At 47.9% G+C, this 127,208-nt stretch overlaps 2 protein-coding genes across 3 annotated transcripts in view; both read left to right on the top strand.

Annotated features, from left to right (window-relative positions):
- The first annotated feature begins 6,759 nt into the window (after positions 1-6,759).
- On the top strand, positions 6,760-73,568 carry LOC144148823 (uncharacterized). The gene is made up of 7 exons (XM_077680341.1): positions 6,760-7,180; positions 48,549-48,668; positions 59,384-59,551; positions 61,445-61,523; positions 63,803-63,951; positions 70,453-70,550; positions 72,252-73,568. The coding sequence occupies exons 1-7, from the start codon at positions 7,060-7,062 to the stop codon at positions 72,321-72,323; spliced, it is 807 nt and encodes a 268-aa protein (XP_077536467.1). The 5' UTR covers positions 6,760-7,059; the 3' UTR covers positions 72,324-73,568.
- Positions 73,569-112,729: 39,161 nt separating this feature from the next.
- LOC144149407 (uncharacterized) overlaps positions 112,730-127,208 on the top strand; it is a 44,655-nt gene continuing 30,176 nt past the window's right edge. For both annotated transcript variants that reach the window (XM_077680968.1, XM_077680967.1), the window contains exons 1-5: positions 112,730-112,923; positions 117,038-117,175; positions 122,316-122,447; positions 122,803-122,943; positions 123,986-124,123. In XM_077680968.1, the coding sequence (XP_077537094.1) occupies positions 112,854-112,923; positions 117,038-117,175; positions 122,316-122,447; positions 122,803-122,943; positions 123,986-124,123 (619 nt within the window). In that variant the 5' untranslated portion in view covers positions 112,730-112,853. The remainder of the gene's footprint in view (positions 112,924-117,037; positions 117,176-122,315; positions 122,448-122,802; positions 122,944-123,985; positions 124,124-127,208) is intronic.

The following is a 127,208-nucleotide window of genomic DNA, read 5'->3' as shown; positions in this document are numbered from 1 at the left end:
ACAAAATAGAAGCGCTACGTAATTTATCCATAAATTCCACTAGCTCTTCTGCCATTTCTTGTGGTCGCGAAGCTGGAGAAATAAATTCTTTCCTCAAATTGAGGGCTCGTATTTCAACTCTCCTTTCCCCGTATCTATGTTGCGCTGTTATTACAGAAAATGGTAGTTCTTGTTGCAAAAAGTTTGTTGGTGTATCTACCGCAATGTTAGGCAGCGCCATAATCAAGAGTATAACTTTGTGTACCCTGTCTAACGAAGCGAGCTCTAAGCAACAACGGCGGAAACATGTTTTAACATCGGAGCTGTTGCTACTGGCCGTAAGTTCTCAAAAACTGTGTTAATGCGGGCTTGTTGGTACATACTTAGTTTGATAACAGCGCTGGGACAGGACACAGAGAAGGCGACACCAGACAGCGCCCAGTCTCGTGCCGCCTTCTCTGTCTCCTGTCCTGGCGCCATAAGTTCTCCGTTGCAGGAAAATTACCAATAAAATAGCGGACGCACTTGAGCGTGTACCTCGCAGCGGCCGCTCAGTCCGCGGCTCGCGCAGTGGATTTAGCAAAAAAACTCCAGCGCTTACGCTAAAGATAAAAAGACACCCTGCTTGGGAGACGTCACCCGGCCGCCGCCTTCTCTGCAGAAGCCATTATGGATAATTGGAAACATGGCTACGAGTGTGCCAGTGCTTCCCGAGACCACTTGAATATCCCGCCACCGCTGCCTCGAGTCGATGAGGAAGAGCTGGTGGAAGTCTACAATGGTGACAATGACTTTGCAGCCACCACTCGCCATGAAGACGACGACGACCTCTTGCACGGATATGACTTCGATTACTAGCACCACAACTATGAAAATAAGCAATGATACTGGACCTTAACTATGTGTCTGGCGATGCTCACCTACAACAGCTTCGCCATTCAAGTATTGCGCATCAGGGCAAGCTTCCCTGATTTTTTGTGGCTCGCTTTATTCTATATTGTCATTTTTTATATCTACTTTCAAACGTATAAAGTGAAACTTCGATGGGCTATCGTACACTTTTCTTTCTTAGGCGAAGCCCGAATATTCTGAAAATAATAATCACAATCTTAAGTTGAGAGACATATTCCAGGAATTATTTGGCATCAAACATAGAGTGATTACAAAACAGTACACTAAAGCATGTGCTCGTGTTCCAAAAATTAAACAGAAACTTCCAGGATACGTTAAAGATCCCCAGGTGGTCAAAATTAATCCGTTTCCGTATACGGCGCGCCTCATCGCCTGCGTTGCGTCGGCGCGTTAGACCCTACAATCAATCAATCAAACTTCCAGGTTTGATTGATTGTGAAAAGTGATCGCTGCGCGAACACTTTTCGGGTGAGCGGCGCGCTGATCCAGTGATGCAACAGCACAACGCCTCTGTGTAACTTGCCGGTGGCAACGTCTTGTGACCTGTGGTGTCGTGGCGACCGCCTCCTCGTGTGCATGACGGAAACCAACTGTGCGCGTGTGTCGTCAAGGGCGCTGGAATCGCTGTGACGTCTCTAATCCGCCGCCAACATTTTAGCCGACACGTTTCAACTTTCAATGCCAACCAGTATGCGCCCGCATTAACGACGCCCAGGTGGCGTCTTTCTCTAAAGTAACGCATTCAGGAATGTTGGCCTTTACGGTCGTGAACCGCTCCTGCGAATGGCTTTAGCCATCAAAAAATAATTTTCCTTCCCAGACCAGCAAGCACGGCTTCCTCAAAACATCTGAAACAAATGCCGAAGACGAGCGACCTGTGTTCGGTAGAATACTACACCAGGACTGCGAGATACGGATGTGGTGACGAATTCTTTGTTCACGAATGCACAACACCATCTGAGCTTACAGGGTCGCAACTGTTTTAACCCTCAATGTTACTCGAAAGCTGGTGGTAGAAGAAGCCGCTGGAAGGCACAGGCTCACGACCGCTGTCAAATGTGGAAGGCCAGGTGACTTCCTCCTCCTCGTGCCTTCCCTCTACTATAGTACTGGGCGCAAATAAAGCTGCCTCTCTTTCTCTCTCTCTCTCTCTCTCTCTCTGAAATGCGGGCAGTCTGCAACGCCCAAGAAGGCATAGGGGAATGGTTGGACTATATTTTTTTTACCGTTAGTGAAATTATGTATATATTTTTTTCATATTAATTGGAGCGAGAAAGAAAGAAAGAAAGAAAAACACGCGCCCAGAGTGGGGACCGAACCCACGCCTTTCGATTAGATCTCGAATGCCTTACCAATTCGGCTATCTGGGCGACTGTGTTCTGCTTCACTTTCTGGGGTATTTATATTTACTACAACTGTATCTGACGCTTGAGGGTGGTAGCCAGCGCCACTCAGACTACACGGGGGGGGAGAAGGGGACCTTCTTTTCAACCCCCGGGGCGTGACGCGAACGTCTACAGCCTGTCATAAGCAGGTAACTGGCGGGAAACCCTCTTATGTAGTCCAACCATATAGTCCAACCATTCCCCTATGCCTTCTTTGGCGTTGTAGACTGCCCGCATTTCTTTCTGTATTTCCTAACGAGCCCCTCATTTCCTAACCATATTATCCTGCGAAAGCTTAGCGAGGGCCTCGGTTGTGGCAGCCTTGATGCCAAGGTAGCATCACACAAAATCATGTAACTTTACTCTGATGAAGGCAAGTCGCGTTGCCGCTACGTAAGTAAACATTGTTTGTTATTGTTCTTGCTGTGTATCCGACTCTTTACTTATACTATATATATATATATATATATATATATATATATATATATATAGAAATAAGGGTTAGAAGTGATTGCAACTCATAAAGAATTTGGAAAGAGACAGAAAGTGGAGAAAAAATGCCCGCCTGGTTGGATCCGAACCCATGACCTCCAGAACACGCGTCTGGTGCGTTAACCACTACGTTACTGGCGAGTGGCGCTGGCTACCACCCCCAACCACAGAAACAAAAATACCTTAACATAAATACCCGAGAAAGTGGAGGAGAAAATAGCCCCACCGGTAGCGTAATGGTCATAGCACCGGACGCGCATTCTGGAGGTCGTGGGTTCGGATCCCATCAGGCGGGCATTTTTTTCTCCACTATGTTTCTGTCTTTCCAAATTCTTTATCAGTTTCGAAATTCTTTATCAAATTTTTTATCATTCTGCCTCCTCGGTACATTTCAGCTCGCATAGATCATGTCCAGAGAGTCGGTTTGCCGCCCTGCAGAACTAACACTTTTTCCCAGCCTTTCATACCGCGTACATCACAAGAACGGAGGAACCATGTATCCACACTGACGGCAGCAATTTCGGTCCACCAACTTATTCAAACTACAGTACCGAACATTGTACAATCAGAAGAATTCATTTGTATTACTTTGTATTTTCCTGGTTTTGTTTCGTGTCTGTCATTTTTGTGCTCTGTCTTGTAATAATATGTTTGTAAATACTGTAAACCCGCTCCACTCTCTAATGCCCTTTGCCCTGGGGGTGGCTAAATAAATAAGAGAAATAAAACCCACAACCAGACGTTTGCACTTCTTCAAAATTTCTTGTTTGACGCAGGATTTCCTTAACCTGGTATAGTACTCGACAGAAAACTCCTATATCAGGAGAGGCCTTCGTCCTGCATTGGAAACGAATAGGCTGACTACCGTATTTGCACGACTATAACCCGATTTTCATTGTAACGTGCGAGTAAGTTTAGGTTGCAAATTTTATGAAATTAGACTCCTCTTAAGACGATCTCGAAGAGACCGCAAAAATTTGCTCGTATTATCAAAAATTCGTCACAAGCGGAGGTTTATTTAATTGTCGATGTTACAAGAGAGCAAAAATGTTCTTCGTCTTAGCCTTAGTGTTCGTCTTAACCGAGTTCGTCTTATCGGGAGGCGTTGCGCTACTGAGGACGAGGTCGCGGGTTCGATTCCCGGTCGCGGCGGCCGCTTTTCTGACGTAAGGGAAAGCAAGAACGCCCGTGTGTACCAGATTTTGGCGCACGTTAAAGGACCTCTGCAGGTGGTGAAAATTAATCCGGAGCCTTCCACTACGGCGCGCCTCATCGCCTGCATTGCGTCGACGCGTTAAACCCTACAATCAAATCATCTGAACTGGAGTCCACTGTAATTTGATGACGGTTCTTCCGCGCATGTGTGAAAGGCATGGCGGCATGTACCCGGCAGAAGACATTTTATTGGACGCACGCAACTCTCCCAGGAGAAATTCATTGTGCTTCATAAACTTGTTTATACAGCTTCTGCTGGCACTAAAACTGGAGCGGAGAACGATGAACGCGTTTGTCATTTCAAGTTCCCTGACCTTCATAATTTCATACGTGACGGATCGTTCGTTAATTCGCTGCGTAATTATGAAATCCTCGTGAGAGCCTTTAGCTCGCGAAAGGGTCATCATCAATGCCTGTAAAGCATTGCATAAAAATGTGGCTCTGCTTTGTCAGCGCCAATCGCGCCCTCATATCTCCGAGACCACCAGTGTGCATGATGCTCCTCGGTTCACCTCGCTGTCCGCGAGTAGATTTCTCTTACATTTGATGGACACTTCGTAGTGGGGCCTATTCGGATCTGCGACTGAAGGGAGGTGCTAATTGCAGCAGCAGAAATTGTGCTACGGCTGGCTAAATTCTGCGCATTTGGAGAATCATAATTATCATCATCAGCCTATCTACGCCCACTGCAGGGCAAGGGCCTCTCCCATTAATCTCCAATTGTTCCGGTCCTTTGCCAACTGCGACCAATTTATCCCCGCAAACTTCTTGATCTCATCTGCCCACCTAACTTTCTGCCGACCCTTTCCACGCTTGCCTTCTCTGGGGATCCACTATGTTGTCCTTAATGACCAACGGTTACCTTGCCTTCGCATTACATGCCCTGCCCACGTCCACCTCTTCTTAATTTCTACTAATATGTCCTTAACACGCGTTTGTTCCCTGACCCACTCCGCTCTCTTCTTGTCCCTTAATGTTGCACCGATCATATTCCGTTCGATTGCTGGCTGAGTCGCTCTCAATTTAATTTTAGCCCTCTTAATGAGCCTCCAAGTTTCTACCCCGCAGGTGAGTACCGGTTAGATGCAGCTATTATACGCTTTCTTCTTGAGTGACAATAATAGGCTGCCATTGATTATCTCCTAATGCCTGCCGAATGCACTCCACCCCATTTTTATCCTTCTAATTATCTCTACCTCACGGTTGGTATCCGGGTCACAACTTGGCCTAAATAGATATTTTCGCTTACCACTTCCACGGCCTCGCCACCTATCCCAAACCGCTGCGCTCACCTGAATTTACTAAGCATTACTTTAGTTTTCTGCATATTAGAGGAGATAGACATCCCACTAGTAAGGACAGAGGAAGTAAGGAAGGCTTTGAAAGAGATAAAGGGGGGGAAAGCACCTGGTGAGGATCAGATAACAGCAGACCTCTTGAAGGATGGCGGAGAAATTGTACTTGAAAAACTGGCAAACCTGTATACGCAATGCCTAATGACCGCGAGTGTACCGGAATCTTGGAAGAACGTGAACATCACCCTAATCCATAAGAAGAGTGACATAAAAGACTTGAAAACCTAGAGGCCGATCAACTTACTGTCAGTCGTCTACAAGGTACTTACCAAAGTAATCGCTAACAGAAATTCTGAAACCTTAGATTTCAGTCAACCTAATGAACAAGCAGGTTTTCGTAAAGGCTATTCAATAATGAAGCATTTGGAGAAAGGGCGACTCAAAATTTAACCACGTGGTGTTGGCGTATTGTTTTAGGTTGGATTTAATTCGATTTTGGGAGGTGTTCAAGTTCATGGAAATTCTTGTGGGCGCTTCGAAGCCTACTTCGGTTTTGAGCGACATTATAATGCGCACGTAAATGTTAAGGCTACTGTTTGCAAAAATAGGTGCGCGCTACAATCGTGAAAATGCGGTAATAAAGGAGCTAAGTCACAGACGTTTGGCTGTTCGTGAACAACACGGGCTGGATAGCCAAAGCGCCCATAGGCTTAGGTTTCAGGCGCCTTTTGTCGTGATGCTTCCTTACGGGAGGAGCCTAAGCGGTGGTGGCATCATAATCTGTCTTGTCATCCCAGATGCAGCTTCAGAAACACTTGCAGTTTTTCATCGGCCAGCAACCTTTCCGGTGTTACAAAAGTGCCAGCCCAGCAGTCATTCAGGAAAGCGGAAGTTGGGGCAAAAATAAGAAACCTAAACTACTCCGCTCACAACAAAGTACGCATAGACAAACACTACGAAACGCGAAAGAAAACAAGCACTTCCTCCCCGTCGGCGAGTTCCAGGCAGAGAAAGAAAAGCACGTGCGCCAGGCCTAGACCTTGCGGAGTTACGACCAGGCCCCCGCACTTTGACAGCTGTCCCAACGAGGCGACATCGCTTGAGGAGCGCAGCAACGCCGTCGTCCCCCTCCATCCACAAGTGGCGAAGAGTGAGCCGACTTCAAATTAGCCAGGACCCGACAACGCGGTGCGGTTAGAACCACACACACGCGGGCGCGCACCGTTGACGCATTCGGCCCCCTTCACCATGGAAGAGCTTCCCCCAGTCTCCGCAAGGCGGCGCCACGATACCGCTTTCCTTTTTGATCGCGCCCAAATCCGCTCCGCTCCACGGACGACTGCCTTCGTGTCTGCCCCCCGTTTTTCATCCCTCGGTAAAGGATAGGTGCGCCTGTCGGCCTGCCCGCCAGGTGGCGCCACCCGTAGCAGCAGCAGTGGCGGCAGGAGGAGCTCTTGCGCATCACTCCGTTCGTACCAGGAGGCAGTGGAGAAGATCGGCGCGGTAGCCTGTTGGCTTCCCGGAGGCCGGAGGGTGAGCGCTCGGCGGAGGTGTCGGTGTATACGGCGGACGCTACGCAATGGAGATGGTCGTCGTGAGCGGCCCCGGCCGCGTCCTGAGCACCGGGGTTGGCGGTGGCTCGCCGTCGCCGTGAGAGGAGCGCGGAGGAAGAACTCCGGGTCGTCGTCGGCGCCGCAGAGTGTCGAGGAGTGTCCGCGGGGGTCGGTGGGTCGTCGATCGCCGATCGCCGTGCTTCCGATGAGGGCCTGTGTTCCCGCTAAATGAGGAATGCGGCGTCGCCGACGCTGCTTCGGAGGATCGTCGCCCTGCAAGCGCTGCTGCTGCTTCTGCACACTGCCAGCACGCCGTGGCCCCCGGTCGCCCATGGCGCCGAAGAAGCACGTAAGCGTTCTGGAGCCGCCCCCTTTTTTTCTGCTGGCACGGTTAGCGTTACTTTCGTCGCCACGATGCGCTACTACCTACTGTAGCGACATCGCGTCCGTAGCTGACTAGGTGAACGTGCTTTCCAAGATGTACCTTTAGCTTCAAGCACTTGGGCTCCTCACTGCCCCGAGTCGTTATCGTATGGCCAAGGTCTTTCAAAGCATCTGTTTGAGCAACAAGAGCCGTAATTAGACTCTGGAACAGTATCAGGTGGCCTTAAATTTAACGTTGACATCCCACCCTGTGACATCCTTGACAGCTCTTAGATGACTATATGGCACCCTAACAAGTTATGATGGCAGTATGGCGATCGCAACTTGATGCTGCATAGGCTTTCGAAGACTTTACGCACTCTCTGCAAACATCCGTCCGCTTTTAATGTTCATTATCGGTCCGGCTAACGGCGGTCCCGACGAACTGCGATCTTTATCAGTGCAGCGCGCATGGCGGAGTGGGCAAGAGTTGTTCCAACACCTCATTCGATTCATTATCTCGTGGTTTTAGGCCTAAGAGTCGTGTTTGCATGCATATTAGAGAATCGTTAATGATAACAGGCCAATATTTTACTCGTGTAGATTCTTGTATTTATAAACACTGGCGTAACGTGTTTCAATCATCCTTATGCCCCACAACCACCCTACTGTTCTCTGTAGTTACGCCTCTTCTGCCTCTTGCACTCCAATATATGTGGGGAAGAAATAACAGGGGCGCAAAACGAAGCCTATGTTTTTACAATTTCAGTCAACAGCGAAAGAATATGCAGGAAGGCGAGAGAGCTTGACTTAAAGGGCGACCACATGCAGCAACAGCGACAGGCGACCCGAAAGACGTAGCTCAATGGGCGCAGCGTGGGCGACAGCGACGAGCTGTTAGCTCGTCGCTGTCGCTTACGCTACCAAGAAATTTGTTCAATTTATACAGAGGCCGCCGGGGGTGACAACAGGGACAGCGACGGGCCCTCATCGTCGCTCGCTTCTCGCTGGCCAGAAGCAGCCCACAAGCGAGCGACAGCGACAGTGGCCCTTGGCGGCAATGCATGATTTTTTTTCAAACGTCGCTGTCGCCCAAACTACGTTTCTGCTGTACGCATTGAGTTGCGTTCGTCACTGTCGCAGCATGCGGTTATGATTTCATACCCGCCGCATAGTTAGACGTATATTCCGGGGTGGCTATAAGATTGAAAAAGGCACACAACTTTTTATGAGTCATGTGCAGTGGTGCGGTGAGAGGAGTCGATGCAGGGAACTGGAGCACAGCTGACTCCCTCACGTTTGCCACCTTCAGCGGGTGTTACGCGCAATCTGGGTCAGGATGGATGGTACAGTAAGCAAGAAAAAGAACACAGCGCCCAGACGAGGACGACTAATAAGAGAAAGACGCGAGACAATGTGTGCGGCACGACGAACGGGCAATATTCCTCTTTGAGCTACTTTTGACTGTCTTCGTTTTTGTTTTTTGTCATGACGGCTGTTTTGCCGTGCACTCTGCGATTTAAATGCTGAAGGTTGACTGCGCGGACAAGTCGCTGAAATGTGCTACGGCCGAAATCAATCATCTTAACGGTTTGCAGTTCCCTTGAGTGCGCGGAGATGCAGCTTGGCGGCTCCGATCACCGACAAATGTCTCCACCCCCAAACAAAAAAAGAAAAAAAAAATCTTATACCTATAGGATATGCGTAGAAGTTGTGCGCACAATACCCAGGCACAAATAGCATCGTTAGGATCCCTCACTGGAGAACTTTATGAAGCTGGCCACGGGCCCATAACAGTCCGCATGCACAGGGAATCAACACAGAGAGAGAGAGAGAAAGAGAGAGTAATTTTCTTTTATGAAAAAAGACAGGCCGAGGTCTGCATGGTGGTTCCTCTGGCCAGCTACTCTTCGTTTGTGAAAGGGCGGGTAAAAAAATGGCAGCATCTCCACTCCGTAGATGACGGAGAGGGTGCGGAGTAGGGGAACTCAAAATGACATCCAAGTTGCGCCCCGAGTGATATCCGAATTGCGCCCCTACCGTCATTCGATTTTAGCCGTGAGTTGCACCTTGATTATTGCCTCATTGAAACTGCAACTCACGGCTCAAATCGAATTTCGCTTGACTTTCGCTTGATGGTGGTGTGCGCACGGATGGGCGCGGGCGGACATCGGGAGCTCCTAAGATACTCCGCAACGTTACACGCGAGGGAGTAAGCCGTTTGACTCTTGCGTACTAACTCACGGTCGTAGCCCAATGGGTAAGAGGACTGTCACTAACTCTGTCTCCTCTAGCAGACACGGGTGATTTTTTGCGATTGTAAATGCTATGCGCACGGACGCGGACGGACATTGTGCGGTCCTAAGGTACTGCGCACCTGAAATCTCGGATACAGGATGACAGGGATGAAGAATAGAGAGAGATGAGAGTATAACTATATACAGAATGTACAGAGAGTATCCACTGTGAACCGCTTATGCCAAGACAGTTCAACATGACGGGACCTGATGTTGTCCTCGGTGTTTTTAAGTCTTCCTCGGGTAAAATCTAGCTGCAAATTCACTGTTCCACAAACAGAAAAAAAAATCAGACGCCCCTTCGTCTAACGACAGCGATGGTTGAAACGCTCAGCTTTCTCGTGGTGGATACGTTCGCTGTCGTTGGGGTTGTAGATGTTCACGGAGATTTGGGGGTCCGGAGGGTCGCCATCAGTGAGACCAAGAAAGCTTCCAAGAAACGACCAAGAAACGGCGCAGTCGAATAGATGTCGGCTTCATACGCCAGGAACGCAGGTTTGACTCCGACCACGGGAACGTTTTTTTGTCTTTTTTTTGTTTGTTTTTTGTTGAGGCGCTTGATGTGCCTTCCCTTATCATCACCATTGATTCAGAAACCCATTGTGTAAAGTTGGCTTTCCTGCAGCGAGTTTAAGTGGCAGGGTGGTCGCCATCACTGAGGCAGTAAAAGCTTCGCTTTGAGAACATCAGCGCACCACCGAATTCCTTGTGGGCCCCCTGCGAGTCTGGCCACATATCCGGCAGGACGTCCTGGGACGTAACCCGATAGTCTAAGGGGGCAATGGCGGGGTTATAACTTCTTGCGAATTCGTGCAGCATGCGCTGAGGTTACGAACTAGGCTATTACTCTGGAGACCCGCGCTCCGTTCCGGTACGAATGCAATACTATCCCCAATTCTCATACGGTATAAAGTGCTTTCCTAGTAATGCAATCGTGCAAAGTACGTAAGCTAAAGTCAAAGGGCTTCGGTGCACACTAAGCCGAACGGCTGTATAGACTGCTTACGCATTAGTATTTTTCACCTTTTTTCTGTCGCACTGTAAGTCGTCGTAACAATCGGAGCGGACACGACAGAAGTGGGTGGAAGAAAAACACAAGACTGTCGCTGACACGGAGTTTTAAATGTTCATCAGAAAAACATGCGTATTTGTAGCTGGGACAGTATCCAGAACGAAACACTCCTAGGACACCTAAGCAGTCATTGTGAGCTGTGAAGACGACTGCATTAATTTCCACCCTCCGAGCGAATGTGCGGATACCGTGGACGCAGTCGTGTGCTGTGCACAGCCCCTTACCCCATGGTGACTGCTGCGCCTTTGGGGGGTGCAGTGGCGCGAGTGCGAAGATCTGCGCGGTACGTGCTGAAATCACGTGTCCTCTTTTGATCAACATCGTTACGTCTCCTGTGCGTTTTTTTTTTTTCTTCGTGTTTTCTCAGCTATTATAACTAGGAGACTTGGCCAAACGCCATTGCTAGGCTAATAGTTTATCTTAAAAGGACAGGCAGCCGATTTTAGTACATGTCCTCTAGCTCATATTACAACGAGCGTTCTACATAGTGGGGTAACCCCAGGGAGTTTCTAAGTAAATTGGTGAAAATAATTTTAATTTGACACTACACTTCCTAATGTCTGAAAGGTTGCGCCACCTAGCGTCTGAACGTGACACTGCCATACGTTTACAAATAACTCCGTTGGTTTCAATGTGTGATTCAAAAAAACCGCATAAGGGAATATGGAAGAATCCACTGTATTATTGTTTTAGCTTAGGACAAGTTTTTCAATTCCTGTTTTTATCTCACGTACAGAGAAAAGCATGTTGCCGCACGGCAGGCTCACTGCCATGGTTGGCGGAACTTGTTTCGACAGCATACTTTTAGGCTCTTAAACCTCAGAATTCCACTTTGAAACGTCTTAGCGCCCTATGAGAAAAACCGTTTCAGTTCAAGCTGTTTTAAGGGATTCCCTTAAATTTGGTATAGAGAACGAAATCGGTTGTCTGTCCCTTGAACGCTTGGTCGCCGTAAGGTTAAGCCTAACGGCGCGCTAAGCAACACCAAACTAAATGTACGGAAATATGCGGATACCGGCAGACAACGTTGGATTTCATAACGTAACGTTAGGCTTAACACCACGTTGCACGTACCAATGCATGTAGCCAGCCACGCCGTTCGGTGTTCACTGAAATGAGGCGCTCGTTTTTTGTTTTTTTTTTAAGCGAAGCTTATGTGGCTTGGGTTCTAACTTCTGTGTAGTTTTCACATCCACGATCAGAAACTCTCAAAGCTACACGTGTCTTTGAAGCGCGAGGCTTTCTACAGCGCCAGAAGTTGGAAAACGAACGTCCCCGTTCAAAACATGCGTCAGAACTCAAGACTATACGTCTCATTATTTCTATGTGTATTTTGAGTAGATTAGATTAAAAGCACCATAGTCTAGACTAAAGCAGGATTTGGACGTCAAGGCTATACGACTCATCCCTTGATATCCATCTCAAGTAGATTAGTTACTAATAAGCACCATTTTCACGATCAAAACATGACTTAGACCTCAAGCTCATATGTCTCACCACTTGGTTAGACATTTCGAGTAGGTTAGTCATCAAAAGGCACGATTTTCTAGATTAGTAGAGTAAAAATAAATTGTTTGCCTATTTCCTAGGCATCACCGCCATCAACGTTCACGATGAATATAGTGTGCTCATAACTTTCACACAAATTGTGTGTCACATCTACGTCTTATGCTAAACATTTGCTGGTCATGTACCTCCACTGAGTGGAATGGCTCCCGAAATTTTCTTTGTGTTGCTCTCTCAGCCGCCTAATCCTTGCCACCATTGGGTGCTCTCCGTTTTTTTGTTTTTTTTTTGTGCTTTCTTTTTCGGGCGCATGCATTCAGATCGATAATGGCGTTCGGCACGGACAGCTATAGGCGAACTTTGCACAGACGGGCCAAGTCTAAAACGCCCGGGGCCGAGGCAGAGAGGGATAAAATTTTAATTATTCCAAAAAAGGGCAGCGGCTAATTACCGGGATTGCTTCTTCGTATGTGAGTGGACAATTGGTAACTTTCGCCACTCCCCCCCCCTCTCCACCCCCCCTTCCTCACACACACACACAAGCACACATGCATATGAACGCTCATACGTAATCTCCATGGGTGGAGCTCCGAATGTCCGTCAGGGACTTAACGCAGGGCTTTTAGAGAGGAGCCATGAAAAAAAAAACGACATTCTATATGTTCGTAGAAAATGCTGTTCATACAAAATGCTGTTAGGTACGTACAGGCAACAATGATACACATTTTATCGCTAACTTCAAAGAAATGACGGAGATAGAAAAGGAACACCTCCCCTCGCGGGAACCCCCGCATAGGGGGTTCCGTTGTTGTTTCCGTTAGGTTGATTCTCCCATCGCGTGAAACGTGCCGTGAACCCACTGCCGCGGCTATGACGCAACGTGGCGCGGCTATGACGCAACGTGGCGCGGCTATGACGCAACACAATCCACTTTAATCCAATCCAATCCAAGCCAATCCAATCCACTCCAAGCCAATCCAATCGAATCCAATCCAATGCCCCTCGCGAGAGAGTGTTCGCTATCGGAGAAGAGAGTGGGTGAGCGGCGGAGAGCGCAGCTCGCGCGGCGAGGAGAATGGGGGAGGGGTGTGGACGGACAACAAAAACGCCGTATGGAGGGACAAGGCAAGTGAATGAGATGCAGTCGCATCTCAAAATGTGGAGCAGTTGCGACTCCCCAGCCACATTCCGGCGGCTTATCTGACGTCACAAAAAACGGTGACGTCAGATAACTGTGACGTCAGATTCTGTAACGTTGTAGAAAACTGTGACATCACGTAAAACTGTGACGTCACAGAAAACTATGACGTCACAGGAAACTATGACGTCAGATGATCCGATTTGTGCGATTGGCGGCCGCCGACCTAAACCACCGCCAAGAACGATGGCTGGGCGATTGTAACGGGCCTTTAGTTCGGTATTTTTGTATCTTTTGAACGCTAAAGTGCAGTTAACGCAGTGATGATTATGTTTTACAGGTGGCCCATATTACGTCACCGTGGCGCGAAATTTGAATGTTTTTCAATATCACGCTTTTTTTTTCGAATAAAAACTGCCTTTCGGGACTGCAATGGAGCTGAGTAAGGTGCTGAAGCCTGGTTATTTCAACTTAAACGATGTTTTGTATTTTGTCGTCACTCCGGCAAACAAAGAATAGCAAAAGCCGACACAGTAACACTTACTACCCTCCAACAACGGACGGCGTAACGTTCATGCAGCCGCAGCTCCCGCAGCCAGCACGTACACACACGCACAGGACATACACAATTTCATAGGACCACGGGACCACATCCGGGACTGGAGAAGAATGACAGTTCGTGTGTCTCAGTCATGTGAATTGAAAAAGGCATCCTCATCTCAGCTTGAAGAAACTGTTGTGGAAGACATTCTAGCTCAAATTAAGCGAAGAAAATTGGCATGGGCGGGTAACGTCACGCGCATGTGGGACAACAGGGGGGGGGGGGACCATCCGCTTTATAGAGTGGCTGCCACAAGATCGTAAATGCAATAGGGGCCGGCCGAGGACTCGATGAACAGATGAGCTACTAGAATTTGGGAGAAAGCATGGATTCGGCTAGCACTCGATAGACGTGACTGGAGATCCTTGGGACAGGCCTTCGACCTGCAGTGGACACAACCAGGCTGGTGATGGTGACGACGAACGCCCAAGCGTAATCAATGTATGTTGCCCTTAGAGATATGGTGGGTACTGTAAACAGCATTTTGGGTCGACGGCGTACAGCAGTGCGTAAGCTGTACGACGGTCTCAGCCCACTAAACCGCTAGACCGGTATTGTTTAAGGTAAGGACCTGGAATTAGGGGGGCTACCGATGCAATATCAGCGAGTGGGTCAGTTGCGTTACCGGAGATATAAATCATTCTAAGGGAAGGCCGCGCATTCCTGAGGCGCCGTGCGAGAGAAGTGAGGCGGAGGGGGGGAGGGGGGAGGGGGGTATCACTGAACTAGAATGAGAGTGGTAGCAGTTTTATTGAAAGGCCGGTAGGTGGCATGAAAGGGGTAGCCGTCGGTATGTAATGAAAAGTCTTAAATAAGGACCTGTGAAAGCGATATGTGTTGCTTGGATGTAGCTAAATAAGGCCCACAAGATGCTGTTTAATCGAACGGGGGACTTTGGAAGATGCCAGTTTTCTATTTTGTGGGTTGTGTAGAGTAGTGCTGCTACGATTCTTATCGAGGTGCACTGTGAAACCGTAACGCGTCGGCGCGTTAAACCCTACAGTCAATCAATCAATCTAGTGCGGAGAGGCGGGCCCCTATTCTGTAGTTTTAGGTACAGCGGTAATCTATAGTCCTTGTTACTTGGATCTGCTTCCAAGATACACCGACCTGATATTTATGCCGTCGCTGACCTATTTGTGTTACAGTTGGAATTCGCACTAATTATTTATTGAAGATAACTGTATTTATCAACCTATTCAAGTATTTTACTAGCCGTATTCAAGGGCGGTTTCCTTGTTGGACTGCTTTGCATGCTATAAAGTCGCACGTTTCGTTCTTAAGCACTGCAACCAGTTCTCCTCCAACAACTATTAGATCGTTTGTCGTCAGTACTCTTCTCAATCGCATATTAAAGGCGAAGAGATCTGTAGCATCATGAAGCAACTTAAACTAAGTTCAGAGCGCTTAACCCATCTGTTGTGCCTTTTCAGCTAAGTGAAGCACTCTGTTCCTCGCCACACACGAGAAATCAATGTGAACTTGTCCTTATTTTATATCAGCACCCAATCTTCTCGCGATTTGATTGAGTTGTTTATGTCGACATACTCGCAAAATTTCAGGGGCGGGCTGTGAGATAAAGCCACTCGAGAAATTTTGCGAGCTTGTCGGCAGCCCGTGATAGTGATCTCCGCAGGTGGTTGGGCAAATGCGAAGGGTCCTGTAGTGGAGAGTTTGCGCGTATTGGTAATGCTTACTCCCGAGTACTCAGTGTTCCTAAAAATAACAAAGAACAGATAATCGGTGAGACTCGTCCTTAGCCTTCATGGTGAAACACAGAGAGAGAGAGAGAGAGAGAGAGAGAGAGAGAGAGAGAGAGAGAGAGAGAGAGAGAGAGAGAGAGAGAGAGAGAGAGAGATTTATTGTAGAGGTTAGCTCAACCAAAGAAGGAGCTGCCTACTCCAAACATTGGAAGTATAAAAAGGTGTAGCGAGTGCGTAAATAAACCACACGCTAACACGAGTCACATTATATCATGACCCCTTTGAGAGATTTCACTTTCGCTGAGTAAAAAATATGCAATGTGCTATGCATACACCCACACGGAACAAGGGGGCCATAGTTTGTATGCACCTGTAAGCACGGAAACGTCATCTAGTAAACACATATGTGTTTAAATACTACATCCACTACAAATGCCATGCTGAAGTATATACACCAATATTCGTATATATTAGTACCACGCATAACTCTCATAAAAGTTGTTACACTCGTTCAGGAGAACATACAGCCTTTATCAAAATTTTCTCGGCCATGGCATAAGTACTTAGGGCTCAGAAATTTCAATGTATGAGCTTGCCTTTAGAGCGAGGTTAGAATGTTTTACAACGGAAAGCTAGAGAAAACACCTTTTTCTTACTGTCATGAGATATTTTTGCCACAGTTAAACGTTAAGCTTACACTTTGATTTATTTGTGACGCAGAAAGCTTTCGCATGTCCTTGAAATTTTTTTTACAAAGACTGTAAGTGCAGTTAGTAATGTTCGCATATCTGCGTTGCTTGAGAGAAATCACTTATGGCACGGAATGCTTTGTTCTGACCTCGCAGATCACCCCACGGCCCTAATAGCTTTCGCAAAGACAGTGGTGTCCCACATACCAGGCTCAGCTTATCACTCAATTTTTTTTTTCGTTCGGTTCATGACCGCACATATCGCTCTCAGTGGTCCTTCAAAACAACGAAAGGGAAAGTTGGCGTAGAATTAGTGCGGTGTGGCGTTCATTCTGAAGCACTTCAAGGAAAGAACGGTAGGCCACATCTGCCACTCGAAACTAGAGTGTAGCCGCACAAACGCCGGGTCTCACTCAAGCATAATGGAGAGACGAACTAGTTGGTGAACATCCATGAGTGAAACTTCAGCGCAAACTGACACAGGGTCGAGAAAGGGAAACGACACCAGCGCTTACTCGCCACGTTTGAAAGAAAACTTGGGTGAGCGCCAATAGCCAGGGAAGAAAATACTAGTGCAACGCTTACGCACATGGAAGGAGCGTCATGGACAGGGAAAAGAAGTCTCAGCTTAGAAATTAAGGGAGCGAAACGGAGTTGTGCCGGCGACTACATAATGCCGACTGCCGACAAGTGGGCCGTCTGAGTAACAGAATGGCTGGACCGCGGACACGGTGGATGGATGGGTTGGAAAAATTGGGAGCTAAAAATAACGTTGAGATGGCGCCCGATAAGGTCGGTTCCAAGCCCGTGACAGTGGAGTTCGGGTTTGGGAATACACCAGCGGGTATATAATGAGGAGTACGGTGGCTAAGTGTATCACACTTAATTTGTACCGGTACAACCTACTAACAATTATAAAATACGTTGACAATACAATTCAGAGGGCTGAGACAGCATCAAACAACATCGCCAAACCAAGGCGACTGATTGGGCTACTGAACGGAGTGCAGGATTGCGAGATTTGGTAACCCATCACATTATTACAGCACAGCAAGAAATAAGGACTTCACGGTTTCGATTCCCGGCCGTGGCGGCCGCTTTTCTGATGGAGGCGAAAAGCAAAAACGCCCGTGTGTACGAGATTTCGGCGCAGGTTAAAGATCCCCAGCTGGTCCAAATTAATCCGGAGCCCTCCACTACGGCGCGCCTCATCACCAACGTTGCGTCGGCGAGTTAAACCCTACAGTCAACCAATCAATCAAGAAATAAGGACTAAAGATAAGGCACACACGACAGCGAGTCCTTGTTTCTTGTTGCGCTGTAGTATTAGGATGGGCTAGCTCCTAACAAGACCGTGATGTGCACCTTCGTGTTTTCTGCTCAGGAGCTTTATAGCCGTTCTTCAAACTTTAAAACTAGGGCTCCAAGATTGTCTTACACGTTAAGCAATAAATCATTACGCTATCCAAACTTCCAAAACACAACCGCAAACGACACATTGACAAGTTTACACTCAGAGACAGCCTCTCCGAGAAATTGCTTACGTCAGTGCTATACGCTAACATCAACAAGCCCCGGCTCTGTACAAGGTACAAGCGGCCACTGCTCTGTGAAGGCAACTGGATGCCTTCTCAAAATCTTCTCACAAGAGTACTTCGCGAGCGTGACTCTAGCGGCGACCCATCGTAATTGCCATCAGTACCACGCGTTGCGTGCTGGCGGCTGCACAAAGACATCCGCCACACACGTCCCACCGCTGTTAAAGGGCTCCTCACGGTGCAACGATGACACTTTCTCATAAAGAACCTGCTTTACAACATGCTATGCATGCTTTAATAAGCTTGTTACGCTGGCCCACAAACTTTAGAACGAACTGCAAATTAGCATCCCATTGTCTTTGCCCTCTTCGTTGGCGTCCTACATCCCCCTCGACTCTTGCGAATGAAACGCCTCCGTGCTCTTGTGAGCCTGCAAAAACAAGTGACATTTCGAAACCGAAACCACCCTCGACGGGCGTATTCCTAGTTCTTCTGAGTTCTATCGAATTGGCAGATTTGCCATCGACAGCGGAGGCAAAACGAGGAACAAAAAGGGCGCGAATGTAAGGAGCTTATGTGGAATAGGATCTGCTTGGGTGCGACCCGGCGCAGGAAGGGGATTAAAGGATGGCAGAAGGAGATGGAAGCAGGCGACAAAAAGTAATGAGCTTATATAGGAGCCGGAATGTCCGTTTTGCTGTGACAGCCAGCAGCGGGAGCTTTCAGGGCAACGCGGAATGGGAAAACCGCTCTCCCCGCCTTCTCAGACAGGCTTGGTGCCGTCAACGTCCTGGAACTTTTCTTTGTTACGGGAGCAGGCCGTCGAGCTTACTTACTTGCAAGTACAAGGCAGACGTGGATTTGAATTCACTGCAGACGTACTCTTAGGTACTTTTAGGCAGAGGTTCTTTTAAGCGACAGCCTTAGATGTCTGTTTCATGGAAAGCGCGAGGTACAAAAAGTCGTTCTGAGGTGCACAGAATCACAAAATCGTACAAAATCGTAGCGCGAGTCGCGAACCGGGGATCGCGCGCCGGAACAGGAAGACAGCGGTTGTTTAGGAAAGTAGTCAGCTGCCGTAGGTGCAATACGAGCCACCTTGTCAGGTGAACGTACCGACGGGGGCGAACGGCAGGCTCCTGGCGATGGCGAGGGAGTGGAACGAGCTTCGGATTAAGCTGTCCGAAGAGCTGGTCTTGTGGTGATGGTCGCGACCGCAGGGTTCAACACAAAGTTAAACAGCGTATCAAGAGAAGGGCCACTGTGCTGTTGTCTTCGCATTCTTAGAATGTTCTAAGCATACGCCGTAATTTTTATCGTCTTCCCAAATCGAGAGAATGCCCCGGCTACTGTGAGTCACCAGTCAAACCAAACGTTTCTGTACCTTTAAAAGCTTCGAGAACAAAGAGACAATTTTGGAGTACTTATTTAAATTGTATCATTTCTTAGCAAGGTCCATCATGGTCTGTCTTCAGAAGGAGAGAGGTGAAAAGAAAGGCCGGGAGGCTAACAAGGCGAACAGCCGTGTTTGCTGCCATGCACTGGGGTAGGAAAGTTTTAAGTGTAAGAGTAGGAGACCGGTATGAATGGGGAAAATGGGGACGGAGGTCCATGCGGAGTCATTTTCCTTTCGTCAGTGTCACTGCTTTCTAGGGGTGCTCTGCCGAGTGGATGTGAAAGTCAACTCTTTCGAGGAAACAAATCGCTCGACTGTGCAGAGCACCAGCGACGAGGGGTGGCCGTCTGTTGCTCGGCTTTCGCCGACCAAAGAAGAAAGATTGGGACAGAGCAGGGAATCTCAGAACAAACAGAGAGAGGCTTGTGCAGGCGCGAGAGTACGAAACCGTAACGACAGGTAACTGAAGAACAGTACAAATGCGAGAGTTAACCGTTACAGAATGACACAAACAAGGACCGCTAACCACGGAGGTTACAAACTTGAGGAGTTCACTAAAACATGAACAGTTTGATTAACGCGTCAGACATGAAACTCCCGCGATGTTATTAGCTGGATGATGCACCGCTGTCCGGAGCTGATTTGGCTGCCTATGCAGCGTGGCTTCGGTTATAGGCCAGGCCATCCGATGACGATCACGGGAATTCAAGAAGCCGGGAGCCCGCTGGTGTCTTCAAAGACTCAGATCGCCAATGATGATATACGCGCGAACAGAGGCCGCCGTAATGTCACGACATTCCAACAATACTGATTTTGTCTCTACATGGGCGCCCCTTTTACTAACGCGGAGAAGGGAAAAGAACACACAAAGCGCCCGCCGCAGTCGGCAGCCTATTTTCCTTATTTTCCTTCTCGAAGGATCCGCGCGGTTCGACATTGGTAATACTACGCGTCTTCCTGGCTCGCCCTGAATGTTATCGTGTCGGGGAAGCGGTGGCCGTTTATTTTGCGATTTACTTTGCGTGCTATCGCGCGTAAATGCACTCCGTCTCCTGTTCACGCCGACGGCCGAGTGATGAATCATATACGCCTTGTTCTAGGATTTTCTCGTGACCTCTGCGGGTTATAGAATAGAAACGCGCAATGAATCAGGCGACTGTACGGCAATAATAGCCGTTATACAATAATATTAAAATGTTGCGCAATTTGATTACGAGTAATACGCGCGAGTTTGTGACAGTGAGACCCTATATTGCATTCGTTGATGTAATCCACTATCGTTGAGGAATGCGGAAAGAGATTTGGTCACCCAAAATTAAGGCGATGGGAGGCGTCTATGTCCTACGATCGTCTCCACCGCGAACGGTGGATGGGCTGAGTTAGGTGGCAATCGCAATTCCCTCACGCGAATATCGCGATAAAAGCCAAAATACGTCCTGTACCGTCTCTGCATTGTTAATGTAGGTTTTACTGGAGGCCACTACCAGCGAGCGCTAGGGAGACCATATCGGCCCGGTTCTCCGTATACCCGCAAGGCAGCGGAGGCTTTTGGAGCCCTGGACCAAGACGCCACCCCTGCTGAACCCCGTCCGGAGCTGTAGCATCATGGCATAATATAACGATGGAGTGCTGCTCAACCATGCAACATAAAGCTACAATAATTGTTTTCAACATCGGAGCTGTTTAGGCTTGATCTTGGTTCGTTGTCATTCGCAAAAATAAAAAACAAAGACAAAAAAACTCCTCCGACGCAAGCCGCCCGGCACGACCTGCACCCAACCGCGTAGGCGGAGCCTAAGGCTTGTCTAAATATGACGTCATCGCGCACACCGGCAGCGCTCGGCGTTTGAGAACCCTCAGTTTAGCGTTTGTGGCATGATCTCTCGTGTGCTCTTCTCCTCACCAGTTCACGTGCGTTCGCGCCTCAAGTGGGAAGCAGAGAACAGCGCACGCTACAGACGCCGAGTTCGCGAATCCGGTTGCCGCCGGTTATAACACGTGCTGACGTGGTTCACTTTGGAAGAGATGTGATAAAATTTGTGCATTGTGTTGTGTATTGTGCATTGCATTGCATTGTAGTGTGCGTTGTAATATTTGATTGTATTTGGGCCTGACATGGTATCGCTCAAGTTTTTTTTTTTTAAGTATCTTTTGAGTTCTATTCAACGTTATGTTAAATTTTTCAATGTTATATTCTAAGCACTATGAATCGCGTGTCTTTTGTTGCGTGCTTGAGAATACGTTTTCTTCATTACCTTCTACGTTGAACAGTAGGGGTCAGAGGCTTTGTCAGGCATTCCGCCTATGTCTCTGCCCCCCCCCCCCCCCCCTCACGGATAGCACTCGTGGAAACAATTCTGAATTTAAAAAAAAGCCCACGGACAACACGATCCGGGCCTGCCAGTCATAGAGAACATTCAGCGGCAAGTTCGGAAATTCCTGTGAGGTGCAACACCCGGGTCTCCGACGAAGGTATAGGGGCCGCCAGCTGTGCTGTTTCTCCAACCTTGCAACATTAGTGCTAGCTGCGCCATTTTTTTCCCAGTCCAGTCCACTCCAACCAAAGGGGACAAAGTATATTTGACTGGGATCTGGACAGTCTCGATGAGAGCATCCATGGATCTCAGGAAGTCAGCTGTATTCCGCTGTTTAGCGGTATAGTCGTGCGATGTGCCTAGCCTCGCAGCACATTAAGGTGGTAAATCCTCGTCGCGATTGCACGAAGAAGCGGATACGCACCCCTTTCCATTCGCACCGGGTCTGTAGCAGACCGGCAAACTTCATCGCAAAGTAGCGCTCTGCCGTAACGCTGACTTTACCCTCTGACAGAAGAGAAGCTCCTTTAGAGGAGGCGGTGTCTGGAAGCTTCCGCTCGCCGCCTGTACGCAAGGCAGGCGGACGGTGAGAAGTGAAGGGGCCTACAGCAGGTAGCCTTGGGAAGCGTATCAACAACCACGCAGCCGGAAAACTGCTGGAGAATATTCGGAAGGATCCGTGATCTAACGCGTCATCTTATGTTTGAACAACCACCTAGAAAAAGAACTTCCTGCTAGACGATTTTGGAGTGTCTTGCAGTATGTCTGTGGTTTAAGGCTAACGTGCGTATAATGACGTGGCTATCTGGCACCGGAACACAATTTGGCCAGTTATTTTAGGTGGCGTCGTGAGCCTTCAAGCATGCAGGGCGTATTATGTCGTATCCATCCCAGGAAGTAGTCCCTGCAATTTTAGCGCTGGGCATGTTTTCGCGCTTTCCGTCACTTGTGGGGATTCGCCGCTGTAATGGCGCTACCAAAGCAGAACGGAGAAATTAAAGTTGAAGTGCGTTTTCGCACATCGATGAAGTGATGCATCTTAATCACCTGGTCGTGCATAGAAAACCGCAACTGGGGCTTACTAAGCAGCGTGTTCAATATTTTACTGCGATATGCTATTAGGCACTAAATGTCATGGATTACATACCCTGTACGTGAGTCACATTTCCAGAAGCACGTTCTGTCGCCAAAGAAGCGTTCTCTCTCTTGGATCAATATGACGGAAACAAGAGAGAGAGAGAGAATAAACGTTCTTTATTGAGAAAAAATAAATAAAATGGAGTCTTCAGGGTGGCTTCCCTAGTCCAGGACGCCTTGAGCTCGGGCCGCGTCCACAGCCCTCTCGACCAGCTGACGCTGATCCTCGAGGGTGGAGCTGGCCAAGGCTCTCTCACACAGCTCATGGGTTGGATAGGGATTGGGGCGGGGAAGCGGGGCTTGTTCGCAGCCTCCTACAATATGATGTCCGGGGGCCTGGTGTCCGGGGGCCTGGTTCATGGTTCATGGTTCATGGTTTATGGTTCATTATGTAGTAAACGGTGCGGGTTAAGTATCCCTCATAATTTTAGTTTTGTATTCAATGGGACGAACATGCTAGCGGTCAATAAATGACAAAGTTGGCGGGGCTGGATCTGACGGGTCCTGCAACACTAATTAATTACCTCAACTAAGCGAATCCTGAAGATATCAAGCGCGCTTCTTACACTTAAATTTCCCGCGGAGTGCGGAGAGAGGTCGTGATCTTCTTCCTCAAGCCGGAGGGAGACGGCTGCACGCTGGCGTCAGGGATTTGACAAGACGCGCAGTACTGCTTCTATCAACAAGAGAGAAAACACGGTACCTAATTGTTCGTCCGCGTTTTCAATATTGCTCATTAAAATTTTCCGTGCCGCTTTTCTGGCTTTATTTCTCATTTCCGTGTCATCCATTCCCTTCTGATGAGGTCCAGGGAACGGCCATGATTGCGTTTCATAATTCATTACGTTGTGACAGCCCGGGCTAAAAATGGCCTGGCTCCATTGCGCGCAACATTGTTCGATAACGCATAACTCATTATATAAAGCCAACCTCGATGATTAGATCGCATACTGACCCATTTTATGCAGCCATTTCTGTCGCATTGCTGTCGTCCTGTCAGCTGCAGAAAGGTTAATATGATTGAACAAGGGGATGCCCACAGTTCCAGCAAAAAAAAAATAGCTAAAATAAAATAACCTCGCGCGCCATCATGTCCCGGTTACCTTAAGCAAGCTAAAATCGTAACTGTCCTCGTAATTTTAGGCATTGCATCTAAAGGGTGTTGCTACTATGACAATTCTTCTTTGGCGCTCTTTGCCCATAGTCGGCCTTGCGCCAATAAAACCCAACTATCATCATCAGCTACTATGAACAAATGAACAATGAATCACTCTTTATTCTTTTAGCATAGTAAAAGCTTTGGTACCGTATCGTATTTCCAAACGCTTCGTTGCACAGAGCACCCACGTGACATATGGGTTCGCGCAATGGAGAACGTATTTCAACGTTCTTGGCTGCGCCCCAAACCTTAAGCATACCAAATCATCATTATTAACAAAGACAAAGCGTAGATTTGAGTTTAGGAAAGAAAATTAAAATTAGGAAAAAAAATTAGGCGATGAGAAAAAAAGACTAAACGATAGACCGGCTGGGGCTCGAACTCAAGCCCGTCAGCACCAGTACTCAGTACACTGTGGCTTAAGCCACAGAGCCAGAACGGTGGGATCACTTTAGTAGGAGCTCGAAAGAATAGCGTGCGCGCAGTGACATCACACATGTCACGTGGGTGCTCTGTGCAGCGAAGTGTTTGGAAACACGCGTACCGTATACATCAGCGCAGATGCTCCCGATGGGGATTGTTCGCGTGGTATCATGGCTGCTGACAGGTGGCGGGAAAGCATGAGTAAACATTTGAACAAGGAAGAAAAGGTGTGGCTATGCGAGTAAGAAGGAACACGTTCAAGCTGCTATTCTTATAAAATTTAAGACTGCGTTATTTTTGATGTCCTGCAGATTATAAGGTTATGTTCACGAGCAAATATGGCGCAGTCATGCATGCAATATTTGTGCGTCTATGATGCGTGAGCCGCAGTTTCTACGAAGATAATTCGGGGCGAGCTCCAATTAATACTGCGGTTTTTGCCGAGTACATCTGTGGTTGAACTAAGTTAAACACGGACAGTCATATGGGATAGGCCCGTATAAACATTCCACCATTGATCTGTAAGCCGCGTTTGCCGACATGGCGAAGGTACCGCAGTATAGGGTTGTTCGTTTTCGGGTTTTATATATTTTTAATATGGGAGGGGGGGGGGGGGCGGGGGGAATCGGGTGCTATATTTTTAGCTGATATTGGGGGAGAAATCGGGTTTTTCTGTCAAATCATTCCGAAATTCTGATTTTTTGGGTTTAATGTGCAGATGTGCTATGTAATACACACAGTTTATTTTTTATCAGAAGGTATCACGAGCTTCTCTAATGCGTTGAAATTGGTGTTTGTTTCAAGTTGGTAATCGGGGGGACCTCAGGATTTTCTCGCAAATACTGCCCGAACTTTGGCATTTGTTTGGAACTGAATCAGTAATGATGACACTAAAGGCCATTGATAACTTCCAAGAAATGAAACATTTTATTCACAAATAGCTGGTCATCGACTTTTTTTCCATCTGCAATCGCAACATGTCGGTCTCTGTTCGAGAGCTGTGCGACCGTTGAACTAATCTCAGCCGGGAGAAAGTTATTTCGACATCATAGCTTCCGTTAGCTAGGCACACCAATTTCAGTGCGGCATCTTCCATCCTGCAGTATCGAGCGGTAGAGTCATGCCAATACTCATTGAGTCCGAAAGCTCTGTTTGTGGGGACTGCTTCCAGCAAGTGTACTGGTAAAGAACGACGGACCCTCATCCCACTATTGGGCAGATACATACTTTGAAACGGTTCATTCGGGGAGAAATCTGGTTTAACCCTTTGATGCCCAGTGTTGGTCAGTAGCAAAAACTCAAAGAATATTTTTTATCTCTGTTACTTTGTGGTTTTTTTAGACATTTAACATCATCTGTCGACATACAAGGGATTCCGCATGCTCAAAAATTAAAGACATGGCAGCATGTACTTCCGTGTGCTTAAAAAAATCTTGTTTACAAGTGTCAACTCGCATCATGCACGGGTGGCCCAATGGGCTAGTGACAGGTAACCGAAATGGTGCAATTTCGTTGTTATTACAAATGACAGCAATGCAAACTTTAAGTTATTGCCTTCACTTGAACCACAAATCATGGTGATCAAGGTAGCTCTCTTGTTTAAGTAATATATTGGCAGCCATACCCCAGTGTTCCCCAGTTCCCAGTGTTTCCTATTGTCCGTACCAATGAATCAAATTTTTATCTGACTTCATATTGGTGATATTGGAAGTCCTTTTAGGTCATAACACAATTTTCACGTGCTTAAGCAGAATAAGCAGAATAAGCAGAATAAGCACGTGCTTAAGCAGAAATACCACGATTTTGCATTACCTCATAATATTAAACCTCCTTACAAATCGCAAAGCACTGTTTTACACTTTAATGCACGTTCTGCAGAAAGCAAAGACGATGACATCAGCTATTTTCTGAAGCAGCTTTTCATTCCATTTTAATGTAATAATGATTACTGAAACTTGGTACAGTAAAGACAGTAACATTATGCGCCTTGATGGCTACAGACATTTCTTTCTTCATAGGCCATATCGGCGTGGTGGTGGTGTGTCTGTGCTTGTAGAACAAAGTAGTAATTATGAATTAGTATCAGAGTTTTCCATAATCGAAGATGATTATGAAATATTAACAATACGCCACAATGCAGACGTTCTTTCGGTCGTATACCGGCCTCCAAATGGAAATATTTTGCGGTTTCTCGATTTCTTCGAAGGTTTTCTGGAATACGTCTCCTCAAATAAATATCGGTTAGTTTGCGGAGGTGATTTTAATATAAATATTCTTGACAGTAACCCTAATGTACATGACTTCACAAACAGGTTATGCTCTGCCGGTTTTGTTAACGTAATTAATACGCCTACCCGCGTAACACAAACCACCTGCAGTTGCCTTGATCTTTTAATCGCAAATATCGATACTCTCGTTCTTGAAGCCGGTACAATTTCATCAGACGTCAGTGACCATTGTCCTATTTTTATGTCTTACACTGAAGGCAAAACTAGGCATCATCGAGATGAGCCGTTGACCATACAACACATAACTGATTGCTCACTGGAATCCTTCAAACAAGACATAAGTGCATACGACTGGTCTTACTTGTTTGAAATAACAGATGCAACTACGGCCTACTCGAAGTTTATCGCTGCGTTCGTAGAAATATACACAGCAAATTTTCCCTTAAGAAAGATAAAGCAGTCAAAAAGAATAAAAAAACCATGGGTTACGCCCTCAATGCTAGCATTGATACGGAACAAAAACAAGCTTTTTCAAACCTTCTTGCGCACCCGATTGCCGGGAGATCTTTCAAAGTTTAAAAAAACTAGAAACAAATTAAATGCTGAACTTAGAGCCGCAAAGACTGCCTACTACCAACAACTTTTTTTTGATATCAAGCAAAAACACTCTGACGCTGTTTGGAAGCTGATAAATGACGTCTTAGGACGCCAACGGAAAAGCCTTTCGCCCACAAAGATAATTCACAATAACTGCGAGTTGTCCGGCGTAGCACTTGCCGAGCATTTTAATAGTCATTTCACGAATGTTGGTGTGCCCGTCTCTGCCGGGCCATCTGTAGAAACACTGCCAAATACCCCTGCTGATAGCATATTTCTGGATCCAACGAATGAAATAGAAATATACAGAACATTTATGGCTTTGAACAATAGTAAAGCGTTAGACGCAGACGGCATACAAATAAAACCAGTAAAATACGTTTTGCCGCTTATCACTGCTGTTTTAACTCATATTTTTAATTTGATTATTCAGTCAGGCGTATTTCCAGATGATATGAAAAAATCCAGGGTGACTATACTTTTCAAGAGCGGTGATCCAAATAACCCCTCCAATTATCGACCAATATCAATCCTCCCAGTATTTTCTAAGGGTCTAGAAAAAATATTGTTTACTCGCATATCAAAATTATTTGATGTTAAAAATATGTTATCAGATGCACAATTTGGTTTCACAAAAGGAAAATCAACGGAAACAGCTTTACTTACACTTAAAGAACACGTATTAGAAAACATTGAAAACAATCTTTTTACTCTTGGTATCTTTATAGACTTCAGTAAAGCATTTGACCATCTGAACCATTGCATTTTATTGAATAAGCTATTATTAAGTGGAATTCGTGGTATACCTCTCGCGTTGATGAAATCCTATCTAAACAACAGAAAACAATTTGTTCAGTTGAACAGTTACAAATCTTCTTATGTACCGGTCATACATGGCGTACCCCAAGGAAGCGTATTGGGCCCGCTTCTATTTAATGTGTACATTAATGACATCGTGAATATTGATGCCACCGTAAAATTTGTAATTTATGCAGACGATAGTAGTATATTAATCTCTGGGCCTGATGTTAATACCTTAGCAATGAAATGTAATGAAATATTACGCAAGCTTTCTATTTGGTCAGAAATAAATCGCATAAAAATCAATTCCAATAAAACAAAAGTTATGATATTTCGGGCAAAGAATAAACCAGTACAACTTAATCATGTCCTTGAATACGATGGAAATGAAATTTGCATTACCCATGAACACAAAATTGTAGGAATTAATTTTACTTCTCATCTGAACTGGGATTCACATGTAGTAACTATCTGTAAAAAGCTCGCTCAAGTTACCGGAGTGTTATCTCGTTGTAGACGGCTTTTGCCTGTGAAGGCGAAGATTCAAATTTACCATGCTTTGTTTATGTCGCATATTAACTATTGCAGTTTGGTATGGGCAACGACAAGCAAAACGAATATTAACAAAATTTTTATGTTTCAAAAGAAAATTGTCCGCCACATTGCTAACCTGGAATATCTCGCTTCAACCGACACAGCCTTCAAAGACCTCAATTTAGTCAAAGTAGAACACATGTCCCGGTTTCGAATTTTACGCGCATTTTAATTTAGTTCCGATTCTCTTAAACATTTTTTGACGACCATAGCCTCCCTTAAGCATAGAACGAGCACATTGTGTACGCGGAATAGTGATATCTGGTCCATACCTAAATTTCGTAATAACTATAAATTGCAGTCACTGCAGCACAACTTGCCACACACTCTTAATGAATATAAACATATAACAAATTACAACCTTAAAGAATTGAGGAATTATTTTTGTAACCTATAACCATTTTTTCTAGAGTATTTGGCTAACGATACTCTAATATATTGCACATTGCGTTCTGCGTGATGTTAAAGCGTTAATTTTGTTTGTCGCCAGTCTTTAGAGTTTGTGTAATTTCTGTTTGAGGAAATTGATGTGAAATTCCTTTTGTACTTGTATATCCTGGTATCCTTGTTTATGTAGAACTATGTATTCCTGTATATTTAGTTGCTAGTTGTCTATTTAGAAATTTTCGGTTTCATTTCTTGTGTGTTCAGTGCTCGTTGCCAATGTGCCCATTGTCAAACTCAGGGGCAAGGACCTTTGTCAAGCTGCTGTATGCGGCTTTTTGTTCTTGCCCTAGCATTCTTGTTGTTCTCTGTTGAGAATGCTGGATAAATTGAATGGAATATGGTTAACCCGATTCTCCTGAAACATGTTCGGGGCGTAAAAATCGGCTGAAATCGAGTTTTACCCGAAAAGGAACAACCCCAAGTATAAGCAGTTATGGAAATCAGTTTAGCGCCTTTTCCTAACGTAACGCAGCACGCGCGGCAAGCTTGTTAGTCTTTGCAATGTTATACGGGCCCCGATACGGAGACATACCCGTTTTGTTAAATTATCACCACAATGCACAAGCCGCAGTTCTACGTGTCGTTGCAGCGTAAAGTTCCCGAATATTCTGCCACAAGGGTCGCTTGAGTAAGGCGGAATGGTATGCCTGGATGAACACGTCTGCTTGACCTGAGGCGAGCGGCAGCGAAAAGTTGTCCACGGTTGAGAGCAGTGTCCAGACACAGTCAACCCTCGTTGTAAAAAAAATCGCTTTAATAGAATGTTTTACTGTCTCACCTGGTCTGGAAAAGGAGAAATGATCACAGTCTATAACAAATTACCGCTTATAACAGAGCCAGTTTCAGATCTTGAAGACTTCGTCCTTTAACATCGGCTCTTTGAGAGACACGCATTCCTGGAGATCCAAGCACTAGGTTTTCCAGAGTTTTTGTTTGAGTCAGCGGCATTGGAAAGTAGAAGTACCGCGTAAGTATCATGGGGGCGAAAGTTCAGTATCTGGGGCTGCGTTTTATGATCCTAGCATTTTTTACGAGAGTGTATAGCAGCAACCTAACCACTGCAAGAGTTGGCCAGCTTAGAGCAAACTCCGACTAATGTAAAGGATGCGTGCAGTAGAAAGGATGCCCTTACTTCGAGGCACCGAGCCGCAATAACTGGTGGAAATGTATTACTGCCAAGCGCTGCTTGAAAGAGCGGGAGTGGGCTTGACGGGAAACAGTTTATGCGGTTACGACCTTACAACACAGACGGGTGGTTGGCTCACTGGGTCCCTGCCGTAGCTCTTGGGATGTCCGCCTCTTAACGTAATTGAGGGCGCATGAGTACGTAAGCTTGGGAGCTTTGTTTTTGATAGCAAGGCAGAGCTTGCCGCATCAAATGATGGCGCAACACACAATCCCGGCGCCTTTCGAAAGGAATTCTTGCTTCAGAAGTGGGCAGTGTAGGCCGGCCTTTTTGTTCACTTTCAACGACACTCGGAACTCACACAAGATTGGCGCTGCCGGAAAAGTGAAAGGATGCACACAGTGGCTGCATGGCGCGCTGCATCCTAGTATACTTTTAAAGGGGCCCTGCAATACTCTCAACTTTTTTTGAAACCTTCAATGCTTGCAGAACGTGGTCACCCAACACACCCACTACCTAGATTAGGGAGTCGCAAAGCACATCAGCCACATATTACTGCTCTATGCCCATCAGATAATTTGTAAACTCGCTCAAAAGATTTTTCTTTCTTTCCCGGTCTGGACGTTCTTCGACGGCTCGAATTACGTCACTAACGCCATGTAGAGCGGCTGTTGGCCGGCCTTCCTTTAGTTGCAGCAATAAACGCGTTCGATAGCAACTTTAAAAAAAGCCACAAAAAGAAAGCAGAAATGGAAGGCGTATCTGGTGGGACGAGCAAATCACGCAGTGCCGCTCCGTGATAGTGATAGCTATAGCTTTCGTAGTGGTTTCAGACGCGGAGGAAAGAATGAAAGCGCTTATCGAAAGTGTTGCACGGTCCCTTTGATGTAGACACTGTTAACTCGGTAAGCCCATGCTTTCGCAAATTGTTCGTCAGCCTGCGAGCGGGTTTTATTAAACATCATAGACAAAGAGGGATTCAACCTCTGATCTGTAGCTGGGAGGATGTTGATTTTTTTGGTTTTACGTCACTGAGGTGAGCGTTGTGCGTAAATGGCATCGCTGCTTTGTTGTATATGAAAGAGAAGATAATATATCCCTCCTCCTCATGTGGCCACCTATAAGATGTAACGGCGGGAACCGATGGGAACCCCTGTCATGAAGAACTGCTGCGAAATATCGCAACCGCTGGAAGCTCAACGAATAATAAATCACCACGAATCTACGTTGTGTGACCATAATGCAGCGAAACCGTTAAATTTTCCGATACGCGATTTTTTGGCGTCGGCGTGACCGAACGGTGGTTCGAAAAATGGCCAACAAGAGTGGAATAAAATGAAAAAAAAATATTGGCGCTAATTGTACTAATAGGACACGGCTGGAAAAACAGCGGAGCTGGGGCTCGACCTAGCTTCTTCCGGTTTTGCTAAATTTTCTAGGTTTTGCCAGGCTTTGCTAAGTCTTGTTAGGTTTTGCGACGTCCTTGCTATGTACAGCTAAGTGTTGAGGGGGTTAGGCCAAGTTTAGTCAGATTTTACTAAGATGTTCCAGTGTGTACCCCACACTGAGAACGGATCCCAGGGGCGAAGAAGCTAAATCGACCCCCCAGCTCCGCTGTTTCTCCGGTCTTGTACCACATAGTGTAAGCTGCGCCAATTCCGTGGGGTTTTAGCTAAAGAACAGCTATCACTTTTAAAGTGGTTCAGTAAGGGGTGCGCATACGTATATACTCCTCGCGCTCACACTCGAGCAGGCACGAAAGCCAACTTCACTGGTATATCACTTAATCTGCGGTGGTGCACCCTTTACAGGCAGCGCAGTTTAATTCTCTCGGTATTTTCTTTTTGCTAACGCCACCGTACCAAGCTCAAGCTTAAAAGCTCCACTGTACAGCGTACACAAATGAGGGTCTAGCATTCGAACCCAGGTCCAACGGAATGCCACTCCTACACCCATTCGATACATTACTGTGATCCCTGACTAGGGCGAACTGCTAGTGGACGTAGTGAATGCGTTGTGGCCTTGGACTTATTACTCGTGTTACACACATGTGTTAAGGTGTACACAAGCTATTTCGAAATGGCAATTACGGAAGGAGGAAAGCGCGCTTGTGTTAGTGGTGAACATGTAAGGCTTACAAGGGCGAAGGAGAAGGGAACAAGAGAGATGAAAATGACGCAATTGGAAGAGGATGGTAACGCTGGTAAAGAGAGGAGAGAATGGCACCATTGGGCGCGTTGCTGCTTTCAGTGCTCTCTCTATACTGCGATGCAGCCTAGGATGTCTGCTTCAGCGGCAGGTGCGAAGCATCGTCGCGTACGGAAGTACTCCTCAAAAGAACATGCTAAAAGAATGCTCAGGGCGAGCAAGGAAAAAGGCGCTCGGTGCACCTAGAACCACCACCAGCCGACACAATTGCAACTGTTACTATCCGATCACACACCAGTAGTAGTGATAGTACTAGTAGTAGCAGTAGTACTAGCAGTAGCAGTAATAGTAGTAGTAGTAGTAGTAGTAGTAGTAGTAGTAGTAGTAGTAGTAGTAGTAGTAGTAGTAGTAGTAGTAGTACGAAACTTTATTGAGTTAAGAAGTAGGAGTGGTTCTCTAGTCGGGGTATCCAAGTGATGACAGGGTGACCGACGCCCTAGATGGCAGAGATTACTGGACGTCCAGGTGGTCGTAGGGAATCAGGTTCTCCCACAGCTCAGGGAGGGGAAGGGGGAAGGAAGGGGTGGGAGGTGGTGGTTGTGTTCACACTACAGTAAAATGTGGGCTAATGTGAAAGGCTAGGAGCAGGCAGTGCACTGGGCGGAAAATTGGGTGCTTGATAGGACGTGGCGGTGTGCGCTTCTGTGAGCCTGTGTGTGAGCCCGTACTGTTTAGATGAAGTTGTCCATCGAAGTGCTAAAGGGTTGAGTGGTGTTAGTTGAGCGGGATGAGCTGGCCTTTCGGAAGGCGTCCCAATCAGTGATACGGACCACACCTGTTTTGACGTTGCGGTGCTTATTTCGGACGGTGGCACAAGCACACACCAGGCATATCCCTCAGGGGACGAAGACATTGCAGCGACAGAAGGTGATATTGTAGAGACGTACCATTATACAGAAATGATCGCATAGCTTCAAAATGAATGTACCACTTTTGCATTTCCACTCGTAAACAGTCTTAAGTGTATTTTTGAATTTCTTTAATGAAACCATTAGGCCCAACGTAAATACAGACTACGCCTGCAGTTAGGTATGACGCCGAATAACACGGCGTACAACCAACGGCACCGAGGGTCCGGCTAGGCAAACATTTTCCAAATGATCGGCGAGTTTAGCGCGGTGGTTCAACAGCACGAAACCCCCTTGAAACTTCACCATACCTCGTACGTCGCATGTGTCGCGCAGAGCATAAACATAAACAGCTGCGCCAAATATATGCGACCATAAAGAACAATTTCTGTTAAAATAAAACATAAAATGCGGTAGGCAGTTCGAAAATTATATTGAGGCTTTGCTCGTCGGTATCCGCCGATGAGTGACATGTCGCATGCCTACGCAAGGGTTTCTACGGAGTTTAATAAACAGGCAAGTAAACTTGAACATTCTCGCGGGGCAGTCCCAGTAAGGTAAAAAAAGCGAGATAACTATGCTCAGACCCTCGCCACATCTTTCTCCGATGCCAAGCCGAAATAGCAGGTGGAGGAGACTATCAACGAAGGCGCTTTTTTTTACGTACAAGGCATAAAATTGACGTCTCACCAAACGATTTGTGCGGAATCCTAGATCGGCCCAACGGGCTATGAAAAGGTGAATTCTAGGGGTTACGTTGAGGGATAAGAAAACAGCTGCGTGCGTTATGGAATAAACTAGCGTGTAAAACGCTCTAGCTCAAAGTAAGCGAAGTAAATGGGCATGGCTGGGTCACGTGATACGTATGACGGACAACAGGTGGACTATTCCTTTAACGGAGTGACTGCCAATAAACCGTCAACACAATAAGTGTCGGCCGAGGACTCGGTGGATACATGAAGCAGAGCTAGGACAATTTGGGAGAAAGCATGGACTCGGTAGCACTCGATAGGTCAGGCTGGATATCTTTGGGAGAGGCCTTCTTCCAGTAGTGGACACACACATGATGATGATGATTATGATGATGATGATGAAAGCATAAAAAATGAGCCCATGCACTTCTTTCAGAGGGTTAACCAGCGAAGCTGTAACGTGAGGCCGTGTGCCACTCCTTACAATTCAACAGACTGTTTTCAATATACGTTGCGCATTTGTGGTATTTTCTTTCGATCCTGTTCCTGCTTGCCGCGCCACCGATCGTAAGCCGCCTGCTCCACGGAGAGAGAGAGAGAGAGAGAGAGAGAGAGAGAGAGAGAGAGAGAGAGAGAGAGAGAGGGGGAGGGAGAGAGAGAGAGAGGGGGGGGGGGGGACTTCAATCGCAGTTAAAGTGAGCATATTTGTGGTCGGGGTCTTCAGTCCAAGACTACGTTGGTACTGCCGGCTGTCTTCGCCCTTTCCGCTAGCAAAAGCTGCGTTCCAGGACAGGAGCTGGTCCCCCACTGCTGTCGTGAGGGGATGGGCATGTGGGAAGATGTGGGTTTAGTTGACATTCACAGACAGTATGGTACAGTGTGCCTGGGGCTTTGCAGTGAATGCACAGGTGATCATAAAGAGTAGGATGGATGGTGTGCAGTCGTGTTGGGTGTGGGTACGTACATTGGTATGTAGTTTTTCCAGGATGACATCCTGTTTTTTCGCGACCTGGTCGGTGACCGGTGGATCTGTTGTCTCGCTAGTTGGTAATGTTGGGAGATGTCGGCGTATGTGGGGAGCGGTTGCCAGGTTCGCTCCGGCTCTTCTTGCGGTGCTCCGTGGGTGATTTCTCGGGGTGAGACGGCTATCTGCCCTTGCTCCACGAAAGCATGTACGCATGGCACGTGGCCTTCCCTTTTCGAAGTAATGGGTGGCCGGTGCTTTCCACTGTTCGTCGACCGGCCCTTCCCGCCGTTGTCTGATCTGTGCTTCACGCAGTAGCCAGCTGCGCACGCGCTCTGCTGCGTCAGAGATAATTATCCGGCCACATTCTCTCGCTTCTATCTTCTTCCCAACGTGCTTATTTTTTTCACCCGGATTCTTATCGGGTTGCACAGGGGTATTTTTCTGCGTAAACAGGGCTGCATCGTTTTCCCTTCGCCTAGTCATATAAACCAACCTGCTAATAAGAATGAATATTGTATGTATTTATTTAATTATTTCCTGAGGTTCATCAAACGGACCCTGCAACACTTTTTTCAACTGTTTTCTAACTCTTAAATGCAGTGTAGCCAACCAATACATCCAGTACTTAGATTAGGGGATCGCAAAGCGCCTCAGCTGCAAAAAACTGCTCTATATTTGCCCATCAGGTAAGGCTGTGTCCAGACTGTATACCGACGTAACAGCCATATCGTGGGCTATGGACGTAAAAAACGGCGTTTCACGCATTTCGGTTCGCTGAGACGTCCAATGGTGTCATTACTGAAAGGTATTACGACAGTTTCGACAACAGTCTAAACCCGGCCTAACTTAAAAACTTGATCGCAAGGTTTATCTCTCTTTCCGGGTCTTTGCGTTCTCCGACCGCTCGAATCACGTGAGTACAGCGTTGTAGCGGCTCTTGGCCGGCCTTCCTTCAGTTGCAGCAATGAACGCGTTCGATAACCACTTTAGGAAATACAGCCACGAAAGAAAAGTAGAAACGGAAGGCTTATCTGGTGCGACGAGCAAATCACGCAGTGCCCCTCAGTGCTGGAGATAACTACAGCCTTCGAAATGCTTCCAGACGCGAAGGAAAGAGTGAAAGCGTTTATCGGAAGTGTTGCACGGAGTCCTTTTGCAATAAAGAGGCTGTGTAATGGGGAAACCCAGCTGTCCATAGATCCGAGAACCCTGGGCACGCCTATTAAACTCGCAGGCGCAGGTAAATATATTCTATACCATTCAAAGAGTTGTCCATTCCCCAAACTAGCGGAACACGGCAGACGTGATAAGTTGCCATCTCTACGTCTTGGTTTCCCCAGTTCGTGCGCCTTCTTCCATCTGGTCTCTGTCGATTCAATGCGGCCTTACTTTCTCGCCTGAAGTTGAGAGTGGCATCTACGAAGGCCTACTCGGTCTTTATCAGCCTAACAGAGACCGTATGATCAGACATCTGTGGTTCTGAAGAGACTACTGAACATGTTTTATGTCCGTGCAACAACCTTTTTCAATGTGAACGCATTAAATGAGCAATTGAGCGAAAAAAGCCGGTGCCGATGGCGCCTGTGCCAGCGAAACGGCTCCCAAAACTAGGTGACTGAGAACCGTCCCATAGCACGTGTTTCTACTCGTTAAAACGCGCAGAAAGGACAGTTCTGCTAGACGACGCCTGAGCCAGCTCAGACCCACGTGGAAAGCGGGGAGGGCAGCGGTGGCGGTGCCGCCCTCCGGCGTCTCGCGGTGGCAGTGGTACGTCATCCAACACGCACGGCGCTGTCCTAACCCGGCACCGCAACAGTTAACGTCGAGCCAGGCCGCTCTGCCTCGCAGTGAAATTCTCAGACATATCGGCCAAATCATTCCGGTTTTCTGAATACGCGCTAACGTAGAAGCTCTAAAGTATTTCTGGTGTAACATTTTCCTGTAACAAAAAAGCCCAAGTGTGCGGTGATTGCGGAGTCACGAACGCCTGCATTATATATGCGTCCATTTCGTTCTAAAAAACTACCCGCGAAGAAATCGCTGAAGTGGTTAACTGCCGGCAGATAAACTTGAAATCCTTACTGTTAGCGTAAAATCAAAGGGGCATTCAGAGGCGTTAGATTTAACATTAGTGCTTTCGCAGTACAATTGTTAAGGTGTCCTGAATGGTTTTTTTTTTTTTTTTGCTGCTGTTGTTCTTGTTGTTATGTGTTCCTTGCCACCTCGTGTCGGTGTGCGGCAAACGGGGAAAGGGGGGGGGGGGGTAGAGGCCAGCGCATAGTCCCGCAGTATGCAGAAACTAAAAAAGGAATTCGACATGGGCATCGCCCAGTAACCTCAGAAATGCGGCGCTTCGGGCAAGTTCCCACTCCTCGCCAAGTAGAAATCAGCGTAGACAGAACAAAGCGCCTGCGAACAAGTGCACAGGACGAACACTGCTAGTCAGGTATTCGGCAAGCCGATAAAACTGTCCATTCTGTAGCAAATGGTGCCAGGAAAGCAAAAGACGTGATGAGTACCTTAGTTCTTCGCGAGCACTTCTTTGTCACTTCTTCTGTTTCAGCTGCGCCGTTCACTACGTGATTAACCGTCTTGCAAGCACTCCACCCTGTCGCCGGGCCTGCATTCAGAGAAGGAAGGGGGTTAAATGACCGAAGACAGTAGATGCGCCGTTTCCCGGTTGATTCGGATCAGGTGGAAATGTTTTGCGAGACAAATGGGCGCAGTGCACTCAGGGCAGGCGTGCAGGCGACCAGGTTAACGGCTTCAGGGCCAGGGATAAGGGGAGTAGGGTCCGCTCCAGCCTGTAGCTTCTACCAGGAGACCTCGTTCGCTCAAGAAGGTTACAGGGGCAGCGTGGTGGAACAGAAAGGCAAAGGCATGCCAGCACCTTGATCGTCGCGGAGAGCGGATTTACGAGCCCTAGCGAGCCAGCGACTGTTTACGGCGAAAGGAGCGCTCAGAGAGTCAGGAACGGAATTGTACGGACTGCACGGGCGCTTCTGTAGGCGTAGAATGGCAGCCAAGTCCCCGCGTCCTTCGTGTTGCCGTGAAACAGGCGCGTGTGGATTTCGAACGTGAATTTCTTTGCTGGTTTCCAGTGCATATGCTACCTGCGCTTGATCTGCATGATGGCGGAATGGGATTATCTCCACTAACTCACGCTGCTTCAGAAGCATTCATTTGCCGGTGCGCATAGCCGCACGGTAGACAATCAGACATTCAGTGTGCGCACAGCGATAGGATGTCGGTCGTTACCGGCGTTCCTGCTGCAGGCGAATAACGTCCATATTCCTTTCCTTGAAACTATCGTCATACGTGAACGCATATAACACCTGTGGCTGTTGCAAATCTGCGGGCATGTTTTTCTGCATCGGTTTGTTTCATTGCACTCGCTCTTTTCTTCACCATCTGCGCACGCACTTCCAGTGAGGAATACCAAACCATGCTTTGCGCTTTAACATCCTCCGCACCGCTCTTTTCGCTTTTTTTTCTTATTTCTGAGAGAGAGAGAGAGAGAGAGAGAGAGAGAGAGAGAGAGAGAGAGAGAGAGACTGTAATCACAGTTGAAGCGAGCATATTTGTGGTCGGGGTCTCCAGTACAAGAATCTGCTGGTACGACCGGCTGTCTCCGCCCTTTCCGCTAGCAAAAGCTGCCTTTCAGTACAGAAGCTGGCCAGCGTGCTCTCGCTCTGCTCTCGCGAGGGGATGGGTATGTGGGAAGACGTGGGTTTAGTTGACATTCACAGACAATATTGTACAGTGCGCCTGGGGCTTGTCAGTGAAGCACAGGTGATCATAAAGGGTAGGATGGATGGCTTGTAGTTGTGTTGGGTGTGGGCAGGTATAAGTCAGTATTTGTCTCAGGATGACATCCTGTTCTTTCGTGGCCTGATCGGCGACTGGTGGATACAGTTGTCTCGCTTGTCGGTAATGTTGAGTTATGTCGGCGTACTGGGGAAGCGATATTAGTCTCAACCGTCGGGAAAGATGTATTTCGATTAAATTTGGATCAACTGCAACTACCCCGACGATGCTACCCTCATTTGCAGCATCGCAAGCGAGACTGATACTCACTGATGCGCGAAAGGCACCGGCAATGTACTGTCCTAACCGAGCTCAACTGGGCCCGGGCGTTTTAATTTCAGGGAAGCTCGCGTGCTGCACCGACCCCAATGAGGCTGCGGGGAGGCGGTGTCCAAAAGCGTTAGCCTCATCTAGGGACTCCCCATCACGCCCAGCTCCCTGATTCGAAGTTAATGGACGGCTTCCGTGGACGTTCCAGCGCTCTCCGCAAGGTTCATCAACCCCGCCGGGGGAGAGCGTGGCCGGCCGGGAGAGATAGGCTCTCCCCTATGCTAACGGGGATGTAATGCAGTCGCGGCCGTAAATGTCGGCCGGTGACATTTATTGGGAAGATAAAAAGGAGAATCGGGAAAAACTTCCCCGACGCCGTCCGCCCTACTTTCGCGCTCGGCGAATATACGAAGCGTGGCCGCGGCAGCGGGGAGCGATAAACGAAAAGGGCATCGGCCGGCAGCGGAGCACGCATAGGCGCCAGTCCGGGTAAACTAAGCGGCCGGGGAAAAAGAGCGGAGAGTGAGAGCGCGCGCCTGTTCAGCCAGTTCACGTCGGCAGTGACGTAAGCCGTGACGTAGTTGCCTCATATTCCTCGCCGCCACCACCCGCGGAGTGGCGCGCACGCGAGCGATAGATGGAGTGACGAGACGACGAGGGATGGCGTTCAAAGCTGAGGCTTAGCGGTACGAGCGCAGGGAGAACACGGGGAGCGGGAGAGGAAGGGTAGGGATGCTGGGATGTTTTAGAAAGGAAGCTCAAGAGCGGGAGGGGGGGAGAAGGGAATGGAAACGTGGAAAGCCGAACGAGGGAACGCGCGCGCACGTTCGAAATGTCAGAGTTCGGGCGCCCGCGCTGACCCGGACGACGCACGCGGAAGCACGCTCCGGGTCCGCACTGTGTTGTCGAGTCTATTTCGGTCGGCGGCTGCTGCCCAGATGGCAGCCGGAGAACAATAAGCAGAGCTACGTATTCGCAAATATGGCCCCAGTTTCTTTTTTTATTACTGTTGTTGTAGGGCTGCACCACACGCTGGCTGGAGCGCAAAGGAGCTCGCCAAGATATGACGAGTCTGTTTCTTTATTCGTTTCCTTCTTCAACAAAGAAGGCAGATGACAGGGCGCCTTTGAATATGGGGCTGCGGGTAATTAAAAGAACTTGCAGCTGACGGTTCTTTTTTCCCCCAAACCTTCTTCCTATTCCTTCCAACCTTTGCTCCGTGCCCGCACAAAATACGCGCATGTTTTGAGATTCTACCCGCTCTGTATAATCTGGGACCCCATTCACGGTTTCCTTCGCCGCCGCTCATTTCTTCCGACTTTCGTATTCACACGACCGCAATCGTGCCTACGCTTGGACATTGCGGAATGCAGAGAGGCATTTGTTTTTAACGTGAAATGTTCTTGAGTTAGATGCCCAAGACATCGGAGTTTTGAAAAGCCCAAAGAATGACGACTGGCGAGTGGGTTACAGGTAAAAAGAATGAGAACTTACCGCTGATTGGCTGACGAGTTAGACAAAGTTAACGCGCTGAGGTAATTGGGGTTGCCGATACAGAGAATAAAGACATGAAAAAAAAATCCCGGGCCATTTCTACTGTCGTGAAACCTGGGGAGAGACTAAGCATACATTGTATAGTGTATTCTTGGTGCTTCGGCGTTTTTGCCAACGGAGATGAAACCGTGGGGGAGTAGAGATATGCAGCTTTGCTGTGAAAGTCTTGTGTCTTTGAAGCACGAAGCGTTCTGGCGCGAGGCGGAAACGGGTGTCATGGGTTTTTTTTTTTTTTTAGTGCGCCTAACGAAGCAACCCAGCGCGAGGCGCAAATGCGAGTCCCTAAGGGGTTTCGCCCCTAAAAGAAAACAAACGAGCGGGATTGAGCAGATAAGGTGACTAAGAGGGAACCTTTTACGCATGCTGTGCAATCGCCTAGCAGTTGTCCATAATTTTTTTACCATAAAAAATTAACTGGAAGCACTTAAGCCTGCTTACGTAACTTGGATGCGAAGGCATTATGACAACTGAAATTGGTAAATCGGTTTGGAACCTCTAAAGACCTCTAAAGACTTTTCAAACTCTAATTCCCAGTCCAAGCGGCTTTTTTTGTTTATTCGTTTGTTTGTTTGTTTATTCGTTTGTTTGTTTGTTTGTTTGTTTGTTTTTGTGTGTGTGTTTGTTTGTTTGTTTGTTTGTTTGTTTGTTTGTTTGTTTGTTTGTTTGTTTGTTTGTTTGTTTGTTTGTTTGTTTGTTTGTTTGTTTGTTTGTTTGTTTGTTTGTTTGTTTGTTTGTTTGTTCACTTTTTGTCATTCTGGACCAAACTACCATATGCGTATTTAGAACTGTAAAGTGCATAATTTGTTCCCATTGAATTGTACACCCTCACAGAGTATTCGTTGCCCCCCTTATGTAATGCCTTCGGGCCTTTAAGGGAGGCAATAAATGAAATGAAATGAAATTAAAGGCAGCCCTAACCTTCACGTGGGTATGCGTACAATCCGAACGCCATTCGGAACTGCCTACTGAGAAGCTACGAATCTGAATTACAGTAGCATCATGAAGCCAGCATGACGCGCACGCCATGTAGCTATAACGTATTGCAAGGGGCAGTCGTAGCGCTATGCCATTCAAAGCACGTAAGCGAACGAGCGTAATTCAAAATGCGACGTAAAAAAAAAGGCGTAGAGAACATTTTCAGCGATGTGTGAGCCCGCCGACGGGGTTACGATATTCTGAAAGCTCATCACCGTCCGGGATTTTTAGGTTGAATTTTAAATATGAGCAAATGTTCCTTGGATGCATGTGTATCACGACTGTGCACAGTAGTGCTGCACGGAATATGTTAGCTCACGTTGGTTAGTTAGTTAGTCAATTAGTCAGTTAATTAGTTAGTCAGTCAGTTAGTCAGTTAGTTAGTTAGTTAGTTAGTCAATTAGTCAGTCAGTTAGTTAGTTAGTCAGTTAGTCAGTTAGTTAGTTAGTCAGTTAGTCAGTCAATTATTCAGTTAGTTATTTAGTCAATTAGTCAGTTAGTTAGTCAGTCAGTTAATTAGTTATTCAGTTAGTCAGTTAGTCAATTATTCAGTTAGTTAGTCGGTTAGTCAGTTGGTTAGTTAGTTAGTTAGTTAGTTTGGCGGCATATTATCCTGCGGACTCGATGGAAAGGTTGCATTGACTCTCACCTCGTGTGACTTTTCCAGTCATTGTACATATTTCTTCCGCATTATTTATGTGATTTTGTATGTAGAAAGATAATTTTGATTTTTATGTATATAACGGATGTATGAGGACTATTTTTTATCGAAATCAGCCAAATACAGGAACCGAAACTAAATCAGATAAAACTGTAGTTAGAAGAAAAGGGCGGCAACCTACCCCTAGAAAACAGATTGCAACAAAATAAGTCAGATAACGCCCTGCGAATGTGTGCGAGATCGGATTTAGTATCCCAAATGAGCCAGATGCTGTTGTGGCACGAATCGGAATGAGCCAAATCCATTTTCCCGATGTGAGTGTGCTTTTGGTTTGACATATTATATAACCAACATTGCAGCCTCATTGTGGGTTCCCACCTTACAGCTCCGACTGTTAGACGGGTAGCATTAATTACTTAGGACATTAGTAAACCCCAATTTAAACATTCGCAAGTAATTAATTACATATTTAGTTTTAATTACTTGTGGCCGTAAACTTCCCCTAGCTTACGTGTAAAACATATCGCATAATAACTTTGATAACGTTGCATTTAGGTCCCGCAACAAAGTGTCATTGTTTTCTCAAATTCATTTCGCGTAGATTTGACTTAATTAAAAAACAAAAGTCCTAGTATATACGCGACGCAAATATGACCGTTTTTTATCTTTACATGCGAAGATATATATTTTTTGAGGGAGATGTTGAAATTTCAAGAAATAAAGGCAAGAAAAGGCGTTGGGTAGCGATAGGGGCACTTCTTTTCAACTCCGCGTCCCTATAGGTTCGATTCCAGGTCCTGTGTGTGATTTTTCTTCCTTTTGGGGTAACTGACGCACATTGTATTTTGGGGCCATCCGCAGCCCTCAACGCTGGGTTTTCCGCCTAATGGGTCGCGTATTAAATTCGCGTTTATATTCGCCTATCCCTGGCTCTAGCGAATAAATTTGTGCTTTCGGACAGGTAGACGCGCATCACGGAATCGCCATCAGCATTGCCAGTTGATCAAAGAGTAAGACAGTTTTTTTTAATCAACGCTGGCTGCACTGGTGCAGTCATGCACTGGCCTCACTGCCGCGACTTTACACTCGGTGTACCGTTTAACGGAGGGGCTGCCAACAGACCGTAAACACAACAGGGGTCGGCCCAGGACACGATGGAGGGATGAACTACGAAAATTCGGGGGCGAAGGGCCTCATCATCATCATCATCGTCGTCGATAAATGACGACGATGATGATCATGCCCTCAATTTTTTTGGCACGTACCTAGAAGAGAAGGGTCAGGGCTAAATTACTTGTTGAAATTGGCGAGGACGTCAAAATACTAATTTATTTCCGGGAAGACAGAGGCCGTACAATGAAACTTCGTTATGATGAAAACCCTAATTACGCATTAATTAGTGCCCTTCCAGCAATTCATGCGACCTGCACCAGAAAGAACAGCTTGAATACAAATATATATATATATATATATATATATATATATATATATATATATATATATATATATATATATATATATATATATATATATATACAGTCAACCCCGACTATATCAAACCCGTTTACATCGAATTATCCTCTATATCGAACTATTTCTGCGCACGGAATGTATTCTATGAGAATTTATAGCAAAAATTACGCTTACATCGAACAGAAATTGCAGCAACTACCGATATATTGAATGCCAGTGGCGCAAAACTGCCCCCCAAGTTGGCTTTCCCTCGCGGCAAAGGAGAAACCCGTCGACACACCCTCGAAAAGTGGTTTAGTCCGGCGGTTCCTCTGCAGCTCCTTCACCTCTCTCTTTCTCCCTATCTCTCTCTCTCTCTCGGGCTGTTTCCGTGTAGGGAAGCCGCCGTCGACCCCCAACATAAATATGATACCATATGGCCCTCCCGCCCAATTGGCTCAGACAGCCAATTACAGGCTGTTGCCACTCCAGTTCTCTCGTCGCTGGAGAGGCGCACGTTGTTCTTTTTGCTGTTTTTTGAGTTCGGAGTGTTCGAATTGTCGGCGTGTGTTGGACTTGTACTGTTTAGCCGTGATGGCTAGCGCAAAGTGGCAGAAAGCTGGAAATTCGCCGTAAAGCTGGAAAGCAGCTTCGCTGCCGTGAGGCAGCGAAGCTGCTTAAACAGAAGACAATTCGAGACTACTTCATGCGGAAGTGAGTTTGTTTCATTAGTAAGGTGCTTCCATAAACGGTAGGTGCTTTTATGCTGTCCGCTTCTTCAGCATGCATATATCGAATTATGCTATATATCGAACTCGCGGGCGTTTTTTTTTTTTTGCGAGTTCGATATAACCGGGTTTGACTGTATATATATATATATATATATATATATATATATATATATATTCCGCCGCTGGAGGTCTCTGGGAGAGGCCTAGCGTCGTCCTTCAGTGGGCACAATCAAGCTTATGATGATGATGATGATGAACCGCGGTTGCGGATGGCTTCCTCAATCTGTCTTTTTGCGCTGCTTAATAAGAACTTCTTGGGGGACCCTGCGTGTTGTATAATTGCGAAAGCATTACTTAACTCGATACGTGGAAAATCCAGAGACGTTGCACAAAGTGGCCGAAGGTTCAAAGAATAAAGAAGCAGGACAGGGTAGTTGAAAACAAAGCCGAGTTATTTGTAGTCTATCAGTGCGAATGGAACCAGCTGCCTTCGGAGTGCGAGGCGAGCACGCATGCTCAACGCCGCGACGAGTAGATGGCTATATCTGACTAAACGTGCACTTGGTGAATGCGTTGTGGTCTCAGGGTGAAAACCGTTTGTGAGGAAGGTGTACTGAGGCCTACACGAGTAGTTGGAGTAACAATGCTAATTACAAAAGCGGCAGTTATGTGAGTAGCAAAGTACACCCGGATTCAGAAGTGAACAGGATGTTACGAAAAGGGAAAGCCGTTCTTCAGCGTTTATTGGCGCCGTGAAGAAAGCGACGCAAAGCTGTGCACGATAGTCCAAGCGCCAATAAACGCTGAAGAACGGCTTTCCCTTTTCGTAACATTGGTGCCGAAACCCGGGATCGAACCAGGGACCTTTAGTTAACCCACACAAAACAAAGTACAAAATATTCTGGAGGGCGTGCCACGCTTTCGTGTATAACCGCGGTCTAAAGGTAATTGGGTTTCGGTAGTACAAATGTCGGCCGTCACTAATTCAGTATATTTACTGGTGGGCAAATTCCGACGATGTTCACTAGTTCACTAATTCTAGTTCACTGTAGCTCTAGCCCGGTTGTGGCCGTGTGTACACGTCATAATTTTGAAGCTGGCGTCATGCTGCCCGGGCGCGTGCGCTCGCGCGCGCGTGCGTCCAGACCGTCACCGGTAGGAAAAGAATAGTGACGTCACGGGCGCCCTCCTGTCATGGCGGCCGCTCGCCATTCGTTCTGTCCAAACCGAAACTTACATGAATAAACGACGCCGTAAATTATTGTTTACGCGGGGATCGACCATTCAATGTGCTCTGATTAGTGGGCTAATAGGCACCCATAGCAGCGAAAAAAACGTAACACTAAAATTTCGTGTCAGTACTCCTCCCAGCGGCACCTAAGTCCTCCAAGTGTGTTTGAACTGTTTTTAAATGCAGAGCATTTCAGTAACTCACGATGTCACCCGCGTTGTCCCGTCGTAGTCCGCACCGTCGTTGTCCGCACTCCTCCCCCTACACTACATAAAAGAAAATACTATCAGGCGCCTGGTTTCGATCCCTCGACACTGCGGGCGGAACGCAATGTACATGGTGCTCTACCCACTGCGCCACAAAGCCGACACAGAATGGGACGCTACGAACGCGCCTTATATCGTTGACTCATTCAAATTACTGCTGACGAGCGCTCTCACGTCAGCAGTTGCCACAAGTGCAACAACATTAACGTAACGCAAACTACTTAACGTCGTGCGCCCCGGAAATGCTCTGCATTTGATCGTGCCCCTCGCGAGGGGGATGTTTCACTGCGTCGCCATGCGAACAGTTTGCCACGCTTTTTAGAAGAATTTTCCAGGTATTATACGCTAAATTTGAATACGATGTTCCAGCTAAGCCTGTGGACGACCGTACCGCAACAACACCAAGTGCACTTGTCTCATCCGCGCCGACACATGTCGGAACGCTGCTGCACTCCGATCTCGCCCTCTTGACGGCTTTTAGTTTCTCTCAAACAAACCAGCTACGTGCTGAGTGTTCTGCCCTGCGCGCGCGGGCGCTTGCACTGACACAATGTAAACAGGCTTTGTTGAAAAAACAGGCCGCGACGCGTGCTCGAAGCCCTTGCGTCGTGCAGATCGAGTGCCGAGGAACAAGCCGCCGTTTTTGTTGCGGAGGAATCGACTCTTCGTTTTCTTTCGCGCCACGAAAAGCGCTACGGCGCGACGCTTGATTGTTCGGAAAACAGGGCAGCCGAGCCTCCGCTTCTCGTGTATCGGACGCGCCGCCCCCTTTCCACTTCCTGTTTTCGTTTCCGGGACGGAAGACGCGTTTTTGTTTCTGCTGAAAGGCTGCCGAAACTAACGAAGCAAAAAGTCACTTTCTTCCGTTGGCTAAGGGAAAACGAGCGAGACGTGACGTCGTGGAGATCCTTTATTTTTCCCGTCTATGACAGCCTTCGTGGCGTCTGCGTTTGTCATACGGCCATTTTTTAAACTAAGACGAAACTGTGCTTGACGTCGTACGAAGCGCAACGTACGGTGAATGGGTGCAAACAAACGAACTACATGATGCGGGAAGAATCGCTGTCACAGAGTATCAACGACGTCTTCTTTTTCTTTTTCGGTTTTCCTTTATAGGTATGTTCACTGTCGAATGATCATTGTTAACGCGTGTCCATTCCATAGCACTTGTGCAGCAGAGAGTGTTCGTGAGAGTGAACGCGCGCTTGTACGACTGCTCTAAGTCGAGGCGTTATTACGTTACCAATTACTTATTATGATTGACAAATACAGTTGCGATGGCCGTGCGATGGTGTATTGCGGTATATGATTTATTATTACCTTAGAATGATGTACATGGCTTCCTCCCATAAAATAATTTCACCATTCGTACGTTCGTACCCAAGTCACGGCTTACCAATCGTCATTATCATGATCAGAATCGCTCCCCTCAAAAGTAACGTTCTTTGGCATGCCGGAGCCTTATTCTGGCGAATGGTGTGCGTGTGCGTTGTGTGTTCCCCCGTCCGTGCGTGCAAATAATCGACAACACGCCTTAACATTCTAAGCGTTTACCAATCACTTGTGAATTAAAGCCATATTGCCACGCTTGCATCAGTCAATGGGGCACTTAGCGTCAGCGAGTGCTGTTACCATGAAGGGGGTGGGGACGTCGCCCGTATCACAGCGCATGCTCTGCGGAGCACAGGTTTGAAAAATACTGTTATTTCCACACTTCGAAAGTAATGGGGTCAAAACGAGGCTCCACTGCTCCTAAAGTGGTCATCAAGTGATGATTGAGAGCGAATGCGTGACTACGAGCAAAGCACGCGAACAGGCCGTATGGATATGAGGGTTAAAGCAGTGGCTTATATATGCCAAAATGTTGCATCACAGCTGTAAATATCTACATTTTCACTCTTACATGCAATAGCTATCACAGGGCATAAGAACCAGAGGCAGCAGAGCTTTTTAACCACGGCGCTTGCGCAGTTGTGCTTTTATATTGCGTGGGAAGAAAGGTGAGGATGTTTCACCTAAAACTGGAGCCATCTGTGACCGTTCGTGACGACGTTCCTGAGCGTCGTTCGTCGTTTGAAGACGGTGCTGACATCATTCCCGAGAGCGTCGTTCGAGATGTGTCACGTGAGCTGCAATAGTAAGGAAAGCCGAGCCAGTTGACAAGGTTGGATTTAGACAGCGCTAAGAAGACGGAGATACGGAAAGACGGACGATACAGGGGCTGACTGTCGACTGGAGCCTATTAAGAAAACAAGTAACGCACAAAGAAACATATAGGTTGTCTTCACTGGCGAGGCACGCATGACGGCAACCATGTGAGCGCTGCGTCACTGGTTACACGTCGGGCTCCGCGGGATGGCAGTACTTGTCCGTGCTAAGCACATAACGTGTGTTGGACGTTCCAAACTGTACCCTACCAATCAAAAAGTAATGCCTCGACTCCAATGTTATTGCGATTAATAACATCTCTGTTGACACCACCTTTGATAATCGGGTTGAAACGGAGCAGACGACGCACGCCGGGTTTTTTTTTCTGAGGCTTGGGGGCGCTTTGGCACAAGCCACGCCATGTCCGTGGCCGTTTCCAGTGTTGCCAACCGAAGAAATTGACAGCTAAACTTTTCAGTGAGTTCCACCCATACATCTGGTCATGCGCAATGACTCCGTACATCAACAAACAACCGCAATCTTTCAGCAACCCTAGCACAACCACAGCCCTCATCATGTGAGCCCTGGTGATACGGTATTGCCACTTCCGGATGACAGTCACGGCTGAGTCACGTGGTAACCAGTCAGCATCCAGCTGTGTTGGTGCATCGCAGGCTTCTGACAAAGTTCCAGAATACCCGCTTAACTTTGCTCCTTTCTTCTTTCTTTTAATCCGCAATCGTCGTCGCTTCTCTCTCTCTCCACATTTCTACGCAGAACCCATCGGGGAGCAGTGTTCGAAGGACACCGACTGCCAGAACCCGGAGCTGGTTCATTGCAAGGAGGGAATCTGCGCCTGCCGATACGGCCACCACAGCCCGTACCTGTGCAAGGAAGGTGCGTATGCCGCGTTGCAGCGTGTGCCTACTTGCTTGAGCTCACCGCGTGTGGAGAAGACTCTTTAGAAGTGCTTATCCTGTTAAAAGAACCCTGCAACACGTTTTTCAGCGTTTTAGGGGTGAAGCCCTTAGGGGCTCGGGTTTTCGGCGTCTCATGCGGTCGTCGTAACCGTCGTCTCATGTAGGCACGGCACTAAAACAACGGGACACTCGTTTACGCCTTGCACGAGGACGGAAGGCATACTAAAAACACCGAGACACTCGTTTACGCCTCGCGCTAGAACACTTCGTGCTCCAAAGACACGAGACTTTCACAACAAGCTGTATACCTCTACCCCCCAATGGTTTCATTACCGTTGGCAAAAACGCCAAGGTGCCAAGAATACACTTATACACTGCATGCTTCGCCCATCCCAAGGTTTCACGTTAGTTGCGATTGCCCGAGATGTTTTCTAAATCTTAAATGCTTGTAGAACGTAGTCAACCAACACATCCAGTGCTTAGAACAGAGGTTCACAGAGCACCTCAGCCAAAAACTACTGCTTTATGCCCATCAGATAACTTTGAAACTTACTCAAAATACTTTCTCTCTTCCCTGAGTCTTGGCATCCTTTCAGCGCTCGCATTACGTCATTACAGCAATGTAGCAACTACCAGCCTTTATGTTGCAGCAATAAACGCAATCGATAGCCACTTAAGAAAAAAGCCGCACAGCAAAGGAGAAACGGAAGATTCAAAGTTCTGCTGCGACGAGCAAATCACGCGGTGTCGTTCCGTGATGGCGATAACTATAGTTGCTTCCAGACGCGAAGAAAAGAGTGAAAGCGTTTATCGGAAGTGCTGCAGAGCCTCCTTAACACCGCTGAAACAGTAAATTCATGCTGCTGTATGTCTGGGCTCAAGAAAGTAAAACTGTGTGCAGCTAAACACTCGAGCCTTGCGCTTGGTCAGTTTGACATGCCTGCATTTTTTTAACACGAATGTGTTTTATTCCAGTATACACAGATTTCTATGACGTCATATCCGTCACTGAAATGATGTCGGTACAACGAAGCAAGCGGCCTGTAAAGGGTACACCCCTGCAATCAGGGTCTTCTTGTGGGGAAGCAACCTCCAGTACTAAAGAGTACGTTTTACTGAGGGTTGTTCGTTTTGGGGTTTCATATTTTAACCCAAAAGTGTTTTATACCGGGATACACCAAGATTTCACTGACATCATATCCGTCACGGAAGTAACGCCAGTGCACCTTTGCCGAAGTGACACGCCAGCAGGACGCCGCTCGCCAAGCACACCAACAAGACAGCCCCCGAGCCCAGAATCATGCTCAGCTGCAGATTTGGCTGCACATTTCACTTTCGTGTTTTACCGATTCCTATGACACAGGAATCAACCACAGGTTTTTCACTTCTACAAGGCATCTTATAGCTAGGCGGGATGTAGTTCACACCACGCCTGAAGGACGCGCACACTATGTGGTGTAGAAAACGCAGTAGAAAGGCTTATTATTTCCTCTTACTAGAGGAAAGCAGAGAAATGTTCTGGCATTTTGTCGCCTACATGGTACTCTGGGCAAATGGGGAAGGAAGAATAAAGGCCCTGGCAAAGTAGGGCGGGAGATTTACTGAACGAAAACGGTTGGCGTCTCAGCGGAACAACCCGGACGACATGCTAATCGAAGAATAAAACAGAGCAACAACATTGACAGTTCGATAGTTTTGGGTCTTGAAGCCACAACAAGCAACAGCAGTACCCAAGCCCCCAACGACGCCCGAAACGCAAAGCTACGTAGCGTCGTATTCACCGCATGCCCTGTACTAGACACCTGATCTCTTCGTCCCGTTCGAAGTCACCTCTCCGACCTTCTCCATCGATCCACTTGGTCACTCTATCTCTCGAGCTTAGAGCCAAATATTGGCTCTGCCTCGAGGATCAGATCCCTAATGTGCGCAACGAGTACTCTTGAAGGCCACCGGTAGCAGGGAAAGAAGGAGACGACGCTTTATTTGCGGGAGTCAGTCAGGACTTTCTCTCTCTCTCTCTCTCTCTCTCTCTCTCTCTCTCTCTCTCTCTCTCTCTCTCTCTCTCTCTCTCTCTCTCTATCTCTCTCTCTCTCTCTCGTTCTCTGCAGTGGTAGTGGCGCAGCCCTGTATAGTGAAAGAAAGAGTCAATTACGCCGTATGTTCTGAGAAGTTTGATGACTATTCAAACGAATCCTTCTCATCTCATTCACCATTTTCATGGCGCTCTTTGCCATTGTTGCCCTTGCGCCATTAAGCCCAAAGTCATCATCATCATAAACAACAGCTAATGAAACAAACATTACTCCACATGCCGCTTTTGGGACACCACCCAGCTGTGGTGCGAAAGTTACCGGAAGTATGCGTGGCCACAATCATGCATGTTTTAGCTCTCCCGCGGCGGCAATGAAAGCAAGTGGATATGACAAAGTCTGCCGAGGATACAGCCAACGTGCGGCGCTGTGACACTGAACTCTCAGTTGGAGGCGCACGAGCAGTCGTTAAAAATGGGTTCGCCACCAGGTGGGGCTGTGTATACGGCAGCCACATCAGGCCTTGGTCACACCTGGCGTTGAACCTCGTATAAGGAGGGAAGTTCAAAAGCGGCGCGAAGCGTCAAGACGCAGGCCCAAAGAGACGTGAAAAGACACGACTCCAGTTCGGTGCGACGACTGCGAGACTTGAACGCATTTGCCGTGTTGTACGCGTTGTACGCCATCGGGTAGGCAGCTGTTGAATTCTTTGCTAGTCTGTGCTATCACAATTTTTCCTATTTAGTTCTCACATATCGCATGAACAAAAAGACAGCCCGCTTCTCCAGGCTTGCTTGCTTTCTTCACTGATTACTTGTTTTTGTCGAACCATTAAAGGACTAAAAAGAGACCCCCCCCCGTTGCCACGTAGGATCAGCTTGCTTTAAATCGCTCCTCGGCTGCAGCAGTGTAGGTGCAACAGATAGTAAGGAGAAGGTCCCCGGCCTATTGACGTCTGCTGTCTCATCGCACAAGTCCCGTTCGTGAACCTCCGGTTGAGAAGGTTGTCTAGACTCTGCTGTAGGAGTAGCTCTACCTACCACCTTCTTAAGCTGGAGGCATTTCTGGGCACTCGTCAGAAAAATGTAGTATACATCTCCGCTGCTTACGTCACTTCGGAGGGTTACAACGCACCATTAACATCGATGAGGAGTCCCCATTCCAATGAAGAGTCCTCGTGAGGAACAGCTGTCCTCTTTCAGTGGTAGGGCTCGCTCTACCCACTCTTCATGATGCTTGCGTGAAGTGGAGAGCAATCATCGTCCCCCCCCCCCCCCCCCCCAGCGCCTCGTTCGTTATTGGGGAGTTGGGCCACGTTCTGCGGCCTCAACGTGAGCGGACACCCCTTTCGTGTTGAAAACCTGTTTATGTTTCCAGCAATGCGTCGCCGCTTTGCTGGGAGGAAAGCAAGAAGTCGCTATTCTTGCCTGTAGAGCGTGCTCTGCCGCACAACTGGTAACGCTGCGACAAAGCCAGCATTGGGAGCACGGTGAGGCTATAGCTTCGTGGTGAGATGACACACCACATCACCCCGATACAAAGTAGATGGTATTATCAATCAATCAATCAATCAATCAATCAATCAATCAATCAATCAATCAATCAATCAATCAATCAATCAATCAATCAATCAATCAATTTATTAGGCACTTTATTAAGAGGAGGATGGCACCATGACATCACAAGAAGGAGGTGGGTTGTTGTTCTCTTCTATGTCCTCCTGTTAATTTGCGCTTCCCGCCAATGCAAAAATGAGACGTATATATTAACTTGAGAGAGAGAGAGAGAGAGAGAGAGAGAGGAGAGAGAGAGAGAGAGAGAGAGAGAGAGAGAGAGAGACGGGGGGGGGAGATGAAAGTTGTAAGAAAATGACAGGGAAAAAGTGAGGGATGAAAGAAGCAATGCGAAGCACGACCAAGAGCGGCGACGTGATAGTCCCACTCATAACACAAGCGCGCAAGTGCTTCATGAATGACTCGCCAATCTAACTATCATATTTTTCAATTTGATATAACTCCCTCCAGAATTATACTGCTGTCTCTCATATTACTGTTGAAAAAAAGTTGTACTGATCCAGATCTGCAATCCTCTACCACCACCTATAGTTGCGGCCGTTTGACGAAATTTTATTTTTTTAAGGAAGCCTGCACCACTTAGGGTTCTCCCCCTGAAACACCGCGTACTGACAGTAGTCCCGCACTTCAACCAGCCGATTCATTTCTTCTCGCACTGCAAACGCCTAACCACCTGGTGAGCCCGTTTTTTAGAGCGACTTCATCTGACAGAAAATGGTCACGGCAGAAATAACTCTGGACCCGGATGAATTATTCAACAGCGCTATGTTTTTGAAGAAATGTGTATATCTTTTTTTCGGAACCGTGCCGCTGCATCTCAAAGCAGGGTAATTTTTATTCGCTTTCGTTCTGAAGCCAGCTGATTACAACAGAAGAACTGTTGCAGGGTTTTCTTCCGGTGGTGAAAGTTGTCCGTGCCCTAAAACACTGTGGTGCCACCCTTCCCGTATACGACTCATTCGCCTCCACAGTTTCGTAGCCTGGAAAGCGGCGCATCTGGAGAGTAGACGGGCGCGCGAAATTTCTAGCTGCTGGCGACAGCGAACATTTTTAAAATTACCAAAAGGTAATACGACGGAGAGGGCTAGCTCGTCAAAGGAAAGTTTAACTGATTACAGCGACGATTATATGACAACGAGGATGATGATGATGATGACTAGAGGCACTCGTTTTCTATCTGTGCGCGGTGAAAATTCAGCTGACTGCTTCGTGATTAACAGTTGGCCATCATGTTCAAACAATATTTGCCAATCTCTTTTTTATGGATACTTAATTATTCTAAGTATCATTTCCATTCACGCTATCAAACATAGCCCTAACCCCGCTTCTTTTTTTTTGTCACCATTCCAATGTCTTTTAAGTTAAATCTGTCGCGTCCTCCCAGCGAAGTCCTCCGCTCACCCTGAAACCTCCGTTCTCAGCCATTGGGACGCTTCCTTCTATACAACATTGGCTGCGTGCCTTTTAAGTCCACCGCAGTATGCATAATGTATAATTCTAAGCTGTAGCGTACAAGTTCCCTTCCCTGCTGCCTATATTTACTGAAAAAAGTCCTACTACTTATGCAATCCGTTCTGCCGTAGCGTAAAAAGGCAAGGCACTGCTTGTTAATTTGCTATAAAAGCGCTCTTTTTTCAGCTCCTTCATTTTTGATCGCTCATCGTTCTTTGCAAGGCCTCGTGGGAAATGTTTCCCAATGGAAGAACAGAGGTCATTAGCATCTGAGAGATTCCGTTGAAATTGGTTGAACTTAAAAGAAAAACAAGAATACTTGGAGTAAGTAAGCAGCGCCGGTGGCATAAGTTGACGTCTGATTATCTTTGAAGTATATGGAAAAGTAGTAATACGAAGCTTTTAAACAGTATGTCTGAGGCGCGATTTGTGAACGAAACTAGAAGAAAGTACTTTGATTTTGTTTGGTTTGAACGTTCAAAAGATTCAGAGAAGACATGTGGTTTTTCTACGCCGACTGTGGATTAGGGTGAGAAATCAGCGTAAAACCTCCTCGTAAGGCTGTGACCAATACCTCTCCTTGGGTATGGATATTGTAAAGCTTTAGCAGACTTCCAATTAGGCACAAAGGTTTCTGATTAAGCGGACTGGTTTCTTCTGGGGTCCTCCTAATGGGGGATATGATTGATTGATTGATTGATTGATTGATTGATTGATTGATTGATTGATTGATTGATTGATTGATTGATTGATTGATTGATTGATTGATTGATTGATTGATTGATTGATTGATTGATTGATTGATTTCTTAATGAACGGCAATGAATGAATAAACAAACCACCACTTTTAAACCATTGTTACCACCCCTAAGGACCACGAAAACATTACAGCAATATCAGATGCACAATTACAGGGAGCCGCAAACTGACCCGAGGCCGCATCTCACACACGGATTGTAGAAATGCTCGCAAGCAAGCCAAGCCACCCCATACCACCGACGGGTCTTGCATGGCGACAAGGCTCAATGCTTTAAGCGGAAATCATTCAGCACATGCTGTTTCTCGACCGCATACGCACCGAGCACCGCATCAATCAGATCAAAAACACCCGCAACTCATTCCACCACAGCACCGCGAAATTTTGCAGCACCAAGGTCTCTGACACCAAAACCTCTCACCACCACACGTAAAAACTCAGTGTAGAAAAGGCCACAACCTGGCGACGTCTACACTAACTTGTACTCGCACATATACATATTACACCGCATCTACGTGGGCCAGTTCCCCTCAAGCAAACGCCCTCACTGCCACGACGAATACGGATCAATCTACCATATGTCACATGGGCCTGCTAAAACACCCAATTCCTCCTTCCAGTTCCAAATCAAACCGGCGAGCAATAGAAAGTCGCGCTGATCAGCTCGGACCTGAACGACGAGTTTATGCTCATCTCCGGGGCTAATGCTACGGTGCAAGTCTCTGCCGCCCTTGACATGAGGATGCCACCTCCTCAAGAAGGAAACGAGCTTTTGCTCTATTGCAATAAACGTTATTCCTCGGCTTCCTCCTAGCCATTTTCCAAAGCTTTGGCCAATATACCTCGGCGTCTATGTGCCACTGTCCGGCGAGCTTGGTTCGGGTTTCCCTACCGCTGCGCCACCACCAGTTCCACTATCCCCTTAGCAACGGTGAAGCCTTTAAAACGGTTTCGTCTTCAATCCGCGATATCGAGATAGTAATACAAGTACACTAGGGTCCGAATGTCTCCAGCTACACTAGGGTCCGAATGTCATTTGAACCAAATGTCATTTGACTCAAATGGGGTGCTTCGAATGCCATTCAGAATCCGCCGTGCTACACTACAATTTCAATGGCATTTGAAAGCTTTAGCATCCGCTCACCGTGCTGCATGGCGCTGCTGCTGTCGAGTTCTGTTTTTACGCAATAATGCAATAATCAAATTTAGCGGGAGTCATTCGTATTAAAATGATATTAAATTACCAATAACGTAAACTTTGACACGGTTTTTGCTTAATTCTGAATCCCAATCCAGGTTTTTTTGTGCTGTCTGGCCAAACTGGTTCGTTGCTTGCTCGCACTGGTGCTGAGAGTACGGAATTATTGCATCTTGATATCACGATTTAAGTGAATGAGAAGTAAACAAAGTCCCACAATTAAGAATATTTTCCTCGTTTTAAGTATGCCAGTAATGCACTTGTTTATGCTAACTTGGAACGCTCTGCGCGAGAGTGCTAGAAATGGCATTTGAAATCCCAAATGTCTCCCTCGGTGCTCATTGGCTCGAAAGTCATTTGAGCCAATTGGCATTTGAAAACCTAGTGTAGCAGCACAACTTGGCATTTGAGTCAAATGACATTTGGTTCAAATGACATTCGTACGCTAGTGCAGCAGGGGTATAAAGATTGTTTGCTGAACCTTGCATAGTGTTGCCAGCAAATGTTTCGCCTGAGCAGCACCATATGGTATCAAGTCACCACTCGTCACTTCGCCGGTTGGGCTGCAAATACCTCAGCAGGAAACAAGACACGTCTCTTCGTATACATTCGAGCGGTTTCGAGGCAAAATAATGGGTGCGTTCCAATTTACCGTTTAGACAGCTTCGTTGCCGTCTTCACAGACATTCCGCCATGTCAAGCCCTGCTCCAATTCGAACGAAGCAGTCAACGAAGACTGCTTCGAGGAGACAGCATCGAAGTCAGCAACGATGCAGGCTACCTTCCTGTCTTCTAAACTAATAAGTGACGCCAGCGCCACCTTTTTGCGTGTTAATGTTGAAACAAAAGCACTTGTTCTTTTATTGAAATATTTAGTATAATTTACTAGTAATAAAGATGACTTTGTTTAATTTTTAAATTACTTAACGTTTGTAACGACAACCGTAATATTAGTTACGAAACTTGCGGCTTGCGCACCTCAACATGTTTGCTATGACGCTGTCGTCCGCGCTGGTGTTGCGTTTGCGACCGCGGCGCCGTTCCAATTTTATGCCTTTGACGTCTAGTTAGACTGCTTCAGTTAGACCAGCAAGCTGTCCGTGAATCGGAACGCAGCCAATGTCATCGGCTGTACTCGGCTGTAGCCTGTGGTACTCCTAGCTTCCGGAGGTTACAAAAAAGTTTGTTCCTTCCGGGTTGTGTTTGTAACAGTTCATAAAGAATCGATCATCACTGTGCCCCTTTATTAATCTCACCAGGCCAACTGCACGAGGGACGCGAAAGGGATGAGGCGAGACGCCCACGCCGGCGTGCAACACTGTGGAGGTGTTTTCGCAATAACTGCGGATACCCCGTCCTACAGTTTCGCCATTTATCACTTCCACTCCTATTCCAAGCGAAAAAACAAGAGTGTGGCGCTGTCGCACAAACTAAAAGAGAACAAGCGCACCGGATAGGATTTCTTGGCGCATTAGTCTGGAAGCCGAGGGTGCTTTCCCCAACAGAGTGGCTTTGCGTCTCATACCGGCAGCCAATTCACCATCGCCTGCAAGGCTTAGGTACACATTTGGAACGTTCCAGAGAGAGAAAATCCCTAGCCTACATGCGACGTTCGCGCATTTTAAGAAAAACTTGAGCGGTATACCTGTGACGTAAGGCTTCTTAGTGTTCTGTGCTCGCCTGCCCTTTGTACGTCATCATACCACAGCGAAAAAACATTGTAAGGCCCTTCGATATGGAGCTAGACAGAGACGTTGAGCTAGGAGCATCAGATTCATTGTATCGAACGAAGTGCGACCTTACCCAAGGCACCGGGCGACGCTATTTTTCTCGCAACAAGCCTAACCTCTGCCACAACCGCCATCAACAAAACCTAGTCGGTCATATCACCCAGGAAAGAGCAACGCCCCGTTCTTTCTTGCCCTTAACCGTTTGCCTTGACTAGTTTTGTGCTTAATCGGTCGGATAAAGCGAATACAACACTCACAATAAGAAAATGATCCGTTTCCCTCTCTGCAGCACAGCATTTCAGCGCACTACATAGAAGCGACACACAATTCAGGGGAAAGGTATGAGGAAACTTTACTTCTCTTGAGACTTCACGGTGGTCGTCCCCAAGAATGTATGCGTACACGAGCATACTTTCATTGTTACTGCACTGATCTTGAAAATGGCGACTTTTTATAACTAATTTTCTCAAGATGCATGTGGAGACGTATAGGCTTTTGCTACAAATTACGTTTTGAACGTCGCGTGGCTTTGATGCTGACCGCGTGCTAATAAGCACACACCTGGACGTTTGTTTTCCAACGCCTCGAGCTATAAAAGCGCATGCTCTCCAGAAACACCTGACTCGGAGATAAAAAATACACCTCGTCGGGCAGAAGCTCTAAAGATGGAGGTGTCGACGCTTGGAGAGCGGGGAAGGCGATGACAAAGTTCAAAGTACGGAGTGTAATTAGGGTTAATAAATACATATTACAACAGCAAAAAAATACACCTAGCCGTAGCCGTATGAGCTTCGCTTAAAGGCCAAGTGCACTGAAATCTCAACTCGGGCAAATTTAGCTTCAACGTGCAGCACCTACCATCAAACCAACTGGGGCATGACTGGTAGCCCCGGTAATTGTCTAGTTATTTCGTTAAAAGCGTGTAAAATAGCTCCCTAGCAGACGACGCTGCACCCGCCGGCGTATCGCGCGAACAGCCACGATGCGGAAATTACATGCCGGCCGGCCGCCTGCTTCGTCCTCCGGCAGTCGTGTAGCGTTCGCTGGCTGGCTTCGACATCACTTCAGCCTGGCCATACGGCCGCACTTTTATAAATTTCGGTTTCAAGGTCGCTGACTTTGCTGCGAACCAGTATGCCCCTAACCAGCCAAGAAAATTTTCGTGTCCGCGTCAGCAGAAAACTCCCACGCTACTACTACTGGCTACACAAAGAAACATCCCAGGCTACTACTGGATACTGGCTACACCCAAGCAAACTACTTGCACCGCCAGGGATCGAACCTGGGCCCGAAGAGAAGCGGAGCGAGGGCCCGTCGTCTTGCCGACTAAGCCACGCCCACACGTATAGACTGGGGAGACAGACGGTGGTTTGGATTCAGCGTCTGAGTAAGGGGAGGGCGCTTTTTGGAGGTGACGCATGAAACAAGAGTGAGTGGGAGGCAGTGAGATAGGTGACTCCATATCGGCGCGTGCCGCCCTCCTCCCCACCCTTTGAAAGACGCTCCTCTCCATTTTATTTATACCGACGCTATTGCGTTGGGGACGCCGCTCCCGCGAATCCCAGGTAACGGATGACAGAGACTCTGGTTTCACTCTTTGTAGAGCCACGTGTGTGAATTCGTCACGCCGCGTGGGTAATCGTTGTGGGTGTCGCTTACAGCTTCCCAGTCCAAATACCTTCACAGCGTGGACTGGAGTCAATTTTTTTTTTTTGCTGATCGTTTGTGGCGTGTATGCGCGTATTTCAGGTGTCGTATTTTGTCTTTGTAGACCATACGAAAATTGGGTTCTCAAGAGGGTCCAAATGGTCACTGCAGTTGGCCTTTAAAACAAATTGGAACTTATGTTTGAGTTCTCTGAGACCCAGTGGGTGCCCGTGATGCCCTCAACGTGTTTTTCTCATGGGGGTTGTCCCCGTTCTTATCCTCGCCTTTGCCTTCCCCTTTCCAGCGCCCGTAACGCAGAAGCCGTCGGAGGAAGGCTGGCCTGCGGTGGAGGACCGCGAGTGCAGCACGGACCACATGTGCTATCGGGGCTACTGCTGGCACGGCACCTGCCACTGCAAGGACGGCTTTGTCAAGGAGAAGGCCGTCTTCGGAGGATGGACCTGCGTCCACAGTGAGCCGCCCTCAACGTCTGCCATATAGTGCCTCGGCAGTCGCCGTGACCGGCCACAAGGTCCAGCCGGCATGCAGTGTCTGTTCTGTGCGGGCGTGTGTGTGTCGGGCCTTCGGTTAGGCCACGGGTTGCGACGAACTCGCGAGCGAAGGGAGACACAGTCTAGACGCGCGATACAAGCGGGGGTCGAGCTAGCTTAGCCACTCGTTCCCTCTACCATCGACAGCACAGTGTAGTGGTCGTTTTAATGAACGTTTACTTACATAAGCTTAAGGAAAGAAGGTGTGTCCAACCTGTTTAGTGGCCGCTCACCCGCGCTGCTTCCCGGACTGTTCTCGGGAGGAGTTGCTGTGCCTCCTGCGATGATGGTTTGTGCAGCGCCGTTTCCGATTGTTCAAGGGCGCGGGTTGGGTGGGCAAGAGAAGTCTTAGTGGTAGGTGGTGAAGTGGAAGGTTGCAGTGCTGACATAAAGGGTCGTAAAGAGAGGTGGACGTGTGGGTGAGGATGGCGTGGCTGCAATAGGTGCCGGTTTGGACCCTGCGCCAGACGTATGCTTCGTGGGTGGGTAGAGAACGGTGAGGGTTAGGGTATCGCCTCCTGTAATGCAGGTAGTAGGCGAGAATAGCACTGTAAGAGTGATCAGTCGGGGAAAAGAGAGGAGGGCAGGAACGTTGAATGGGGCGTTCTGGTGGGAGTACCCGGTAGCGCAGATCGCGGGCTGCAGCGTGTGCTGCGTCATCCCCCGCAAGGCCATTACGACCGGGGGTCCATATGATATGGATTTGAGAATATTCGGGAAGCGTTTCAACTATAGCTTGAGGGCTTGCGCCGGTGCAGGGCGTGCTTGGTAGAAGCAGAACGCATACCGAGAAGAGTCCGTGGTGATGTTCACGTAAGGCTGGGTTTCGAATGTTGTCAAAGCGTGGGAGATGGCAAGTGCCCCCGTCGTGTAACTGTAACAAATTTCCCTGCGTGGTAATTAGAATGCAGCGAAAGTGAGGGCTGCCTAGGTTGCATATACAGCGGTGTTCACCCGATGCTCTCACATCTACCGGGTCCACCTTATGCATCTCCCTAACTGTTTTCGTCGTGATGATGTATGAGCGATCTCTAAATGTCATTATTATTAAATTTTGCTCTTTGACGGGCACTGATTCTACGTGTATGACAACGTAGCGAATGACAGAGCCTTAACGCAGCACTTCAGAGGAAAGATTTCTAGCTTTAAAAATAAATTTTCGAGGCAAGGGTTGAATAACGACGAATAACTTTTGAGGCAACGATGAATAAATTCCCGCAGGTAAGATCTGAGCCGTGTCACTGTGATTTGATTACTGCGCAGAGCATAATTATGGGTGGCAAGTGTGTGCGAGTGTATTTCGTAACCTTCCCCCTCTTCGAACACTTCTCCCGAGATCACTGACGGATTGTCTGGCGGGATTTTATTCATATGCGCACTGTCATAGTGGAAACATTTACTGAGTTCATAACTTCGGAGCCAGTGCGTTCTTTCTTGGGTGCAATGTGCGCAGTCAGGGGAGTGTCTAAGTGGGAGAACACATCCCGGTGTTTTACTGGTCCTCTTACCCCTCTGTGTACCAGTGAAGCTTACCATAACAATGGCTGAGCTCCTTCAACACCATCCTTTTCCGAAATGTCAGGACCCCTACCCCCGCCAAGTGCGCGCAGCATTTGTAATTGCTGCTTCCCTCCGCAGTCAAAATGAATTTAAGCCTCTCGTGACATTCCCTGTCTTCCCCATGCATTCGCGCAAAGTTTCTGCGCAAAACCAGGTCAGCCATGCATCCCGTTCTTACCAAAACTTAAACCAAGGTGACACACTTGCCCCGCTCATTTTCATTTTCCCTTCCCTTCTTTTTTCTTCTTCTCCAGGGACATCGTCCTTTGGATTCGGAATCCTCGCTGTGATCCCAGTGACAGTGGTGGTCATCTGCCTCGTCGCCTGTTGTGTGTACGTATGTACTCCTACTATATACGCGCTTGAGAATGCATCCCCTTCATGTTCACGCATCGCCTTTTGCTCATCTGTTAGTTGGGTCAGCGCTTGTCGTTCAAGCGTCGGGGCCCGAACCGCTGGTAAGGTTTCTTTGGGCGACGCTGAAGACCTTGTGACGCAGTCTTAATAGGTTTTCCCGTCCATGCTCCTTAGATACATGCTTGACTGATCGACGCTTGAGTAAACCAGAAGTTTTAGAGGTTGACTACCTCATCTTTGAAAATGTTCAATAAGGAGCCTAGCTACTCCGCGATCTTCCGAAACAATATCTGCTGGCGTGAGCCATTGTAGTGAGGACTTGCGTTTCATTGGAGTTGCTGTTTGCTAATAGGAAATTCCTCATTCTCCTTTAATGCAACCAGAGACGAAAAAGTTACAAGTGATGTGCTGTAGAAGTTACCACTGCCCTTTACAATTAACACTCAACATGGAACAGCAGCACGTCGCTTTGATACCCTTCACTGCAAGTTTAACTTACGATCTTAAGTGTAACGCTGTAATGTGTAACGCTGTAACGCACGCGGATTTTTTTTTTTTTCGGCTCTGTTGTTTGTTGTAACATCCGCAAATCGCGCTGGAGTTGTTCGGAGATTTGACACACGTCCCTCAACAGTAACTTTAATTAAACGCCAGTCCGGCAGCTTCCTTATTTCTGATACCTACAAAATCTGTGAGATCGAGAATTGTCCTCAGTCTGGTTAAAACGAGCCTGCGCCATTTAGCACCGAAATGACAGTTTCGCACTATTCGTTTACTGAGATCACTTTCCACCTTCCTCTGTCACCATAACCTTTCCTCCAGTGGCAGGAGGGGCAACAGCAGTGCGACGGAAATAACGCTACAAGACCCCACATGGTGCCCGTCAACCTCGTAAATTTTGTTTCATGTAAGGCGTAATGCGGGATTTCTGCGCACAACGCAAGCAGGCCCGTTTTGGGGCAAAGGTCTCAGTAGTGTCTCAAAATGGCGGCGATGGGAGCAGTCATAGCTGATTTTACCCAACCTGCTGAACCGTTTCTGCTCACTGACTAGCCCATTTTTAGTACGCTATGTTACGACGCAGTGCGTTATGGAACGCAATCGTGGGCGTCCGCACTGCTGCTTCAAGAAGGTCATAGAGGATCAAAAGGAGAAGGAAAACATGAGTGTATGTTGAAAATTTGAGCAAGTAATATTAAAATGGCGAATGGGGCAACTACGGCACTTGGTCTTTTTTTTCAATGCTGAATAAATGACTAATTTTCTTGTCCCTGACTTAACGCGTTTGTATGCGCCCACGACCCGCTCGGGGAACGTCATCGGGATGGCCCTCCTAAGCAACGGGAACACAGGCATTTTCACTCGGCGCACCGTGAGAAACACAATCATCAGAAACACCAGCTTAAGCGTCATAAGCGTGGTTTCTCGGGTGGGTTGGAAGGTCGACTCAAACCTAAGCACGTGAGAAACAGGGACAGCGCCGTGTTCTGTCTACTCTGTCCTTCGCCCCTTCTGTTGTTAGTTTCCCCTGCTTGGACCATTGATGGTCGGGACCTGACGACAGTGTTCTTCACGAAGCCAGTATCACGATATCTCTTCGTCTGCGCTGTCATCTATCCATATAGGAGTAAAGAGAAACACCGCTTTTCTGCGCCACCAGTCTTCGATTTGCGAATATTGTGCTATCATGTAGCTCAGAAGGATACAACGGCTGGCAGTTTTTGTTAATGCGGGCCAACAGTTCAGACAGAGACCTTTCTTCATATTAATCGTAAGAATCTAGGCACGGACAGCTTGCCCGCACCCACTTTTGCCAGTACCGTCTAATGTGACGCATATAATGCAAAATGCACTGTATACCTTGTGGTAGCAGAAGGCAGCTTCGATTTTGGCGTCTACAGGCATCCCAGTTGTAAGCAAATGTAAACATTCCTGTGGGGGGAGTTTACACTACAGCTCTGCCTGAGTTTACAACCACGAAGCAGATCTATACTATTTACTGATTAGTCACCATGTATGAGCGGTATCGCATCCCATTCCCCCAACCCACTATTGAGTGTTCGAATACGCCATCTTGCGTGTAGAAAGCTGTCTGCGTCGCACAAGCCCTCGTTTTCAATTCTCTCTCTCTCTCTCTCTCTCTCTCTCTCTCTCTCTCTCTCTCTCTCTCTCTCTCTCTCTCTCTCTCTCTCCTCTCTCTCTCTCCTCTCTCTCTCTCTCTCTCTCTCTCTCTTGGTGATTTGCGGGCTGAGCAGACAAGTTGCCCTGCGCAAGCAACACCAGATGCCCTCCAACGCCGCCGCCGCCGCCGCCGCGGGAGCACAGCCAGATCTCGCGGGAGACAACAGCAACGCCAACATGCCGGCAGCGGGAGTGAGCAATATCTACAGACAGAGGCGATATTGTGAGTACCTCTTCGAGTACCTGACCTCTTATCGAATGTCCCGCGCTTATACGAAGGGGTAAGGAGGTCGCGACGGGCTCTCGATCGCTTAGTCCGGGGAAATGCGAGCAGGGGGGGGGGGGGGGGGGGGGGGGCTCTTTCTTGCGCAAAGAACTTCGCCGTTTTCATCCGCCCCATCGGCCAGGCTCGACGTTGTCTCTTTGCTTTTCGTCTCTTTCTCCTTTTCCTCTAGCTGCATTTACCAGCCGTCTGCAAGCCCGTCCGCGTGGTTTATCTTAACGTACCGGAGCCAGTCTGACGCCGACTTCGCGGAGCTTAGCCGCATATTCACTGCGCATTTTTGTCGATTAATTATTTTTGTCGCCGGAATACCGTTGCAGACAGCACAGGCGCTTTTTTTTTTTTTTTTTGTCCTGCAAGCGATCGATCGATCCTTTCCCCGGCTAGCAATCTCCGCTGCCGTTGCTGACTCTTGTCCGCGCAGCATCCCTTTACTTTGTTCGAAAAGTAATCCTCTCTCTCTCTCTCCTTCCACACACACACACATGCATCATCGTCCGCTTATTTAGATCCACTGCAGTACATAAGCCTATCTCATTGACTTCCACGTGATCTTATATATGCTGCGCTGTCGTAATCCATCGCCGTCAAATTTCCTCATTTCTTCTGTCCTTCGAGTTATCATCCTGCTCTTATCACTTGTCCCTCCTCTCGGTGGCCACTCTGTTATCCTAGTTGTCTACCGATTGCCAGTTCTTCGCTTTACATGTCCTGCCCAGGTCCACTTCCTTATCTTAATCTGAGCTAGGGATGTCTTCCGCTCGAGTTTGCTCCCTCGTGCAAGATGCTTGTTTCCTATCCCTAACCGTTATTCTTTTCATTCGTCTTCCGCTGGCTCGTTGGGCGGACCAAGTCGACTTAAGCCTGTCCCAAGTCTGCTTCTGAAATTAGGTAGGCCCGTGGAAGCCTCCATCTTCCATTGGAAGCGGATTCACTAAGGTGAAATTGAGGATGAAATACCGGTGTTTTCTGGTTCGAACGATCGGTGAATCAGATGTGGCAATAGCTCTGCGCATTTGTATAGCTAGCTCGCGAATCAAGGGTGAGGTATCCGGTGTGGAACACCTTTTTGTGCATCTTAAACACATCAGGAAGTTTGAAAGCGACTACAAGGAAGCTCACTATTAACAAAAATAGAACGTATGCACTCCGAGACGCGAACGGCAAAATAGCAAATATTGCTGATGATATACTAGAAATAGCCGAGGAATTTTACACAAAAGTGTACGTTTTTTACCCTGACTCATGGGCAAGTTTTTCCGTAACTGGTGTCGGCCAGTTTCCGCCGGTTACGACAGATGAGGTAGCAACGGTGCTCCAAGCAATGAAGAGGGCAAAGGTGCAGGAGACGGTGGCATCACGGCTGATATTTTGTGCCTCGCAGGGGACATTGGGCTAACAAGAAGTGCAGCTCTATTCTCTCAGTGCTTGAGGTCTTTAATGTGGCCGAAGGCGTGGGAAAATGCGAACTTAGTTGTTCCACGTAGGAAAGGTGATGCCAAAGACATTAAAATTACAGACCCATCAGCCTCCTCTCCGTTACCTACAAGTTATTTACAACGGTAATTCTCAATCTTATAATTGTCACTTTAAACTCTCAACAGTCACGAGAACGGTCCGGTTTCAGGAAAGGCTTACAACTTTAGATAATATTCACGCTACCAACCAGGTAATCGAAAAGTGTTCATAGTATAATAAACCGTTATACATGGCATTCATAGATTATAAAAAAGCATTTGACTCAGTGCCTGCTTCTTAAGTATTAAAGGCGTTACGTGATCACGCAGTCCGCAAGCCATACACTGCACTTTTAAGAGATATATACGACGAATACACGGGAAATATATGGCTCCATCAAAGAACTGGTAAGATTACTATACAAAAGGGTATCCGGGAAGGGTACAAAATATCTCCACAATTATTTACAGCCTGTGTGGAGGCTATGCTCAGAAAGCTTAGGTGGAGGAAAACTGTGGTGCGGATCAACCTCAGCCACCCAAGGTGTGCAGACGACATTGTCCTGCTCAGTCAAAGAAGCCGGGATTTGCAGCGCATGCTTTGCCAGTTGTGCTCGGAAAGTATGGCTGCAGGCTTAAAAATAAACACACACAAAAAACATCGAACGTAATGTTCAATCAGCATGCCAAGAAACGTTATTTTAAAGTAGGTAACGAAACAGTCACCGAATACGTACACCTTGGGCAAGTCATAGCTGCTGATCCAAACCATGAACGGGAAATTACCAGCAGAATAAGAATGGGGTGGGCTGCGTTTGGTAAGAACTCAGTTATCCTGATTGGTAAGCTTCATCTGTCACTCAAAAATCTTGTATTTAATCAATCCTTTCTTCCAGTAACGACTTACGGGGCAGAAACTTGGGGTCACCAAACGACTAGGGGTTACTAGGGGTTACTGGAATGCTGGGGGTCAGGCTGAGGGATCGGAAGACAGCCGCATGGATTAGAGAGCATACTGTTGAAGGGAAAAATTACACCATCATCCCGTAGGGGAAGCCTGAGCAGTATGCGAAGCAGCCATGGGGTCGACTGAAGCTCCCATTAGTTTTCAGTTCGTCGTTTCCGTTGTCGTTCAGCTTCGCGTGCCTTCGTTGTATCAGTAGCTTCTTGACGTAGTTTGAATGATTGAAGGACATAAGGCGCGTCCGTCGAACATGCTCCCATCTTGGTTTGTAGCGCAGTGGGAAGAGCGCCACGTACAGTCTTTGTCAAAATTTTGTGGGCCACGGCGACCGTGGCCGGAGCAGGCGCGTGGCCGAGCAGGGGCGCTGCGCTTGTTGCTATCAGCTGGTTGCGCGGCTAAAGAGAGTGAGGGGAACTTTTGCTGTTCCTTTCATAGTATGGCTGGCGCGATAAGTGCAGCTGGGCCGGTTTTTCAGAGCAGGGGAAGGTCGCTTCAGCGCAGGCACTTTGCGCAGCACTTGTCGCGCCGGACACACTACAAAAGCAAAAGAAAAAGTTCCCCTCCCTCACTTTAGCCGCGCAACCAGCCGACAGCAACAAGCGCAGCGCCCCTGCTCGGCCTTGCGCCTGCTCCGGCCACGGTCGCCGTGGCCCACAAAATTTTGACAAAGACTGTACCTCCCGTGGCGGCCAGGGAGTCATGGGATCGAAACTGGGCGCCGCCTAACTATTTCTTTTTATAGTGGACCGCGCTGACGTCAGCCCAAACTCTGACGGGGTTGAAGAGACGCGCATGCGCAGTAGAGTGCGGACGGCGGACAGCGAGGGAGGGAGGGAGGGACACACCCTTAGCATGAGATGTTCCGCATCTAAAACATGGCATGGGCGGGTCACGTCACGCGCTCGGGGGACAACCGGTGTACCATCCGTTTAACAGAGTGGCTACCAAGAGACCGCAAATGCAATAGGGTGAAGAGATGAAGATATGAGCTACGAGAATGTGGAAGAAAGCATAGACTCAGCTAGCACTCGGTAGACGTGGCTGGAAATCTTTGGGACAGGCCTTCGACCCGCAGTGAACACAACCAGGCTAATGATGATGAAACACATCAGAAACACACGCCATTATTGGACTCCTGGGCCCCATTTTTCCGACGCGATTTCACACAATTGGCTGCGCGCTCAAAAAACGTCACGGATAACCGCAGAAAGAGCCAATCACATGAGACCGCGTCCGAATTCAACCCTGCCGGATTAGTTCCGACGCCCCGGAGAATACGGCCCCGCCTGCTGCATTCATTCTCCTAGAAATCACAGTGCAGCAAGGCTCTGAGTCGTCGCACGAGAACGAGTATGCAGGAATTTTTTTCGTTCTCCAATCGCTTTACGATCGTCGGGTTATGAATTTTTCCCGTGACGGCAATCCGGCCATTTATCGGGTCTTTGCTCCCCTTATACGCCTCTCTTCGTTCGAGGCTATGCGCAGCGATAATCTATTATTGCCTCGAGGTAAATGAGGGCCGTGTTTGTGTTTCACCTCTCACCCTGCCATATCATCCGTGTGGTGTGTATTGGTTTTCCAGGAGAAACAATAGCGAATGCACGCTTCGTACAAAACCGCCAAACTTTCCCAAACTCAAGGATCGATCCTTTTGGAGCTAAGAGAGAAAACTGCCGCGAAACGATGGAATACATTCGATTGTGTGGCGCGCCTTATGTGTGCAATTGGTGCGTTTGAAACTGGTCGTGCCATGCGGGCGAAACTACCGTGCTCTTTCTTTGTTTGTCTTGTGTGCAGCCTTCTTTATAAAGTTCAGAGCACTTTAAGGGTCTTCAGAGCACCTTTAGAGCAAAGGGTTCAGAGCACCTTGTCGTCGTAGCTCGTTCGCTGTCACAATGTCTAGCGACTGCCGGAATCAGGCGGCGCGGCAACACAACGGACCCAAGTAGATCCCCACGGCGTTACGGCGTAACGGACCCAAACAGACGCTTCGAAAACCAAGCGGTTCATATAGTCATAACCCTTAGAAACTCCTGAACCCCTGCCGCTTGTCGTACATATCCCCATTGTTTAGCGCGAAGAAAACTGCAGGTACATTTCAGGCAAAATTGGCGTATATAACCGGATAACCGGAAGCCGACGCGTCTATTTCGTTAGGAATGCCCGTTGCGATGGTTTTTAGGATAGTAAGCGAAAAATTAGCAGTGGCTTAGCTCGGCTATGCCAGGATATACGTAGCGTGAGCTAAGGTTCAGCCGATTATTTTTAGGTTTCCTGGTTGTCTAGGATTAGCTGATTATCATGCTTACTGCTGATAAAACGATTTCCAATCCAATCAAATCCCATCCAGTCCAATCCAATCCAGTTCAGTTCAGTTCAGTTCAGTTCAATCCAATTCAGTCCAGTCCAGTCCAGTCCAGTCCAGTCCAGTCCAGTCCAGTCCAGTCCGGTCCGGTCCGGTCCAGTCACTGCTCCTAGCGCATGCGCAGCACGGCTCTCCAGGAGCCACGCGAAACGGCTATCAAGCGGCTGCGGCGCAGCGTCAGACTTGGGCTACTGCGCAACGGAGGCGCACAGCTGGGCACGCGCCGGCGCCAGTGCGTCTGCCGCGCCTATGACGTCACTCCTCTGGAATGCGCAGACCGGCGAATGTGCAAACCCAATTCTCTACACACCCGTACTCCAATTCATCCAATCCGATCCATATCCAATTCAAATCCAATACAATACAAACCAATTCAATTCAATCCAATTCAATCCAATGCTTCTCGCGCTTGCGCAGTACGGCCCTTCAAGGTCAACGCGAAACTGCTCAACCTCGGCCAGTGTAGCTTACGCTACAAAAAGCGGCCGCCAAATACGACGCATTCCAAACTGCGCAGTAAGGCGCCGGCACGTGCGGAATCCCGCTCGCGCTGATCCAGGCAGGGGGCGCGCGAGCACTGCAAAAGCGAGAAATTGGAATTGCATTGGACAGACCTCCGTTCAATTCATCATGTAGGAGTGAGACAGGGAGGTGAAGAGCATAATTGGTGGTAGCAGTGAGCGGATAATGGCGCCACCGCCCAGTAAGGCGAATCCCTGCTCTGCACTTCCGACAGTCTTCACGTTGAGCGTAACGGCTTTTATTTCTTATCGAAAGAAAGAGCCGGCACTGAACCGACACCAAGATGCCCTTCCTGACACAAAGCAAACGTGAAACGAATTTCGAGTTAAGTGAGTCGTAACAGATCATTTCTTGGCGGAAAATATGGCTGAATTAAAGTAATAAGTTTTAAAGTGTCCCTCCGCAGTTGCTTTTCTTTAGCTAATGCTTACGTTTCCGTGATCGTATTTACAGTGCAACAGTTTAGTTACTTTTCCAAAGAACCGTGACCGCAAAACATAACCCCTGCTCGTTCGCGAAATTGCCGCACCACAGCTAGAGTCATTCCAGCATTAACGACAACTTCAATACTTCAGGCAAATGATGGAAAAAACAGATTAAATGGCGGCGACCACCCGCCACTTCTCGCACTAGTCCTGTGACGTCACAACGACTAGTTCGTGCTTGACGGCTGCCAGTAAGAGCTACCACAAGAGAATACGGTTGTGAGATTGTAGTGGGCGCTCTGGATCCATTTGACAGCCCCGTCTTAATGATACCAAAGATTTTACAACGTTTATTAACTTTTCGGTACCTCAGCCATGACGTCACGGCTTTCCGTAGAGAAGCGGGAAATTTGAAACTTCGTTGATGTTTTTGCGGGTTTTTTTTTTGTTTGTTTTTGTTTTTTTGCGTATGTATGAAAAGAACGTCCTTTGGGGTCGGAATAAACCACAGCGCATTTCAAAGGCTAGTAGTCCTAAGGATGTATGTTGTCTTCGTGAACCACTTAGGGGCGGTAATTTTGAAACTGCGCAGCGCCCTTCCTCCGGGGTTAAATCTCCGGCGCCGTAGGGCGTAATTATTTCGTTTTCCCTTTTAGTTCCCGTTGTGCTCCAGGGACCAACCGTGTGTCCTCTCCTTTTCGTTCGCAGTTCCTCACTACGTAGAAAGCCCGAAGCCCCATGCGGCCCAGCAGGCGTCTCCGCCGACCACATCCCGTCCCATAGAAATGAAGCCAATTGAAGCCAAGGTAAGACGATAGGTCGCCGCTCTCGGGTCGCTCATGTTGCCGGGCGAATTTCAAGTAAAAGAGAACAAAATGTCGCCACCGTGAACCCTGCGCCTTTTCCTATAATAGTTTCTTTACGTGTTCTCTTATTTCGCTACACTTGTCGCTGTTCGGGAGAGATGGACAAAACGAACAAAAAAGAAACAAGGGCGAAGTCTAAAAATAAAATGGTAGGGGTGAAACATGCGTCCGTAAGCATAAATAAATCCAACGGTAGGCAATGAAGAGCAGCGGCCGAGATGTTTGCTCGTAAATGGAATAACAACAAAAAAAGATAGTGCGCAAACAAGCTAAAATGAGCAAGCAGAAAGCTGATCTGCTGCGGGATGTCTGGTTGTTTGGCGCTCCATAAAAGCGAAGGGAAATGGGAGCGAATCATCTGGAAAGCAAGGAAACGAAAATACGACAGCCTTCTTTACGAAAAAAATAAGAAGGTGAAAGAAAATATGCGGCGTAACATCGGACGTTCTCCGATAACCGAGGTCCGGCTTTCCCGCATAGCCTCTTGCCTCAAAATGGAAGAGGGCGTTGTCCGTCCGCACGGAAATAACCCAGGGAGGGTGCCCCGAGATATTTCACGCTCGATGAGACAGGCTCCGCTACTAATCCCCGCCTCGAAGGCCCGCTTCCCCGCCATGCTCGGGCCTGTCCGGGGCAAAGCGGACTTGCAGGGGACGTTGGGCGCAGCCATGATAAGTTTGTCCTAGGATTCTTATGATTTATTTACTCGCACACAAATCAGTGCTTCTTAGTGTGCGAACATTTGTATTTACACGTCCCCGTCGAAATAACGTCAGCAACGCTTTTATACACCACGCTTATCGACGGGCGACGCGCTGTTACACAAGTACTTTGCCAACGCCCTCGCAGCTTCACCACTTGGATAGATCCGAACATCGGTGAAAAAATCTGGTCTTGCATTTGAAACAACTTCCATGTGGGAAACTGTTTAATACGCTCGGCCACGATAAAGATGCACTCCGGGGCGTTAAAGTTATTAAGGGCTTTCTGAAAGCCTCTTCCTCCATCCCTCCATCTCTCTCTCTTTCTGTCGGCCGACGTTATTACGATAACAGTTATATTCGCTCATATTGTTAGGCTGTTTAATTAATAAAGCCTCAAAATATTCCTTAGACACAATAAATCGTTCCAAAACCGTTACCCTTGTAGAACTGCGACGTCCAATTTTTTATGGCCAGTCCCGGTGAGATGGGACACCCTGTACAAGTACCTGAACGTTCTTTCTTTTACGTAGTTACTCGTTTATTTGCTTACTGACATAAACCTGAGAACGTGGTAGGAATTCTTCGTTTTCCCGTTAGCTGCAACTATCTCTACCTCCGCTATTGACTGCAGCACTTGCTCCCGAGTACTTAAATATTTTTAAAATACCAAGCAAAATTTTTTTAGTTATAATATCAATTGAGATATATAGCGCCGTGTCGTCTATGTTTCTTCTACTTTCGTCCCTGTTTTGCGAGTGCTTCCACCTTCAAGATGAACAGCTACCAACTAGCCCAATTGTCCGTTCTACTGCAGGAGATATAAATACGTCACTCCCCCTACCTCCACCCCCTTTTTTTCTTGCCTCGGTTTCTCAACGTGTGGGTGGTGCGAAAAAAAAAAGAGTGACGTTTTTTTTTGTGTGTTCTGTCACCCCAGGAGACGACGGCAGACATCGAGGAGGCTGACGGGAGCTCTTCCAATCACGCCACGACGACGCCGCAGGCCTAAAGGGGAACGGCGCGGTGTTTCATCTATCTATACGGACGCACCAATGCGGCGTGTGTTCTCTCCATGCACGGAGACTCTAGCGCCTCCAAGTTGAGTGCGCGTCGCTTTTAAAATGTTGACATTCGATGAACGGGCTACACGTTGCATTTACGGGCAGCCAATCTGTATTCGGGCATGTGAAGTGCGGCGCGGTCATTCGCCAAGGATGCTGACGGCGGTGAAAACTACAGGAAGTACAGTCATGGATAAATGAAACGCGATAACGAACATATGAACCGGAACACACAATCTGTGCGATTTCTCTCCCTTCGAGTCAAATTGACGCTTAGCTTATTTACAGTACCAAATTTGGGAAATGCGGCTTTCCATATATACCAATCGTTCACGATTATTGAACATCCACGAACAGCCTTTTTTTTTTCATTTTCTGTGGTCTGGTTCATATTTTTGCGTTCGCATTTCACTTGTTCATGACTGTATTGAGGAAAGAAGCATTGGCTCCGATGTCGGGTTCCGTACGTGCTGCGTGAAATCAAGCGCCGAGCGAAGGGAGGCCATTGAAGAATTCTACAGGGCTATGGGGATCCTTGCAGGACACCACAGCTACGTCACTGATTCACCCATACACGTAGACGGTTCATTTGATGTGTTCTTGCTTTAGCCCTCATCTTCGCAAACACTAACTGCACGAAGTAACTGCACAATGAACGAGGAAAATGGACAGCCGGTTCATGAAGCATCAACCGAGTATAGCGGTTGACCACACTGTTCCTATTTTCCACTCCCTTTAATGGGAAGATAGAAAGGAACTCACCTGGTTTGGAGAATCGTCTCGTCATTTCAAATAAGCCGAACGCATTATTGCAGCGCACTGCCGCCAGGTACGGGCACCGGGAGCACGAGCTATGACTTCCTGTATATATCATTTATGTCTCATTTCGAGCTTTCAAAGTTTCCAAAGCGATAAAAAGCTCCGGAGATGCCGAACCTGCTTGCCTGTGAGCGTGACAACCAGCAAATATTGACGTGATTGCCTGGGTAACAGACGACGCTTCCATAATTGCAGATATTCGCTACAGTTCGCATGGTTTTCCTTTGCTTACCGTAGGCCTATAAGTAAACGCGTTAACGGTGAGATAACCGGCGACAGGTACTCGCAGCCATAAAACAAGTCGTTCGTTGGTCTTAGTTTAACGGGATTCTGCAACACTTCTGACAAACACTTTCACTCTTTCCTTCGCGTCTGGAAGCACTGCGAAAGCTATAGCTATGCAGGCACGGAGCGGCACTGCGTGATTAGCTCAGTCGCAGCAGATACGCCTTCCGTTCCTGAGTTGCTTTTGTGGCTTTTTTTTTTTTAAGTGGCCATGGAATGCGTTCACTGCTGCAACTGAAGGAAGGCCGGCCAGAAGCCGCTACACCGCTGTGATGATGTAATTCCAGTGCTCGAAGAACGCCAATACCGGGAAAGAGAGAAAAATATTTTGTGCAAGTTTGTAATTTATTTGATGCGCATGGCAGTACTTTGTGGCCGCGGTACTTTGCGACCCCCTAATCTGAGCACTCGATATGTTGTTCGGCTACGTTCTGCAAGCATTCAGGATATGGGAATTAAAAAAAAATATTACAGGTTCCCTATAACGTACACTCCCCTATGTTCATCTTTTATCACGAAGAAAACTTCGTAAACAGAACCTATACCAGCTACGAGCTTGAGAGAGAGGACTTCCACTTTCTACACAAAAAAAAAAAACTAACTATAAACTGCAATTTTGCCTCCTGCGTCTGTGTCCATGTCAGTCGTAAGCTGTCAGAGGGGACCTTCAATTACCGTTCCATGAAACTTATATGTGTAGTTTTCTTAGGCCCCGATTTTATCCTCATATTTCTAAGCCTCGCGTCGAGTTTGCCTTGCGCTACTGCAAGCTACATTCTCAAGCAACTTAGGGCCCTTGGTTCTCGAGAGCGACTCTCGTAAGAAAGACAAATTATTTGGGTGTGTTAACTACATTAAAGGTCATTTCAACAAAAGGGATCCTAATTTTCATTCTAAAAATATAATCGTTCCTCAATCTCTCCCAAACACCCAAAGGGACTTCCTTGTTTCATTTGAAAGGACTAGCCTTCGATATCTCGTTCCATGGCGTTCTTACGCAAAAATTCGCTACTACTGCCACTGTTTCGAATTCCCGCTACACAGCGTAAGCGGTGACTTTATTGGGGAGGCACCAAAAAGAGAGCAGTGTGTTAACTCCATGCTAAGGATTAAGCACGGCGTCCAAACTAAACGAGAAAATGGCTGGTTGTTCGCCACTGTTTCTCCTGTTGCCATTATTTTGTACTTTAATTGTTTGAATGTTTGCGTTAAATCTCACGCGGTCGCTACTCTGAGGTGGCAGTCTTTCAACCAAACAAACCTTTTATTCTGTTTTAATGTTCTCTTTGGGTTCCTTTGACGGCAGTGCACTGAAGTCTTCATACGACCTTGTTGGTACAGAGCGAATACCTGAAAGGGACTCTGCAACACTTGCGATAAACGCTTTCCCTCTTTCTTTAGCGACTGGAAGCACTGCGAAAGCTGCAGATATCTACAGCACGGAGCGGCACTGCGTGATTTGCTCAGTTGCAGCATATACGCCTTCCCTTTCTGCTTTGTTTTTGTGGCTATTATCGAACGTGCTCATTGCTGCAACTGAAGGAAAGCGTGCCAATGGCCACTACACCGCTGTAATGACGTAATTCGAGCGCCCCAAGAACGCCGAGACAGGGAAAGAGAGAAAAAAATTTTGAGCAGGTTTCTAAGTTATCCGATGGGCATACAGCGGTAATTTTTGGTTGAGGTACTTCGCGACTCCCTAATAGAAGTACTGGACGTGTTAGTTGGCTACGTTCTGCGAGCATTTTAGATTTCGAACAAAGATGAAAGAAGTGTTGCAGCCAGGGCCGTACCCAGAGGGGGGGTTTGGGGGTTCGAACCCCTCCCGAAATCTTTTCCAGGCAGCACATAAACAATACTTACTGTTGCTTTCAGCCAAATTACCCCCTTCCCAAAATTCATAACACCCCCCGAAAAAATTTTCTGGGTACGGCCCTGGTTGCAGCGTCCCTTGAAGAAACACGAACAGTCCTACTCATTCTGCCCCTTAACTAAACCGAAGGTGATGTCATGCATATGGTGCGCAAAACAGTGCTGTCATCAACATTCACTACGGGCATTCCGCTTGGAAACTACCGTCTGCATGCGAAAGACTTTACACCCCGGAAATTTGCGTCGTTCATCAGGCCACATGGGTCTCGTTTCTGCCATGCTGTAATTGCAAATCAAATCTGTAGTGTTCTGCTTATCCGAAAAAGGAGACACAATTATGCTCCAATTGTTCGTGTCGCGTTCGCGCTTTTTACAAACGTATACGACGTGCTTATCCCTGACTGAATGACTGAAACTTTCGCAACAAAATAGCGAGCAAACAGTTTGGACTTAGCGGCTAAAGGAAGGGCAGAAGCGGGGTATTGTAGCCGCGGTCCTTCAAATGTGCATTTCCGGAACATATCTCGACACCGAAGCGTTTCAACGGCGAAGAAAGGGAAACGTACTTGACAACAACGCGTCGTTTAATCCTCCGTTATAAATGTCCACTCGTATTCTAGCAACCATGACGAAGACACCCCACGGCCGCCGAATTCGGCGCCGACCGGAGCTCGCGCTATTGCGTGCTTCGCGTAACTAAGCCCAAGTTCAGAGTTTCGACGTTAGTGGACGTACCTCGCATCGCGCACGAGTTTCCGACAGACTTCTAGTAAGTAAGCATTTCCCACCCGAAGGGACCTATATAATAGCACTATCGCTCCCTAAATACAAGAAGAAAAAAAAACTACATCAACCATACCACCAAGCCGTTTAAACAAGCACGCACTGCTGACAACTCCTTCCAAGAAGCCGACGTTCTCTTGCCTCGTGTATACAACGGAGAATATCCGCTGCGTACACCTATACATTCCTGCCTGCATTTCTCTATAAGCCAAGAAGAAAAAAAAAGGATGATGAAAGTGGTCACAATACGCTGTGATGATGCCTCGACTCCGTACCAGCTGTTTTCCATGTGGCGACCTATACTATACCGTGTAAAAAAACCGTAGTGTGCACTGTATCATGTTGTACAAACCGCAACGTTAACGACATCCTTCTCTTTTTTTTTCGCTTTGTTTCATCTGCATACCCATGGCAATCGTGCGTCTACCTGCTTTCGAATAACTTTTTTTGTATAATTATTTCTTCTTTTTTAGGTTGAAGAATGTGGTGGAGACAAACAAGAAAAAAGTTTCTCATTTTTGTACCAGCAAATCAGCGCTGTAAAAAGGTACATTATTTCATGAACTGGAAGTAGCTAGAAGGTATCGGTGTTGTCCGTCGTACATTGTTGTCTACCCTTGTCTAATTTCCGCTAAATGCCGTGATCCGGTCAGAATATATTTTGCGCTTGCATCGAGTGTTCGTACACGTGATTTCGCCACTCGCGGAAGAGATATGCGTTCGGTCCATAGCTGCATTCTAACTCTTGAGACGACCCGGACTGTCAATGTTCTTTACCTCTTAAAATTGTATGCAGAAGTGCTTCCTCAGTACGCATAATGACTTCATCATACTTCGAAATGTGCTCTTTCGAGCTAACTTTCAAATAAGACGTTAAGAAGAAATAAAGTAAAAATGCAGACATAAGAATGTGTCGTTGCGCAAGTTGGTACTTGGCTACAAACAAGACGTAACAGCACGAAAGGTTGACAAAGACTTAGTTACATGCAGTACAACAGCTTCAGAGTGTGTCCTGTGTCTTCGTGCTTGTCATCCTTTCGCGCTGCTATGTCTTATTGTGTTGTCAGGAAGACCTATGACGATGCTAAGCTCGTGATTTGTGGCGATGATGCTCAGCTGGTGTGACTTGACAGATACGAAACCACCGTACAGTGGACCAGGAGCACTACGGCCCTACTCTCGACTGCCCCTCAGCGCCGCCATATCAAGACGGCGCCCGAAAGACAAATTCTGATCGGCTGTCCACTGTGTTGACGACGCTATAAGCTTATGTAGCATGCTTTTGGTAACAAAATGGCGTCCGAGTAAATTCGAAAATACGGCTTCACAGCCACCGGAACAAGGGGAAGTTAAGAGTTTCAAACATGGGTAACGCACCATCCCAATTATTCTGGCAATGCCTCAGTTTCGTATTTGCCATGATGAATGTAGGTGCATTGGTGAATAGAAGTATGCGCCAGCACACGCGAAGTACTTGTAACAAAAAAAAACGAAATGAAGGTACGTAATCTCACACCGAAAATCTTTTCGCAACTTTCTTTTTCACGCCGATTGTGTTCTTGTTGAAGAATCGCTCTAGGTGGGAGGTTCCACGACTCGTTTATTGTTTCTGCTGAAAACATCACCTGTATTTCTGCTTCCATTACTATTTCCTGTAAGTTATTTTTTGCGTGCCGATGGTTGAATGTTCCTTCCAAATTTCAGTGTGACAACGCCGGTTATTCGCTTCTATTGTCTTCTAACCGATTTTGTCCCCAGTCTTGTCAGATCGCGATGGCTGCTCGTGCCCGTGTTCTTTCGGCGTATCCTCGTACGTGCGTGTGTGCGCGCATGCGCTCTATTTCCCCTTCGACGCCACTGCGGCATCCCCGTACCCTATTACGCTGCCTTCGTATAGTGCGCCGCAGCAGTGGAGCGAGCCGCCTTGACAGACAACCAACGCGGCCGGCTCGTCTCTTGTTAGTGAAGCAGCAGCGCTGTGAGCATGCATCTAAGCCATCGACGACGTGACGACATCGCTTCTCGCGACTTCTTCCAAAACTTGTTGTTGCTGCTGTTGTTGTTGCTTCTGCTGTTGTTGACTCTTCCGTAGTGCAGTCAGCCGGCGTCATTGCAGCGTCGTGTTCTCGCCGCCGCCATCGTGTTTTGTTGCTACTATTTTATGACGCGTCTCGGCGCTCTTCCATTGTGTCTCTGTATGCACTCGTCGTATAGATGTCTCCCTGTTTGTCTCGAGCAACGCTGTTGTTGTCCACGGGAGATTCGACTGAGTCCCTGCTCGTCTTCGCAGCGGGATATGAGAGCTGGTCCAAAATAGTGCACGCGGATGCGATCACTGTGCGAAAACTTTGGCTTATTGTGAGGCTGTTTTGAACAGCGAAGCTGTTTAGCAATTCATTTATTCTGGCATTTCACAAAACTCAGTGTACTAGTGCGTTTTACCCACTCCGCTACTACCACAAGTTAATGCTGAAGAGTCAAACGGCTTACTCACTCGGCTGTGACTGTGTGGATAGGAATCACGTCACCAGATCGACACAGAACATTGATAGGTTACGCGTTGCACCTGTGGGCGCCTAGTTTAAGTGTGCGCCTTCAGTTCGTTCTTTCTGCCTCTTCGATTTGCCTCTTCTTCGCCATTATAGCAACAAAGTTGGGGCAAAGGTCGTTGCGGCAGCGAAGAAGAAGCAAATCGATTTCAGTTGTGGACTTAAACCGTCGTGATGGTCGCGAGGGTTGCGTTCGCCTTCGCTACCTTCAAGTCTTATGCGTTAGGGTGAGCTTCCGTCATTTTTTTTTGTCCTTTAGATCTCGCAGCTAAAAAAAAGAAAGAAAAAAAAAACAAGCACAAGCCAATTCAGTTCGCTAGCTTGCTTTCTGTGCCTCGCTATCGGATCCTCCAGCCTGAATTCCACCTGAAATGCGCAAGGCTTAACGCAAGCTCTCGGTTGGATCTCCATGCTACAACAGCAACAAAAAATATTTACTCAGCGCGTGTAGGCAGTTGTTGTTCATGACGTAAAGCTAGTATACCCCACTGGTGTTGAGGTTCTTCACCGTAGCGTGTGCTTATTAAGCTCGATGTCGTATCGTGTCGTGTCGTGTCGTGTCTACTCGCGCAGCGATAAAGCGCCTATACGAAGGAAAGGGGAAACACGGCGGTGGAAGGTGGTGCCGGTATATTTCTATGCACATCTTTGGGAACACTTCGTGTTGTACAAGCCTTCCGTCACTATCCGCCCTTGAGAACGCTCCGACCCTCCCTGTAGGAGTTCGAGAGACACCCGCCATGTGCCACCGCAATGTGACGACGACGGAACAATCAGGAGCAGTGCAGTGGAAGGAAGAAATGAAGAGCGCGTGGACGCGAAAGTACGAGCAGAGATTCCAAGATCGTTTAGTTTGCAGTACTGACGATTATGATGATGATGGCGGTGTATTGGTGTAGGCGTGTGCTCTTGTTTATACGCAGGACCTTCACCACTCTTCGCGATATTATCAAACGAGCAACGTCATTGTTTCAACAACATTACGGGAATCGAAATTCGGAAGTGCGTCAATTGATGCTCCGCATTTTTCACATCCGTGTTCCACGAATTCACGCTTGTCTGCCCGTTCGCCCTCGTCCCAGACAAGCTCGACTATTCCGGCGCCTTTAAACTCCTGCGATGGTCCTTAGATGTCTTACCTTATTGCCGAAAAAAGGGGACATGCCTGGAAGCGCGCGTAAACGCGCTTTAATATCTTACGCGCAGTTAGAAGCGCGTGGGAGTGTATACCGTACATACCGCCGGAGTATGCGATGGTTGCGTTTATGAGGCCGTCAAAAAGGAGTCACGGCTCGATCAGATGACGGTAGAGGCAAGAGGTCACAAGACGAGAGCCTTTGTGCCACGCTTTCCAGCTCAGTGACTGTTTCGTTTCTTGAAGATCATGACCCAACTGACCATCCAGAAGCTCTAACTACATCTAATTCTGATGAGACCACTTGGAGCGCGACGCGGACAACGGGCAACCACTTGGCGGAAGGGCGAGAAGAAAATCAGAGGGTCCGCGGAAAGATTGACTGTATGCATGCTGTACACGCCCTTTTATTCGTCAGCAGTGTTCTTATATTTCAGTTCTGCTACTATATTTCTAAAAATCCACTTTTTAGGTCTCGTCTCTTTTATGGTGCCCCGTAAAAAAACATTTTGCGGTTGCGGAATTTCGCTAAATTACATGTCTTATCGCAATTTGTTTGCAGTTTAATTTTGGAGGGAAGCGTGTTGGCTGCAACTTCGCAGCGGCCAGAAATAAATACGGCACGAAACGAAGGGCGCAATTGGAAGCCTTGCGTTTTAAAGGTAAATTTTACTTTTTGAACCTTGATAATATTCCGGCGTCTTCTGGCCGTCGTTTCGTGCGTGCGTTTCGGTCGTCCGGCCGACAGCTATAATTGGCGCAGTCGATTGGACGACGAGCTGCGCCTAGCTACACGCGCGACTATAAACGGTTGGCTAAATTAAGCTAAGCTGGCTCAGTTGCGCCAATATTGGTTGCTGCTTTCTTCTGCGAGCGTCATCAATCTTGATAATAGCAGGCAACACTAATGAACGCACAGAGTTGCGGCACGCACGCTATGCACCTCATTTTACGGCATATCTGACGCGATGGTAGCGCCGCGCATCAGTCCAGTGGAAAGAGAACGCCAAGGCTGTAAAGGGGTACGCATTGTAAAAGCAGACACATGTGCGGAGAGCGGCGCGTCTCCGCACGCGGTTTCCATTTCCGGAAAACGGTTCGGCGGCGGCTAAAAGCACGCATGAAGGCTACAGGACCGTTTTGGGAGAGGGGGAAAACGCGCGCGGGAACGCGTCGCTCGCCGGACAAGAGCCAAACACGTGTGCGGAAAGTGACGCGTTCCCGCACACGGCTCTTTTTTTTTTCCGTCCAAAACCGGTCCCGCAGCCTCCACATATGCGTGCTCCTGGCCGCCGCCGAACCGGTTTCCGGAGAGGGAAAACGCGTGCGGAGACGCTCCGCTCTCCGCACATGTGTTTCGCCCTTAATACTTTGTAAAGAGGCCATAAAGACGGAACACAACTTTATTCTATTTGAAAGAACTAGACTTTGGTAGCTCACTCAGCTCCATTCCAACAGCAAGAGTCGTTTTTTTTTTTTAAGGGAAGGAAAAAAAAAAACGCCAGGATTATTGAACTTTCAAATTTCGCGCCGTACTGACGTGTTATAGGCCGGCACTAACACATCTTTATCGGTGTGTTAGCTGGTCGTTATTATTCAAGCAGTACGTTAAAACAAAGCTAAACACCTTTCCTACAATCTCGCAGCCATGTTTTTTGGCGGCTGCTTAGGTCGGCGAGTGCCAAGCGCACAAAAAAGATTTTCTGTGACGTCAGAGAAAAATTGCCCGAAAGTGACCAGGGGGTCGCCACTGTCGAATATGTTTTCCCTAATATCTCGATTAGTTGTTGCAAGTTGGCGATAAAATTAGTATTTTTAATATCGGTACAAAACAAGCGGCCTTTTTAATGAACCCATCTTGTATTTTGTCTTCAAGGCCCCTTTGACAGGGCTGGTCAAATTGAGTCTGGAAAGGACTAGCCTTCATTGGGAGCATTCCGTTTTTTGATGTCATTTATTTCGGGACGTCACGTAGCACTCGTTGAAATCATTTATAGAATTAAGCGTTAGTTTCGATAAACGTCCTAAACATTTAAAATTTCGGTCATGTGTGGTCATACTGTCGTTGAAACAAAGCAAGGACGCGGGTTCGATTCCCGACCGCGGCGGCCGCTTTTCTGGTGGAGGCGAAGAGCAAGAACGCCCGTGTGTACGAGATTTCGGCGCACGTTAAAGATCCGCAGGTGGCCAAAATTAATCCGGGGACCTCCACTACGGCGCGCCTCGTCGCCTGCGTTGCGTCGGCGCGTTAAACTCTACAATCAATCAATGAAACAAAGCAAGGAAAAAATGTTCTCTACACATGCACATTCTTTCACGCTGCGAGGTTTGTACACTTTAAAAGCTGATGCTTTATTCATTTTTTCGCACAGAAAGCTATACTACCGTTTGTGGAACACTCGTAAAAGGACGCGTCTACGAGCGTGGACAGAAATACACACGGGTGCTACAGATGGGACGAACATTACGAATAAATGCTCTGTTTTATTTGTTTTTCCCCCAAAACAGGTCGTAGTTGATTTGACCATCGTTTCAACGTAACTGCGTCACGTTTAGGTGGTGGGATGCTTTCACGTATTTTAATTTTGTCCGCTGAAAGAAACGAATGTTGCGCATATCCCTTCCTGAACATCCCACAGGTCTCCGGTGTGAACGGGGAATGCGACATTATCCCTGTACATTCAAAGCGTCTTGTTATCTACGCGTCTCTCTTATTTGTGTACGTGTGTGTGCAAACACTGTTGCATCATGCCTCATCGCCTTTTCTTGCGCTTCCTGAACTGTGTACGTCTGTATCTCGTGGCTCCTCCATCTTAGCATTTTATTTAGAGTTGGCGTTCGGCATTATACTCTGCACATTTGCTATGTTTTTTTTTCTTGTTTTTTTGCATTTCATTAAGCCGTGGGGTTGCGAAAAAATTAGCACTAAAACTACGCGACTTTCATTGAATTGGCACGCAAGCCGTTGCCATCAGCACAGAGATAAAATTGCCTTCCTGCTTTACCTATCTATTCCAGTCGGCGTAACGGGCGTGCAAAAACTGGTATACAGGAACAATTGCGTTTAAAGCATTCTGTAGAGAGCAATTGGACTCCCGCAATGTGTGGTCGGGCAAGCCGATGGTTGGAGAGATGTTCTTTTCTTCATTTCCAACACGAACACTGCATAAAACAGGGTGCTATAACGATTATCACGAGATACATATGGGCGTGTTTTGTGAGCCGTGGGCAAATTGCGCCGTAGCGTATAGCAAAATAGCGCGCCTAATAGAAAGCGTTGTACTGCTGTGCCAAAAAAAAAAAAATAAACATTATCCGCCAACAACTCATCTGCCCGATATGTACCTGCTTGCATGTGAGTGTACCGATTCCATTCTGCATATATCCCGATAGTCATGAGCGAGACAAAGGTGAATTATATCTACTCTGTGATTACGGTGTGACGTCGCCATAGAATGCCAACTGTGTGTGAAAATCTTGTGCGCTATCAGATAATTGTACCTCGACGTGCTGACAACTCTACACGATACATGTTCAGGAGGAATATTTATATGAATGTGTTGTTTACATTGCCTATACCTGTGTACCAGTTCCAGTTGTTGTATGTACAGGTTATCTATATATACATATAAAGATATATCTATACACAAGGCTTTCTCGTGTGATTTCTTTAACCGCCCATTACCACCACCGGGTCACGCGATCATAATTATCATCCTCATCATCATCATTTTGGCTGTATCCACTGAAGGACGAAGGCCTATCTTATGTTCTTCCAACCGTTCCTGCCTTGCACTGCCTTGGACTCCATTCTTTGCTTCAGAATTGCCTGATTTGATCCTTCTGCAGACGCCTTCCTCTAACTCTAGTCTTGCCTCATAGCACCCACTCTGTTTTCCTGGTGTCCTAGCGACTGTCATTTTATTTATTTATTTATTTATTTATTTATTTATTTATTTATTTATTTATTTATTTATTTATTTATTTCAGAATACTGTCAATCCCAGAAGAGATTATTACAGGAGGGGCATGCCAGTAATACAGTGTCGTTTCAATCAACAACAACAAAGAAGTGAACCGTAACAATCACGTACAGAACATGGGAACTAAGAATCACGCATGACAAAGAGAGAAGTACAAGAGCGATCACAATCTGTTCACTTATCGAGTACAGGAAACTAATAGTAACAGATGAACACAGAAACAAGGAGAGAATGAAATGTAAAAAGAGCTAACATTTGGCAAATAATGCAGTCACGGTACATACAAAAAAGGGGTCACACACTCGTTCACGTGAACAAGTGTTCACCAGGGCGCTCACAAAACTTCTCGAATGTTGGCTGTGCTATCAAGGAATCATCTAGTGCGTTCCATTCTCTTATGGCTCGTGGAAAAAAACGAATAATAGAAGACGTTGTTCGTACAAAGATATTCCTCAATAGTTAACATGTGTTTGTGTCTGAACTACATGGCCAGCCCAATTGTCCATTTCTTTTTCTTTGTCTGAACTATGATGTGCTCCACCCGAGCTTTTTCAGTGATGTGGAATGCACATTGCCTATCTCTCAGCGTCACTCCTACCATTCTCCGTTCCATTGGTCGTTGGGATGACCTAAGTTGTTTTCGTTTAAGGAGCTTAGTAAGGCGCCACGTTTCTGCCCCATATTTAATCAGTGGCAGTACCCATTGGTTGTACACCTTTCTTTTCACGGATAGGAGGAGCTTACTGTTCATTATCTGAAAGTTCTTGCCGAATGCTTAACTGGCCGTATTAATTGCACGCCGGATTTCCTTTTCGTGGTTGGGATCAGCCCTGGTAGATTGTCCCTTCCAAGGCCGTCTACCCTCTTCCCCATAAATCGCTTGCAGCAACCCAAAGCTGAAGCAAAGCTTCTCCGATGTAACAGCACTCATCGTAGACCCCTCTCTATGCATCCAGTAACAAGGGCTCTGAAACAGAAATGTTTAGAACACTCGAGAGGTATACATAACCGTGAACTGGCGTAGCTATCTTTATACGTCCATTCATGGCTAAAACAAGGTTGGGCTGAGCCACCTCCAACGTAGTGCGGCGGTTAGATGGTGGCCCAACTTCCCTCCTAACCAACCTGAGTGCCTGAGGGATCTACCACCTCACATATATAACATGAATGCTCACCAATCATGCAGAGAAACCGGGGTGAGGGTCATCCCCGGATGTCTCGGACGGCATGTCGCTGTGTCTTAGGTCCAAATCGAAGAAAAAAAGCTTACTCTTGCAGACGCTTCCCCGAACGTCCACCCCCAGTTGTGTGCTGCAAGTTACCATTTGTACAGGCAGCCAAGAAACCTTCCGAGCCTTCAATAATGGTACGTATGCTACCGGACCATACCCAGCAATTTTGACATCCACCTGAATGCAGCCGTACGGCTACAAAAGAAAGCTAAACTTTCAAACTTTCCTTTCAAACTTTCCTTTGCAGAAACTTACTCCACCTTCGGGATTTCCCCTAAATCTGGTCGATTAACACCTGTCCATTACTTCCAGTTGTTGATCAATTTGTTCTCGTACGTGCTACAAACTACTAGCCTCCTGGTTAGCTCAGTTGGTAGAGCGACTGCTCCGTTTAAGCGGTGGTCCCGGGTTTGAATCCTGGACCAGGACGAATTTTTCTTCAATTACGAAGTTTCTGAGATAGCTGTTAGCTTTTGTTTGTAGCCGTACGGCGCGGGTGGATTTCAAACTTTCCTTTGCAGAAACTTACTTCACCTTGGGGATTTCCCGTAAAGCTGGTCGATTGAGGGCCACACCCAGAAAACGCTGCGCGGTTGCATGACTATACGTGGTCAGCATCGATTATCGCGTGACCAGGAAGGCGTCGACTTACATTGCCACGTTGCCAAGGACGATGCACGTTTCTTCAAGTAAACAAGGTTTATTGGAGCCAAACTCGTGCTCCACTACAAACAACTAAACGCAAGCACCAGAGTTGCAGTCAGAAAAGTTACACGCACAGTAGAGCGTCGGCGAATGGTATACGCAGCAGCTGGCGTGCCAGGATTTAAATCTCCGCGTTGTTATTCCAAGAAACAGACGAGTTAGGTCGAGGACAGTGACGACCAAAGAAGGCTATTCTCGTCTATTGACGACAGGGCGACACACTATCCCTGCCAAATAAGATAGCTTGTGCGGCATACAAAAGAAAAAGAATGATACGCACTCTTCGCTTCAAAAACAGACAAGACATCTGGGCGTGGCCAGACGCTGGAGACAAACACATGCGAAAAACAAAAAAAAATCGCTGCGTCATCTCTACTAACGTGAAACCTGGGGAAGGGCGAAGCATGCAGTGTATAAATGTATTCTTGGCGCCTTGGTGTATTTTCCAACGGAGATAAAACCGTTGGGGGGTAGAGGTATGCAGCTTTGCGGTGAAAGTCTTTTGTGTTTGAAGCACAAAGCTCTCTAGCGCGAGGCGTAAACAAGTGTCTTGGGGTTTTTTTTAGTACGCGTTATGTTCTAGCGCGAGGCGTAAGAGAGTTTCCCGTTGTTTCAGTACCGTGACCACATGAGACGAACGATGATTACGACGACGACGACGACAGGAGACGCCAACAGCCTCAGCCCCTAAAAGGAGGCATAGTGCGGGGAACAGAAATAATTGAACCATATATGCTTGGCCGCGACCTTAGAGTCCTGGGAGCCTTTTGCTGGAAGGTTACGACCATAGTGTTCACCGAGCTAAAACGCATCGGCTTTGCACGTACGCCATAGATGCGGGCATTATAGAAAATTCGCCGCATTCTCTCTTCTCCCTGCTACACTTTCAACGGCGTTCCCTCACAACAAAATCGACATGCTAAATCCTCGCTCGTCGCAACGCATCGTTATTCCGTTACATCTATGGACAACATGGGCGACCAACGTGTCAGTTGTGGGGGATTTCTCTGTAATAAACACGTACCATGGCACTGCCAGGTTACTAGAAGCGTCATGGCGGCTGTTTTCCCGTCATCTCCACCTCGTGGAAGTTCCTGTCATTGCCCATATATAGCGCGTGCTTTCTTTGCACCAACGCCGAAGACTGCCCCGCCAGACTACAACACTTGAGCTTCCATGCGGCGCGAGGTCCCCGGCTGAGTCTCGGACTTGAAATAAAAGCTACTAATAACCTGTTTCAAAGACATCTCGATCCGGCCTCCTATCACGATGCATCGCTCTCATCACTCGGTTACGACGAATTTAATGGTTCGGACGAACAAAATTTTTGCTCTCTATATAGTGGCACGCACCATGCACCCCCCCCCCTCCATAGAAAAATAGACTAAAATATCCGCTCAGGGTCAGATTTTGATTGTACAAATTCTCCCGATTCCTTCGAGTTAGTCCTACCGGGAGTTTACTTCCCAACGACCACCACTGGTGGTCCGGTCCATAGATATGTCAACATTACTTTGAGCAAATAACACCCTGAGCACATGTGGGACAAACATGGGAACTCAAGGGACGCTAGTTCTGTTACTTTAATTGAAAATACACATTAAATTGGTTGCTGCGAAAAAACTTACAGTCCCACAATGTTGTTACAGCAAATAGCCACATATGAAGGGGTGAGATAATTCCACAAAGCAAAAATTACGCCCATCTTCCCGCGAGGGAACCCTGATGTGATGCGACGCATCGGGGGTTTCAATTGGTCGTAACGTTGCCTTGAGCGCTTGCGCTGACGCTGGTATTGGATTGTGTCAGCCCACTCGCTGAAGGGACCGTCGATTCCATCACGTGTTCATCGGTAGAATCAAGTCAAGCACGGAGTCGTCAAGCAAAGTCACGCGGAGTCGAACGAGAGCGAGCACTGACTGAACCGCCGCAGCGCACTACCCGCTTTATATTCACAGCGCCTGAAGGAAAATAGAAAGGAGACAGCGGAGGAGAGTCGCGCATGCGCGCACTTGCGCACCGGAGCAGACGCGAGCGGAGCGAAGCGCGCGTGCAGCTGTTGTTGTTATGCTAATGCGACGGAGTGAGAGTGTTGCACACAGCTGTCGGGGAGAGGAACGGGGGAGAGTTGCATATGCGCAGGTGGTATGCGGACGCCGACGCCGACAGCGACGCAGGAGGGACATGCCCCAGAGCAAGAGATGCGTCGCATCTAAAAAAGTGGCCGCGTATCTGCCTGCTTCGCTGCGGCTTACTGCACCGCCCGGCGCCGTAACGCCGTCCTCTCGTTTACCTCAGCTTCTACCCCTGCTCACTCTTACCTTTCCCGTCCCCGATCTGTTCCCCTACCCTTCCACACTCCCCCTCCAGTGCTCCTCTCCCTTCTCTCTTCTGTGGTTCTCTGGCACCTCCCCCTTCCTTAGCGCTACCTCAATTCTACATTACCCCCTCCACCTCTCACTCCCTCGCGACTTTCACGCGAACCCCTTTCTGGCTAGCTTCCCATCGCTGCTGGCGTTGCACAATGCGCCTCGCTCGCGCGACGGGAACCATACGGGAGGGCGCCAGCGACCGGAGGGTTCGTTGTCGCCAGGGTGGAGGCGCTGACCCTTTTCTCCTCTGCCTTACCCGAGAACCAGTTGTTCCTCGGCACTAGCGCCACCAAATGGCGAGGTCTGGTGGGATGTCGCATGATGAGAGGACGCTCTCTTGTCTTGGGGATGCGGTAGCGCGCGGATGTTTCGGCGCGCTGGTTTGGACCTGGGGAACGCGCCACAATGGGGCGCGTCCGGGCGAGCTGGGAGACTGCAACGGCGCTCGCACGTGCAGCGCCCCACTGCTCTGGTATCCATCGATGAGTCGAACCATCTCGATATCTAGCGTTGTTTAATGCCTCGCTCCCAGTGTTACCGTTATGGCCTACGATTAGTCTGTATGCAGTATATTTGATTTGCACTTTGCAATAAATGCTGCCATTGGTGTTTTGCCCTCTCCGCCTCCTGCCTTTGTCAGTCTCCGCCAACAACGGACCCGTCCGCAGCCGCCGCTCGCAAGGCATGTTGGCTGAGCGCGGATGGCTGCGGGGTAGGAAATAACTAGTGTGTGAAATGTAGAACCCCACATCCTTCACCATCCCTACCCCTCATTTCTTTCCCCTAATCGTCTATTCCCCTTCGTGCTATACTCCTCTCCACCTCTCTAACCCTCTCTAACCCCTAACACTGTTATATTCCCATTCTATTCTCCCCTTCGTCTCTTCCCCACAACCAACGCACCAGTTATTCTCCCTCTCCCTCAACCATCCAACTTCCCTCCCCCGTTCTCCATTTGCCCATTCGTGCACCTCCACCTCAGCGCTTCATCCACCGACCCCACATCTGCCGCTACACTTCTCCCTCTCCCTCTTCTCAGTCATGCATTCCCTGCTATCTGGCTATCCAAATCTCCCCGCACCCCTAGCTAGATTAGGCGACATTTACGAACCACCACATCAGACACGTTCATCTGGCTATCCAAATCTCCCCGCACCCCTAGCTAGATTAGGCGACATTTACGAACCACCACATCAGACACGTTCACCACCACATCCCTCCTCCACTATCAGCGCACCCAGACTGCCTGGCATGCGGCGCTCGAGAAACCAAGCCAGTGGCCATGCCTGCAGGAATGTCCCTTTTTAGCACGCTCCGACGTCCACCCCCTCGCACTCCGGACGCAGACGTCACAATTTTCCCGAAGTGCGAACACTTATAATTCTCGGCGTGCCTTTCGACCCTGGTGGTTCGGGTTCGGCCCTGTTACCAGGCGGCAAGGCTTTTTTTTTTTTTGAAGGGGCTAAGATTGTTCTCAAGCGCGGTAGTTCTCAAACGCCCTTAAAGGGTCCATGAAGAGAAAATACAACTTTGGTTAACTTGAAAGAATAAGGCTTCAGTACCTCACTCAGCTCCATTCCGGCCACGAAAGACGTTTTTTAACCGATAAAAACGCAAGCAATACTTACGAACTTTCAAATTTCGCGCCACAGTGACGTTTATCGGCGCGAGTGACGTCATATGGGCCAGCACTAAAAACATAATTTTCAGTGGGTTAGGTGCACGTTAGCATTCAACTGATTCCATCAAACGGAACTAGCGGCCCCACTACAATCGTCCAGTCATGTGTCCTGGCGATTGATTAGTTCGGCCACCGTCCATCACCCAAACAAGATTCTATGACGTCATAGAAAAGTTGCCGGAAACTGGCTAGCGAGTCGCCACAGCTCCACACGTTTTCTTTAATATCTCGGTTATTTTTTCGAACTTTGCGATGAAATTGGTATCATTTTTATCAGGACAAAGCAGCTTTTGTAATGTACCAAGCTTGTATTTTGTCTTCATGGCTCCTTTAAAGGCTAAGAGCATTGGTTTGGTTCATTAAAAAGACTGCATTGTCCCGATAACAATGACACCAATTTTTTTCGCAAACTTGAAATGAATAATCGAGATAATAAATAAAACATTACAATCAGTGGGAACTCCGCAGTCACTTTCCGGCAACTTTTCTATGACGTCACAGAATCTTGTTGGTACTAATTGCGGCCAACGACCTAAGAAGCCACCGCCAAGAAAAAGGATGGCGCGATTGTTGCGGGGCCACAAGTTCCATTTGATCCTATCAATTGAATTCTAACGTGCAATTACACGCTGATTGCCTATACTACATCACTTCTCCCATATTAGGTCACTGCCGTGCGAAATTTTAATGTTTTTAATACTTATTGCATTGCTTCTGCTGAAAAACGTCTTTGTGACTGGAAAGGGGTTGAGTGATTCACCAAAAGGTAGCTCTTTCACATTCAACAAAGTTGCATTTTCTCTTCATTCGGCCCCTTTAAGGTTTCTCTCGTGATGGTATTTAGTGCCGGGTGAAGTTGTAAACTGGTCAAAAATCCTCATAGCACGTGGTACAAACCTGCGCCCGTGATACGGGACGTATACTGCACGCATGGACACCTTGTGAATGCTTTACATTTAAGGGCAATAGTTTTATGTCCTTATACTTGCTTTATAAATTTCAGAAGTGTAACAGCTGCGCCATTTGCGCCACTTGCGCCATTGAGCGCCGAACCGTCCCGGTTGTGCCAAACTCGTTTATCAGCGCCGTGCTTCGCTAGAACGCCTGATTTGAGCCGCGAGATACGACCTCCATGATGCCCCGTGCCCGAAAACTTGGCTGAAACATCGTGTTTTCGGTGTCATCAAGGCGTTTATGGTTTCATTTTTTATCAAGGCTATGAGCATCTATGAAAGTTGGCTTTGGCTTAGCCGTAAGGCCGCAGGCTCTAAGCCCCTCCTCCTCATTCTCTTTGCATTTCTTTGTTTCGCATTTGCGCAATTTCGTTTGCCGGTGTCGGCCGCTGCGCAACAATCAATGAAAAATGACCAATAGTAAAGTATATTTTTGTGGCCTAGCGCGAACAGATAGGATAATATTCGCATAAAATGTTGTAGTTTAGTAGAGGTAAATTTATCCGCCCATTTTTGAGGGTCCTGGCTTTGCCCGCAGCTTTAGTAGCGGCATGTATTGAACAAACAGATTCTTGGCCGCTTTGCTCTCGCTGGTTAACTTCGGTTCGCATTTGTTGGGAGGTAATTACTTATTTTCTCCTGTGAGCTTCGGGGTGAGCTTTGCTTAGTGGGGGATGGCCAACATTAATCATGCCTTCCAACACTCTCTAGTTACGTAGTCTACTCCGTTAGTTCATTTTTGGGGGGCTTCAAAAAAAAAAAAAACCTGTGACGGGCGAAGACAAAACTATATTCAGCATCACGCACTAAAACCGCGGCTACTCAGAAAACTTGCAAGCAAACACCTTGTTTTACGGAATGCCACCGTGAGTTCGCCTGAACACTGTCGTTTACCGGACGCGAGGCAGGGCCTGTTATCTGATACCCTTTGGCTTAGCGTGTGAGGTTTTACCTTTGAATAGTGATACTGCGGCATGCTCGCTGGGGCCGAAGGTAGGTAACTCCGCATGTTGTAAACCTCCAGACATAGTACAAAAACGGCGGTCCCGTGTCGGAGTAGGTTCTAGTGCACGGTAGAACGCCTGAATAGTAGGTAGATAATACGTAACTTGCATGGAGCTGGCACAGAGTCCAGCAGGGAGGTTAGGGAGGCACCATATTGCTGTGGAATTATGTTACATGTGTTCAAAATGGCATCTCTGGCTGCTCCAAACCTGCTCCAAAAATGCCTTTCTGGCTGCCCCAAGCCTGCTACAAAAGGCACTTTTGCCTGCTCCCAGGACTGCTCCAAAACCATATACCCTGTTCCACAAATCAATGTGTGTAGCATGATGAGTGTGACATCCACAATAAAATGACGTAATCCGTAAGAATGATGTTTCTTTATTTAGTTATCCTTTTCTAAAATGCAGTATAAAACAGAAAACTTTTTGCATATAAGCATTATTACACCCATGCAGTAGCTTCTAGGCCAGTGGAGCTCATTGTGTGCAGTTTACATTAAATCAACGCACTTAAGTTATGTTTACCGCACGTTCTATCTTAAAAAACGACATGCAATTAATTATGCATACAAGAAGCACTATATCGCTAGCAATAATTTCATCAAGTACCAACCCTTAACACATAGACATCACGCACAATAACAGCACTGCGAACAGCGAAAATTGCACGAACATGGCAGGATGAGCCCTCTCGTCGGGCAGAAAAATTCGGTCATCGGTATTCGTCAGGCCATGCCAGCTTAAATTTTCTGTTTGCGTTTTGAGTCTCTAACGCAGTCCATTTTGTACCTTCTATCAGGACTCCGGGCGGACACGAGAAGCTGGTGCTTCGTAACATCGTCAATCTGGTTGTCGTTTTGGTACAGCCGAAATGTCAAGTCTGCTGAGCTCCCTCTTGGTGTTCTGAAATAGGTGCATTATTCTTTCTCAAGTAATAAATGCTTCGTCTGCGGCGGCCATTATCTTCAGGTGTAAGACCCACACCTCCTCGGGCGCTATTCCAGAAGGCCTGAGTTTCGCCTACTCCCGAGTTTTCAGCTGCTTCGGTTATAAAAGTAGGGATAGTGGAGCACTGGATACGCCCCGAGCGAAACCGCCGGAATCGCGCGCAGCACGCCTGGCATATTCAGCGCCGCTGTGTTGGGGTCGCTTACGTTGACAAAGTACGGCTTTGCTATCTTCCGCATGCAGCACCGTCTGAAATCGATCCGCAATACTCATTCCCTAGCATAAACTAGATAACCCCAACTGCTACTTTGAAATCCCCAGCCTCGCTGTTGGCCACACCCGGCGCAGGGCGGTCTGTTTTTCTCGGTGTTCTGTTCTTCCACTGAATTATGTTTGCTACTGGGCTTGATGGTAGTCCCAGTGCAGCTCTGCACAAGCACAAACTAGGTAATCAAAGGGATCCATGCAGCAAACGGAACGCGCACAGCTCCCGACCATCAAATATGGCTTTTGTTTACGGCTTGCTGAGTGTGCACGGCTGGCGCTTATCAAAAATCGTCCCGTGTCAAGAGCGTGTTTGAGCGAGTGAATTTTAGACGTTGAAGTTGTGTGATTTTTCATCGACTGTGTTTTCACGGAGTATGAAGAAGCCTCCCGTGGTAAAATCGTGTCGTATTGACCTCTTCTATCGGCAAATACAATAGTGAACTCCAGTTCGAACCGAACACCACCGCGACTGTGGCACCATTGGCTGACGGAAGCCTGGGGACTTCATTTTTGTTTGTGCTAAGTTCTTGTCGCTGCTATCGGGCATCAAATGACGACTTCGTGGCTACGACGCTACGCCCACACAAAGTGGACGTCATGGGTGGGTGTGGCTTCGGTTGTTACGCCGCGCCCGCGAATGGGCTGGGTGTGTTTGACTGACATTAGAACTCGGAGGAAACTCGGGCATTGTATTGCGCGGCCGAGTTGAACTCGGGACGCCCGTGGTGGCCGCTGCTGCGGCGTGGTGTATTTTTATGGTCGCCGTAGCAGGCATATTTCTACCACTACATGTCTTTTAAACGAAGGCGGAATTTCGAGCTCGTGTTTAGCTTTAGAAAACTGCTGTGCATTGGTTGCGCAGTTGTCTAACGACAGACCCCCGTTCGCGACGACTTAGAGGCGGCTTTCGCTCCATGACCATCGAAAAGCAAGTTTAGTGTACGCTGCGGTTTTACGCGACGAGCGGCTTCTACAGAAGCGTTGGTGGCGACCGCACCGTCGACCGCCGCCAGTCGACCGTCAGCCGGTGTGTGCGCGATACGATCAGTGGAGACGTGTTTCCAATACCTCGCCTTTCTTTTAGGTGATTTGGCGGACATGGCTTCCGCAGGTGCCTAGCACGAGTCTATCCGTTTGCAGCCAGAGCGTGCGCTGCAGTTATCGTCTGCTCGCAAAACAGTTTCGAACAAAGCGTTGCATGACTGTGCGTTTTGTTTATCATCAGCGCGGCAGACAGACTCCTTCGATGGGTTGCGTGACGTGCATACTGTCAGGGAGACAGTCGACGCACCGATAGCCGGTTGACGGGGTTTATTCGCATGGGTGAAGCTGATAGGAACGCAGGTACGAGCGTTGAGCTAACCCAGCTCGTTTCTCGCGCATGCACCTTATGGGGTTCATCTTCTTCCCCTGACACGTCTTTGGCGCATATCCTGGGGTATGTATAGGACATAATCCTACCTTCCTCTTCCACATGGTCGATGCTGGTACAGCGCATACCCTGATAGCTTGATGGCCTGTTGCATCTGTTCATTATCCTCGCTACAATACAATCAACGGCGCGTGCCTATTGTCAGGGGCGATCTTTACACATTTGAACGGGTTTTGTTCAGCGTCACCGTCGTATGGCAGGAAGCAGAGCATGGAAAGCGAGTAAAGGGGAGAGTTAAGAATTAAAGTAAATGCGTGAGGCCAGAGGGAGAGTAAGCGGGAGTAAGAGGGGCCCGAAAGAAATGATGGTTATGAGGGGATCGAACTCTATGAAAAAAAAAAAAAAAAAAACGACTGTAGAGAGCTTCTTCGAACAAAAGCGGTGAAGATCAAAATAAAATAAAGCAAACAAACCTGAAAAGTTGCTGTCCTTGTTTCTAATCCTTCCTTCGTAACACATGGCCACCTGCGGGATTGACCCGCAATTGGAAACTTTGAGGAACTAACGTGTCCGGTTCGCAAAATTCATTACACTGAATTTGAACAGTAAAACTTTTAGAACAGCGTGTGCAGAGCGAAGCCTGAACGTGATGTCACTGAAGTATAGGAAACGTGGACACCACCCTCGCGGAACCCAGATTCTAGGGGGGCTGTGGCGTGTTCGAGTCTGCTTGCACACTAAGACGAGCAAATGAAATAGAAGAAAACTGACGCAAACACGTAATAGCAGAAAAGAAGTCGTTTAAATTAATCCGTGCCAAAAGACAAAGAAACGAAAGCGACGGAAAAGGCACAAGTACAATGTATTAGAAAAGAAGTTGCTAATAGGTATCGCCAGGCTTTCGCCTGAACAGCACGTATAGGCAGACTGGACCGCGCCGAGTAAATTTTGTGTCGAAAAGCGCAAGGTTTCGATAGCGTAATACCAGCAGCAACAGTTGTGAATGCGGCGCGCTTCTATCACCCGGTTTCTTTTTTTTTCCAGTCGGCCATTGTCACGTGATTGCACTGTCTGCCACCGACGGCAGAAACTACTTTCTTAGGACGAAAAATTTCAAAGAAGAGGCTCATATGAACACTTGGAATAGAAAAATAAAATGAACTTTGCAGTGAAATACAGATTAATAAAGTGAAAGTACAATGAAATTGCTTGCCCCCAGTATCCACCAGTGCAGCAGTGGAACGAACGACAGAACGCACTGAAGGATGTGCCCCGCCCTAGTCGCGCACCCTTGGAGCGCGCTGCCGTGGACCGATTACGTCACCACAATAATCAGCAAATAGCATGAATCGCCCTTTTAAAGCGTTTTAACCCTGCCCCGAAATATTATCATGAGCTTATTATTATCACCACAGATCCGCCTTGCCCAAGTTTCGCTCAAACTCAGGCCTTCTGGAATAGCACCCCAGGTATGGAAACTCACTGCAAAGTTCATTATTCGATGCCATATACAACTCAAAGGAGCCATGAAGAGAAAACACAAGTTTGGTTCATTCAAAAGTTTGCCTCATTAGAGAGAGAGAGAGAGAGAAAAAAAGTTTATTGAAAAGGAGAAGAGGTCGGCCTGAGAAATTGATGTTGGGCCTGCTACTTCCCTCTGGGGGGAGGGTACTGGGGACAGAAAGAGAAAGGAATGAATATGGAAGGTATGGGAAATGACAATGAAAGCGACAAATGAACTATATACAAGCAGTAAAACCAATAAATGTCTCACGTACAACGGGGCGCTGAATCAGATGATTACAGTACACTTGTCAGCACATGACTATCATCCATGAAAAAAAAAGAAACTGCTCAGACATTATCTCGCAGTCTGTTCAATTTGGCCGAACCTAGAGGCGAGAATCCAAAGAGGAGTCACCAAGAAATGTAAGCAGTGCTTTAACGGCTAGGCTTCGCTTCTTGTTGTCAGCCCACGTACCCAAAATCTTTTGTTCGGACAGATGGCGAGTGTCCAAGCGTAGTAAAGCTGTCTCAAGGTTCATTCGCTCACTGGAGTACTTTGGACAAGCACTAAGCAAATGTTCGATAGTCTCAGGACAACCGCACAGAAGGCAGTCTGGGCTGTCCTTTCGCCCGATTGTGTGAAGATACTTCCGAGTCAATGCTACTCCAAGACGCAGCCTGTGTAGCAATGTCTCTTGACTTCGGCGAAGACGAGGAGCATGACTGACCCAGAACTTCCGCTCTGGATCGAGCTTGTGTAGGCGTTCATGTCGATTCTGCGGGTCCGACGAATGCAAGGCTGCAGCTTGTTTACGTGCTCCGTAGAGTATCGCGTTAGCATCCTGCCTTGTGATCGATATAGACAGGAGAGTTCCATTGTGGTGTACCTGCTGTGCTTCTGCATCCGCCAACTCATTTCCAGCGATGCCACAATGACTTGGTATCCACTGAAACACCACCGTGTGGCCCTTTTCATTCAAATCTTTAAACAGGATAGCGACATCAGTGGTCAGCTGATCGCACGCGCCTCGCTTCATTAGAAATCATACTAACACCACTTTTAACGTAAACTTCGCTCAAATAAGCTACATAATTAGGAACAAAGGGAATGACCATGCGACCCACTAGCTCATTTTCCGCAACAGAACCAATGATGTCACATGTGACAGCTCTGGGATTGGTGGAGGGCGGCAAAAGCGAACGCAAATTAGGCAGAGCTTACAAGCTTGCCGAACGAGCCATTTGCGCTTAAATTTAGGGCACATTCTTTTCAAAGCCGTAAGAATGGTGGGACAAACAGTGGAAGTTACGAAAGCACACGTAAACAGAAGTGCCGATGCGTACTGCTGTTGGTACTGCGCGCACTATGCTTGGTTTAGCTGCACAGGACTGTGGGGCTTTGGGGTTGTCTCAGACTACACTTGCCAATTGACGCAAGGAACGGTGTCTGACGGCACCGTATTTGTCAAGCGAGCACTATGTTTTACGAAACGATTATTTTCTCCGTGAGCAAAAACAAGCTAGGTTTAAATACGGTCAAAAACAAACCAAAGGCCACGGAGAAAGAAATTCTTGCTCCCTGCCAAAGGCAGCAAACGGCTTGCTACGGTATGGTGGCGCCATCTAGGTTCACTAACGGCAAACAAGGCCTCCCAATCGGCTGCAGAGCTATGGTCCCTAGAAAGACCATAGCAGAGCAGTCGGTTCCTGTGATGTCATTACAGACCACGAAAACGCACGATTTAGCGGGAAAATCAAAATTCTAACTTAAATTAACTAATTTCTTTGTGAATAAAGCATCATTTGCATTCGGACAAGCGCTGGCGGCACTATAAAACAAGAAATCTTTCGAATAACACAAACTTGTAGTTTGTCTTCATGGCTCCTTTAAATTTAGCAAGAAAAAATAACAACGCAAAGACGGCAGTGTCTGACCATGCTTTTGCGGTTACGAATGTTCTGTGCTCGTTGAGCAAAATTTTGCTGCGTTTGGAATTTTGTCGGGCGATGTGAGGAAGGAACTATAATGAGGTCCTACTATTTCGGCTTCAGAAACAGGAAAGGACACCCGTTTTAATTGACTCGTGCGCTGCGATTGTTCCGCCAAGTACACACTCCCGATTTTAAATCCAGTTCTTTGCTATGCATGCGCATGGGAGGCTATGAAATCTGAAGGGCGCGTGCAAATTTTGTAGATTTTGTTAGTGATGCGGGAAATTGCAATTATGTTGGTAAGGCCCTTGGTCCACCAGAAAACAGAGAGCATTTGGGCAGTTTCACACCAGAAAACAGGGAGCATTTGGGCAGTTTCGCAGAGCCAGCATGACCTCCAAAAGTGGGCCGATGCTCGAAACGAGTCACCAATCTGTTCCCCGCAGTGCACCATAAAAAACGACAACATGCGTAATGGCATGGCCAGGCATACATAAATGCTACGGACTACCATGTTTCGGCATGATACAGACAGTAATGGCACAGTTAAAGCCTCCCCTTGGTTGACAGTGACCGTGATGTTCAAACTTAAGCATGGTTTCAGGCTACGACATGATAGATTAGCTAAAATTTCAAAACTCTTTACGATGATAATTGCTCGTTCATTCTGGTTACTAAGTAAAGGTGATGAAAAACGACTCCACGCGGGAGAAAACATTTTAGAATGTACAAGTAACACTTTGAAGGAAAGTTTGACATCCACCTGAATGCAGCCGCATGGCTACAAAGGAAATGTATACAGCTTTCTCAGTAACTTCGCAGTTGAAGAAAAATTCGTCCTGGTCCAGAATTCGAACCCGGGACCACCACTTAACCGGAGCAGTCGCTCTACCAACTGAGCTAACCAGGAGGCTAGTCATTTGTAGCGCGAGAGCGAATTCATCAACAACTCCGTTGATTGAGCGACTGCTCCGGTTAAGTGGTGGTCCCGGGTTCGAATCCTGGACCAGGACGAATTTTTCAACTGCGAAGTTTCTGATAAAGCTCTATAGCTTTCCTTTGTAGCCGCACGGCGGCATTCAGGGGGATGTCAAACTTTTCTTCACAGAAACTTACTCAACCTTGGGGATTTCCTCCAAATCTGGTCGACAAGTAACACTTGCGGTTCCAGGCAGAATCACATCAGCGCGCACCTGGGTGGGGGGGGAAGGGACGAGGTGTGCTGCTGCTCTTGGGAAGGCCTGTGGTCTGTAGCCCGTTTTCTTTTAAACCACGACATTCGTTAGTCATGCCAGACTGACTGTTGAGCATTACAAGAACGATACTCTTGCGCCCACAAAACTTCAAAGAAGGCCAGGAAGAGCTAAAGTAAAAAATTTACCAGAAAGGTGCGCGATCGTTTCCTCGCCACCAGTACGAAGGTCGTTCACTTGCGCACGCTGCTATGATGATTTTAGAATCATATGTAACAATTGATGCACGCGTCGGTATGAAACTCGGTAAGTCAAGTCCCGATAACGGGCACGCCATGCGACAGGCTACCTCCTCACATGAAGCATGCAGCGTGCCTGTACATGCAAACTACTAAAACTGCATCGAGAACTAATATATGTGTACCTGTCCATGTACTGATACTAACGCTCTCCTGATACACTCTGAATACCCCTCTGCAACTTCGTCCATCATGAAATATGTAGGCGTTTATATGAGTTGGTTTATATTTTCCCTTATTCAAAGTTACCTACGCGCTCATTGCGGGCTCTTCTTTCATCAACCAATTCAAACGCAAATATTACATTCGAAGGAAACGAGATACAATATTTCTGGCTCACAGGCACAAAGGTGCTGTACCTTTTCTTTAAGCAACCAACTGAAACGCAAATATTGCATTCGAACTGCAACGAGATAGAAATTTCCTCACAACACAAACGTGCTGTAACATCGTGTAAATATTAGGAAGTGATAATATAAATATCAAAGAATTCATAATTGATTTACACCGCTCAGCTTAAGGTACAAGGCAACCGCCATGTATAGTTGGTCGTGGTCACAAGACATCAGTGATCATGCAAGGATAAATCAATGGAAGAAAATTATTTACCATTGGAGGTCTCTTCTGCGTGTTGGCCCTTCGAGCATGAGCTCCCGAAGGCCAGGGGTGCTTCTGTCTTTGCACCATATTGCCGGCCCCTGAATATGCAGTGCTCTTGTCAACCGCCCCCCCCCCCCCCCCCCCCCCCCCACCCTCACAAAAAAAAGGAAAGCGGCCATGGACGCAATGGAGGGGCTTTAGTTACGACCGAGGTCGAAGATGACCATCGGGTCTTCGTTACTGTCGCGACCGCCGTCTGTCTGTGCCACTGGATGGTGACCGTCGTGCCTTCACGTTTAGGATCAAGTCTGGAATCGGCTCGGCAAGCCTCAACGGGTTCTTTTTGTTGACCTGCTGCTTTCCAGTTTTTTAAGTTAGGGATAAATACCGCTGAACAAATATGTCTAATTGCGGAGGGTAAAGTATGATTGCCTGCAACACCGCTTTCAGAAGGGGACACGCAGTACGTGCAAGCTGAGGCCATACAATCCTCCCACACCTACAACACCCTCTTAGGCTCGACATAAACGTGAAAAAGAAAGAATGAAGGGGAGCGCGCGGAAGAGAGGAATACTTTGCTGTGCGCTTTACTCACGAAGGCCCTCTGCCCACGCTTCGGTTACCTTGAAGGAGTTTTAAATGTCTGCCACCACTGCCGCTTTCACATAGTTCTGCTTACACATACAAAGATCGTTTGTTCTCTCCCGGGCCTTTATCGTATCAGCCTTCACCCATCAATGGCTCGCGGTACGGCAGTACCCCCCCCCCTCCCCCCCCCCTTTTCCCCGCTATCTCCTTGCTTCCGCGGGTCCTCTGCTGAAAACGACTCAGCCGGCCAGTTATTCTCCGCGCGGCGACGTGTCACACACAAAGGGAGACAACGCTCGCCTTTGGCTTACCTAGCGCTGAGCGTACCCGAGGGCGCTGTCGCTTTTGTGGCTCAGCCCCTCCGCAATCAGGGACGCCGGAACCGAACGGGGGGGGGCAGAGGGTACAGAGTTACCCTCCCCCATACCTCCTGCCCATTTGACATTTTCTGCGCAACTAATAATCTCCACGTTTCATGAAAATTTGGCTCCTTCCACGACGGGTAGTAGCCGTTGAAAACGCAGCCACGGATTGCCGAACCGGCACGCTGAGTTTGGTCTGTTTGCTGGCCACCGGCTCGGCGGTTAGGGAACGCGGGAGCCGTTTACCAAGCCGCAGCAGTCTCAGCATTTTTTGTGTGGGATTACTACTGTAGCGACTAAGCTTCGCGACGCGGAAGATAATTGCCAGGCGGTGTCGTCCTCCCCGAGGGAGAAAGCAACAGAGACAGCGCGCGGCTCCAACTCAGAAAAGGAGACCGACTCGTGTGGGTGAAGCCAGGGCTTGCCCGGAAGTGGAGGCGGCAAACAAGATACGTCGTTGAAGAGGGCTAGCGTAGAGGCTGAAAGGGGACTGACCAGCTTTGTCGGTTTCAGCGGTACTTCGCGTGTGCACCTGCATCGAAAGGGGCGACGAAACGGACGTTACCCCGGGAGCGGCGGCGGCGGCGGCAGGCAAACATTCCTGCCATGGTTGACCGTGCGTCAGCTCAAAACCGCGTGAATTGCTTTAAATGCGCCCTCCGGCATGTCTGGTTTGGTGGTAAGATATGCGTGGGCAGTGGCCTGGAGCCTTGGTGAACGCAGCGGACAGCAAAAAAGGCCGCACGGCCGTGAAACACCACTTATAAATTATAGTTTTTGCACTGTTTTATCCGTTTCTCCCCTTTCATGTCTTTGTCGAATCCGCAAGACTGTTGTTGCTTGTGTGTTGTAGGCCTAATCTAAAAACGTTGGTTGTAGGTGCGCAGTGCTCACGTTCACGCAAGGCGTGTTAACTCTAAGAAGATGAGGAACAGGGCGGATTAACGTAAAACGCGTATGTAGAGTGTAAACAGGGGTTCATCCAGAATTATGATTTTGGGGAAGGGGGGGGGGGGGGCGGTGTTAGTGGGGGGTGCACATCAATCCCTGGGTGTAAAGTTCGGGCCCTTCACTTAATTAATGAACCGCTTACCACATAGCGTATCATATATCATACACATCAATTTTTTTTCTCGCGGAGCGCGACTGAAAAGAAAGACAATCTGCCACGTTTTGCTTCAATTTATATCCTGTTCGGCAACTACACCCGCAGTAGGTCCATCTTACGAAGCTATTTTGAACCCCATTTGTACTCTACGACACGTGGAGGAAGCGTCGCCGGCGTCGCGTTCTCAGTGCTCCGAACTGGTAGGTGATTGCAATTTTTTTTCTGTATTTTTGACATGTACTGTCGTTTCATAAACATCATTAGCTCGTTAAATGGCTGCTTGTCTTCCTCTTGTTACAATTTGAGCGCCACAAATATTTGCAATGAGCCGCGAGGACTATATTTAGAGCCGTATCGCTTATGACACACCATGCATTTAGGAGTATGCAGTTAGCCGCCCCGACTCAAATACCCCAGCGCCACGTTGCGGGAAAAAATGAGAATTGTATTGCAACAGTACCAAAAGTTCCCAACAGATTACCCTTCAGCATCATGGGAGGCCACTGGGGTCGTGGACCTAGGATTCCACCCATGAATTCCACTCCACTCTATCCCTTACCCCATTCCCTCCTTTTCCTATTCCTCAACAAAGATTGTTCAGTCAGCAGTCAGTCAGTCAGGATGCTGGAGCGGTGGCGTCATCACAGAAATGGGACATCATCATTATTTATTTATCTTTTTCTGCAGTGTTATTTTATTACCTCTTCTCCTTATTATTATTACTAAATTACTTTTGTCTTTGCGGGCGGGCGGGGTTGGGTGGCGCGTGGCGTTGGGGTTCGTGGCTGAAGGCTCCCTGCTAACAGATTCCTACCATCACAATTGTCATCATTATTATTATTATCATTATTATTATTTTATTACAATTACTGCCGCTGCCAGAATGTCTTAGAGCCCGACTGTGGTTTGCGCAGGGTGTGTCGGTTATTTTTTTAAATACACCAGAAATGCTCGCCTCTTATCCTACCGTTCCTCCTTGTCTACTTTTGTTCTGTCCCCCTTCTCGCTTCCGTTCGGCTGGTTGAGGTGTCGGCGTAACGCCAGACAGTTATCGGCCCCTATCTCCCCCTCCCTCACCCCCAACAATAACTTCCTCTTCCTCCATCATATTTCTGCGGCGTCGTCAGCATCATCAGCGTCGTTATCATCGAGCAGCGTCGTCATCATCACCCTGAAATTGCTTTAGTGATGAAGTTTCAGGGAAGCTGCACAGCACTTTTTTGGTGCAATAAATGTAATTTCACCAACTTTGTATTCGTTTTTCAATCCCGCGGTTCCCTTTTCTCTTCGTCTGCTATGTTGTTCTTCATGTTCAAGAAATTGCCCGTAACTGCGAATGGTGTATCATATGTGATACGCGAAAAAAAAACTGTAATAAATCTAAACCAAGCTTTCTTTTTAAAAACTAAGCTTATTTTGGGTGTTTGTGTTACAAATCAAGGCTACTCACATTTTTTCACGCGAGAAAAAAAATCATGCAGTCAGGGGTTAAAACCGCCCCGCAACTAGATATCGGTCGTTGTGTTTAGTGTGTTTCCATATATTGTTTTCGTTTCCGCCCCAGCCGGGCTGACTATGGACCGAGCTCGGCACAATGAAATTTTGCGGTAGCCTTTTTTCGTTCTCCACGCTTTTGGGCTCTATCAGCGAACACGCCAGGAGAGAATCTGCACACGCGCCGGTCATCCCAAATTCGTCGGATGTGATGCTAGCTTTTGAAGCAGTGTTTCCTCTAGTTCGTTTTAGCAAACTGGCGTTGGGGGCCATTGACTTTGTTAGGACCGCGTGTACCGCCATGGGAAGTCCGGCTGCGGACGGACGCTGTGAGCTCGTCCAAGGGGTCCCATTCGGTCCATGTCTGATCCTGACGACTCGGTGGCTGGGATACGTCAATGGGTAGGCGGCCACGCTTTGTAATGCGCGCGACGTGTTGAAAAGGCAAAATATTTCTTCCGCGCGAAGCACAATTACAATCGTGCGCGGTATGGGCAATACTTTGAGACGAGCCGCCCAAGAACAGCGTCGAGAGCGAAGGCGGGTGTTCGAGCTCATTTTTATTTACGTTATATTTGTTTTTTGTGAAACACCTTTGAGCTTCCATATAAAACTGAGAGAGGTAGATCCCGTTACTATTAATGCTTAGCATTCTTTGCCGAGTACTCCCAAAGCCATGACCGTGTAACGCCCTGCATTTCCACAAAAACGCAGATTTCGGGAAAGTTTCTCCTGTAATCGTTATAATAGTTTAAATTGACATAATTTGTCCAATGAAATTTTGAAGAACTAAGTATCAAGAAAAACATAAAATAATTCCGGAAAATGGCGAACCGTGTAACGCCATGCATTTACGCAATAATGCATATTCAAGAAAATCCCACCTGTGGTCATTGTAATAGCCTAAATGAAGATAATTTTTCGAACGAAATTTAAAAAAATAATAATAAATAGCAAAATATGGAAAAATACGGAAAACGGCAAACCATATAACGACCTGCACTTCAAAAAGATTGCAGATTTTGCGGAAATTCCACAGTAATGTCTCGTTCTCCTCCAATTCGCCTCCTTGCGAGGTGGGCGTTGGTGACCCGCTGCGTTTAGTGCTGCGCTGGGGCTGTGATGAAGGCGACGACCCGTCGAGACGAAACGAAAACTTGTATTTACACTTTTTACAGTTGGTTACAAAGAGGATACTTTGAGGCCGTTGGTCGCTATGTGCCCGCGGCACCCCGTCAGAGACGAGCCACGACTCAACCCGGTCTGCCTGGTCTGCCCGATCAGCGCATACTTGCAAACGAAGAAACCTCGCATTCGGGCGAGGAGGGCGCGCTCGCTCCGACCGCGCTCCCCATGCACCTGCACCGTTGCGGGCCCTCTATGCAAGGGCGCGCAACAATACGCGCCACTCCAGCCTAACGCACGTGCACAACGATACACGACGCCTCAACCTAGCGCTTGCTTCGACCCGGCCGCGCATTGCAGCCGCCGCGCGCAACTTCGCGCAACAAAGCGCGGTCATCCCCCCAGCAGCTCCCGCGATTGCCTCCGTCTTACACTCAGGGCCGAAACACGGTACACAAAGGGGGGACCCTCGAGGCCGTTGCCCTGTTGCCTGCCTGGGCACGCAATCATGGCAACAATGACGGGAACACCCGACCTTTACATCCACCTATAATCTTTATATTAGCGTAAATTAGATAATTGGTTCAAAGACATTTTGAAACAATAAAAAATAAGAAAAATATTTAAAAATTACAGAAAATGGCTAACCGTGCAAAGCCCTGCATTTCCGCAATAATGCAGATTTCCCGAAAATTCCCAATGTAGTCGTTGTAACAGCGTAGGACCTTTTTCCAGTAGCGATCTGCGCATGCGCGGGCTGCCGGTCCGCCATTCTTGGCAGGCGCCTCGGGCAAAATAAACAAAAGCGCACCCCTCGGTTTCTGCTTAGGGAGCGGCTATAATCTGCACGTTTTCTTTTTTTTTTTTCTCTCGCTCTCTCTCTTTGGACTTTTCTCTTCGTGGTGGGTTCGTACGTGCATACAATAATGGCTTTCTAAGAAAAGGGGAAAAGACGCTTGAGACTGACCACGTTGCCAGCACATGGCTGCAGTGAGGGGGTTAGGAAAATGAAAAAAAAAAAAAGGGGGGGGGGGGGGGGGCGCTTCGAACACGGCAGATTAGTGACGAGAACGTTCGCCTGCTACCGTGACATTCATTTGAAAGGCGCGGGTGACGGGGTCAGTGCGGGAGGGGCTGCAGGACCAGGATATTTTGTGCACGAGTTCTCCGAAAGCCAAACTTTCTTGGGGGTGTGCCTTACTGCCATTTTTAGTTCGCCGTGGCGGCCGCTAGAGGGACCGGTACTGGAAAAAGGTCCATTGTGGCTAAGGCACATGTGCTGCTGAGCACGAGGACGCGGGTTCGATTCCCGGCCGCGGCGGCCGCTGTCCTGATGGAGGCGAAAAGCAAAAACGCCCGTGTGTACGAGATTTCGGCGCACGTTAAAGATCCCCAGGAGGTCAAAATTATAAGGCGGAGCCCTCCACTGCGGCGCGCCTCATCGCCTGCGTTGCGTCGGCTCGTTAAACCCTGCAATCAAATCAATAATTGCTGGAACGAAATGTTTGAAAAACTAAAATAAGAAAAATATTAAGCAATCACGGAAAATGGCAATCCGTATAACGCCCTGCATTTCCACAATAATGCAGATTTCGCGAATGTTCCACTTCGAATCGTTATAATTAGCGTAAATAGAGATAAGTCGGGCAGGATTTAGTAAAACCAAAAACTTTGACTAAAAACTGACACTCACGACAAGCGGCATAGGAATGCTACGCATTAGTAGATAATTCTCTGAGTTTCTGCAGATTTTTTTTATTTATGTAATATTTGTGTTTTGCGGAACACCTTCGAGTTTCCGTGCGGGTGAGAGAGGTGACCAATTGACCATTTTGCACCCAGTTAAGTTTGTTTATCATTGTGGCCAATCAGTGGCCTACTGTGGGTTAATCAATAAGCCATACTGTCAAATGTCGATGTCCCCTTTGTGGAGGAAGTCACCTATGACTTCCTCCCCGTCACCCCCTTCCTTCTTCCAGTTTGGGCTAAAATAAAGTTATCTCTCTCTCTCTTTCTCTCTCCTCCCCCCACTTTGTGGGCGGAGTTTTGGCGGTCAAACCGATAAGTTTGATGTTTTCAGGAGTGAGGGAGGCGGCCTTGCCTGATCACTTTCTGCGATCTTGGCTATAAGTTTAGAGTTGTAAACTCGTTCTGTAAATAAATTGTAAATTCGTACATCTCGCTTCTTAAGTAGACCATCGTTGGCTACGTGCCTTCGACCACGAGCGAGCGAGTGATCTTTTCATTTGATCACCTCTTCGATCACCGGCTGACCGGTGCCCGATAGGGTCACACCGAATTTGAACTCAGGTACTCTAGGAGACCGCATCCAGCGGAGTGTGTAATGTGGCGGCAAGAAGGGTTCGTATGCGTGGGCCAGGGCCTTTAGCTTTAGTGAGGCACGGACAGCACAAGAGGCCGAGGCAGCATTCAACACCACCTCTAACCTGTAGTTGTTGCACTGAGTCAACCCCGTTTCCCAAGCATTGTCGAACTGGCAAGAACCGTGTGTGTGTGTGTGTGTGTCCCTGTAGTGGGGATGCAGTCTTGCAGTGCGCCCAAAATGTGTTCCCCTTCTTGATTGATTGATTGTATGGTTTAACGCGCCGACGCAACGCAGGCGATGAGGCGCGCCGTAGTGGAGGGCTCCGGGTTAATTTCGACCACCTGGGGATCTTTAACGTGCGCCGAAATCTCGTACACACGGGCGTTTTTGCTTTTCGCCTCCGTCAGAAAAGCGACCACCGCGGCCGGAAATCGAACCCGCGTTCTCGTGCTTAGCAGCGTAACGCCTTAGCCACTGAGCCACCGCGGCGGGTGTGTTCCCCTTCTGAACGTGGAGCTGCAGAGAGGGAACTTCTACTCTTCACCATTGTTTGTGGACACTTTCTGGAGTAGGAACCAGAAAGCGATGGTTAGATAAAACGGCCGTGATGCGGCTCGACGAGTGAGATCGCAACTTGATTCTCACCTTGACTTGTAGTAAACCGGTTAATAGGCAAGTTCATGCTTGCACGAAGCTGCGGTAGTCTTTTTCTCTCAGAAGGCACGACGGCGACCAGCCCTGATAACGGACCGACAGGCAGCGCTGGCTGTGGTACTTACCGTTCTCTAAAATTTTTATTACGTCGGTAATCCTGTTTAGTCTGGCTCTTTTGAAAAATAAAAAGCTCGTCACCCATGCACGTTAAACTACAAACCTACTGTAGCAGTTTGTGAAAGAACGAGCAGTGCGTAACAAAAACATTTTTTGCACATCCGAAGTCGAGTGTTTACTTTCTCGAGTTAAACTCACATTTGAATAGCATAAAAATTAGATGTATACATAAAAAAAGAAGAAAAGACATTTTCGCCTCGCCTCCCGCCCCCCCCCCCCCCCTAAAATATAGTTCGGCGCCACTGTCCGTAATCATCCTGACTGAGGCGCTCCGTTTTGTGTAAGCACCCATGCGTATAGGACGGGCTTTGGGGAATGAATGTTTCTAATACCAGCACGTTCGAAGGATATGCGCCTTTGTTCCCAGGTGACGTACCAGGCAGCACGGCGCCGGCAGAAAAAAATTCGGGGGGGGGGGGGGGGGGGGTGCTGAAGCCCATTCAGCCCCTCCCCCCCTGGCTACGCCACTGCCTATACGCTATAGCTCCACAAAACCGTGACGCAACTCAATTACCTCATACGCCGAATACGAGGCCAAAAATACGGTCTCATCAAAAGTGAAAAATACCGGTTGGTGCAAGCCCTTCTACTCAGCCGTATAACATATGCGACTTTCTTCATCGAACTCAATCTTCAAGAGAATCAGCAAGCTGGACTCGCTCACACGAAAAACATACAAAGCGGCCTCAGGCCTCTCCACTTACACCTCCAATGAGAAACTACTCTGGTTGGGGCTACACAAGACTCTTCAGGAACTAATTAAAGTCCAGCGAAACGCACAAGTTCGTCGCCTAACACTTACTCCTACAGGGAGGAAGGTGCGTCAAGACATCGGAAGACCAAGTCCAAGCACAAACCAGGGACGACGATGGTATTGTATGGGCTTGCGCAACCCCGGACCTCGGCTTTGCTGCCGGTGGTTGATCGGACAAGCAGAGCCTGGGTGGGCCCCTGGCGCGCCAGACATACCAAGAGCGTTATCTCTCCCTCCGCGTCATCGGTCCGCGGCACGTTTCGTCATTGAGAACGGGTGGCCTACACATCGTCGCCCGGCCTCCAGTGGGCAACCAAGAGAGACTTCCCCGAAGGGGGAGACACAAGGCTCTAGACCGCCCAGCGGGTCACCGATAACCCCCTGGGCATCCGAAAGTCCACACCTGCAGGTTACCCTCTGCTAGCCCACGGGTTTGAACAAGAACGGGGAAGTTCCCACGGGTGGATAGATCCGCGCGAACCCAAACCGACTTGTAAGGATCGCCCAGGGATCGCAGGGAGGGGGGCAGCACTATTCCACCCTCGTGTGCACAACGACGGCGTCGATGGGAAACCCTCCTACCCACTAGCAGAGGTACCAACTAGCGTCACTAAATAAAGGCTTTTCGAGTATCGGCACTCTTTTCTCTCATTGTCATGTGCCGCCGGGATTTTCATTGGTCGGTCGGCACCATGTAATATTTGTTTACATATGGGCACAGCCATTTTGTTTCTGGATGCCTCTCCTCTCCTCTCCTCTCCTCTCTCTCTCTCTCTCTCTCTCTTTCGCTCTCGCTCTCTGCTGCGCGGACGCTAGAGCGGTCGGTCACACTCTGCCCGTCACAACTGGCGGCGGTTTCGTCAGGAGAGATGGCAACACTACAAGCCAGAAACAAAATGGACCCCATACGCTTCATGGGTGCACGAAGTGGCGGTACTCTTAAGCGTAGCTTATATAGTGACTCTAGTACCAACCGGTCTCCTCTCAAGGAGTGACGGAAAGACGGAAAGCAATAACAGCCCGCCTCCCCCGGCAGGGGAGTGTGGAGATACGCAGTAATTGTCCGGTCTCCTCAAGTAACGGTACTCAGATTTCCATCCCTGCGACTGCCGTCCAATGCCGCACAGCCAATGGATGGCTTCTATTATCCCACTGCACATATGCACAAAGAAATCCCACTGCACATACGCACATAGGCGTGCGCAGAGTTCTAGATTAGGGGGGGGGGGGGGGGGGCAAAGTCTTATCGCTGCGCCCCCCCCTTCCCCCCCCCCCCCCACCCTTACACCAACTCCCGACCTCTTCGCACTGAAGGCCTAGCGGTCCGAACGCAGTACAGAGGGATGGTTATAAAATTTTTATTTCAATGCGATGGAACTGCAACACATACAAAATATTTCTGAGCAGAAATTGGCACTTTCATGTGTTACATCGGCAACGTATGGGGCAAATTTGGCGCCCCCCTTCAGATGATTAGGGGGGGCGGCCGCCCCCCCTGCCCCCCCTGTGCGCACGCCTATGCATACGCAACAAACTCAAGGTTGCCCCCGTCCCCAAGCTTATGCACCCCGCCTTTAATCGAGGCCGCCGGGAAGCAAGGGTCCGCCAGCTTACGAAGAAATACAGGGACGACTTTCGCACCCGATACACGGATATCGCTCAGAATTCCACGACACCCGGGCAACAGTCTGGACACTCTCGACTCCAAGAGGAGAAATTGCACTGTAGCAACTCACTTCAACTTATCTACAAGCTTGGCAGAAGCCCTAGCTTAGAGCCCATGTAACCACCACACACCCCAATCAACCATATTGAACCACCATTTCGGACGGTCAGCAAGCCTGCCAATTGTACCAAGCCTTGCACCACCCCAGGCCACCCCAATCCTACAGCGATTGCCCGAAAACATGGAAGTAGCCATTGTATGTGATCCTGGCCACTCGGGTCTTGCTGGGAACGAAGCGCCGCACGCTGCCGCCCGAGAACTTCACTCCTGGGCATTCCCATAGTCAACACAAGCTACCTGAGAGGCACAGACCGTGAACCTGACACCCCTCGACAACAGATACGGCTTATTCTTGCCACATTACACGCACACGAGAAGAACAGATCCTCCCCCCCCCCCCCCCCCCCCCCCCCCAACCACCACAAGCTAACTGCGAGGCATATATCTACCGCACACTAGAAACTGAAATATTTTACAACCACACCATCCTCGATCGCACACACATCTCCATCCATATACCCCTACACCTGCCCGCACTGCGACACCCATTTCCCAACCTATCACCTCGTCTAATCCTACCCACGCAACACTGACCCTGTCCTCCACTCCCTTTCCCCTGAGCAGTGGGTGTTTGCGCTGACCAGCTCGGCACCGGAGCGCCAAGAAGCCGAGCCCTGGAATTAGCAAAGGCTCGCGGCCTCCTGGACCTAGGAAGCTTACCACCACCCCTCACTCCGTCCTTTTGCTCAATAAATGTTTAATACTCCTCCTCCTCCTCTTACCCAACCTGGCTAGAGGTGTTCAAGAGCTCATCACCCCAGCTACAGATCCTGACCTCAACTAGGGCCCAACATTGCCTGGCGTGCCTGCTCCACCTAAGGGGCAGTTCCTCCGTCCACTTCGTGCCGCACTTCTCCTTCCGCTGTCGCTCCGTAGGATACCGTCGCCGATTCCACTCTCCCCTCCTCTCTCTTCTTTACCCCTTTTTCAATCGCACTGTCCGCGTTCGCTTCATTTCCTCCCGGGTCCTTTTTCCCGCCATATTTTTTTATCGTCTCCCTGGCGAAGACGGCAGCCACCGCCAGAGGTTTCCTGGACTCAGGAGACCTACCACCACGGACCGGCGAGGACCAAGTCATAGCTAGTCCTTTCAGCCAGTAAGCGTTTATTCCTCTCTCTCTCTCTCCCTCCCCTGCCCATCCTCCTCCTCTACACTCTCTTTCCCTTTTCACACCCTCTTGCTTCCTAAATTTTCTCACTATTCCACTTTCCCCCTTCTAAGCTAGCTCATTTTTCCGTCTAAATCTTACCCCTATCTGTCCGCCGCTCCCCTATATTCCCGCTTCCAATCGCACAGATCCACCTCAGTGCACCCTTCTAAGCAAGGGTTTATGCAGAATTTCGATTTTGGGGGGGTGTCGGTGGGATGTTTGGGGGGGTTGTATAAATCCCTAGGCAGGGTGCTTGTGGTTGTGGAATCTTTTTGGGGGGGTGTCGAAGTCCTTCTTGGGGGGGGGGGGGGGGGGGGTTGCTCTTAAGCCTTCTCCCGCCCTCCTCAGTTACGAGAGAGAGAGAGAGAAATGACCTTTATTGATTAGTCCTGCGAGAAAGGTGCGGGTCAGGCCACGCAGGGCTTCGCCGCACCTCATCTAACTACCTGCGCTAGGTAGCGGGCGGAGCCCGAGGCGTCGTGTCCGGCCGGCCCTCGGATCGCCCGCGCCGTCGCCGTCCGCTCGACCCCCGCGGGGGCCGGGAGGCGAGGGGCGCTGGCTTTCCTTTCGCCGTTGCAGCGCCAGAGCTGCCTCGAGCCGCTGGTCGAAGCGCGGCACAGAGTTACTTCGAAGGGCTCTGGCGCGGCACACATCCCCACGCGCAAAGGCAAACGCTCTATTCGCGCTTATTCTACAAATTAAGAGAATGCTTTGCACTTAAAGGCAATAATCTGACGGGATTGCTACTTTTCGTTTTTGTTCAACCTTTCGCGCGCTTTCTGCAAGTCCCGACAAAGCTGTTATCGTGGCTCTCAAGAGCAGACGATCGAACATTGTCCCCGTCGTTTCTTCGTTGACGAAGCTGTTGAAAATGCTGCAAAACGAGCAAAAACAGGAAGTATATTTGAGTTTAGCGCAATTTTAGCGGCTCCTTAATCTGCCAGCATCATTAGCGAAGAGCGAAGATGTTTTTGAAACCGAAACTGCTGCCGCAATGTTAGTGATCGACGAACTAAAAGTAAAGAGGGGACAAAAGCATCAAATGGACTTTCTTCCGAACTCCTTAATGAACTGCATTGCTGATTTTATTGTCGATGTGGCACAAAAATCCCATAGCAACACAAACGGTTTTAGCAAGAATACATGGTATCAAGGCCATCGGTTCGCGCCAAATGGGCAAAAATTACCAACAACCGATCGAGAAGTTATATTTACAAAATAAAATTACCTAGGGCACTGTTGCAGCATAAAAATAACGCCACACGTGTGTAATAACGATTCTAGCGCAACAGTCATTCTGCGATTTTTTTTACTTTCCAAATGTTGTGCCGCAGTTGCGCACTTGAGTTGGAGGCCGAAACTGCTGCGGCCTATTAACAATTTCGAATCGACCCAGCGTTAACACGGCTCCCGACGATTAGCACAAGTTACTATGATAGTGGAACGCTTGTTATAACGTTTAAATGTCAAGATTTTATTTTTTTGTCGTCAACAGCGTCCTCATTCTCTATGTTCTCGGATCAGCGGCCAAAGGTAAGCCAAACACCTCGCTCTGCAAGTAGGGATAGCTCCGTGCTTCACCTTTGCCTGCTTTTGTCGCCGGGCATAACCCCGACAATCTGGCTCGAACGGTTATTTGCCCGATATCGCCACAAATCCCAGGAACTTCCGCCGTGTTCCTTGAACCACTCGTAGGCCGTATGGACTCGCCATACGGCTTAATTAAACGCTAGTTTGTTCAGTGGCTGTGGACGTCGTGACGTTACGGGATGAATTCATTGCCCTCGGCTAATCGCGGCTCCCGATCGCACATCCAGTCGCGCAGCGCTGTTTTCTTGCCAGAAACACCCGCGAAGCTGAACCTTGACGAGCTCAGGGAGGCCTTCTGGGTCTTGCGTAAACGAAAATTGGGAGGGGAAAAAAAGTATCGTACTCCGTGACAAAAAAAAAAAAAAATGCTTTGTCGTGCGCCAACTCTTCGCTACCCTTACGAGGAAGTTGCGAGCCGTTCGACTTCGCTGGCGAACAGATGTTTTATTCCGCGAATCCAGTCTCTCTTATCAGCAGAAAAGTCGAACCTTTTAGCGTCGCCCCGTCGAATTAGACGTCTGGGACCACTTTTCGTGGTGCGCGTGTGATTGCGACATCGCACCAGCATCGGTGGTTAGTGGCGGTTAGGCGCTTTCAGGCGTACGCGAGGGTTTAACCGATTTCGGTTGTGGAGATTGGGAGATAGCGAAGCGTCCCGAGCTCGTTTCCAGCTTCTGGCGCTTCGGCGGGGATAAATTGTTGCGTAATAAACGTCAGAATCGCGTGCTTTCTGGCGTGTCAGGCACATATGCAAGCTCTGCCGGTTGCTAGCGACGATAATCGCATTGCGCGGACAGCACCGACCGTCGTAGTAATCGTTCGTGCGTGTCGGTAAATTTTTCTTGTTCGGGTGTGGTAGTGGACGTTATTTTCGGTATTACCGATTGCCCTCTAGATTTTCTAGCCTTTATTACCTGTCATTTGTGGGCGTTATGAGATGTGCGGCTGTTTTCTAGTCCGTTGTTCCGACAGCTGTCAACTTCGAGACCTCGTTTGTATCTGTAATCACATGTGTGTGCGCAGTGTAAAATGAACTTAAACTCTTTTGATGTAGAAGAAAGAGAGAAAAAAAAGCGGTAAACTAGGTGTGCAGCAAAACGTAGAGCTTCATTTCTAAAAACCAGACCTGTTAGTTTAATGTACCTTAATTGTTTGTTTGATACTGTCACGTTTTATGTGATGAGACGGCTCTGTTATACCAAGAATATTATTGAAGTGTACTGCTACAGTGCTAAGGGGTACAATAAGTTGTAATGACGAAAACAAAACGACGCCTGGAATAGTAGCTCCTTAGTAAGGCTGAGGTCGATCATCATGTGGTTCAAAAGACACCACCCATCAGCATGTTGAACGAGATTACCATTGTTTCTTTTGATTTTCCAGCCGTTGCTGTTAAATTAGCTATGTATGCTTAAAGAGAGCTTACTACACAAGTGTGTTAATGGAGCACTTTGGTAGTAGCAAAACAGTGAGAGCTCATCATGGCTAGTATTGGCCACCCTGCTGGGTTGGCCTAACATTGTACCACTGGTAGTTTGAAAAGGCTTTAAATCTTCCATTGTTTGTCTTCTTAAATAAAAAATTAATGTTTAGGGTCGTAATGCACCGAACCTACACCTGTGCTATGAGGTGTGTCATAGTGGAGGGCTCCAGATTGATACGGACCACCCAGGGATATTTAACACGTACTGAAACATCGACAAGGGCGTTCTTCACCTCTGTCGGAAAAGCAGCCACCACGGCCGGGAATCGAACCCGCGTCCTTTGGGCTTAGGAGTGGAACGCCTTACCCCCTCTGAGCGAGTGTGGCAGGTTGCCTCCTTAATTACCGGCCTGTGGCTTTAAAGAAATACAGCGCTGCTGTTTCGTAAGCTTCATTGAGTCCAAGAAAAATGTTGGGAAAAATTCACAAAGGTATGTAGCTGAGAAGGAAAGAAGTTGTAGCACATTTGTACGCCAGTCTGAAACTGTGGCTCTATTGGGATTCACAGCAGTAACTCAGAGCTACGCTAAGTCACGGTTTGTCAAGAGACTTGTGATTTTGTTCGTCGCACTCCTTTGTTCAAGTTATCAACTATGACAGCGCCCTAGTCGTCTCGAAGGTCACCTGTTTTGTTGAGCGCAGAAGCTCTTTCACGAGGTCACCCGATTACAGATGTCTGTTATAATTACTGTACACATTTTGTGCAGTTTTTTCTGTTCAAGGTATGCTAAATTGAATTCGTTGAGATCAATATTTGTGGCTCCATTGGACACTTCAGTTCATGTAAGTGCTGTTTCGCCAGTAAGCAGAAGTACTAGGTGATGGGAGAGAAAAGGCGTTTTTGCCACTACTGCAACGACATCATACACGATCACAAAGGATTTCTTTTTGCTGTTTAGGCTTCCGAAATGTTGGCTTGTACGCATTTCGTGGGTTGTGTCAACTTGTTTTACGCAGGTTTAAGGTGTACAGGTTAAGAAGCACGTTAGCAGTTCGCTAAATTTAGCCTGTGGCCTTGTTGCTGCATTGCCACCATAGCCGACATCAGCAAACGAGCAGAGATTGTAAAACGCACTTCCTTCCTTCCTGGTGGGGTAAACACAGGCACGTTGGCCTGCGTTTTCCCACAAAACTAGAATATGATGTACGCATTCTAAACTTTGACCTGGTTTGGCAATTGGGCAGTGTTCGCAACTGCTTCAGCGTCCCTTTAAGACAGACTCATCGTCCTGCTCCCTCTTCCTTAGTGTCTTGTTTATTGCACTGCATTTATGCTACCTTTATTGCTTTTTTTGAAGCAGTATTGCAAGATTGTTATGTTTATTTTTCCCTCAATCCGGGGGACAAAAGCTTCCTGTCCGGTGTGCAAAAGTTTACTGAGAAATGCTTCTCAAGTGTCCGGAAAGTTTATACTGGTCAAAATATTCTCTATTTGTGTTACCAAAACACTTATGGGGCATCTACAAATGTAAGCAGTGTTTGGAAGCTTGGGTAAAGCTCAGGGAAATAGCATTCAATCAGAAAACGTGGGATAGACAAGATGTATGATGGAGTCGCTCATTTCAAAGTGTTCCATGTAACTTTAGCTGACGTCCAAAACTTAGAAAATTGTTAAGTCTTGCTGGCAAAATGTAATAATCATTTGGATGATCTCTGACTGTTTTCTGAAGTTTTAATAGTGAACAAGGTAACAAAAATGAAAATCTTTTTTCAATCAAACATTGTGGAAAATGATCAATTATAAAGTCTTAGAGAGGGGGAAGAAATGTTGTGTGCAGCATTTTTCGTGGAAATTTGATCACTGTACAAGCTGGAAAACACGACTCTCTCTCCCTCTGTCTCCAGTTCAAGGAAAGCTCGGAAACTATTTCGGTAGTTCTCATACATTTGCACGCTCCACAACTTTATGATTGAAAATTTTTTGGGCAGGTTCACTCGTTCAAAATTAATCAATTAGTTTATGCTAATTTGTTGCTTAACCAAAATTGAAAAGCATATAAAAGTCTTGTGAGGTGTTTCATGGAAATAACTAATAAATTGTGCTGTAAAATTCAGCAATATTTTTCAGAAGCGGGCGTTTCGGGGAGTGTGCGTGTTCAACAGTGTTCTTTCGTTTCCTTTCCAAGCAAGAGCTTTCTTACTGAGTCCGATGGCGTCCTGTCGGAAAACTAATGCATTTCCCCATAGAGCAGTTGGTCATAGATAGAAAAACTCTCATAAGATTTTGGACACATCCCGCATGCGTGAAACAACTGGGTTTCCATTTTGTCAAAACGGTTACTTGAACATACCAAAATAAAAGGAACGGTTCTGGGTAAGTCAACACACAGCGATCGTGAAGAAGGAGTGCAATAGTATACCTGTATCTCGTAAATCACGTTTCGGTATACATTTAGATTGCACGTAGACGCGTTTACTTAATGGGTTGGTTCTTCTTTTGCGATTTGGGTCTTTGGAGGTTTGACAATCGATTGGACGCACTTTTGGCGACGGTCGTGTGACGCACTTGTACTCTCAGCTTTCCGTAGGAAGAGGTGGTAAACAGTCTCTTTCCTCCCCCCCTCTCTCCCCCAGCGGGCACGACGGGCAGCCCGTGTGAGTCGGACGGGGACTGTCGGCGGGCGAGCCACTATGCCTGCCTCAACCACAGCTGTGCCTGCCAGAGCGGATACCTCGAGGAGCTAGTCAACGGCAGCCTCGCATGCGTCTTCGGTGAGCCTCTTTTTACCCGCTCTCCCTCTCCCTTGGCCGTCTTGGGGGTGCAGTTGCCCCTTCATCCCAGGACGGCCCTAAAAAGTGACAGTAATGGTTTCTTCTTTTTTTTTCTTTTTTTCACATGGCTTGACTAAACATTTAGTCGCGCACACTGAAGTGTAGTGCAGCTGGACCTCTTTAATTAACGAGGTCCAGTTTCACTACACTGTGTGATGTGGGCTGCTGCCGTGGAACTTGCCACGACAGTTTCTGATCCAAGGCTCAGGGATGAAAAAGTTGGTGTGCGTCCTCTCAGCAGAAAGACGAAAGTGTGAGCAAATGTGTTCACTAGTTTCCGTAAGAAGCACATGCAGGACATTACAGATGGGAATTTGGGGATTGGATATGCAGTGCTGTGATCAAGGTAGCTCACTGGGATAAATAATGTTCTGGGCGACTGCCACCTTCCAGCAACCACTGATGTGTTTGGTACTGAATTTTTTGTTGTGCAATCATGAGCAGCATGCATTTGTGGAGCTGGCTGCTATTGGTTTGCCTTCCCCTCGCGCTCGTAACGTGCCTGGGATATCCTTTTTTGTTTGGCTGCATCTAATCTCACAGCAGTCGTGAGAATTGCCTCTGGGAAATTCTCACGGCAGTTTCCATAAAAGCTGGCTCGCCTAAAATTTGCTGAGTAATATTACGTCCCAATGTAACCTGACATAACAGAACCTCACCGAACTTAGTGTAACATAACCAAATGCATCATAATCTGCCCAAATCCAGCCCAACTGTAACAAACCTAATCTGACCCAGCCCGGTGACACAGAACACAAACTGTATTAAACGTCATCCAACTTGTGCTAAAAGTCCTCTGTGTCACTCTCTTGATATAGTAAAAATTGGAGTAACAAAAGTATTAACGAAGTCACGATGACCGAAAAATTCTGAAAGCTAAAAAAAAAACATGTCGCATTGTCGGACTCGAACCCGAGCCTTTTGTCCCGTAGAATCTTTGCGTAGTGTGCTTAGCCAAAGGGAGGCGACTGCTATGAGAAATTTCTGATGGTAATTCTCACGGTTGCCAGGATAATAGACACTACCTTTTTTTTTTTCAAGTGGTGCTCTGTCCGGAGTGCTAATTGTGCTGGGTAATTTAGAGATCGGGCCAGCGATTTCATTGCTTGTCTCTGAGCAGTGGCTGTGCATAGGAAAGACCTCACGTGCGTGTGAACAAGAGCCTCTGATTGGCAGTTGAAGGATATCCAGTAAGCTGTAGTTTGAAGCTTCGCTTGCGCTGAGCAGTAAGTGAAGGGCAGTGAATGTCGAGCAGTTTTTGAGTGCCACAAACAGTATCTAGTGCTTGACCTGCACCGCTCACATGGAGGGGGGGTTCCGTGTTTGTTATAAATTTAAGTTGTCTCTTTGACGCATATCGTCACTCTGTTGCTCATTTGCCCACAGGGGAGGGTCTCTGGACACCTTTTTCATTTGTGCTGGACTGCTGTGAGTGCACATCAATGTGCCTGCAGTAGCCCATCAGCCCTGCACAAATGTCACCCAGGCCTGGTGCTCAAGCAACATCCCTTCCCTCTACTTCAGGCTCATTGAAAGAACCTTTGATTGCACCAAACTGTCCGCACCAAACAAAAGATTTCAGTGCTAACTGCGGTGTGGTCCTGGAATCCATTCGAGGCAATCTCACTGCCAGCGGTAACGCAGTCTGCCCCAATTCTTTTTCCTCTTCCATTGTTCCCCCTCCCGAGAATAACAAAAATAAACAGGGGAACAACACCCACTCCAGCAAAGCTGTGAAAGTTTTACAGCCAATTAAAAATAAACAATGGTTATTCCCCAAACATACTTTCCACTGAAAAAAATGCGCGTCAGTCTACCCTGTGAAGGTGGTTCGAAAGCGGAGCAGTAAACAACACCCACAATGATTACCCACGTGACGTCCCTTGAAATCACACACGTGGCTCTACAATGAGTGGAAACAGAGACAAGTGAGATGCACTTAACTACACCCTTTATTACTTCAAAGAGATATTTGCTAAGGTCAAGTCAATGCACGATCCATGAACGGTGGTTGGTTGAATTGGGGGAGCACATGAGTGGGCGCTCTTTTTACTAACTCCTAGTGCATGTACAAGGTGCTCACACGGCCGCTACATGGGCCGTGGGCGGAGCGCGCAGTGGCGCGAGAGGTCACGTGACGCTGTCACATGGCATTCAGCGAGGACATAGAGCGTAAACCCGCAGATGTGCTCAGTGAGTGCACTGTCTGTCTCTCCTGTCTCCACATGGGCTTGTAGCTCAATCGGTGAGACAATGGACTCTCGCTCCGTTTCTCTATCCTTTTCAGGTTCAATTCCTGCCTGTGCCGGTAACTTCTTTTATTTGTTCGCCGGTGTTTTTTCTCGACACCAGACAGTTGCGACAGAGCCCTTAGGGGTAGAGGTAAAAAGCTTCGCTTTAACCCTTTCAGACGCTATGTACACAACTGTGTACATTTGAATCCTGCGGTTTTTACGAAAAGGAACACCAAAATTGAAACTTTTCGCTAGTTTATCATAATTTTTGTATCCTTTGTCTAATAATGAAGATTTTAGGGCCATCTGGCAAAAAGTAAGATTACTACGACTGTAAACATATAAAATGGCGACGCATGCGACGGCATCAGCGGGTGAGATTTTTTATCTTTCTCCTCGTTTTGTCAGACTTGCCGCCCTACGAAATATACAAACAATGCATATCGCACAAATATATATGTATACATGTGGAAATATTCAGTGCTGCTTGACGCTCCCGACCTCTGTGGCGCTATATACACAATTCTGTACATTACTATAAAAAAAATTCTATTGGCGTCAGTAACCTGCCAATTCATCTTATTTGGTGAGATACAGAGCATAGAGACAACAAAAAAAAATTAGGGGGAAATGGGGAGCGGCGTCTAAAAAAGTTAAAAGTCAATTAGTAGAGGGCAAAAATAAATACCCGCAAATACTGCTTTGCTTTCGTGCAGTCCATAAAAATCCACATGGCCACTCATGTCCACACACAGACAAAATGGGCACATGAACATACAGCATAGCACAATGCCGTAGAGCATGTCACCAGAACACAAAACGGTTCACCGATGCTACCATGTCCACAGGGAAACGCGTGAACGTTATTTGTGAAGCATGAACGGCACGCACACTGCTTCACCACATGTGACAGCAGGAGCACGGCACTTAGGAGCAGCACACGTGAGGAGCACATAGGGAATCCCGTTCCTCGTTCGAACCCCTCCGCAAAACCCAGCTACTCGGGCGCAGAAGAGGGTTGTTGCCTGTCCGAGCCTTTGATCTGTCGTTGTGACGTCTCGTCTGACATCGCTGTCCAGTACTTGTCCAGCTGTGGGCAGTGCTGCTACCAAACACAGCACAAAGTCCACTGACTCCCTAACCGTCCAGCAACCCTTGGTAAAGTCGGGCGAAATTCATCTTATTACTTGAAGAAGGGCTTGCATTCAGGCTTGTTGCTATTCCATAACGTTCATCTTAAGCGCACAAAATCACACGGACAGAGAAGACAAGGACAAGTGCTTGTCCTTGTCTTCTGTGTCTGTGTGATTTTGTGCGCTTAAGATGAACGTCATCTTATTAGCCTTGCCCCACGTTAACGTTGGTGTGGTCGTCTAATCTGTTCAAGGCGATCTGACTGGGTGAGATAATGCACTCTGCCCCAGTGAAACACTGCTGTGTGATGCTGCAATGAAACATGTACTAACATAGAACCAAGGGGCAGTTGAACCACGGACTTCTTTCTGGCAGCCACGTTTGTTGTTTTGCACATTGTTGTTAGACTGGGTTGCGGGATTTCAAATTTCGGTGATTTCACACGCTCAAAGCTTGTCCTGGGCTATGAGGCCTACTTTAGTGGAGGGCTCCGGCTTAATGCGGACCACCTGGGAACCTTTAGCAGGCACTGACATCTTGACACACGGGTAGTTTCATTTGTCGCTGTCATGGAACTTGGACGACATGGATAACGGTAACCAACTACACAGAATTAAAGACTACTTAACCCCCCCTTGAAAAAAAAAAAAGCGCTACTTCGGCAGTTTTGGTGTTTCACAGGTTCATTCAAATTGCCAATCGTATCCTGAACTCATGCATCTATTGATGCTTCATAGCCTTTAGGTAGATGTTTTAGTCACATTGCGTACTTTGTCATCTAATTTTAGCACAATTTCTGTGCAGTTCTGTTGCACGCTGAAGTCACATCATGTTTTATTTTCACGCTTGCACCATTTTGGGGCTTGCTCTAGCAGTGGTCCCCTCAGTTTGTAGCAGTCACTTCCTAGACTGACCCCCATAGCATCTGCGCTGTCTCAGGTGTACCCAGTCTAGCCCGAACTTCTTCCTATAGGAGTGACACCAACGTGACCTCAATAAGCTCTTCACTGGAGTGCAAGCTGGTAGTTTTAGTTCAAAGCAAGGCCAAAATAGTTGTAAGCAAAGATCACTAGAGGCCTCTGTGTCATTGTAGGTGCGAATTGTGCATAGACAGTGCAGTCCACTGGTCGTTTTTAGAGGAAGGAGTGCTACCAAAATTTCCGTGGTTGAAGTCGAAACATTTCTGGTCATCTGTGGTATTGAAGCATGAAATTCTCGTGGCTCGCATTAGATATCCTTTCCAGAATTGCTCCCTGCTTGTCGGTTCTCAAACACAGTGAGCCTGGGAAAAGGCGACAGCTATATACTGCGTACTTTGGGATGTGCATCACTCTGGAATTCGCAAAGCGAGGAGTTTTCTTAACCTTTTTGCTTTTGAATGTAATCTCGCATCATCTTGGAGAAGTGGCGCCATCTGTGGCAGTATACACCAACACTCTGCTGACTCTGCCACGACTGGCGGAAGCAGTGAAGCAACACGGGCGCATTCACCCATTTGCCCCTCTTGGTTGGTTGGGAGGCCAGTGCCTGCCTTCGACTGGTGCTTGCAGGTTGTGAGATGAACTGTCGTCGGTGAGCCGATGCAGTGCCCATTTTCTTCAACTGGGGTGAACTTGGAGTGAATCGACTCTTGTTGCTCCAGTTGGAGTCAACTTGGAGGGAATTGACGCCCTCTCTTTACTCTTCCTGCTGTTGCATGTGCACCGTTGCAGTCGGGGTGCCGGTGGGGGAGCGCTGCCTCTCGGACGAGTCGTGCATCAACAAGAACCGGACCCACTGTGGAAGCCGGCACGTCTGCGTTTGCCGCCGGGGTTTCTACGAGCACGGGGGCATCTGCAAGACCGGTGCGTTCAGCCCCTTTCCTCTCCCTCCGTCTTCATACTGCTTGCAGCACAACCCTATTTACGCCCCCTCTAAAATATTCCTTTTTCCCTGCCATCAATAAGGCTCCTCTATTTGGCCACTCAACAGTGATCTTGACTGTTTGCAGCAAAATTGAGTGCACGGCATGTTTTGACAGTGATCCCGATGATTGCCTTGAGGGACCACTGCCCTTTACTCCCATTTATTCGGTTGCCAAGGGGTAACGAAGGGTGTCAGTAGTGACTACTCTGCACTGGAATGGCGATTGTGAGAACTGTCGTTCAGGCGTCGTGTGAGTGATAGAGCGGTGTTTTCCCCTCCCTAATAACGACGCAGGCCGGAAGCTCGGGGACCCGTGCCGGTCGGACAGCCAGTGCGAGGCCGGCGGCAATGCGTCGGCGTGCCGGGGTTCCTCCTGCCGCTGCAAGGATGGCTACTACCAGGAGTCCCTCGGGGGGAACACCACCTGCGTGCCCGGTACGCGTCCCGTTCACTCTCCCCGCCATCTTGATTTGGGTGCTGCTCAGTGCACGTGCCGTAGATACAGCCCGTATCCTCTCCACTGAAATATACAGATGTTCAGCAAAGCCCCGATATAACGGAATTCGGGTATAACAAGAGCAGTGAAGCAACACGTTCACATTCACCTGTTTGACCCTGTAGGCTGGTCTAGGGGCCTTCAACAGCTGCACGCAGCTTGTGAGGTGAACTGTATGTCCATGCTGCTTCAACTGGAGTGAACTCAGAGTGAATTGACACTGTTTGCTCCAACTGGAGTCAGCTTGGAGTGAATTGACACCCTCATATCAGAGAGTGGAGCAAAAAAGTGTCAACGAAATCCCGGATATAATCAAGTTGCATAGATTATCTAACCGAATGCCCACTAGAAACCGTGTATGTTTAGTCTGGATATAGCGAAGTGAGCTGTTGCGGTAATCTGAATACATTGAAGTCTCCCCAAGAAAACTGACTTTGAAGGGCCGGGACAGTGGCAGCTGAGAGGGAAGCAGTCCTGCCGGGGGTGGCTTGGGTAGACCACGCTAATGAGCTTCCTGCAGTGGGTCTGTACTTTGCTGAGAGCAGGAGATAAGCAGCTGAAGGGCCCTATTTCTTTTTTTTTTTTTGCTTCACTGCCCGTGGAGGAGGGCAGCGCCGTTTACAGGACATTACAGTTGAATGTTGGCGATGGAACAGTATTAAAAGATGCATTGCCTAGGGAGTTAACGCTGTTGCAATCGAAACATGATAAGAAACGGCTGGGTTGTGAGAGCAACACCTTGACGAATGCCTCAAAAAGGTGCCTCTTCCCACAAACTGGTAAGCTAGAGTAAAATCGAAGTGCAACTTAGAGTGGAAGAAAAAGAAACGGCCCTTCTTTTTGGAGGCCAAGAACACCTTTTCTTCCCCCCAATGTGCATCCTCCGACGGTTAGTCACAGAAAAAGAAGGTCAGACTCGTGGCTGCCATCTGCATGCTACCTGACAAGTGTTTTTCTCTCTCTGTTGCTCACAATGTGCAGGCAACCCTCCGCTGCTGCTGTGCTACACCAACTACGACTGCTTCATCCGTGACCGGCACCTTGTTTGCGACGGCAGGTTCTGCCGCTGCAGGCAGGGATACCACACGGAGCTCACCGCCTGGGGATGGCGCTGCGCCGGTCAGTGGCAGTGGCCGCGGCCGCTTATTCTTCTCTTTTGCTCTCTCTCTCTTGCTCTCTTTCTCGCTCTCACCGACCTTCGGGAGGGAGCGAGTGATTTGTCGAAGGCAGTGCGGCACAGTACATGTCGAACAAGAGGCGGAGCTGAGATAGTTGACTGCCGGAGTCCCGCAAAGAATTGTTAACCCCTTGATGCCCAGTGTTGATCAGGAGCAACAACTCAAACAATATTTTTTTTCTCTCACACTTTGTGGGTTTTTTTTTTTTCGACATTTAACACCATCTGTCGACAGACGAAGGATCCCTAACCTTCAAAAATTTAAAGGAGGGGACAGCACGTACTTCTGTGAACTAAACAAAATATGGTTTACACGTGTCAACTCGCATCGAGCCCTGGTGGCTCAATGGGCTACTGATAGGTAACGGAAATTGCGCAGTTTCGTTGCTATTACAAATAATAGCAATACAAACTTTACATTATTGTCTTCGCTTAAGCCATAAACCGTGGTGATCAAGGTAGCCTTATTGTTGAACTGGTATAATCGCAGCCAGTTCCCAGTGTATCCCAGTGTCTGTCCTAATGAACCAAATTTTTTTCTGACTTCATATTTGTAAACTTTTGGGCATCAAAGGGTTAGGTCTCTCTCTCTCTCTCTCTCTCTCTCTCTCTCTCTCTCTCTCTCTCTCTCTCTCCCTTTGGCAAGTTTTTAACCATTCACTGAGGGGTGTGGCAAAACTTGATCTGTAGCAGGAGCCTCTTGCAGCCGCCATCAACTTACCGCAAAGGGTGACTAAGTCACTTAAGTGACCTAAAGGAGTTACAAAATGCACCATAGTGCAGCACATAACATATGATTACAGTGCAGCATAGAGGGTACAGTAAGTTGTGCATGAGCATGTGAAAATATATACAGTAAAACCTTATTAGAAGAGGCGCTGTTACAAGAGACACTTGGTAGTTTTTAATCGTTCTCTAAGTGATGCGGCACAACTTCATCTGTACCAGGAGCTTCACGTAACCTACCATTTACCCTATCTAGAACATACAAGTAAAGCCTCGTCGATGGGTTGTGGTTTGTTCTCGTGGTGAAGGAGTCCTTCGCTGTTGATTAGGCTCGTGCGAATAGTAATATTGTAGTTCGAAACGAATTAGAAGCGAATAGTCCTAGGGGTCGAATACTTTCGAAGCGAATTCGAATAGCTGTCAGGTGTCGCTGAGCTTCCTGTCACTGAGACACTGAGCTTCCGGGCTTGGCGGGACCTTCATAAACAAGTTCTATACAGTGGAATCTTGATGATACGTTTTTGGGTGATACGAATTTCGGAATAATACGAATTTCTGATAAGTCCCGGCTAAATCGGATTGTTTGTAATGGGAAAAATTTCGGCTCTTACGAACGGACCTGCGCGGCCCTGCGGATGATACGACCGAGCCGGCGAGGCGCCCTACCGCCGAGCGAGCAAGCGATGGTGACGTACGGGCTCTCTCTCCCCTCTTTGTCGCACTTCCTCCAGGAACGGCCGGGCTGTTGTTTTCTGCTCGCAAAAATGTGCCGGCACGTCACAGGCGCGCTGACCTGCCGCAAAACCACCCACACGCTGCGCGCGGCGCGGCCGGCGGCGGCAACATGGCGGCGGCTTTGGCCGCGAAGTGGTGTCGGGAACTCGAGCGACCGCTTTTAAGCGCTCTCTAAACTGCCGCTCAAGGCACGCACGAAGTTGCTTGCGCGGTAAAGGAGCTTATAATGTGGGCGAAAACGGTACTATAAAACATCGTCCGCGCCGCTAGTGGAAGCGCCCATTCAATATCTGCCGGGGTGGTAAGCCTAAACATCCCCGGCGGAGCCAGCTGGCTGTCTCAAGCGCTTCGAAACCATCGCCATGAGGCATGCGCCTCAATTTCTAGCCAAGGAAGATGCTGCCGTGGGCGTCGAAAAAATGCACGCACAACGCCAACGCACGCGAATCGCATGAAGAAACTGAATGTGGCTTAGCTTGTCTTGGCTCCACATGTAGTCAAGATGTAGGCCTCATGTCTTCCTTAATGACTTCATGTCTTCCACTGTGGCTTCCACTCATGTCTTCCACTGTGGCTTCCTTAATGAAACCGAAACTTGAATCCAGTTTTGATATTCGTTCACGGGAATACTTCGAAATAGCGGAAATTTTAAATTCAAGTCGAAGCGAATTCGAATACTGCAATGTTCGTTCGAATATTCCAAGCCCGTGAATATTCGCACAAGCCTACTGTTGATCCTTGGAGGTGACGGCGACGAAGGATGGGAAGAGGATGACGACGGCAGGATACGGTGGCCAAATAAAAATGTATTTACAGTGTAGACCATTTATAACGTAACCGCTTATAGTGCGGGTCCGGATATATCGCGGGTTTTTGTGACCACCGGTTTGCCTCCCATAGAACTCAATGCATAAGCATACCGCTTAAGATGCGGTTGGCCGAAGCACAATACCGTTTATAGTGCGGTTTTTCGGCGGGTCTGCTGATCGACCGGCGCAGCTGAGGCATCGTTTTAGGGTAGCAAATGAAAAAAGAAAGGGTGAAATCGGCTATCTGACACAGCGTTGCACCCCTTGCCCTCCTCTAACGTAGACACCCAAAGAAAAAAAAAAAAAAAGGCACCCTTTAGTTCGTGCGTACCTGATAACCACAACTGTCCTTGCTTGATGCACCTCGGAAGATAGCGACTGACTCCCCATCCGCGCGCGGCAAGTTTATTTTCGTGAACCGCATGGCCCGTTTTCGCACACGAATCGTGCACATCGGCGTTGCGCGTGAGTTCTTTGGTTTTTTTCGGGCTCGTGTCGACGATTCCGCGCTCGCGGTGGCTTCTTCGCGTGGTAGTGGGAGGAGCCTGACGACTTGCACCAATGGGGAGACTCGTACCTAATGGCGGGAGATTCGAAGCGCTCCGAGCCGGCTAGCCGCGCCATAGATGTTCAGGCTTACCACCACGGTATTTTTTGATGGGCGCTTTCACAAGCAGCGTGGATGGCAGTTTATATTCCACTTTTCGCCCACATTATTAGCTCTTTTCTTGCATGCGCATCTTCGCTTGCGCACCGT

Source organism: Haemaphysalis longicornis, unplaced genomic scaffold (genome assembly GCF_048455015.1).
Source record: "Haemaphysalis longicornis isolate Haplotype H1 unplaced genomic scaffold, Haemaphysalis longicornis Haplotype H1 scaffold_8, whole genome shotgun sequence".
Taxonomy (NCBI): domain Eukaryota; kingdom Metazoa; phylum Arthropoda; class Arachnida; order Ixodida; family Ixodidae; genus Haemaphysalis; species Haemaphysalis longicornis.
This window is presented reverse-complemented; position numbering and strand designations above follow the sequence as displayed.

Bases quoted from the DNA above. Each gene is read 5' to 3' on its own strand.
- LOC144148823 (XM_077680341.1), top strand. From the start codon at position 7,060: ATGAGGAATGCGGCGTCGCCGACGCTGCTTCGGAGGATCGTCGCCCTG. The intron at 59,552-61,444 runs GTGAGCCGCCCT...CTTCTTCTCCAG, and splicing joins AGGATGGACCTGCGTCCACA to GGACATCGTCCTTTGGATTC. The intron at 61,524-63,802 runs GTACGTATGTAC...CGGGCTGAGCAG, and splicing joins TGCCTCGTCGCCTGTTGTGT to ACAAGTTGCCCTGCGCAAGC.